The sequence below is a fragment of the Podarcis erhardii genome (assembly GCF_964252035.2).
Source record: "Podarcis erhardii genome assembly, chromosome: 1".
NCBI classification, from domain to species: Eukaryota; Metazoa; Chordata; class Lepidosauria; order Squamata; family Lacertidae; genus Podarcis; species Podarcis erhardii.
In genome coordinates, this window is record NC_138497.1 from 50,386,090 (window position 1) to 50,500,477 (window position 114,388).

At 42.3% G+C, this 114,388-nt stretch overlaps 7 protein-coding genes and 1 long non-coding RNA gene across 21 annotated transcripts; 5 read left to right on the top strand and 3 right to left on the bottom strand.

Annotated features, from left to right (window-relative positions):
- The first annotated feature begins 2,845 nt into the window (after window positions 1-2,845).
- Window positions 2,846-20,199, top strand: C1QTNF4 (C1q and TNF related 4). Its single transcript, XM_081856276.1, has 2 exons — window positions 2,846-2,990; window positions 18,617-20,199. The coding sequence occupies exon 2, from the start codon at window positions 18,619-18,621 to the stop codon at window positions 19,738-19,740; it is 1,122 nt and encodes a 373-aa protein (XP_081712402.1). The 5' UTR covers window positions 2,846-2,990; window positions 18,617-18,618; the 3' UTR covers window positions 19,741-20,199.
- Window positions 20,200-20,373: 174 nt separating this feature from the next.
- Window positions 20,374-32,157, bottom strand: FAM180B (family with sequence similarity 180 member B). Its single transcript, XM_081856488.1, has 3 exons — window positions 31,610-32,157; window positions 25,298-25,365; window positions 20,374-23,027 (listed from the first exon to the last, which is right to left on the bottom strand). Exons 1-3 carry the CDS (start codon window positions 31,695-31,697, stop codon window positions 22,569-22,571), a joined length of 615 nt encoding a protein of 204 aa, XP_081712614.1. The 5' UTR covers window positions 31,698-32,157; the 3' UTR covers window positions 20,374-22,568.
- Window positions 32,158-35,067: 2,910 nt separating this feature from the next.
- Window positions 35,068-43,031, bottom strand: NDUFS3 (NADH:ubiquinone oxidoreductase core subunit S3). 2 transcript variants are annotated; one of them, XM_081856444.1, is made up of 7 exons: window positions 42,876-43,031; window positions 41,386-41,448; window positions 40,801-40,898; window positions 40,392-40,541; window positions 39,034-39,159; window positions 37,527-37,646; window positions 35,068-35,341 (listed from the first exon to the last, which is right to left on the bottom strand). In XM_081856444.1, exons 1-7 carry the CDS (start codon window positions 42,916-42,918, stop codon window positions 35,174-35,176), a joined length of 768 nt encoding a protein of 255 aa, XP_081712570.1. In that variant the 5' UTR covers window positions 42,919-43,031; the 3' UTR covers window positions 35,068-35,173. The 2 variants fall into 2 exon arrangements, with proteins under 2 accessions (XP_081712570.1, XP_081712571.1); XM_081856445.1 differs by lacking the exon at window positions 42,876-43,031 and adding an exon at window positions 42,457-42,549.
- A 52-nt stretch (window positions 43,032-43,083) lies between these two features.
- KBTBD4 (kelch repeat and BTB domain containing 4) lies at window positions 43,084-53,602 on the top strand. 3 transcript variants are annotated; one of them, XM_081855916.1, is made up of 4 exons: window positions 43,084-43,258; window positions 44,534-45,175; window positions 49,832-49,938; window positions 52,061-53,602. In XM_081855916.1, the coding sequence occupies exons 1-4, from the start codon at window positions 43,240-43,242 to the stop codon at window positions 52,919-52,921; spliced, it is 1,629 nt and encodes a 542-aa protein (XP_081712042.1). In that variant the 5' UTR covers window positions 43,084-43,239; the 3' UTR covers window positions 52,922-53,602. The 3 variants fall into 3 exon arrangements, with proteins under 3 accessions (XP_081712042.1, XP_081712044.1, XP_081712043.1); XM_081855918.1 differs by lacking the exon at window positions 43,084-43,258 and adding an exon at window positions 43,431-43,579; XM_081855917.1 differs by lacking the exon at window positions 43,084-43,258 and adding an exon at window positions 43,539-43,674.
- A 1-nt stretch (window position 53,603) lies between these two features.
- Window positions 53,604-57,972, bottom strand: PTPMT1 (protein tyrosine phosphatase mitochondrial 1). Its single transcript, XM_081856476.1, has 4 exons — window positions 57,647-57,972; window positions 55,659-55,739; window positions 54,787-54,978; window positions 53,604-54,028 (listed from the first exon to the last, which is right to left on the bottom strand). Exons 1-4 carry the CDS (start codon window positions 57,863-57,865, stop codon window positions 53,813-53,815), a joined length of 708 nt encoding a protein of 235 aa, XP_081712602.1. The 5' UTR covers window positions 57,866-57,972; the 3' UTR covers window positions 53,604-53,812.
- A 99-nt stretch (window positions 57,973-58,071) lies between these two features.
- CELF1 (CUGBP Elav-like family member 1) lies at window positions 58,072-96,659 on the top strand. Of its 10 annotated transcripts, none has more exons than XM_081855954.1 (16): window positions 58,074-58,225; window positions 68,769-68,855; window positions 69,815-69,928; window positions 75,418-75,605; window positions 77,236-77,318; window positions 78,310-78,358; window positions 79,507-79,641; window positions 79,817-79,896; window positions 80,136-80,297; window positions 80,871-80,952; window positions 83,965-84,093; window positions 85,838-85,951; window positions 86,082-86,267; window positions 87,087-87,230; window positions 88,996-89,164; window positions 93,811-96,659. In XM_081855954.1, exons 3-15 carry the CDS (start codon window positions 69,858-69,860, stop codon window positions 89,121-89,123), a joined length of 1,551 nt encoding a protein of 516 aa, XP_081712080.1. In that variant the 5' UTR covers window positions 58,074-58,225; window positions 68,769-68,855; window positions 69,815-69,857; the 3' UTR covers window positions 89,124-89,164; window positions 93,811-96,659. The 10 variants fall into 10 exon arrangements, with proteins under 10 accessions (XP_081712082.1, XP_081712086.1, XP_081712080.1 ...); XM_081855957.1 differs by having other exon boundaries at window positions 85,841-85,951; XM_081855958.1 differs by having other exon boundaries at window positions 58,075-58,225; window positions 80,883-80,952.
- LOC309339009 lies at window positions 69,935-74,890 on the top strand. Its single transcript, XR_014155138.1, has 2 exons — window positions 69,935-70,534; window positions 72,008-74,890. It is a non-coding gene; the product is annotated as an uncharacterized lncRNA (long non-coding RNA).
- A 5,013-nt stretch (window positions 96,660-101,672) lies between the features above and the next one.
- On the top strand, window positions 101,673-112,929 carry RAPSN (receptor associated protein of the synapse; the record flags this gene model as incomplete). 2 transcript variants are annotated; one of them, XM_081856209.1, is made up of 8 exons in its annotated part: window positions 101,673-101,888; window positions 106,174-106,548; window positions 108,083-108,241; window positions 108,707-108,805; window positions 109,073-109,195; window positions 110,264-110,317; window positions 111,274-111,473; window positions 112,480-112,929. In XM_081856209.1, 8 exons carry the CDS (start codon window positions 101,673-101,675, stop codon window positions 112,550-112,552), a joined length of 1,299 nt encoding a protein of 432 aa, XP_081712335.1. In that variant the 3' UTR covers window positions 112,553-112,929. The 2 variants fall into 2 exon arrangements, with proteins under 2 accessions (XP_081712335.1, XP_081712334.1); XM_081856208.1 differs by having other exon boundaries at window positions 106,210-106,548.
- Between the last annotated feature and the right edge of the window lie 1,459 nt (window positions 112,930-114,388).

Genomic DNA, 114,388 nt, shown 5'->3' on the forward strand with positions numbered 1-114,388 from the left:
GTGTGGATTAGATATAAAGACCTACTGGAGAACAAAACTCCAAGGTGGCTTTCATCAATGGAGGCAAAAGCTGTGATAAGACTTAATATGGAGTCCACATGGCCGAAATATTGGGAAATTTTAGAACAGGAGGGTAGTAACTTTAAATTGAAGAGTTTTGAGAAACTAAAGGACAAAGTTAGAGATTGGCTTCACTATTATCAAATAATGGAAGTTTACAAGATGGATAAGAAAATTGGTTTCCAGGTGGAGAAATCTAAATTGGAAACAGAATTGTTAGAATCCAATACTAAGAACTTATCAAAAATGTATAACTTGCTGCTGAAATGGAATACGCAGGATGAAACTGTTAAATCAGCTATGATCAAGTGGGCACAAGATATTGGTCACAATATTATGTTCGCTGACTGGGAAAGGTTGTGGACCACCGGCATGAAATTCACGGCGTGTAATGCCTTGAGAGAAAATATTATGAAAATGATATATAGGTGGTACATGACCCCAGTCAAGCTTGCAAAAATTAACCACTTGTCAGATAACAAATGTTGGAAATGCAAAGAGAATGAAGGTTCATTCTTTCACCTCTGGTGGACATGCCCAAGGATTAAGGCTTTCTGGGAAATGATATATAATGAAATGAAGAAGATGTTTAAATACACTTTCCTGAAGAAACCAGAGGCCTTCCTCCTGGGCATGGTTAGTCATGTGGTGTTAAAGAAGGATAGAACTTTGTTTTTATATGCTACAACAGCAGCAAGGATTCTCATTGCAAAGTATTGGAAGACATCAGACTTACCAACCCTGGAAGAATGGCAGATGAAGATGACAGATTATATGGGACTTGCAGAGATGACGGGCAGAATCCGAGACCAGGAGAAAGAGACAGTGGAAGAAGATTGGAAGAAATTTAAGGACTATCTTAATAAATACTATAAGATTAAGGAATGTTAGATTGACGTGGATTTAAAAATATGGTGGTTTTCAGAGATATTAGAGTATGAAAAGGAATGGAATTTGTTAAAAAATTTTGGGAAATAAGGGAATGGAGTTGCTGACGGGATAATGAAATTAGAATACAAAACGGTGAGGTATGAGGAAGTCGGGGAAATTAGGTTGAGAAAATAATTTTTGGAATTATACTTGTTGTTTTTTGTTTGTGTTTGTCTTTATTGTAATTGTTTTGTATTGGTATGTTTTACTGGAAAATTCAATAAATATTATTCAAAAAAAAAAAGAAAGAAAGAAAATTTATAGCAAGGGGGTGACAAGCCCCTGGGCTAGATCCATTCCTTGAAGGCACTTCTGGTGGTCTGCCAGTCCTTGGTCAAAATTAGTGGGAAGCTATGGAACCATTACAAGAAGGTAATGGTCAGGAAAAAGAAAGGCGCTCTAAGACCTTCTGGTAATGGCACCCCACCAGAATAAGGCAAGAGAGTGGGCAAGCTTTTCTGCCTCTGTTTTTCTACCCACGTGGTGCTGTTGGGCTAGGAGAAGATCTAGCAACTCCTTCATTTCATATCTTAAATCTTTGGTATGATTCAGTATTATGATGGTCATAGGATCTTAGAAGGCTAGGAGTACAAAAACCCATCACAGGTTAGGGCCATCCATCCATCAGCCCCACACAAAATAACACGCACAATCTACACATGCCTCCAATTCCCTGTAGTCTACTATGTGGAAATTAGGACAATTTAATAGACACTGATCCAGCACTCAATGACTGTGTCAGTCAGTGTCTCTCTCACTTAGTTTGTCACCCTTTAACTTTTCTGTGCCTTTAACAGCAACATCAATAGAAATTCAACAGGTCCCACCATGATTTGAAAGAATGTGTTGAGGGGTAGGATAGGTTAATGCAAATACCATGTTCCTTCCCAGGCAATGTATGGTAAAAAGGTTAAGGTAAAGGATTCTTGGACAGTTAAGTCCAGTCAAAAGCAACTATGGGGTGCAGCACTCATCTCCGCTTTCCGGCCGAGGGAGCCGGTGTTTGTCCGAAGACAGCTTTCCAGGTCATGTGGCCAGCATGACTAAACCACTTCTGGCGCAACGGGACATCTCCGCTTTCCGGCCGAGGGAGCCGGTGTTTGTCCGAAGACAGCTTTCCAGGTCATGTGGCCAGCATGACTAAACCACTTCTGGCGCAACGGGACACCGTGACGGAAACCAGAGGGCACAGAAACGCCATTTACCTTCCTGCCACAGCAGTACCTATTTATCTACTTGCGCTGGTGTGCTTTTGAACTGCTAGGTTGGCAGAAGCTGGGACAGAGCAATGGGAGCTCACCCCGTTGCGCGGACTTGAACTGCCAACCTTCTGATCAGCAAGCCCAAGAAGCTCAGTGGTTTAGACCACAGCGCCACCCGCTCCCTCCCAGGCAAGGTGGACCCAGCTGCCCCTAAGGATTAGCCTCCCCAAGACCTGGATGTTGGGCATTGCCCCTCCCTTCCTTCTCCTTTCCAGAAGGACTAGTCATTTGGTGGGTGGAGGCGGGGAAGGAAACAGCCTCCTCCTCCCTCCCTATTCGCCAAGGACCTGTGCTTGCTTTTGGCAGGCAGAAATCCCTCCGGTTCAGCTTCGCCCCCCCCATCGCCGTACCTGTTGAATTTCTTCCTCAAAGGCGCCTTCCGCAGCACCATTGGAAGGAGCCCTGAGGAAGAGCCACCCCACCACCCCCACGAGCAAGGCGCCGCAGCCATGACTGCCTGGCATGGGAAGCGAGGCGCCGCGCCCCGCCCTTCCTCAGCTCCCTCCACAAGCTCCTCCTCCGGCCCCGGATTTTGCGCCGGAGCCCCCCGCGCGCGCCGGCGCCCCTTCTGCCCAGCCACCCCGCCCCCGCCCGCCCGCCCGCCCGCCTGCCCTCCTCACAGCCGCGGCGCCGCTTCCAGAGCTGTCAGTGCAGCGGCAACAGCAGCCGCCGTCCAGCCGGCTCTCTCCCGCCTCCTCCAGCAGCAGACGGCGGCGACGGCCACTTCAGCAGCAGCAGGTACATGGCGAAGCGCCACCTACAGCAGCGCCCCCAGGGCAGCTTCCATTGGGGGTGCGTGAGAGAGGCAGCCGCCCGAGGTTGCTTTTCCCACCTTTTCTTTTTCTCTCCCCCCCCCTGCTTTGATACAGTGGTCTCTCCTTCGAAGAGGGGCAATGAATGCTGTATATGGAGGGTTTGAAAAGGAGGAGGGGGTTGTCCTACTGTGAAGCGGGAACGGGGGCTGTCTCTGTCAAGTATTATCCGGGGCAGATGGGATTACCTATTTGATGCATGGTTTATCTTTATGGAGCTTTGTTCAGGTCCGGAAGGGGGAGTCTGGTTGGAGCCTGCGGACTAAAGCCCCGTGCAGAATCCTGGCAACGGAGACAGAGAGGCATTTAGCAAGATATAGATGGTGTAGCCCTGGATATAGATAACGACTCCTCAGCCTTGTAGGTTTTCTTGCTCAGCTCCACCCCCATCCCTATTCTAAGGTCCTTACAGGTGACCCCCTTTTCCAGGTGTCCTTCTCCCCACTGATCCACTCCCCCCACCTGTCACTGATCTAGGAAGCCGCCAGATCAAAACGTAAAAAAGAAGGGATGTTTTAGAGTTGTGCTTACTGAGGCGGGGACGCCCCCTATTTTCTACGGAAATGTGAAAATCAGTTAATGCCAATAGAGCTAAAGGGATCGATTCATGTCAATAGAACCAAGGTCCAGCCTTTTAAAACTGAAGGACACCTCCTCTGTCTGGGATATTTGACCCCCGAGATCTCTCAAGTGGAGCGCTGTTTTGCTAACCTCCTCTCTACACCACAAGGATGGGATAGCATCTGCTTTCTCATTCTGTTTCTCATAATCTTTGGGTTCCCTGACTGCTTTCTCTGTGGGACCAGGGTTAGAAACTGAGGCATACTGGAATTTGTGTGTGTGTCTATGGGTGGGTGGGTGGGTGGGCATTTCAATTCACGACACAAGATTATCTGGGAAGGCATACAGAGAATCTCTCTAGTCAGTCTCTGGAGTTCAAACCTGAGGACAGAGTTCTATTCGGCCAATTTTTTCCAGCAGGTAAGGAGCAGGGTGTTAAACCCAAAAAACATGTCTTGAGGCTCATTTCTTAACATTTGTTTATTTGCCTAACATTGTGAAGCAATTGCCTTCTGATCAAGAGGCCATCCCGATCCACGGCGATGTTGCCACAGTCCTTGCTGTGACCTCTTCATGAGCCCTCCTCAAAGCTCCTAGGAAAGTGGGTTAGCTTCTCCTGAGAAATCTATCTATCCGGCACTTTCTTTGTTGAGTTTCTGCACTGCCAGCTGGTTAGGAGGCTGCACTCTGGCCTCTGTGTTTATGCACATATTGAATGCGCTTTGCTTCAATTATTCATTTTTGGTGCTACAGTAATTTCCTGCAGCTTCTCTTCTCCAGGGAGCTGGTGCGTAACAAGATTTTAACATACTCTGCTTTTGAGGATATCATCCCATTTAGCCACATGGCAGCTGTCTTTATTTCTGTGCTTAATATCGGATGCGTAACCAATAACAGGAAAATCATTCCGGATCTGTCTGAATACATCAAGGGTCTCAATCATAACAAGTGTGGGAGGGAAGTATCCTAGCATTTCAACGTGAGGCTGAATGTGAGGTGAAGTCACATCTAAACCAACCTTTTCCATCTTTTGGGCAGGGGAGCAGGATTACTGGACTCATTTGTATGCACGAATAGCCTGCCGTGACCATAAAGCAAGTAACTAACAGTAAAACACCAACCAAAACAGCCCCCTGCCCTCAGCCTTCAAACGTTACGAGTCTTATATTTGCTGGCTTCACAATTTTGAATGACAGATTGTGAATTCAGTCAAGCTCTGTCCATTACATCAGAGATAATGGAGGAATTTTATCAGGGTTCATGGATGTCATTTCCTTTCTGTGTCTGCAATTTCAGCCATAAAAACTTGGTTGCATGCTACTTATACAAATATCCATTCCCATTTCTTCATCCGAAGTTTCTGCAAACAATGCCCTTTGTACATAAATCATGCATCCCTGAGTTCCAGGTTTGGTCTCCTGACTCGGTTATGCAATCAGATTAAACAGATGCAAATATTCTCAACTTCCTAAATTCTGGTGTTTTGCCCATTTAGATTTTGAGACTGGATCCATTTAAATTTTCTTTCCAAAGCAGGGTTGAATGATTGGGAATAATATGTGCAGGGGAAGAAGGAAGGGAGGCCATGGTTAGGGGGCTCAGCCATTGCAGAATAGCAGCACATGGGATCATGACTGATAAACTTCTGCTCAAGATGTGGAAGCCTCAATCACTGGCCACTGGAAGCCCCCACAATTCTTTCCTAGTTTTTGAGGACCTTTCTAGACAATCCGGGTTGGTTTTGATGCAGTCGCAGTTGAAGTGGAAAAATACTCATCTCTTAATGCCCACATAGTAAAGAGGTGGAGTAAACAGTTTTCAAATGTAGGAAGGGAAGAACCAGGCAGAAAGGTAGCTTAATGGCTGGCATTTGAAACCCCCAGAATGGTGAGGGAGGAATTTAAATCATAAGCTGTTGCAATGATGTCCCAGGCACTGTCCCAATATCAGCCCACAACACCAGCACAACCACTCAAGTCTCCACACAGCATTTGCAAGAATTGTGAGACATACTTCATCAGCAACATTGTGCTGTTGTTTAAGCACTTAGAAAATGTGGTTTCTGCTGAAACAGATCAGCTCATCATAGAAAAACGTCTGGATGATCATGTATGGCAATCAGATTTCTACTCTACATTCTGCACAATCTGGGAAGGATCTGAGCCGTTAGCAGATATTGCCCTCATGTTTCCAAGCCTTTCTTGACAGCCTTGTGGTCTGGACTTTTCCCCCCCTCCCCACTCTCTCAATATAAAAGGTGAGATATGGAACCAAATTTTGCATTTCAACAAAGGAGTCTGTGGATACATGAAATATACACACCTGGTCATGCTTAGAATGATGCAAATTGACATAGAACAAGAATGGATATATTTCTCCCCTTGCCACTTTAAAACAACAACTTCTAATCTGCCATTCCCTTTCAAATGCAAACATTATTCCAGGACCATTTCAGGTTACATTGTTGGATTTGAAAAACAGAGAAAGTCAAAGCTCGAAAACCTAGAACCAACATTTCATCATCAAAGCCAGAGTTTTATGGGATTCAAAGCTATTTGCCTACTTTTGAATTCAACAAATTCAAGCATCAGAGCTATGTCTGATTTGAATGTTATGTGGGATTTATTTCATTTACCACTATTTAGCAAAGAGACCCCCTGATAAAACATCATATTGGGGTATTGCCTTCTCATCCCATTCTTATGCCTCTCCTGCATTAGTTTTGAAGACAGTCTATAATATTTTGGCAGAGTCAGTCTAAGAAGCTAAAGTCTGAACTCTGCTTTATTCCCTAGAAGTAACAAATCTCAATTTCGCAGGTTTATTCTTTCATTCAATCCATATATTTATATACTGCTTAAAACTTGAGACAATCTCTAATTGAGTTACAAAATAACAAAAATGATATGTATACCATTAATGTGGCAAGCTTATTAATCTCCACCCATTTGTTCTGTGCATCCCTTGAATATTCAGTTCTTAAAAGTAAAGACCAAGCATTATGAATGAAGTAATGAGGGCTAACCATGGAGAAAGCACTATCATTTGCATGCCAGCAGTGGCACCTGCCCTGATCACTGGCATGTTAACTCTACATGAGTATGGGCCAACTCACATGGTAAGTGTGTTAGACACGGTAGTGCATGCGTGAAATACTTGCATTGGAAACATAATGTGGGCACACACGGCTTATGCCCACTCTCACATCTGCTATCTGCCTGGCTTTCTGGATTTCCCCAGAAATTTCAGAGATCACTTGACTGCAATCAGCAATCAGGAGAGGCGGAGATCCTGGCTCTTATCTTATATGTCTTAGAAGTTCATTACTCACTGAAAGCCTGAGCCTGTGGTTCCATTTATACATATAATCAGCCTATGCATTGCAAGGGAGAAAGAAGCAGGAAAACTTTTGCTCCAGCTTACCTGAAGCCAGGATACAGTTGTACCTGCTCAGGTACAACTGTCCCTCCCCACCAGGGAAGGTCAGGGAAGATGTATATCAGGAACAAGAGAGGAAGAAAGATTGGCATTGGCGTCTGCTGCCCCTGTGGATCCTGCCACCTGAGGCGGTCCCCTCACCTTGCCTTATGGGTGGGCTGGCCCTTATGCAACCCTTCTATGTTGGGGGCTGGAGGCAACCGCCATAGCAGGACAAGCAGCTTCACTGATAGTATAGGTAAGTGTAGCATTAGAGCAAGGCCACAGTGCTGCAACTTAAGAATCTGGATACATGCAATGTTATGCTGCTTAACTTTTTTCACTGCAACTTGAGTACTTCATTGTTGTCCAACTGTTTTTATGCAACCACATGCAGCCTGCTGGAAATTTCTCTCATCCCCCTTCTGTGTGTTCTTTCGTGTGCCAATTCTGGTACCTCCGTAGTCCTCTACTGCCTCTCACCAATGCTTTGTAAATTACTGGCATGCTCTAATCAGAGTAAAGAACAAGAGAGAAAATCCTTGCTGTGCCTGATCAAAGGACTGAGGCTTCCAGTAGGAATCACCCTGCTAGGAGCAGGAACTGATCACAGAGCCAAGCAGCAGAGATATCCATCTAGAGGCTGGTAATTGATTGCAAAGGCTACAGGAGAGGAGCAGGGAGAGATGAGTTCATGGTGGCAACCTCCCCCTCAGCCTCCTGTATTTGTCAAATGCTAGAATGTCTACCTTAGCGGTGCTGAGATGAAGACTCAAGAGAGGGGCAAAGAGAGACTGGCAATGACTGTAGAGAGAATATTAGCTGGAAATTACAGCCATTTTTGAACCTATGCAAATTGATATTAGGGCTTCAAGGTATGATTATGCACTGCCTCTCCCACCTACCCTTTTCCTTGCTTCAGTATTTCCTGATCCAGTTACAAAGGGCTGTATCTGTTCCAAGGGCATCAGAAATACAAAGCAGGTAATGTGGTATCTTAAAATCAGGGATGGGGATCCTGTAGCCCTCCAGATGTTGCTGACTCCAACTCCCTTCAGCCCCAGCCAGCTTGGCCAACGGTCAAGGAAGATGGGAGTTGTTTTCAAGCAACATCTGGAGTGCCGCAGTTTCCTCATCCCTGCTTTAAAGAGACCCATGTATTCTTACTGTAAGGGAAGCTGCTCCCATAAACTTTATGACACAAACTATGTAATTACTTCCTTTGCATCTCTGACATGAATTTGAGCCTCATGGGATCCCACTGATCAGAGGGAGGCCAGCAGGTCAAAACCTTGCTTAATCATATTAGGGAGATGATTAGTGAGATTCCAGCAGATTACATGTTGGAACTGTGAGTCCTAAATCTGAAAGTCTCATCAGCCATGAGCTCATCAAGTGGCCATGGGAAGATAACTTTCTCTGTTTTGATTTGTAATATTTGACAGAGAAATGGCAGCCACCTAACTCATGGGCTTGCTACTGGAACGAATTGAGAGAGAATGATAAAGCATGTTGCACTCAAGAACTACTCTGGAAATTATGAACAATCATCATATGGATATCTTGATTTGCCCTCACTGGAGGAGAAGTTACGGAGGGTGTTTGCTGAAAAAGGAGTCTGAAGTCAATTATATTAACTGGAGGTCTGGGGAGGTATTGTGTCTTGCATATATGTTGCCAAGGGAAAGTATCTTGATCTAGAAGGCATGCGATTAGTTTTTGGTTTTTTGCTTTCCTGAAGCGTAGATGAGGAATGTGTCTGAAGAAGAAATCCCATCTGCACCTTTGTCAATATCAGCAAGACCTGTAAAAGGCATTAAAATGTGGAATGTGGAGTATTTTGAGCATTTCATTTTCCATTAAGACAAACCTGATAACCATTAGCTGTGCATTGTGTCTTATCCATACTGCATTCTAAGGGCTCATCCAGATTTCATTTTGTGCTGCACTCCTAGACACAGGTCAAGGCTTAATGCTCCATGTTTCAGTAGTTTTTGTTTTGCCCCTGCACTTTCCCCGAGAAAACTCTCATTTTGCCACTGAATCTGAGCAAATGTCAACCTGCAAAGAACCCAATTGCCGTTTGCTCTGATTCAGCTGTCCCAAGGGAAGCGCTGGGGAATATACCACAAAGCTACTTGGAAACAGATATTTAAAGCACAAACCTGTGCCTGGAAAGTGTGGCACAAAAGGAAATCTGGGTGAGCTCTAAGTCTTACAAGAACAGTGAACATAAGATCAATTGACAATACCAATAGTGAAGCAGTTGCAAACCATGGTGTCACACTTAATACTCTGTTAATGAGTTGAAGCCTTCTTTTATGACAGATACCATTAGGGACTCGAACCATCATCTGGAAACTTTGAAGATTATCTTCCGAATGGAAATTCTACATAGTTCAGTGCCTTTTAAAATAAAAACCAAAGATTCCAGAGCATATGTTTTCAGTCTTTAAACAACAATATTATAACTGGAGAGATGCAGAATGTGTCAAGACTCAGAGCTGCAGCCATAGAGAACCTGATGATATACAGACTGATCATGAAAGTTATTATGTTTATAGGAGATTCGTTCACTTTGTATTTTTTATAGGAAATGAAGCCTGAGGATCACAACCAGTCTCCCTCTCTCATGAATAAAAATCAAAAATTACATGCTAAATCTGAGAAAAGAACAAAATCCTTATTGATAATATCAGCAATCAAAGGCTATCTGCATTGAGCGTATCATAATCCTGGCTTAGTAGAGGATGCTTGATGCATTTCAACAGAAAAGGAGACAAAATTAAACCAGCCGTATGAGGAGGAGAATTATGAGATAATATCTTTGTTGATAAGGCATATATATATTTATATATATATCTCCTGACTGAGATTCTTTGACTAAACCCTGAAGACTAACTAGTCAAAGGGATTTCTTCTCTAGATGGAACATGACTCAATAAGAGTGTGGAGTCAACAAATGAGTGTGGTTTAGTGGAAAGAACATTGGGAAGAATTCAAAATAATGTTTTTCAGCTTGCCAAATGGAACACCCGCCAATTCCCTTTGAATGCTGTTCTGAGGGTTCTCCTGACCCCTCCCTGAACCAATTTCAGGGGGTGGGCATGCAGGATGGAGGGGGGGAGCCCCATTGTGCAAGCAGAAATTCTTCCGCAGTGCTTCCCCCAACGGGACCTATTCAGTGAATCGCACCATTGAATTCAGCATCATGTAGACTATTCAAGTTTAGAATTTATGATTAATTTACAAATAGCAGCAAGAATGTGAATCGGAAACAAAGGGGAGCCACATTTAAAGAGATCAGCATTTGGAAGACAGGTATGGCTATCACAGTGAAACACACTATCTTTGTGAGAACGCTGACAGCAGAATGATAATCTTATGAATAATTGGTCTGAATAGAACCTTTTGAACCGTCAAATATCCTTGCAATTTATTTTCCATGTTGTAAACTCTGTTTGAATAAAAACACATTTGGACAGCCATAAGAAGCTCACTGAATCACTTTAGGCAAGTTCCTGTCTTACCATCTAACCTACCTTAGGTGGTTGCTGTGAAAATGACATCACCCCAGGTATGCTGCTGCAGGGTTATTAGAGGAAGGGTAGGATACAAATAGGGTACGCAGGTGGCACTGTGGTCTAAGCCACTGAGCCTAGGGCTTGTCAATCAGAAGGTCAGCAGTTTGAATCCCCGCAACAGGGTGAGCCACCTGCCCAAAGAAGCTGTAAATGTAAACTATGCTATTAGTGGGTATAGGGACACGAGTGGCGCTGTGGGTTAAACCACAGAGCCTAGGGCTTGCCGATCAGAAGGTCAGCGGTTCAAATCCCTGTGACGGGGTGAGCTCCTGTTGCTCAGTCCCTGCTCCTGCCAACCTAGCAGTTCGAAAGCACGTCAAAGTGCAAGTAGATAAATTGGTACTGCTCCACCGTGAAGTTAAACGGTGTTTCCGTGCACTGCTCTGGTTCACCAGAAGCGGCTTAGTCATGCTGGCCACATGACCTGGAAGCTGTATGCCGGCTCCCTCGGCCAATAAAGTGAGATGAGCGCCACAACCCCAGAGTCGTCCGCGACTAGACCTAATGGTCAGGGGTCCCTTTACCTTTATTATTGGGTATAAAGTAGGGCCCTATCAGTTGAATACAGGTATTGAAATAACATGGTGATAAGTGTTTCAACAAGGCAATATACCGATGAACAAAAGGCTTAACAGCTTCCCAGGAGGTAGCCCAGCTGGACCGATACTTTACCAATACTTTGCAGATAATTTGCAGGCACCTGGTCTCCTGCTTTGTTTGCTCTCTCCCAACTCCCTCCTAACCTAAAGGATAAGAAGATAGATAAGAAGATAAGCCCTCACACAAACCAGTAAACACTTTCAGCTTCACCTGTATCTTTCAGCTTCACCTGTATCTTTGCCTAATGGGTCATATCTGCCATTCAAAATGTCATGTCATATTTATGACATGAATAACATATAATATGGCATGAAAGTGAACTGGGAAATGTTAGGATCTATGTGAAGAAGGAGGTAGTGTAAATACAAAGGAAACATGGCAGTTGTCTTCAGATAACTTGCTGCTAATGCCCACTCTAAGGTCCCAAAGGGATTAGGCACAGGAAAAAAATCATTTTGAGTACAAACCTGTTTTGATTTGGTTTGGTTTGGTTTTTTTGTGTGTTTTTTTTTGAAAGGCTCTTGAGAGAGATTGTAGTTTTTATTCTGCAGGTATTAGCCATTTCCAAACACCTAAAAGACAGCTCTGGGGGAAGTTAAAGATCATTGCGTATCAGGAGGATGAGAAGTGCATTTCTTCCACCAGCCAAGAACCAGAGGAAATCTCTCTGGGACCAGAAGGCTGCAGAGCAACTGCTGGAAAGGTGTTTTTTTATTATTGAATGCACAACATAAACCGAAGCTGAGGAATTAGACTCCTATACTTAAGTCTTCTCATTGAGGCTTTGCCCATTTGACTGTGGCATATTAACACTGAAATCCCATGAGGCTTATGCATTGTTAGAATGCACAAAATTGTATGGAATTTTCCCAAAGTCATATTCTCTGGAATTTGTAAGAATATATTATTGGGGTGGGACGTGCAGAAGGATCAGGTATAGTGGAATGAGAAACACTGTAATCACCACTCGTGCACCCCTCAAAAAGTGTTAACCCATATTGCTATATAAACAACCTTGAGCTAAGTGTCATAGTGAATACCCTACCACTTGAAATAGAGTCCACATACTGGGCAGTTTTAGTGCTCTGCATTAGGGTGGGCATGCAGCTTCACAGAGGCCACTCTTCTATTTGAAGGATCCAAGTCTGGTTTAAAGACAAAGAACCCTAAGAAGAATGAACAAGAGCCTTGAAAGCAGAAGGGCTCTAACTTAGTGGCAGAAGGTCATGCAGAAGGTCCCAGGTCCTCAGCATTTGCAGGTAGGGCTAGGCATGTCCCATGTCTGAAACCCTGGAAAGCTACTGGTAGTCAATGTAGACTATGCAGAGCTAGATGGACCAATAGTTGGACTTGCTATAAAGCAGCTTGCTATGTTCCTATGCTGCTGACCATCCAGAGTTAATACCTGGACAGCAGACTGGATAGGTACACAGGTCACCTCATTGCCTTCCTCGCTCAGTTGTAGTTGTTATTTCTACAAATGGATCCATGGGTATAGATTATCATAGGCAAGGCTAATGCAAAAGTGTGTCCTCTTTTTTTGGCAATGCAGACAACCAGGCAGGCAAAATCTTCTACCACGAACAGAACCTTAGTTTCATATGGATTCAGTCCTTCTAAGGTATAACTAACTTTTTCCTGTGATGATGCACGCAAATTATAAATTGCGTCATCATCTGATACTTTTGATCAGCATCCTGGGAATGGAACAGGCAGCACACAGTATCAGGGCAAATCAAAGAAAAAGCTTTATCACGTCTCTGCTAACCACAGGGCATGCAGGCTGCTCATTGTACAGGCTTTTGATGATTCATATAATTGAGACACTTGCAGCTGTCCTAAGACATTAGGGTGATGTGTTACAGTGCAGCCGGCTAGAAAGTACCAGGATTTTTTTTAAAAAAATGCAGCTCACAAGATGTTGAGAAGTACTTATATCATTCCGTGCAGCTACATCATTTCTTGTGAGTAGGCAGTTCACCTTTTTTCGATCATGGGTCTAATCCATTAGCCATATGTCCAAAAAGTCTGTGTTTGTGAAACATCTGCAGTGTCAAGATTAAAATATAGAACTGTGCTGTGCCTCCTCATAAAATTCTGGCCTCATTAATTAGAAGAAGGCTCACTTTTCCATAGCCTCAGATTCATTGTGGACACCACCTGCAGTCTTAACACCATGAACATAAAAATGCAAGGATGAACTTCACCTACCATTTTGACTTTGCCAGAGGTCAGAAAAACTCCTCTCTAGCCAATGTGAGGCTATTGATATTTGTTTCCCTGAGAAAATGGTGAAATACTTAATTTCTGAGAGGGGCTGAAAGTAGTGGCTGAATATGTGAACTGTTAAATGTTTCAGCTCTTGACTTCCTGGTCATTAATTTAATAGCAATAAGATGAGTCACATGTGGGTACACTCTGGGTGCTATAACCACATAAAAATTGCCATCTGTTCATGATTGATGGCCGAGAGGCTGACTTCATTAATAAATAACATTTACAGAGAAATCAGTATCTAATTTATGTTCTGGGCTCATTTATATCCTGCCCCAGTGTGCTTCAGAAGATATGCAGCTGTATAACCTGAGTGTAGCTGTGTTGGCCCAAGAATTTAAGGTACGCTTTGCACCCTCAGGGGATCACCTTAATTTGGAGGAGCTTATGGATGTTCAAACTGAAATTTCTCTTCTCCTGCCCCTCATCTTCTTAGATAGTACAGGCAAAGTGATTCTGTTGATGTCTGGAAGTGTGCTCTTGCCTAATGATGGGACCCAGCAAATGCCTGGCTTAGCAGAGAAGGATCTAGTTGTTCAACTGCCTGATTTCCAACCCTTGGAGCAATGCGTTCACATTCATGGGAGTCTTCTCAATGGGACACACTACTTCCAGAGCTGCGTTTTAGATTTAATTCTCTTCTTTCTTTCATGCATACCTTTTTATGGGGGGGGGGATGCATTTTGTACATTAACAACACGAGGATTGGTGAAATAGCCATCAAATGCAGTAATTAGCTAAATATTTCTAACCAATGCAAGCAAATCACATAACCACTTTTACTTTTGTAAGTATTTTCTTATCCGGGGAAGATTTGGGAAACTATATTAATATATGAGGACAAAAACCAGTGATAGATTCAGATCTGGGTGAGCCTGCGGATAAATAGTGCCCTGGCCAAGGAGCACCTTGGTCAGTGTTATAGTGTTGCCAAGATGTTTGGCTTGGAAAACTGAACAGTGTTAACAGCTTCTCCGGCTCCCAAGCTTTTCCAGCAATAGCCATGAAAAACTGCTTCATTTCACCCCTAGCTCACCAGGCTTTGCTCAGTGCTCCCTTCCAGTCAGCACGCAGGGTGAGCCTGCAGCTCAGTCAGCTTAGAGATGGGTGAATATGTCAATGATGGTTTCTCCATTTTTCATTTTTTCCACTTTTGAATTCAGTTCCCCGCATTTCCACATCAGTTCGGGCTTTGAAAAAAGAAGTCCTTGTGAAAATTCATCGGCATTTAGTACAAATACACATCTTTGTATGGAATTTTTCCTAATATAATCATTTTTGCAAAGCATATTTTCCCTAATGTAATGCATGTTTATACGACATTTTCACACTTCACACTAGTATATGCGCTTTTGTCCATATTATTTGGCTGGAGAAGGGCACTGCAAAATTCAGAGAAGTATGAATCTGAAAGGATGGCTGTGTTTCAGTTTCCATCTTCTTTCAGAAAGTGTGAGTTAAGTAGGTTGTCCTTTAATGTGAACTGAATGTACGCATGTACAAAGGCATTTCATGATATTTGTGTGGTTTAAAAATGTTGCAGATAAAAGTAGCTCAATAGTCCCCTCTATTTCTGATGAATGACTATTGATTGAGACAGAAGATCAAACCATTCTGACTTCTTTGTCAAAGGGAGATTTGGAATTCTGAGAAAGTGCAAATAATTTGCTGACTATTTAGGAAGAGCTCTAATTCAAAATGAAACTAAGTGGCTACTTCATCCAAGAGCTGCTGCAAAGCGGCTAAATTTAGCCTTTTCTATAATGACCTTATCCGGAAATTAACACTGAAGCAGTAACAGGGCAGTAACAGGGACTGTGGGGGTCAGCATTCAGTGGAGACGTCTTCAAGTCTGCAAGCCCTTTTTGCATAGCAGCTACCAGCTGCCTCTCTGAGAAATGCTGAACCTGCCCCAGAGAATAAGACATGCTTTGGAACAATGCTGGCTACATGCTGTCAAGCTCAGTCCTTTGCTGTCATCCCCAGCCTGAGTATGAACAAAGACATAGCAGCCCTCCAGGGCTTCAGTGCAATCTTGTGGCCATAATATCTGAATGCACTAAGGATCCACAGACTGAGACTGGAGACAGATGAAAGTGGTTTGAAACAGATTGTTTCTCATGACATGTACATCCATCCCATTTTCACCTCTGGTAAACATGCTTTGCAGGGTTTTGCAATTGTTTCAAATCACCTCTGCATACACACAGTCTTTCTCATACCACTTTTAATGCTCATAGAGACAATTGTGTGGCAGATACAAAGCTGTCCTTCTGTGCCATTCAGAGCTCCTGAGTGGAGCCAGTTCCTGTTAAATGTGGGGCTTGTATTGGACACTGAATTTAAGTCTCATGTAGGCCTCACCCCCACTATGCATTTAAAGCACTATGGTACCACTTTAAAGAGTCGTCATGGCTCCCGCCTCCCCCCCCCCGATAAACTCCTGGGAACTGTAGTATGTTAAGGTGTTGAGAGTTGTTGGGAGACCCCCTATTCCCCCTGCAGAGCTACAATTCCCAAAGTTCTCTGGAAAGAGGGATTGACTGGTAAACCACTCTGAGAACTCTGGGAAATGTTAAACCATTATGGGAGAGGAGTGTGGTGAGAGAGTCCCATTTCACGAGTGGAAACTGCTCACAGGACCTGGATTCAACCTTTTAATATCTTAATTTAGAAGCAGTTACTTAGATAAAAACTGAAACATGTGGCTTTGCAGTAAAAAAGTGTACATCAAGCAGCTTTGAGTGAAGGCGTATTTTTTTTCTTGTTCTGTGAATGTGAAAATAGTGAATGTGTTTACTATTCTATCGTATCAGAGAATTGAGAGGAAACCTTCTGTAGACAGTCTTCATAGCTTTGGGGTAATGGGCGTGCAAAGGTTTTACATGAAAGGGGTCTGCTCGAAAGCCCTTGCTGTTTGCAGCACATGGGGATAAAAGAGATCTGATATTTCCCTCTATTTCTAATTATGCAACTGTTGATTTAGACAGAAGATCAAACCATTCAGAAGTCCAGATTTGTGCCTGGAATTTGAGAGTAAAGACAATCAGGACTGAAATTCTCATGATAGTATTTTGTCTTCCTACCAGCATCTCTCCCTAGAAGAGGATCCCAACACCTGTAGGCTACTTGCTTTACTTCTGCTTGTGCTTCAGAGTTTCCAGACACACACACGCACACATGGCGAAGCATATCTTTTTCATGGTATCTCTAGCACTTTGCCTTTGAAACCCTTTGATGCCCACAGCACAGCCTTCTAAATTCATAGGCTGCCACCTGGCAGTGGGCCAGCTCTGAAGTGACAGACAGTGCAGACAAGAGACCCAGCCATTGAGCTCTCAGACTGAGTGATGTTTTAATGAGCACAAGAAAGAAAGGACAGTGAAAAGAGCTCCATGTCTATGCCATGACTGCTAGGTTTGTTCTCAGGCTGAAAGTGCCAATAGATCATGCTTTGGCCTCTTGCCATTAGGATTATATATATTGGAGCAGGGAGGGAAATGCATTTAGTTCCTTCTCATCTGTGTTTCTCGTGGACCATCGATGGTTCTTTATGGTAGGCAACCCAATCTATTTCTATCCGGTAGTTTGGATCCCCCTCCCTTTCATGAAAGGTCTGGTTTTTACTGCTAATATAGACATTGTGTTTTGTGCTCTCTGGTTCCATCCCCTCCTGTGTGTGGAGCTGCATGCAGATTGCCTCATCCAGAGGGTGGAACTGGATTATCTGTCTGGAGTTTTAGCCTACCAAATGATAAAATCAGGTTTGTGAACAATGGTGTATTCATTTTATGTTGTCGTGTCATCCCCCCCTCACTTTTTCCCTAATTTTCCCGGTGAGATGCCCCTGCTGTTTGTGCTGGCAGAGAAGTAGCCTTTCTGGGACCAACCAGGGAGCAGCCCTAGATCTCAGCAGCTCTGTTTACATTTGCCTACTTCAGTGCTGCTAATAGGCTAAACAGGACAAAGCCCACACATCTCAGCATCATCCAAACCCTTTGATTGGTGACCGAATCACATCCAGCCCTGGCATGCAAACAACTAAGGCACCTTAGGAAAAGGAGGCAGGGGAGACTAGCAGTTGAAATCAGAGTGAAATGGGAAATACATTCTAAACCAAGGAATTATTTATCACAATAATTATTATACAAGCAAACCCTCCAGAAATAAATCCTTAATAGGCTAAAACCTATGCAATATCTTTGAAGATGTGCCAAACCCATTTATTTGATGCTTTGGTGGAGACCGTAAGCAGATTTGGCCTATTAAGGATTTATTTTTGGAGTGTTTGTATATATGATAATTTATTTTATTGTAATAAAAAATTCTATGCTTAAAATACATTTACCTCCACCACCACCCCAAGCTCTGTTTTTGAATCTAGCCCTGTTAACAATAGTTTCCGGACTTCTAGCTCTCAATGGACAAAGCATCTTGAATTAGCAATCAGTGTTCCTTAAAACCAGACAGCAGTGTTCAACTGAAAAGGGAGAGAAATGTCAATAGTAGGTTTAGGTGAACAAATACTGGTTAAAAATGGAGAAAATGGAGAAAATATTGGACAGAATTAGGTTGCTATAGCAACAAATAGAGCTCTGTTTAGAAGTCTGCAGGGCTTGTCTGCAGACACATGTTGAATGGTTGGATTCACATGAAACTCTAGCAGTCTTCTCCACAATCACCCCACCTTCCAACACTGATCCATGATGACTCATGTCACAACTGGCACTTAATAAAGTTGCCCAGCCCAACTTCCCCCATGCCACATTTTCCCACATCAAAGGGTATTGTTCTGGATGGTTTTGATTTTAAACAGTCAAAGTTGGATATGCCCTTGGAGTTCATTCCTGTGCATGTTAAGTGTCTTCATGTTTTCAGTCCCAAGTAACCATACACAAACGTGTGGGCTGATGCCAGCCGACTGGTCAAGGTATGGTAGTCTTACATGCATTGCCACAGGATCGTTGATGCTTGGATTTCAAATGCTTCCCTCCCTGCTGATAACCTGTTCTAGTTTTAAGTGTGATCGAGCTGCAGCGCTGAACCTGCTCTTACCTTGTTTTGAAATACTTCAACTAAAATGCTGTCCCCTTCACTTTTTAAAAAAATTCTTTAGATATGACGACTCAACTGAGAACTCAACTTTTGTTTGGCTTCCTGTGTCAAATCACCTGCTCCGTTGTGTACGGCTTCCCTGCTGATTCTGGATCTGAGTTCCGGTCTGCTTTCTCCGTCGCTAGAACCAGCAGTATGGAAGGAAGCACTGAAATGGTGATCACCTTTGACAAAGTCTATGTGAACATTGGCGGGGACTTTGACCCCAAAGCTGGATTATTCCGATGCCGTATCCCTGGAGCCTATTACTTCTCCTTCACGGTTGGAAAGTACCCCAAGAAAAACTTGTCCGTCATGCTGATGAGAAACAAGAACGAGGTTCAAGCCATTGTATACGACGAGCATCACCGTAAAGAGCGGAAAGTGGCAAGCCAGAGTGCCATGTTGCAGTTGGACTATGGTGACACAGTCTGGCTGCGTTTACATGGGGATCCCAAATATGCCCTCTACAGCAATGTAGGTCCCTATACAACTTTCAATGGGTACCTCATCTATCCAGACACGTCCAGCTATTTTCAAAACAGTGTCGGTTCCCAGGAGCTAGGAGAAACTTCAGGGCCTTCTTCACCTAATGTAATTCAGCAGCTTTCAACGAACCAGAATGGAATCTCAGAGAAGCACCTTTTTTCGGACCAGCCCAGCAGATCACAGGATACTCGCTCAGCCTTTTCTGCTGCCCGTTCAGAAAGCCTCCTGGGGTCAGATGAGAAGCAAACCCAGCACGAGCCAATCACATTTGACACAGAATTTGTGAACATTGGGAAAGATTTCAATTTCTCCACCGGCATCTTTACGTGTCGCGTTCCAGGTGCCTACTATTTCTCCTTCACCATTGGCAAGATGCCCTTCAAAACCATGTCCGTGAAACTGATGAAGAACCACAACGAGGTTCAGGCGATGATCTACGATGACAACCACTCCAAAAGGCGTGAGATGCAGAGCCAGAGCATTATGCTGCCTCTGCAGTATGGCGACACCGTCTGGCTCTATAGCCACCAGCACGATGGCTATGGTGCCTATAGCAACCATGGCAAGTACATCACCTTCACTGGATTCCTGGTCTATCCCGAGACAAAGACAAAACCGCCTCCAGATGCCAACATGTCTCCAGGGTCAAGAATCTAAACAGATATATGAAAAGGGCATAAGAGAAGCCGAGATGCAGTAGGCTCTGGTGCAGGTCCTGGACGGACGTCATCTTTCACATGACAATGTTAAGAGCATGCTATTGTATGTCCAGTGCATTCCTTATGCTGCACGCTTGTGTTCTGACTGCAGAGCCATTGTTGTTTCTCCCACTCATTCATTCATAGAATGACCTTCACGGGATATGTGTGTTTTGTTCATTATTGATGTTTGATTTAAGCATAAAGCATGAGGTAGCTTGGGGAGTAGAAGAAATAGGGGCAGTGAAATGAGATGTGAATAAAGGAACTGCTTACGGAAATACTGGAAGAACTTATGAAAGACTCGGCAAGGCACTTGGGAGTTGATAACATCTACTGCAAATGCAGACCAACACTCTGAGAGAGGGGTGTATGTAATGAAAATAATGAACTCAATAAAATCCTAAGAGAAAAGGTACTGGGTTTCCTTGTCTGTTTTGATATATTAGATTGATTTAGATGCATTAGATTAGATATAGCTACCTCCACCATCAGTTCATGGAACATGGTAGTATGTTTTGGAGCTGCCAGTTATTAAAGAATGTGAGGCAGATTGGTTACAAAGAGAGGTAATCAGTTAATTAACAGGCAATTGTTAATTTAAATAAATTTGAATATTGCCAAAAACTCAATATTGAAGGAAGTGTGAGTTAATAAGCATTAACTACTTCCGTAAAAAAACTGAAACCAGCATAGCCTTAAACCCAAGAATACGTCTGCCCTTAGCTGCCCCCTGCAATTAAAAATGCCCCCCTCTGATTAATCAACTAAATAGGGTAAATCCAATGGTATTTATTCACTAGCAGAATACAGATGGTGGAAACAATTCCCCTTTCCCCTCTGTGCACCCCATAATCTGCTGTAGAGGGTTGGGGTCTAGAGCAAGACTGGAGGGAACACAGAAGATTGCATGCGAGACAGGAGAAGGGTGAAACTCCATCATGCGTGATGTGGAATGTCGCCCACTTAACACTTCTGGCCTCTGTGTGTGCACAGCTGTGTTGTTAACACAACAGTGTATTATTGGGATTGCATATATTGATGACTACAGATGCTGCCTTCAACAGATAGGTTAGGTGCCTGAGGAGCAACTCAAGTTGTCTCCATATCAATAAGCTTTGGAGCTGCAAATGGATAAATTCTGTTATCGAGGCCAGATATACGTCCACTGGGCAAAGCTATGCAGCTGCCTAGAGCCACTTTAACAGCAAATGAATGGGACCCAAACCCACTGAGTTCTGTTCTGTGGTATAAGTTTTTTCTGCTGTTTTAAAAGCATTGTTTCCATGTTTGGGTGCTGGGGCATATATTCCCTGTATGCTTGGCCCTGGCATGGTGCATTTTGACCAATACAACTGGTGTAGGATTGGGATATTCTGGCACAGACACCTGCTGCATACAGACAATGATTGATCAAGTTAAAAAGCCAAGGGCAAGACTAAAGATATTTCTTGGCTAAGACAATGCTGTCACAAGTTTTTATATTCACATTTTAAAAGGTAGCATAGCCCTTAAAAGTTTATATCAGGACCCAACTAGAACATATGCAACACCCTAGTCTCATTTGCTTACAAACTCTGTTAACTAATCCCATACAGACAGCTCCCTAAATGGCACATTCCTTAATACATTCAAAATTAAATTCCCACAAGTGTTTGATACCACAATTCACTCATGGCTTCCCTAGTGTACTGTTTATCACACAAAGCATATTTGATTCATATGTGGAGCCAAGCAAGCTTGCTTGCTTATGGTACATTCAGTGGTTAAAGTTGCAGATCGTGGAACAGTCTTATCTTACTACATTTGCTAACTGCTTCCTTCAAACGGTCTGGATGCAGGGGCATAGCAAGGGGGGTGCGGTAGGTGCGGCCCGCCCTGGGTGTCCCCAGTGAGGGGGTGACAAAATGGTGGGCGACACTCACCGTGGGGCCTGCAGTGTGCCTGAGCCACGCTTCTCTTCTGGGAGTGACACGGTGGCTTAAGCGCCCGCAGGCCCAGCACTGCCCCAAACAGTCTGCCCATTGCCTCCCCCTCAGCTGTAGGGCGGCTTAGTGGGAGGACGCAGGCAGACTCCTTGGAGGCCCCGCGGTGCCCCCATGAGCGGCTGGCCCCGCCCCTGGGCACAGGGCACACGCGCCACCCCAGGTGCCCAATCGGCTTGCTCAACCACTGTCTGGATGCCAAACCTGGTAGAACTAAACTAACCCTTTTCTGACATAGTGGCTTTTAGGGCAAATTGTACACTGTACCTGAAGAATTTTATGTTATACAAGAAGAAACACTAAGCTGGAAGGATTGCCCCATTAGGCATTCAGTCTCCTCACTTTCTTTCTGACATAAAGCCTCCTGAACTGATGCTTGTCCATAATTTCGTAAAAGCTCCCTTCTAAGAAGATACATGTTCTGTTGGTAAACAGTTCTTACAATTTGTAAGATCTCCCTAGTGTTTAACATGGATCTGGTTTCTTGTAATTTTCACTACACACAAAATTGCAGCGTAACACATAAAAATGCCAAGAGCAGGGACATGTAACTCCATGTTCCTCAGTAACCCAATTCCAATCAACAGCAAAGTGCCATCTGAACTGCCTGTCCTATAGAGAGCGCAGGGCAGAGGCCTTGAGCAACATGCTAATCATAGAAATCCAGTGAAAAGCTAAGCAGCAGCTACACCAGAGATTAGAAAACAGGAAGGGTGACACTCCTATGCACATTCCTGGAGAATGAACCTAAAATATATATATTTGCATATTAATTTGGCTTATAGGGACCAAGATTTCTCCTTTATGGATGAGAGTCTCTTTGGGTCCTGGCTAGGCTAGACCGGTAGAATTTCTTCAGTGCAGAAATATAGACAGGCATTTCCGGCCAAGGCCTAGAGGCCAGAAGCTGAACAGAATCCATAGATTCCTTCGAACAGAATCGTTTGCAGAGATCACGGAGTATTTCAATAACCAGCTGAGAGAAAAGGTTGATCCAGAGGTTTTTCTCCAGGCCTTGAATGGAGCGAATTTGGTAAGCACAGTAGACCGTGGTAAAGATGAGCTTCTTGAATTCCTGTGGAGTTATAGGGGTGTCAGACTGTGAGAGGAAGTCCAGGTACTCTTCAATCCCGTCTGGGTTTTTTGGAATCTCATGCTGAAAAACCCGGAGCAATCGCTTGGTGGGACGCAGAGAGGCAAACTCTTCATCCTCAATCCTGATTGTCTCATTGGCCATAATTTCAATTCCTCTCCAAAGTAACTGAAAGAAAAAGAATAGAATTGTGAGGAGCAGCAGACAGTTTTTTCTCTGTGATAAGAAGTGATCATGCTCGAGAATTAATTTTTGCTCAGGGCAGAGTGGCTAATGGCCAGGAGGATAAAATTTGTCTTCTATTCTTAAATGTGACATGCCTTACCTGCTTGCGTCATTTGGGTTGTGTTATTAAACTATTCCTGACACCATTCAAATGGCTTGTTGTACAATCCATCTTAGATTGGCTCATGAGAATTAACTGGTGATAAAAAGGACACTTGGAAGTCCTATCTTTGGGCCAATGCAGGGATGGGGAACCAACATCCAGATGTTATTGAGCTATAATTCCCTTCATCCCTAACCATTGACCATTGGGTAGTGAAGTCCAACAACATCTGAAGGGTCACAAATTTCCATAGCTGTCAACGTTTCCCTTTTTTAAATGGAAATTCCCTTATTTTGAATAGGATTCCTCGCAAGAAAAGGGAAAAGTTGACAGCTATGCAAATTTCCCGTGCCTAGAGCTACATTAATTTTATCTCCATTCTAGCCCTGTGACTCCTTATCCAAAGTTTCCTTTCCAGCATAGCCTGTACCCATCTACAGGCATGTTGTCCAACTTGGGTGTCTTTTAGACTGCTAGGCATGGCAGATGGAGTGAGGGATCATCAAGAGAATATTGTTCACAATGGCAGGATTGTGGAACTATCCAGTACCACATCATTCCTGCTCCTAGAGGAGATTTGTTTCCTGCATTCCTGATTCTAGCTCTTCAAAACAAATAAGGGCAGGAAGTTCTGATACAGGCTAAGCAAAGCTCACAAACATTAAGTGAAGATTACTGCTCAGATACCCATCTGCATCTGGCTGCTTGAGACTTAAAAATGAATTGTGCTCCAATATAATAAATAGAGTGCATCACTGATATCGTCACTGTTTTGGTGGCAATGGTGTGTGTGTATTTAAGATTATTTTTTAAAAAGGAAAGGATATGGAAGGTTCACACATACAGAGGGAGAATAAATATTAAGCATGGGTTCCCTGTTGAAGGTTAATGGTGGGTTCCAGTTCTGAAGGATGAAGACTATCACCTTAAGAAATACTGCTGTTATAGAAAGTGGTGGAACAGCAAATGTTGGTAGCCCAGTACTGAATGTGTTCTCTGTCACTCAACTGGCCTGTTGCACAATGAGAGTTCAGAATCTTTCCATATCTCCTTCCTATAGCCCAGTCAGCTAGCTCAGTCTAATGAGCAGAAGTAGCCCAAGGCTGCCATCTTGTGGACTATAGTTTACATAAGCAGAAAACAGTGTTTCTCGGGAGTTCCATGTCTCCTCACTGAAGCTTCAGCCGATGCCTTAGCTGAAGTAAAAGAGAACCTGAGATCCTTAGTAATGTGGAGCTGCTGTAAAAAAAGGGGGCATTGTGCAGTATAATGATCTCTGTCGAAACTGAAGAGCCAAGAGAAAACAAATTGGAGCACTAATGTTATTGAGGGCCACTGCTACCATACCCTATACAAAAAATCTGAAATTTGCCTCAAGCATTGGTAACAGTAGCCAAGTGCTGTGGTAGATCTGCTTGGCAGAAGGTCCCAAGTTTAATCTTTGGCATCTCCAGGTAGGGCTCGGAATGTCCCCTGCATGAAATGCTGAATAATAATAATAATAATAATAATAATAATAATAATAATAATAATAATTTATTTATACCCTGCCCATCTGGCTGGGTTTCCCCAGTCACTCTCAAAAGCTGCTGCCAACTCAATACAGTGGTACCTCGGGTTACATACGCTTCAGGTTACATACGCTTCAGGTTACAGACTCCGCTAACCCAGAAGTAGTACCTCAGGTTAAGAACTTTGCTTCAGGATGAGAACAGAAATTGCGCCGCCGCGGCACGGCAGCAGCAGGAGGCCCCATTAGCTAAAGTGGTGCTTCAGGTTAAGAACAGTTTCAGGTTAAGAATGGATCTCCGGAACGAATTAAGTACTTAACCTGAGGTACCACTGTATATGGTAGATTCCTAAGCTCCTAGATGCACAGTGACCATCTTCACACCTAACCCAGCCACATTCCTCAGTACTAAAGAAGGGGCAGAAGTGTGTCCTTGTTCCTACACAATGACAATCACACTTCTCCTGTCACCAGCAAAATGAAAGGTTGGGTAGCTGTAGGCCAAGAAGTTGGAGCTGTTGCAGTGATATCGGCAGGGCATGCCAAAGGTGAAGGAACCTCACATCCTTTTCTTTGTGGATTTGCTTTTCCCTAAATTACCTCTAGTATGATGCCAGCATTCTCAACCCCATTTGTATCTGGAGCATCCTGGAGGTCAATTTGTTCATCTGGAAAAAAGAAGAGAAAATAGTATTTAAATCAGCATCTCTTCACCTATCCTCCTTCACATATATGTCTGATTTTCTGATATTTCTTTTAATTTGTGTTAAATATTAACCTGAGGTCAAAATCTCAGTTATAACACTTATTATAAAATAATCTTTATTATTATTTTTATTACAGTGGTACCTCAGGTTACGTACGCTTCAGGTTACATATGCTTCAGGTTACAGACTCCGCTAACCTAGAAATAGTGCTTCAGGTTAAGAACTTTGCTTCAGGATAAGAACCAAAATCGTGCTCCAGCGGCGCAGCAGCAGCAGGAGGCCCCACTAGCTAAAGTGGTGCTTCAGGTTAAGAACAGTTTCAGCTTAAGAACGGACCTCCAGAACGAATTAAGTACTTAACCCAAGGTTAAATGTTTAAATGTATACCACTTTTTATATGAAGATCACAGGGCGGTTCACAATATAAAAATACAAAATAAAAACACAAATACATAATAAAACAAAAACAAAACTAATAACCCACTTCCCAGAAACACATTTAAAAGGCCATAGAATGTTAATCAGCCAAACAGCTTGTGAAAGAGAAACGTTTTCACCTGGCACCTAAAGGTAATTAATGAAGGTGCCAGGCAAGCCTCCCTGGGGAGAGCATTCCACAAATGGGGAGCAACAATGATACAATTTGTGCACCAGTAAAGACAGATGTCAAATTTCTTCAATATAATGTTGTTTCATTTATTTAACAATCAGAGGATAGCTTTGATATTTACTTCATCATGGTTCTGTTCTCTCCTAGCTTCCTCATACACAACCCCAAAACCTCCCAGAGGGTTTCCCCTTCGAAAAGTTTCAGGCCTTTTAAAGCCGGTTGGACTAAGTCAGGGGTTGGGAACCTCAGGCCCTCCAGGCCTTTTCAGCTGGCCTGAGAGATTTCCTCTAGACAACGGCTCCTCTCCAGACCATGCTCCTCACTTGCCCTACTTCTGCACCTTTCTGGGTGCTTTGTCTGACTGGAGTGCATTGCTTGATCTGCAATAATGCCTCATTCTCATCAGGATGGAGAGACATGTGAGTAGGGACTCTGGCTTTTGCAAGGCTGGATTGTGCTGGGTAAAGCCAAGCATCACATCCATTCTTCCACCCACTTATGCCTCTGACTCCACCCCCCACTGACATGTCACACACACACACACACACACACACACACACACGTATGTGGAACAGGAAAGACTGCTTGGCTTAGAGATTTGGGGGAGTATTATTAATTATTATTATTATTATTAGGCATTTTCAGTGGGAGGTCTGTGCCCCAGTAGCCCCAGTGGACCAGCCTCCGCTGCATGCTGATAAAGCTAATAAAGTATACTGAAATGATCACAGTAAAACTTGGAACTATTTTGTTCAAAAGAACGAAATTTGCTGTAAGTGAGGTAGCCTGTTTTAAGGTCACGCAGCTTCCTCCATTTCATGTTGTTGTATATTGTTTTAACTTAGCATGCTAAGTTATACTGAAGTCTTATCTCATTATTTTATGAATTCATACTTAGCTGGTTCTGCATTTAATATTTTTCTCTGTTTAGGTATTATTATTATTATATATTTATTTATTTATATCCTGCATTTTCCCCTGGCAGGGACTCGTGCGCTCCATTGTTACAACCTGTAGGCTAGACCAGAAGTGGGGGCCTCGTGGCCCTCCAGATGTTGATGAAGTACAACTTCCATCAGCTGCAGCAAACACTGTGAGTGCTCAAGAATGATGGAGTTGCATTTCACCAATGACTGAAGGGCCACAAGTCCCCAAACCCAACAGTTCAGCTGTTCCCAGATTTCTTTGCTAGGACTGTGGGAGGCAGTACCAGGCCATATTTTGCAAGTGGAGTTGCATACAGAAGCAGGTCTGGAGTGCATTATACTGTGGAGTCCAAAACTAGGCAAGTATCCTGGAATGGCGTACCAAAGATGAAGAGGTTAAAACTGTGATAATACATTGGGCTAAATATTCTGGATATAATATCACTGGGCAACAATTTTTTTACTTTTTGAATGTTGTCTAGATTTCTACAACTGATTTAGGGTATTTTTGCATTGCTGAATCAGGAAATGGCATCCGTTTCTCTCCATCAGGTCAGTTTTACTGTAAACTGAATGGTGGGCATTGATAAAGGTAAGTACACGTAAATTGCATGTTGCTTCACCATTTTTCAAACTTCAGGGCTTGAACTTCTGTTTCTTGGAACTCCTGGAATGCTCAGTGGCAGGGAGGTCTCTCTTCAGAGTCCAACAGTAGTCAGCCATCATGACTGCGTCCCAGCAACCCTGAAACCTGGTCTCCATCTCTTTCATGTCCTGATGGAATCTCTCCCCCTGCTCGTCACTCATTGAACCCAGGTTCTCAGGAAACTGGTCCATATGTGAAAATAGGTAGTGCATCTTGACGCTCATGTTGCAACCCAGGTTTCTGAAAGCAGTCAGCATGTTGTTGATAAGTTCTGCGTAGTTTCTGGCCTTATTGTTGTCAAGAAAGTTCTTCACTACCAGAACAAATGCCTTCCACGCTTCCAGTTCCACTTCGTTCATTGACTTTCTGAACTCTGGATCTCTGATGAGCTGACGGATCTGAGGACCGTCAAAGATGCCAGCTTTCAACTTCTCCATGGTCAATCCTGGAAAAGCCTGGCACAAGTAAGTGAAGCAGTCACCATCCTTGTCCAGAGCCTTGGTGAACTGCTTGATTAAGCCGAGCTTGATGTGCAGCGGTGGGAAGAGTATTCTGTCTCAATTCCTCCCACACAGGCCAGTCCTTCTTCGTGTAATGCTGAGCATGGTCCCTACTATCCCACATGCACAGAAAACATGGGTACTTGGTGAAGCCAGACTGTTGTCCCAACAAAAAGTTCACCATCTTCAGGTCAACACAAATAAACCACTTTTGCTGATCATAACCAATTTTCTCCAGCACATACTTCACCGCTTCATAGTTCTCCTTCAGTGTACTCGAGTGAGCCAGGGGTATAGAGGCAAACTGGTTGCCGTTGTGTAGCAGAACACATTTCAGTGATCGCTTGCTGCTGTCAATGAACAGTCTCCAATCTTTGGGATCGTGCTGTGGCACTCCAAGCTTGAGCAGAAGTTGCGCAATATCTGCACAGTACACCAAGTCCTTCTCTTCCGAGAAAAAACGGAGGTACTCTTGATGCCTGTTGCAGGAGAAGCTGATGCGAGCACTGTCAGAGAGGAGGTTTTTTTCCTTCAATCTGGACGCCAACAGTTCGGCAGAGTCCTTTGACAAGCTGAGGTCGCGAACTAGATCATTCAACTCCTTTTGGAAAAATGGATGTGGAGCATCATCTTCAAGAACCACTTCTTCTTCTTCATGTCCTTCAACACTGGAGGCATCTTCATCACTAACGTCAGAAAGTTCTCCGAAGATAGGCACTGGAATTTCATCACAATGAGCTACAGGACGACGTGCTGATTGAAGATCAGGATACTTGAGGCTGCTCCGGTTCTTTCTGTTGATCCCAGCCACACCAATTTATGGAAGATTTCGAGGTTTTATGACTTCAAACTAATCCCTTTTCGACATAATCACCCAGAACTATCGGACCTGAATACTTCTTGTCATTAAAATAATCATTTCCAATCAAAACAATTATTCGACATGGCATTTTACCCCCACCAACTTCTTCTAAAATGCTCCACACAAGCATACATGTGAACAAAAACGTAAAAAATGACATGTGGCCATAGCTCAAAAACTTGACCTGATTGAGCAAAACCAATGTGATTTTTGGATTCAGCGCATCAGATTCATCCTAAATCAACTGAAAAAACACAGACAACAAATTTGTTGTTGACCAGTGTATTCAATTAGAATCATGGGAAAGGTTAGGGAAGGAAGGTATTAATTTTACTGCATGCAGCGCACTTAAAGAAAATGTTATGAAAATGATGAAGAGATGGCATTTAAGACCAGCTAAACTTGCCAAAATGTATAAGACAAGAACTAATGAGTGTTGGAAATGTAAAGAAAAGAAGGTGTCTTTTACCACATGTGGTGGACTTGTAAAGTGGTAAAGCTTTCTGGGAAATGATATATACCATAACGATTTAAAGCAACTGTTTAAAAATACTTTTGTTAAAAAACCAGAAGCCTTTTTATTGGGTATAGTTGGTGAAGAGATACTAATAGAAGATAAAAGACTCTTTTTGCATGCAACAAAGTACCAACAAAAGAAGAGTGGCAGTTGAAGATGATGGACTTTGCAGAACTCACGAAGCTGACAAGAAAAATCGAAAACCAACAAGATCAAACATTTCAAAAGGACTGGAGTAAATTTATACGATATCTGAAAGATTATTGTAAGCAACTAACATCACTAGCAGGGTTGTTTGAAATCTTGTAATGAGAAACTTTCTACCTTTCTATATGTATTTAAATTTTGAGTTATTTTGTAATGTGTGTAATTAGAATTGGAAAACATACAAAATGCATTGATATAAAGGTTAATTCTGAAAGCCAGGAGGTGGGAGGGAAGGAGGTCGACAGGCTCTAAAAAGCCAGGGACGTAAAGTGGAGTGTAGTGATATATATAAACTAGGAAAGTACCCTTGGGAATAAGGCACAGAGAGGCTTAGTGTATTCTTGGAATGAAAAAGCCAGTGGGAACTCCTGATCTACAATATTTTCATTTTTGGCACAGATGTAAAAAGTTAAGGTTCTCAACTCACAGAGGCAAGATAAGAACTAAAATAGAGGTTAGACTTGTTCTAGAAATGTATTTTCTGAATTTCATCATTGGGATTATTAGATTAAGCTAAGGAGGTGCCTGCGAGAAATATAACATCTGCTGTTTCTGTAACTTTTCTTATTGTAGACAGCTTCCAGCTTTCCCTTCTAGAGTAATTCTCCCCAGAGTCATGGAGAAAAACTCACAGAAGTTGCTTGGAGAATGAGGCTGTTCACTTTTGCTTAGAAAAGATGATGCCTCTAGCCAGGTTGCAGTCTCCTGATCAAGGCCATCTGTCTTCAATTTTGGATTAAAGCTCAGATTGCAGCTGCATTTCATTTCTCCATAATACATAATTCAGGAAGTCTTTTGAGACTGACAGGCAGGAACAGAAATATTCCATTAAAATAACACTAATGGTGAAGGTAGTATAGTTCTCAACATCTGTTTTGTTGAGTTCACCCAAGTGACTTCCAAGCCTTTAAAAAGAAAAAAGTTCTGTTGGCAATGGCAGGCATCCTATGCCTTCAGTAAATGATATGAAAAGCCCTATTTTGTGCCACCTTTAAAAGTGTTACTTTTCCCCTGGCCATTGCCACCCAGGGTGTGTGTTTTTGGGACCCATCCAATTATTGTGAATGTGGTTTGTTTTATACGGCTGTATTTTAAATTGTTGTAACTTAACCTTTAACATTTAACTTAATCCTTGTGGTGAAGTATAATAAATTGAAAATAACAATAATAACCCTGCCACTTTTTTTTAAGGCACAAGAGCTGCTTGCCTAACCAGGATCTGGCGACTTCACATTTGATTACCTTACCAACGCAATCATGTCACTATGGTAAATTCAAACTCCTGCTTCTGAGAGTGAGGTATCAAGAAAATGGCTACGGAAATTCAGTATATAAATAGACCAGTCAGAAACTAGGCCCCTCTGGAATTGTTAGTCCGAAACCATTTGCCATTTTGTGACTGCAACTGTGCAAGCAGCAATCGGAAGCAGAATACAGCAACAGAGTAAACCACTGCAAAAATAATAATAAAGTCAAGATTTTCTCACAAAGCACCTGCCTCACAACTACTACCTATGTTTGAAGGCTGCTGGAAAATTCCCAGGTGATGTTAACATGCTATTAATTCCAAGAGAGAAGAGCTGCGTGAGTGTCCCATACAAACAGATGCTTGTTTCAGAGATTAAACAGAGGAAAAGTTGTTGATACTTACAGCATTCCTTAGAAAGTATGTGAAAGAGGTGTGTGAAAACTCAGTAGAAAGTATCTGTGTCTGTTTAACTGTCTCACTCTAGGAAGATCCTGACTTACTTTTTTTGGCACAGTAGCAACCCTTTCTTGAGTTTTATCAGATAACCTTAGTCCTGCAAGAAGCCCATGAAAAACCCTCCACTGGCACTCATGCACAAAATAGCCTGAACGGTTGCATTGATAATAACAGAAATATATTGGCTGCCCACGGCAGAGCAGCCTTCTCCAGTTGTGAGTGAGCTTCCTACCTGTCTGTCTCCGGGATCCAGCAAACACACAGAGCATCAGAGCCGCCCACAGGCAGGTTCCAAAGTGCAGCTGCAGCATCTGGGCCATGTCAGGAAGAGTCCTTACCCCTTTCTGCAGATAAAACACTTTGGGTGAACCTGAAGTTGTTTACTGCTGTGTAGTTTCTTTCTCCTCTCCAATAAATTGCTGCTGAGACAGCTGGCCTTTCTCCAATTCCAGCCCAGGGCAGGGCTTCCAGTTCAATTCCCAGTTCCTAACAGATTCCATCATAATGCAAAAGAAAAAGAAAAGAAAAAAAACTTTGAAGGCTCAGGCTCCAGATTCTCCAAATGCTCTGCCAATGCAAGTCCCATTTATTTCCACTTGGAGCATTGGGCTGTTCCTTATTTGGTTTTTGGCTCGCCAGGTTAAGACTTTATGATTCTACCCCTTCCCCCAACCAGCTGCGAGCTTTTAAGAAAAGAAAGAACATGCTCTTAAGAACCAAGGATTTATACTGACAATTTGAAACGTGCATGGCCATAAACTAGTCCTCCTTAGAAAGGCCCGTTGATGCTGCCTGAAGGACAGTGGAAGTGCAGCTTGTTTCATTTTGCTTCAAGTCATTATTTTCCCCCTCAAAGTTTGCTTTCCAGCACTGAAATCCAACTGAAATTCTGACATGCCACAGGAGGGTGGGGCTGGCAAATCTATGCCAGAAAGTATTCAGTAGAGAGGAAAGAAAGGTCATTTCTTCAACTCCGTTGCTCTTGGAGGAGAAAGAGGAGTACATTGACCTGTCAGAAACCAACACACACCCAACCATCTCCATCAGCCAGCTGTCTCCACATGGGAGGACCAGTTTTAAGAAGTTTGATATTATCATCCATTTCAGCCATTCATAGGAATTTTCCACAGCACTTTCCCACCCCCCTGGATTTCAGGAAAAACAGGATTTATGACCTATAATCCTGCAAATCCATTATGGCACTCCAATTGTTGTTGGGACTACATCTCCCATCATCCCTGAGCATTGGCCATGTGGGCTGGGGCTGATGGGAGCTGGAGCCAACAACCGGAGGGCCTCAGGTTTCCCATCTTCTGCTATAGAATCTCTCTCTTTTAGCACCATCCCAATGTTTTTAAAGGGTTGCTGGAGTCTATATATTTAAATAATTTCATGGAGTAGAGGACTGGTAAGAAACTTTCTGCACCTACCCAGTTTTTTCCCCTTCTATCAATATCAAAAGCTTATAAAGTTTGACCCAATGCTGTGGTTCAGTTCACACAACAGATGTTTGCATGTGCAACGGAATTCCCCCTTCTTCTCCCATGCAGCCCCTTCATGCACCCTCAACATGTATCCCAGAGGGATGTGGGTCCTTCCAAAGCAGATAGAGGAAAGAGAGGGAGGGTTGTGCCAGTGTGCAAATGGTAATCCACTTGTGCAGCATTGAAATACAACCCAAATCCCATATTGACACACCAGTATCTAGAGGGCCTTGATGTTGTGTGTATTTCAAACCTGTAAAGACACCTGTAGTAGTTGCCCACAATCCTCTTCATTTTCATCTTTCCCAGCTACTGTATCATTTTCAGGTTTGGGGCCTCCACAGGCTGAATCTCTTCTTCCTCACATTAGGGAGAGAGACAATAAAAATGCCACAGTATCTTAACTCTACCCTTCTTTCCATAAAGAATCCAAAACAGGTCTAAGCACACACTAATCCATGGAGTTCGATTCATTGCATCTAAACCAGTTTTCTGGAAATTTTACTAAATTGGGTACTATCTAGAGGTGCATGTGAGCAACCTCTAGAACATGTCTTCTTGACAAAGGATCGCTGAAACATCAAAAATGGCCCTGGACTTGTCATTTAAGTTCACTCCAGTAATTCTTGACAATCTGCAAAGTGTTGCAAAGGCACAAATCCACTGTAAGGAAAATGGCAAATGCTCCCCATTATCTAGAAAAGGGGAAGATGTTTGGCAAGATTCGCCCACCCTACTCCCTCCAATGCAAAGTGGAAAGCACTCTGTAGCTGATTAGCTCCACATGTGCTGAACTCCAGCTGCTCAAATCTCTGCAGTGAGCTTTGGCACAACTTCTGTTGTCTCTCAGAAGTCCCCCATATTGCTGCAACAGCAGCTTTTTTAAAACAAATGCAATTTAACTAGAACAAAAGCTTAAAACATCTGGATTCCAAACATTGTTCTGGGTTCAAACCCTCAAGAAAGGAAACTTTCCATATAATATATCTGAGGTCAAATTAAATCTATTGTTTGCAGCCCTCCACCCGCTCATCCTCCCCCTTCTCTTATATCACACTCGGTCCTCTGTTATAGCCTATGCTCAGGGATGGTGAACCTGTGGCCTTCCTGATGTTTCTGGACCGCAATTCCCATCATACCTGACTATTAGCCATGTTGGCTGGGGCTGGTGAGAACTGGGGGTCCAACAACATCCAGAAGGCCCCAGCCTCCCCATTCCTGTCCTAAGCCCTGCAACCATCTATGCCTTGCTTCTGTGTTTAGCTCACTTTTGGTGCTAAATGTTTATTCTCAGTAGAGGGGCAACCAGAAAACCACAACTCATATTGTTCCACATTTCAAGAAGCAGCCTCCTTTATGGCCACATTCATTATTGAGTAACGAAGCCATATGCTTGCGGTCACATTTACTGCAGCATATTGGGGTGGGGGGTCACAAATGAATTGGCCGATAGAGACATTAATAAAATGTATCCAACTTCATGGCCTAGAAAATTTATCAATAACCCGCAGCCACTGCTGCCAGTGTCCTCCAACAGCAGCTGCGTGACCACAGCTTGTTTGAAGACACACAAATAGGCTTAACAATCCAATGGACTTTGTGTGCAGAGTTCCATGGGACTTCTCCTTACTCTCTGCTCCCCCATAGCCTCAAAATCGACTTGAGGGTCTTTCTGAATATTGGGGGGGGGGCAAAAGGGGAGAGGAAGGGAAGTTCCACTGTGCACATGGAAGCACTAGCAGTTGGATGCGGCCCGTTTTGCTTGTTTCAACAACAAAAAATCAGTTTTCCAGCTACACAGAGTACTCAATAATTCTAGGATGCACCCTTTTACTAAAAGTGAAAAAGCAAGGCTGGAATTTGGTGCCTGCAGTGTCTCTGGGCAATTGAGGGTCTGTGCTTGCAAATAGTTGATGGTCATAAAGCATGGGATATCTGCTTCTTTCTTGAGGTTTTTGTTTCTTTCCTGAAGGGAAGCAGAGTCTACTGTTCTCATAGTGCTCTTTTTAAAACAAAAACACGACCTTCCCAGTTCTTTGTACTCTTCCCTGCAGCTCCTTTGTATACCTTGAACCCTGCTCCAATCTTCTGGATATTAAGGTATACCTTATGCATATTTCATAGCCAGTCTGAGGTATACCTTATGCATATTTCATAGCCAGTCTGAAAGCTGCATTTCCCGCACATATCAGACAGACAAAAAACCTTATGTCAAGTTTTTTTATTGATATTTAATATATATAAATACTTAGATCAAACAGGAAGGTGGTGACACAAGGATGTCTCTGGCTTCCTCTCCTTCCTTCCTGATGCTATTTCTCATCTCCTTTCTTCTCTCCTGCCTCTATCTTGATGGTTTGCGGAGCCTCGCGATAGGCAGGGAAAGTCTCCCAGGGACTGTTCAGATCAAATTTGCGGAACTCCTGAGACAGCTCCACAGGCTCTGCCACCACTCGCTTCACCTCATCATCATACCTGACCTGAAGGAGGAGAAAAGGCATTAAGATGAGCAATTGTGATGGCGGTCAACTACAAAAACATATCTGGAATTTTAGAATTAAGCTTCCTCCTTGTTTGTAGGTTGCTTAGTATAGATCAACAGTATATTTTCCAGTTAGTTAAATTTTCCACTTAGGCAATAAAAGCAGTATCTCCAAATCCTTACTGTCACCTGGAAGGAAGTTTATCTATGTTTTTATGAACTCTACTTCTCTGCTTCTTTATCCAGTCTACATTTGCAGCTTCACATTACAGTGGTACCTCGGGTTACATACACTTCAGGTTACAGACTCCGCTAACCCAGAAATAGTGCTTCAGGTTAAGAACTTTGCTTCAGGATAAGAACAGAAATCGTGCTCCGGCGGCGCGGCAGCAGCAGGAGGCCCCATTAGCTAAAGTGGTGCTTCAGGTTAAGAACAGTTTCAGGTTAAGAACAGACCTCCGGAACAAATTAAGTACTTAACCCAAGGTACCACTGTATAGCTGACTCACAACTTGCACATATTTAACTCGTGTGATTGCAGGTTTAAATGCTTGGCAGCCAGCCACCTAACATCAAACTGAAGGCCCGCAAGGCAGAGAGCTAAAAAGTTCTTTCTCTGTTGGGTTCCCTCAACCCTCTGCAACAGACTGAGGGGATGCTGGGAGGCACAGAGAACAGGAGAGAAGGGGAAAGGTCTGTTGCGTAAGCAGAAATCTGTTATGTGAATGGAACATCAGCACTATTATTGATTCAGATATATCATATGCAAAATTAAAATCTACAGAATTAAATTCTTTTAATGAAGGTGATGAAGTTTAGTTGATTAATTGGGTTACAGTCCTGCTTCAGGGACTATCATACCCAAGATCTTTAACCCCAAATTCTGTGCTATGGAGTATAGCCTGGAAGTTGTATTGCATTTAAGGGCTGGAGACTCAGCTGGGCTACCCCACAGTACAATCCCTCCTGACTGGCCTCTTGATTAGGAAAAACTGCTATATGCTCAGGTATGTAGGCCAAGTGTCAGATTGTGTTTCTGCTGTGAGCAGGTGCTTGGCATAACCAGTTGTGTTCCACCTCTAGTCCATCTCTAGCACAACACAGGATCAGACAAGAGTTACTCTGGGGGTAAAATTAGAGTAATCTAGGGGCAACTAAAAAAATAAATAGTAAAGGGTAGAAGCTCTTAGAGCAGGAGTACTGTTGGATTCATGCTAAAGCAAGCATAGGCAAACTCAGCCCTCCAGATGTTTTGGGACTACAACTCCCATCATGCCTAGCTAACAGGACCAGTGGTCAGGGATGATGGGAGTTGTAGTCCCAAAACATCTGGAGGGCCGAGTTTGCGTATTCCTGTGCTAAAGCTTCTCAAGTGGAAGTACAGCCTTTTGATTTGTGGGCCCAAAAGTCATAAAGTGTAGGATTCTCAGGACATTATATTATGTAGCATCAAAGGCATGTCTCAAAGGGTGCTTAATGCATGGACTTTTGGTCACAGGGCAGGAGAACAGGAGGAAAGGGTTAACCCACCCACCCTCCCTCCCTAATCAAAAGCACTGCCAGCGGATTCAATGTCCCTTCTGAGGATGAAGTTCCTCCCACATCCAGGACATGACTTCATCCATGCAAAATAGCAACTCACAGACCAACATACAACAGCAAAACCATTGCCCTAAGGAGGCTAATGAACAAATATCAGAGAAGAGAAGATATGGACAAACAGGTGAGCTTCCTTGCCCTTTTCTTACATTTTCTGTTGCCTCTACAGCAGAATAAGATTTCAATCTAACTCAGTTATAGGGTTTGATGTTCATTTAATATTACATTTATATCCCACCTTTCAGCAACAGAGCTCATACACGCTTCTCCCCTTCCCTATTATATCCTTGCCACAACCCTGTGAGGAGAATTAGGCTGAGAGCTGCTGACTGGCCTACAGGACCTCCTTGAGCTTCCAGGCTGGTTCAAACCATGCTCTCTCTCTTCCAGGTCCTAGTCCAACACTTGAACCACTATGCCAGTGTTTCCCAACCTTGGGCCTCCAGATGTTTTTGGCCTACAATTCCCATCATCCCTAGCTAGCAAGACCAGTGGTCAGGGATGATGGGAATTGTAGTTCAAAAACAGCTGGAGGCCTCTGGAAGGATTCTGCAATTGAGTCTAGCTTTTCCAAATGCTCATACCTCCACATATCCAGAAAGAGGGAAGTCCTTCCGGAAGGGATGACCCTCAAATCCGTAGTCTGTGAGGATTCGCCTCAGATCAGGGTGGTTAGCAAAGAACACTCCATACATATCCCAAACCTATGAATATGGGAATCAAGTAAAGAAACAGCAAGGTATATCAATTTTGGTCATATATATATATTCAAATTTTACATTGCAAATTAAACATATTTTATTATACCATACATTTATTGACTTCCCTCCCCTTCCAAGGATCATTTAACTTTCCCACCATTCCTCCATATTTTGATATATCCATCTAATTCTATTTTCCTATCTTATATCACTTCAATATTTATCATACTGTTGAATTTACTTTAGTACTGAAACCGTTTTCAATTGTTCACAATTATTTTCAATATGCCCGACAAAAATTTCCAACTCCTCCTTGAATACTTGTTCTTTTTATTCTCTTATTCTACTTGTTAGACCCACTAACTCTGCATATTCTAACAGCTTAAGTTGCCACTCCTCCTTGCTGGGGACATCCCTCACTTTCCATTTTTGGGCGAGTAAGATCCAAGCCACTGTTGTTGCATAATTGAATATTTTTTTCTGACTCCTAGGAACCTCTGTCTTAATAATTCCTGACAAAAATGCCTCTGGTTTTTTTCCCCTGGAATGTTGTTTTGAACATTTTTTTCATCTCATTATATATCATTTCCCAATATTCTTTTACATTTTTGCATGCCCACCACATATGAAATAAAGTTCCTTCTACTTCTTTACATTTCCAACACAAATCCAATTCTACATTATACAGTTTAGCCAATCTACACAGAGTTAGATACCATCTATGGATCATTTTCATATAGTTTTCTTTCAGTAAACTTCAAATCATTCTTCCAAAGTTTCTCCCTGGCTTCTCCTCAGATTGTATAATTTTTTTGCCTTTTACAACTTATAGCAGTTTTGAAACCTAGCTTGGACTGATTTATATGAGCAGTTTTTTTACCTCACAAATACAAAGCATCAGGCGCTCATTGCTAGCTGGCTGAGACACCTCATAGGCAAGGCAGCAAGTGAGATTCAATTGTATAAATGCTGAAGATTTAAAAATACATCAATCACTTGCTTGAACTCTACTATTTTACATAATTTAGATGCTGCTTGGTTGTAATAAAACATCTAAGTGGTTTCAATTGTCCAGAAATGGCAACACTCTTCAAATAATGCCAAACAGAAGTTATCCAGGACCTTAAGGCCTATAGAATTGAGATCATGTCATTGGGAAGGAGTGATTACTGATCAACACCTAAAGGGCCATTGAGCCAAAAGGGACAGAATGTGATGTCTGCAGAAAAGGAATGTGCACACAGAAAACTGCAAGCAGCACCAGGCCCTTTAGGGCAACCTGGGCCACAGTGACTGTTCAACTCAAATTAAACAGTGGGCTCTCTCTTCTTCCAAGAAAACATCCCAGATCTGTAACCTCTTCTCAAATGTCAACCACCTTGCAGCTTACCTCTCTTTCATACCAGTTTGCTGCTTGGTGCACTGGGACTGCTGATTCAATGGGTGTCAATTCGTCAGTATATGTTTTCACACGAATCCGGGAATTATAGGCTATGGATAAGAGATTATAGACAATCTAAAAGGAAAAGGTAAAAAACAGCATTGTCATGTATTAGTACACATTATCAGATTGCGACATCACAAAAAAGGATAGCATGTATAATTATAGTATAGCCACATAAAAATAGACACAGGGAATTTTTTAAAAAAAAAAATTCCTTAATGGTGAGATGATTTCCAAAGCTAACAGTATATGCAACAAAAGGTCTTGTCTATACATGAAGAAATGGCTACTTCTGATAATGATCATATATCTCTGGTTTATACCCAAGATTTACAGATTTCTTAAGAACCCATCTGTCAAAGTTTGCAGCACTGTGGCCAGAAATACTACAAACCCACAACATAGATGAAATGTGATACAAATTTAAATACATTTTGTTCAGTCAGATATTGTATTACACTGATGAAACACAATTTAAACTAATTTGAGCTAGAGAAGAATTTGAATTGCTATATTTAGGTCAATCTATGAAGACATTTATATATGTGTGAATATTTCAACATGGTTGAGGCAAAGAACAAAGATGTTATAACTCTGTTGGACTGTACAGAGCTGTCAGCTGCTGTTACTAAGAGGGTCCCACAAGCAAATTATAGCTTCCCTTCTGTCAAACTAATATATTTTCAGGCACAGTGGTACCTCGGGTTAAATACCTAATTCATTCCGGAGGTCTGTTCTTAACCTGAAACTGTTCTTAACCTGAAGCACCACTTTAGCTAATGGGGCCTCCTGCTGCCGCCACACCGCCAGAGCACGATTTCTGTTCTCATCCTGAAGCAAAGTTCTTAACCGGAGGTACTATTTCTGGGTTAGCGGAGTCTGTAACCTGAAGCATATGTAACCCAAGGTACCACTGTATATTTATAAGTATCCACTTCTGGAAAAAGGTGCTGGTGCTTCCCAAGACTCTGCTTGCTGACTAAGCAGGTCAATTAACTGTTTAAGCAACAGAATTCTCTCCCAAAACAAATGTCACTAACATCACACTGTTAAGCACAACCACCATTTCTAGATCAGCGACTACATAGATCAGCAGAACAAAAACTGAGAAAGTAACCCAGAAGTAATATACTAGTAGTCAGTGAGCATAAAGCCAAGGCAGTCAGCAAAACTGAGGGCTGGCGCACCAACATGGGGGGAAACTAGGATCCTCTCACATTCTTGTTTAGCCATGTGAATTTTTTTGGAAGTCTATGTCTTCCTTAGAATCTACTTTGTAGCATAGCTTGAAGAGCAGCTCCTACCTCAAAGCGGTTCTGTCGAGATGGAACATCGATTGCCGTCAGATCAGCTAAGTTTTTGAACTGGGCGTTGGTGTGATCTTTAAGAAAGGTCAAAACTGGAATGATCCCATCTGGATGAATTAAGATTTCTAGCTCGTTGAAACATGTCACCTGTTAAAATGAGCAATAGTAAAATTTTGTATGGATCAACTTCATCCAAATTCTAAGCACACATACTTAGATAGAAATCTCATTAAAACCAATGAAATGACTTCCAAATAGATGTGTTGAAAACTGTAAGCAGTTTAGGCTGAATAACAGCAGACCAAGGAACAATTGTATACCTTTCCAGCTGCTTGTAGCACTCATTAGCTTTCAGAAAAGGCTTAGTACTACCTATTACAGTTTCAAGAGAGTTGATGGAACCCACCTGGACTTGTTGAACATACTTGGGCAGAATTTCAGCCACATATTCTCCAAAAGCACACAGCTGCTTTTGTGTCACTTCATCCTTTGGTCTAACAGTAGCTGAAAAGAAAGTTTACAGTGGTGAATTCTCAAAAGAACAGCACCAGCTCATAGCCAAAGCCAACTCAATGTTATTCCAACTGCTACCACAGGGATGGGAGCAGTTCAACACTGGTCAACATGGTCAGATATACCTATTGTACCATTAAATTTTCTGCTGTGTTGGGGGTTCTTTGGGGGCGGGGCAATCAGCAGTATAGGAAACGTAATTATTCAAGGTCTATAGCAGATTAGTGCACGCCTGACAGATAATATAATGCCTAGTAAGCATTCAGTGTCCACAAAACAGATAACATTGTCTCAGAAATCAGAGAGCTTCTATAAATATTAAGTTTACCAGGAACTTAAGAATGAATGAGATGAAGTTCTTTGCACATGTCCTTTTTAACACAATCAGGTGGTACATAGTTTTCACTTAACAAAACTGTACTTATTGTAATGCAAAGTAAAGGATAAGTTGATCAAACACTAAGCAAGTCAGACTTACGTTGAGTCACAGCAGTATTCCCTTCAAACCGAGCTTGCAGCAGCATTGCAGATCGTCCAGTAACTATAAAGGGAGTGGGGAAAGTGTTAAATTGCCATTATTTACAGCCATAGCATCTACTGATCTCCACAAAGAAGTAGCTTCAAATATACCATAAAAATGTAGAAATAATTAAAGCAAGATGGTACATTAATATACATTTCTGCAAGCGGTAATAAACATGGTATTAATGGTATTTAAGCAGACCAATTGTGAGGGACTGCAGTCAAGATAATCTAGTTTAGAATGGAGTGCTGAAACATAGCATCTACAGCACTGGTCTTCAACTGGTGGACTAATCTGAAGTCTATTGCAATAGGAGCATTACCACCATGCAAATATATAGCAAAAGGTTAAGAAATGGGTCCCCAAATAACTGTTTGAGTTAAAAGTGGTTCCTAGGTCTGAAAAGACTGAAGTCTACTGCTCTGCTCAGCAGGAAGCTGCTGACTAGGATACACAAACCCAGGGCCCAAAATAATACTTAGAAACACCTATATCAGGCCTGCTCCACATTTTACTAACATCTATACATAAGATCTTTTGATTAAGGGTGGTGTAAAAATATAATAAATGGAAATATCTTATTTTATTTTTATTTCTTATATTTTTATACCACCCTTAAGAATTATTTTAAAATGGTTTAAAAACCATTTTTGTGTGTGTATAGATTTTATTGTGTGATGACAGCATGTGTGGATTTCATATAGATCTCTTCCGTGAACTTTTTTTTAAGTGGAGCACTAATTACTGGGAACTGCAAGTGGTGTCGGATGCTTGCAGGGTTTCTATAGCCATTTGGCTGACCACTGTGAGACCAGGATGCTGAACTATAGCTGGGGCTATGGGCTGATCCAGCAGGGTTCTCCTTACACTTGTAGTAAACCAAGGACTGCACTGTGAACTCACACTGAGAACTGTTTTAAAAAACAGGGATCAACTGCAGTTACCAGTGTCCCTCCAGATGCTGTTGAAAAGTTTAAAACCAAAAAGCCAGCAAGGAACTGCCTCGGGCCAAGACCGATAACTGACCCATCTAGCTCGGTAAGTACTGAAGCGTGCGCTCGTTTTGTGGTTTGTCCATTTATTTGGCATAAGCCAAACCAGGATTTCGAGGAGCAAAGTGTGCGGTGGCGGCGAAGACAGCAGGAGGCGGTGAATCGGTGGACAGAATGCCAACTGTTTTGCATCTCTTTACCCATCATGGCGCCCTCAAGAGCATTCTGGGAACTGTGGTTTTGCGAGAGAGCTGAGAACAGCGCTGCAGAGCCCGGCCCCCTCCTGACGGAACTACAGCTCCCAGGATCCTTTAGGAAGGAGGGACGAAAGGAGGCTATGCCCTCTGCAGACAACCCACCAAGCGTACCCTCGCCAGCAACGGCCACAGCCCCTCCAGACGGGAAGCCCTCAGTCTCCTCCTCCCAACAGACCCCGCCAAGTCGCAGGCTCACCTCTCAGGCCGGCCCGAGCCAGCCCTAGCGCGGCCGCTAACATCTTTGCCTGCTCAGGGTCCGCAGCCGGAGCCTGACAAGGACACCGAGCGAACTCGTAAGGCGCACGCGCGCCATCGAGCGCTCTCTCCTATTGGTCCGACGTACCAGAAAGCGCTGCGTCCCGCTCGCGCAAGCTTCCGCCACCGGAAAACCAATCCGCGCGAGCGGGGCGGGACGAAATGATCCGGAAGTCAGAGGCGCGCGCGGGCGGATCGGGTGATCGGCCAGCTTCCGGGAGCGCTTAAAAGAGCGGCGTCGGGAAGTGCAGCCCCTTCTGGTGTCCCCCTGAGCCATTCCCGGGGCGAAGTTCCGAGCCGGCGGAATGAAGGGAGGCGCCTCAAGTAAGAGCGGCCGCCCGCCGAGGCCGGGGCGCTTCTCTCCTCGGGGCTCAGCCCTGCCCGTTGCGGGGGCGGGAAGGTTCGGTTGCCGTCCGCCAAGGGGTGGGGCGGTGCACCCGGACGCCGGGAGGCGGCGGCGCCGGAGCCGCCTTCCAACGAGGCGCCTCAGGGCCCGGCTCGAGAGCGAGAGGCCCTTCGCGCCCCGGCCCCGTGAAGGGCTGGGCTCGCTCGAGAGCTCGGCGTCGCCGCACTCGGTGCAGAATCGCCCGGGATCTCCGTTCAAGTTCTGTTCGTCACGATGTTGGGACTGGGCGCCTCCGCCCAGTGAGCAAAAGCATCGAGAGACCTGTTTCCAGATACCGTCCCTGGCAGCTCATTGAGCCCTAGCTGCTTTAAAGCAGATACCGAAACAACCGCAGGCAAATTTAGACTGAGGCTTCATTGCTATAGAGTACATTGCTTGGTCTAGGTCTTATTGAACTCTAGGGGTCTCACTTCTGAGTAGCCTCATGAAAAATTGCTCTGCCTTGTTTTTGATCTGTCCAATGGTCAGCTTTCCCCTTCCATCTGCCTCGGTGGTCTTTAGGGCTGCTTCGTGCACTATAGAAACCAAACGTACCTTTTTAAAGATGGTGTATGCACGGCAGTCAAACCCAACCCATCACAAACTTCCCGATGTCAGTGTTCAACTTGTATATACGTCTTTCAAAATGCACATATGTCATTCTTCATATATTGAGGTTGTAATGCGCTCACCCTGTAGGCAGAGCACAAAAGGCTTCAGAGCTTTTTAGTGTTCTGGTGATATCTGTACAGTATTTTGGGGATAGTTTTAAAAACAACAAACTTCCTGCAGTTCATGGGAACAAGGAACCCTTGTTAAGAGTACTTCTCTTCAGGTTAGCCAGGTTCCATTGACTCATACTGGGGTATTCCTAGTATGTTCCTCATACTCTACAAAGTCTTGTAATCTGAGATTACCCACCATTTAAGGATTGGTCTAACTTTTGAGTTCTTGTAAATATGGTGCACTATGTCACATACTACATAAATGACTTGATCCTGTTATGGTGTTACTTGGATACAAAACACTGGTACACAAGGAAGTAACTTTTGGTGCACACAATCTTTTGGCTGCTATTTCTACATGATAGGACATGTGTTCCTTACCTGTAGCATTTCTTTTTCCTTTCCTTTTTTAGATTTGTTTGCTTTAGTTGAGATACAGTACAGCGCAAGTCTGTGATAAAAGAATCTCCAATGTCTGTTGTATTTCAGATTACTGGAGGTCAGATCTAAGCGGCAACATGGACTCACTGGAGGAGACTGGAGGTTCCTCAACAGAGGAAACTGGAAATTCCTTAACTGAGAACTACTTTGTAAATTACACTTTCACTGACCGTTCTCATTCAGGCCGTGTGGCCCAAGGAATTATGAAGTTGTGCTTAGAGGATGAGCTCTTTGCAGATGTCACCATCTCTGTAGAAGGCAAAGAATTCCAACTGCACCGCCTAGTTCTCTCAGCTCAGAGCTGCTTCTTTCGTTCTATGTTCACTTCCAATCTGAAGGAGGCACATAACCGGGTGATTGAGTTACAAGATGTTAGTGAGAGTGTCTTTCAGCTCCTTGTGGACTACATTTATTATGGAACTGTAAAGTTGAGGGCAGAAGATTTGCAGGAGACTTACGAAGTAGCAGATATGTACCAACTAACTGCCCTCTTTGAGGAATGCTCCCGTTTCTTGGCTCGAACAGTGCAAGTGAAAAACTGTTTGCAAATTATGTGGTTGGCTGATCAGCACAGTGATGTGGAGCTCTATACGGCTGCCAAGCACTGTGCCAAGTCATACTTATCACAACTTCAAGAAACTGAGGAGTTTCTGCACCTTCCTCTCCGTCTCCTGACAGATATTGTCTCAGGTAGGTAGAATGGTTACTGAGACCTGTGGTTACTAAGGCCTTTCTGAGAGATACGGATTAGTATCACGGCATTTCAGTTTCAGACCTAGTTTTGAATCCGATGCCTTTGATTGCCCTGGTACATGGCTCTAAAGTGGACAGGAGCACCTTCCTGTTGGATCTGCTGCACCTCTCAGAGGCTTTTGCTACAATAACTTGTGGTATTTCAGGTATTTCAGGTTTAGTGAAGATGAGACTTGGAAGCACTTTTAAAACAAATTCCAGTCTTTCCTGGAGTAACAGTTTTTTAAGGTGGTACTGGGGGCCTCCTTCTCATCTCTCTTGCTTATGAAGTTCCACTGGGCTCTGTTCTGTCCCCCCCTTCCCCAATTGTAATTCTTTTTAAACATTTCTATACCCATGTTGTTTAGTATCTACATGAAACCACTAGGAGTGGTGATACGGAGATTTGGAGGTCTATGCAATCAGTGTGCAGATTACATCCTACTCATTCATCACATTCCAGGGAAACTAGCAGTTTTAATAGAAATAGAAATCATTAATAGAAATGGGCTGGACGGCAGCTAGTAAACTGAAGCTTCAACTAAATACAGTGGTACCTCGGGTTAAGTACTTAATTCGTTCCGGAGGTCCGTTCTTAACCTGAAACTGTTCTTAACCTGAAGCACCACTTTAGCTAATGGGGCCGCCGTGCCGCCAGAGCACGATTTCTGTTCTCATCCTGAAGCAAAGTTCTTAACCCAAGGTACTATTTCTGGGTTAGCGGAGTCTGTAACCTGAAGCGTATGTAACCTGAAGCGTATGTAACTTGACGTTCCACTGTAATAGCCAGTAGTATATCCAAACTAGAACTAGGGGGCAGTATCCACCGAAGTAGAACCACTAGTTATGATCTTAAATCCTTATATGGTTTGGGAACAGGATAAATTTTTCCTGTATTAGCTTACCCATGCATTCAAATGCTCTGCAGAGGTCTTTTGTTGGTTCTACATTCATTTGCTTGGAATGAAGGGGAAGGGTTTTTGTTGGAACTCCCTGCCGAAGGATGTTGATATTGTCCTTTCCTTGACCATCTGCTGCAGTGCAAAGCTCTTTCCATTTAAAAGGGCTTTTGGCTTTTAGTAGCTGGACTATACTACTATACTACTTTTCTGTCTTTCTGTCTCATATATATTTTATTCCTGCTGTTTAATTGCTTTATTGCTTTTTGTTGGGCCTTGTTGTAGTTTATGGGTTATCTGCCTATGGGGGTTAGCAGAGCTCTAGACATTGACTTCTGTTGGTTCAAGCAGGGCAAACCCATAATCACCAATGCCAAGCAAGCATCTTGCTGTGAAGCCACTAGGCCTAGAATGCAAGATTGCTTGCTATGTCTTGCCTATCATTTACACCTTCAGAAACACCACAGCACCGAGGTTATGAAAGCTGTTTATAACCCACAGCTCTAATTACCCCTTCCCCTCAATCTCTGGATTAAGACCTAGCAACTCTGCTTGGTGGTTGTGTGCTTTTCTGTTGTGGAGAACATGAAATGGACCCTTAGAGCTCTGCTCTGTTATTCTCTCTTGAGGGAGCTCTTTTTTTAGTCCGCTATCTCTAGGAATAGCAGAAATCCATTTTGCTTGCTGTTGAAAGAACCACCTACATCTTGATTCATGTTACCTAGGAGTATGTTTTGATAAGCTGTAAAATGTAGTTCAAAGTGTTTTGTTTTCTAGCTGCTTAAGAGGTTTTGTTACAGTCAAGCAATATATTACATTTTGTCAAAATAAAATAGCTCCTTCTGGAGATAGATTTTACAGTAGCCATGTGTTCGTCAGTAATGCTATACAGTATACTGTTAAATCTCAAATTCTTAATTTTAATGTGTTTCACATTTGAGTTTAACATAGTTCAACCCTGATAACCACAAATACCTTTTTTGTTACTAATGTTATAAAAATATTTCACTTCATGCATCTAATACACAGCTCTTACGTAGTAAGGGTGTACCCCTTTTCTTCTACTCTTTATTTTTACTATCGCAAAATTGTTCAATGGAAGCATTTGTGGACAGAATGCAGTGAACTTGTTCTGTCAGCGCAAGAATTTCTGCTTGTGCAACAGAATTCTCCTCTCCCCCACGCGCACCCTGCACCCTCCCCAAATCAGCTGCAGAGGGCTAGAGAAAAACCCAGAACAGATTTAGGGGGCACACAGTGGAAGTTCCATTGCACAAGTGGAATTCCTCGCACTGACAAAACAAGTTACTTGCATCCTTCCCTATATGTTTAGCCAGGTCTGTGGAAACATGTCAGGGGAAGCCAACATCACCTAATACGTTTGGCTGAGGGAGGGCGAATTGTATGCAGCGCTGGGTGGTCATGCAAGAAGACAAATCATATGTCAGTATATCTTTGTGAGGAATTGAATAAATATGAAATTTGTAGGCTGCAGCTCTGGTAGAATTAGCATTGAAAGGGAAATTCCCAGATCCACCAATAGTTAGGATAAATGTCCGGTTTCCTATGGCAACCACTTCTGGCTGTCTTCGTCATCTAAAGGTCCAGCCACATCCTATCTGGTTTTCTGCTATTAATGTCGCTACAGAACTTCTTGCTGTTGGTTTTTTGTTTTTAGCAATGTGCTCCTCAATTTCTTTTTTTTTGCATCACTTTTCGTCCACTTGCATTTCTTTTGCCAAAGTTTGTGTTCCCTTTTTTGCTCTCCTAATTTGAACAAGGCTTCCATTTTATAACACTTGCGTGTTAACCAAGTGGGCATCCTCTTGGCTCTGGTGGGACCTTTTTTTAATCTGAGCATCTAATATTGTGATTTTAAACAACTCCCAAGGAGTAGCATCCTCCTTTCCATGACAGCAAAGGAGCTGTCATCCTTGGAGCGTGACAAAAGCTATGTCCACCAAACTCTCTTCCTTTCTCAGCCTCTCTTGGTCAGCCACTTTGGCCTCAAGGGAATGAATCTGTTCCCTGGGAGCTCATTGCATCAAGGACAAACCCAATTTTTTACACCACATACAGGGGTCAGCAAACTTTCAGCAGAGGGCCAGTCCGCTGTCCCTCAGACCTTGTGGGGGGCCGGACTATATTTTTTTGCGTGGGGGGGGGGAATGAACAAATTCCTATGCCCCACAAATAACCCAGAGATGCATTTTAAATAAAAGGACACATTCTACTCATGTAAAAACACGCTGATTCCCGGACTGTCTGTGGGCCAGATTTAGGCGATTGGGCCGGATCCGCCCCCCGGGCCTTAGTTTGCCTACCCATGACATAGATGGCTGGTGTGCTCTGGTCCATGGGGTCACGAAGAGTCGGACACGACTAAACGGCAACATAGATGGTGCACGTGACAAATTGTGTAATACACTGGAAAGCACCCACCCCCCACCTCTGCTGGCATTCTACCTGCATATCTACTTTTGCAGTTCGTTTGGGTTTACTTTATTTGGAATTTGTTACATCAGAGGGTGGAGGAACAGTGTGCTGAAGAACCTAGAAAGGGATTGGACCTTACTTCCTGAATAATTACGTACTAGATTGAAATTGATTTAGAGACTGAAGACCTCTTGGCACACAACTCAAATATTCTATGCAGTTATGTACTCCAGTTACATACTCCGTTGCAAGGGTCATCATTAGTTATGATTTGTAACATGATAGTTATATTACAAAGTTTATTAAAAATTTGAACTGAGACAATACATTGCTTAGTCTTAAATATTTATTCAATTTATATCCCATCCTTCCTCCCAAAAAGGCCCAGGATGGCGCATGATGTATGTAGTTTCCCTTTAAGCAACAGCTAATGCCAGAACTCAGAGCTAGAGGAAACTCAGAAAAAAGCAAGCTTAATGGCCAGTATTAATACTGAATAAAGTTTAAGATTTATCTGTTGTTTGGCCTACTGACCCACTTTTTCAACTGAAATCCCTATTAACTTCTGCTGGTTTCTACAGCCACTGATCTTATTACTAGTAATGGGATTAACCAAGAACCAGCTTTCCCACAGAACCAAAGGCCTGCTACCCTGAAGAGCAGGAAGCAGACTACTTAATTGAATCAGGCAGTGGAACTGTATTTGACTGGACTTACATCATTGTACTGAAAGCACTGAATATTTAAAATTATTTCCAGTATCCCTGAGCAATGCAGTAGCTTAAAACATGTCAGGATTTGTAACGTGGTTAAAAGTTTCTTTGTACACAATACCGTCACCCAAAATTATACAAAATGTTCTAGTGAATAGATTTTCTAAAATGACAACAAAATTCATGTCTGTTGCAACATCACTTCTTAGATGTTGTTCTTTGTGAGACATATGACAAGGAAATATAAAAAACCTTCCAAAATTAAGCAGGACAAAATGAAGGCCTAGCTGTTTATCTGTGGCAAGCAGAGAATGTAGTCTAGTCCTGTTAATAATGCTGAGGCTATGGTTACCAGATAACAAATTCATTAAGTCGATAGCCTTGGGCAGGAAATATTTTTGCTGCTTCTGTAGAATAGGAATGCTAACATGCAAGGGCTCCTGCTCTTGTTTATACCAGCTAAACCTGGTATGTGTTTGGGGGGAAAAAGGAATACTGTACTTGCTATGCCCATGCCACGAAAATTTTATACTTTAAACATGTTTTTTTAATCTGCAACCATACAGATGGGGTTCCATGTTCACAGAATCCAGCAGCTGCCATAGAAACCTGGATTGGCTTCAATAAAGAAGAGCGTGCAGGTTTCTCAGACATACTGCGATCAAGTTTAAAGGTATATGACAAAGCAGTCTACTCAGTGTTTCAGCCTGTCTCCCTTAACTGTAATCAGTGTAGAAAGGTTTGTTAGAAACGTGGGCTGCCCTTGACACTAGAGTGATGTAAGCAGTGGCAATCAGTCTGATGTGATAATAGAATTGTAAGTTCATTTTCAACAGGGGGTAGAGGAGGATCCACTGATGGGTTGCTTCTCCTACTGGATCCACTAGGCAGAATCAGCCCTGCCCTTTCAGTTCCAGAAGGTACAACAGCTAGCTGTTTGCATGGCAAACCCAAGAAGAAAACAAAATACCCCATGAAACAACTGCACTATCATAACTTCATTTCACCCAACCATGGATACACTACTATGGTGGTTCAGAAAATGAACTTATCACTGTAAGTCCAGTGTTCTGTTTTCCTGCAGTAGAGGACGGGATCTGTGGTTGGGATATAAAACAATAGCCAGGAGGCCACTGCAGGGACCTCCTACCTTGGCACCACTTGCCAAAGCAACTTCCTGCCAAAAGACAACACAGCAGAATCAAATGTATTCCTCCTGTAGCGCTTCGATAATGTGAAAACAGGTGGTCATTGCTGCCCTGCAGATGTCAACTCAAGGGGCATTAGTGCTAAAGGCAGCAGTCAAAGCACTCCTGGTAGCATGATCCAGAAGCTACATAGCCATTGAATCTGAGTGGAAGATACAGAGTTCTTTCCAAGATGACATGGCTCTCTGCTCTGAAATCCTTACAGCAGAGGCAATTAACTACCAAGAAAACCACCTTATGGCTCAGACACTTCTAAGGTTATGGTTATAAAACTTGAAATGTGATTTTGCGAGGGCCTTGTTTAGTCCCAGGTAGAAAAACGATATACCAGGGGAAGTTTCAAGTAACGCCTTATAATACAAGGATGTGAGGATATGCAATTCTTGCCTCCCTGAGACAGAAGAGAGAGCTGCCACTCGCCTTTTTGGAGTATTAGGTGTCAAGCCCCAATCCAGACCATCCTGAAGGAAAGTGAACACCCACTTTGATGTTTGCATGCAATGTGTCCTCATCTTTTCCTGCACCACCTCACAAAGGCCTTCCAGATTTTCTCATAGGTGCAATGTGCACGAGTTTTATATTAGTTTAGAAAGGTAATGACTGCTCTGTGGTCAGAGCCTTTATGTTCTAGACCCCTCCTCTTTCAGTTGTTAAACAGGAAGGTACAAGGTCTGGGTGGAGAAAGTGTCCCTGGGATCTCTCTTCTCTCTACCAAAAGGATCCCAGTCCCGTCAGATTGGAAAACCAAGCCATGCTGGCCCAGAAGGGAGACACAAACAACAATTTCACCCCCTCTGCACACACATGCGTTTCTTAACTATTTATCTAGTTTTCATCTTGCTCGTAATATAGGTAGTTGCCTGTAATGATTGACAGCAAGTCTCAAAAATTTCAGACAAAAGTCAATTTCCAGCTCTACTTGGGGATGTTAGGGATTGAACCAGAGGCTTTCTGCATGCCAAGCATTGGCCTGGAAAGCTATATACATTATGGTTATAAAATGAAATGGAAAAAAATAAGAGTCACAAAAGACTTCAGTCCCAGCATGTCAGCTATCAGTGGCCTAATACATTGTGGTAATTGTGGAATACAGTGGTACCTCACAAGACGAATGCCTCGTAAGACGAAAAACTCACAAGATGAAAGAGTTTTTCGTTTTTTGAGTTGCTTCGCAAGACGGATTTCCCGAAGGGCTTGCTTCGCAAGACGAAAACGTCTTGCAAGTTTGTTTACTTTTTCTTGAAACCCTGCATTCAGGGGGTGCAGTTGTGACTTGACTTCGAGGAGCAACTCATAGCACACAGTATGGTAGCCTTTTTTGAGGTTTTTGAAGACTTTGGTGATATTTGAAGCTTTTCCAAAATCCGTGCTTCGCAAGACGAAAAAAATCGCAAGAGGAAAAAACTCGCAGAACGAAATAATTTCGTCTTGTGAGGTACCACTGTAGCTTACTAGTAATTTGAGCTGTGAAACCCCAAGCTAATTTGCTGTAGGTATTTCTTTGCACTTCTCATTGGCCTCCTCTTGACTGAATTTCTGCATGCATACCTATGCACAACTTTAATGAAATTTTGTTTTATTGTTTAGGAAATTGGAGAGAACGTTCATATCTACCTGATTGGAAAGGAGTCATCCCGTACACATTCCCTTGCTGTCTCACTGCATTGTGCAGATGACGACTCCATCAGTGTTAGTGGTCAGAACAGTTTGTGTCACCAAATCACTGCAGCTTGCAAGCATGGTAGTGACCTCTATGTTGTTGGAGGATCCATTCCACGGCGCATGTGGAAATGCAACAACACCACGATAGACTGGGAATGGTGTGCCCCCCTGCCCCGCGACAGGCTACAACACACTCTGGTTTCTGTGCCCAGCAAGGATGCGATCTATTCACTGGGGGGCAAGACACTGCAGGACATCCTCTCAAATGCCATCATATACTACAGAGTAAGAGACAATGTATGGACAGAGACTAGCCAGCTGGAAGTTGCAGTGTCTGGGGCTACAGGTGTAAATCTCAATGGTGTCATTTATTTGTTAGGCGGGGAGGAGAATGACCTTGATTTCTTTACCAAGCCCTCTCGGCTTATCCAGTGTTACGATACCAATACAGAGAAGTGTCATGTAAAGCCTTACGTGTTACCCTTTGCAGGCCGCATGCATGCTGCTGTGCACAAGGACCTGGTGTTCATTGTAGCAGAGGGGGATTCGCTGCTGTGCTATAACCCTCTGTTGGATAGCTTCACGCGGCTCTGCTTGCCAGATGCCTGGAGCTCAGTACCATCTCTCTGGAAAATTGCTAGTTGTAATGGCAACATCTACATCTTCCGGGATCGTTACAAAAAGGGAGATGCCAACACCTTCAAACTCAATCCAGCCACTTCAGTGGTGACTGTCACCAGTGGCCTCAAGGTGCTTCTCACGAATTTGCAGTTTGTGTTGGCATGAAGGAAGAAAGGTTCAGTGCCAGAACAACGAAGACATTCCTTTAAACAGCTCAGAGATGTATAGACCCCATAGCTCCAGCTCCTTGAGAAAGATCACAATACTTTAGAGAGTTCCCTGCCCCACCTTCCAACTCCTGCTCACAAGCAGCAGCATTGTAGCCACACATAGGCGGCATCCGCATTCTGTCTGGATTACTGCTGTCACTGTGGTCCCCTGCTGGTCAGCTTCTTGTGTCTCAGAACCCCACAGCTAAGAGGCTTCTTGGGCCTAAACCCTTTACCAACAAGCCCTATGCAAAATAGATGAAGTATTTGTACTGTCTTATGTTGCAGGCTATCTACTGCAGCAATCTGTCAAGGTACAAAACATCCCTTAGAGCTGCAGCTAGCAGATAAAAGTGAAGGCTCCCTCCTTTATCAGGGCTACGAAGGAGAAATATAGCAAGAGGTACTGAAAGTAACATTAGCAATGCATTGGATATGATTGAACTAGGAATAAAGGAGGCAGCTATCCCCGACTGTGTTACTACCTGGCAAAAAACAGAAAGCTTGGACCCTTGCCCTCATTTAGAGGGCTCATTCTGTGACATGTTAAAAGAGGAGAATCATGTCAAACCTATTTGTTGATACTGTAAGATCCTTGGGGTGCAAGTCTCAATAAAGGCCTTCCGGAACAACACAACTTGTTTATAATTGCTTGTATTTGAGAGGGAGCAGCGCTGACAGTGGTCCCATGCTGGTGCACTGAGATAAGTAATAATAGAGACCAGCAGTAGAGGCAAACCATGTTAAAGTAGCAGTGATAAAGCTGGAAGCTACCAGATCTCCTTTGCTCTCATGCTTCAAAAAACTTTGTGGTAGCTGAGACAACAGTCTACCCCTAAACAATATGTTAGGAACCAGATGTTTTCAGTGGACGGTTCTGCATGTTGTGTGTTGGCTTGTTCTTTCCTTGCTGAATCTTTGGTGGCTCTTGCTGTGCAGGAGTTCCAGCAGTTACACACGTATGAAAGTCCTCCAGCAACTTCATTTGCTTTTCACGTATGATTATATGAGGACGTATCTTAAGAATTGTGGCTATTGCTTGTTGAGGGGTACAGTGGTGGAGCTGCAAAGGCAGAAAATCCAAATGAAAAACTATCTAAGCTGGGAACTAACTAGCTTAAGCAATGGAATAGAAAAACAGATAGTGAGAATTGTTCAAAAACAATACCCTCAACACTTAAAAGTATCCCAAATATTTGTTGTCATTTGTGAGTCTGTTGGCTAAAATCTGCCTTGTCTGATTCTAGCAGATTACTCAACAACTGTTATACTTAACCATCTCTTTTTTTCTCCTGCTGGAGGAAGAATGGCTTCTGCATTGCTTTCCATTCAATCTCAAAGCATAATTGATTATATTTGGGCTATATGCTCTTAACACTAGCCTAGTATCCCAGCATGATGAATGTATACAAGCCTAGACAAAGTTCTTGTTTTCAAAACTAAATGATGTACAACTGGTAAGGAAAAAATGCACTAATAGTCGTCCATCTAATATCCTACACATTTTCTCCCCACTTTCCAGGCAACAAGGGGCTTGAAAGTGCAAACATTTTTCATTCATACTGCCAACTTTAATACAGAAGTGGAAATGACTCCCAAGTCCATCCCTGTCACAAGGAAGCTGACAGTCATACATACTCATTTTCTCTCTCAATGAGTACTAAATGAAGTGCTATACCCTAATTAAAGCCAATAAATTAAGACCACGTTGGAAGCAGAGTAGCAGTCCTGGGAAGAGTTCCGCTTATTCTTGTTTAACAGAAGCAGTTTGTTTACAATTGATCCATTACCACTTTCTCAGTGTATTGGAAGCTTTCTTACCTGAATTAAATATGCAGCAACCATAGTGGCACTGCGAAAGCGGCCAGCTTTGCAGTGCACGTATACCGAGTTCCCTGATGCACGATGCTTCATCACAAACTCAACACCTTTATGCAGGTTTTCCAATGATGGGACACCAGTCAAATCAACAGTACTAAGGCGCAACTGTTCTACACCCATTTCTGCCCATTCCTGCAATTAACCCAGAAAACACAGAATCATCCATTTGGAAAAGAGAGGCAATGACCACTGTCACCTTTTCATTGGGCACAATGAAAGTCAAGGGAAAGATGCCACAAGAAAAAGTTGCTAATTTGGGCTGCAGTTATCTTCTGAACCCTATTTAACTCAATGGGACTTACTTCTGAATAGACACACGTACAATTGCACTGTTAAAAGTTATCGAGGAAAGCTGAAAGGAAGACTGCAAAAATGGGGCTAAGAAAATAATGTGGGAGACAAAACGGTAAAATTAGGTAGCAGTACAGTGAGGGTAACTAAGTGGGGAAAGGGGGAAATTTATCTGAGTATAATTCCCACTGGCCTCTGCATTTATTCAGAAGTATGAACATAACATGCACATAATTGCAGCCCAAGTCAAGACGTTTCAGTGAAAACATGGCCTGAGGCTTGCGCACCATGGGAGGGCAGTTTGGTGCTAATGCAGCAGTTTGCCTTCACCCCCAATGTCTGTGTAAACATGCACAGATATGGTAGCATAACATGCAGTTCTGATTCAGTAAGATTGTGGGCTGTCCTGTATCCCCCTCAGACAGCATTCTATACTGATGTTTAAATATTCCCTTCTGAGGGAGCTTGTCAGTTGGATCCCCTCTTTTCTTGGACACAATGGAGCTTGTGGGGGGACTCACCTCAGAGGAATAACACAGGAAGCGAGTCTCATACTCTTCGTTCATGGTGACCACTCCTCGGACATTCTGCTCCTCTACCAACTGCAGGAAGAACAGACAACTAAGTCCAGGTCTCAATATATTTCAGTATCTAGCCCATCCTCTCCTAATGGTTCTCACTCAATATGTGCCATAAACAGAAGCTTCCAGACTGAAGGCCATAGAAGCAGGTACCCACTCCCTTTTTTAATCACTTTTGGTGGAATCTAAATTGTTGTTCTGATTTTAATTTATGCTTTAGTTTTGTCAATATGTTCTGCTGCCATTTTAGTTATAATTTTTGCATATTTTATTTTGTTCACTATTGTTCAGTTTTCTTCTATATAATGTTTTATACATTTATTCTGGAAACTGCTGTGTGATTACCATACAATGAATAGCAGTCTATTTTTTTTTTAATTATTATTATTATTATTAAATTTATATACTGCTTAATGCCAAGATGGCTTCTGAGTAGTTTACACAACATAAAAACCAATTGTACAACATTGTTAAAATAAACAGCAAAACAATCCCATAAAGCAATAAAATATAATCATCCACGATGCTTGAAATATGCAATCAAACAATTCCATTCAAACAGCACAGCAATTAAAACATGTATCTTCTAAAGCAAGTAGAATGTCAATACAGATGGGGGGCCTCTTGTATTTCTGCAAGGTATACATGCCTCAGCACTGATACCAGCAGTTAAAAAGTCCATCTCTGCATCATCACAAACCAACAATCATCAGGTTGTGGCAGGACTAACTGGGATCTTAATGCTTTTACCTGGCAATGGAGCAGAGGTCAATCAGGTAACCTGGTTCAGGGTTGTTTAGGACTTGGTTGTTGTTTAGTCGTGTCCTTTACATCAATCAATCAAAGAACTAAAAACTGGCTTGGTGGCCAATAGGCAGTAAGTGTTGATCCCTTCACAGTTGAGGTGTATATCCAATAATGGGACACTACTTGCCACCTGGACCTCAGCATTCTAGACCAGCTGCAGCTTCCAGAGCAGCTGTCAGAAAAGTTCACAGTGCATTATAGTAGTCTAAACATGAGGTTACCAGTGCACATGTCACAGTGGCCAAACTGCATTGTCCAGAGAACAGGAAAGTTGACTAGGTGTTCTTCACCAGCGAAGTCCCTCAATGCTATTCTCTGAGATCCATCATGCAAGCTGGAGCAGAACCACCACAGAACAGTCTATAAACCTGATTTATAAATCTACCATTGCAGGTTACAAATTGATTTGTACCATTAGTGGCAAGAGATAATTTATTCCTTCTGATCAGTGCTCCACTGCAGTGGGCCTTGGACCCAAGAGGGGCAGCTGCCCGCACTTGGGTTGAACCAAAGTTGGAGAAAGGCTTGCTCAGGAATGTTTCCAGGGCTCACTCCTCAGCCCTTCACATGAAACAACAGAAGCAAGGATAACTTGTAGCTCCTGTGCCCCTTAAAGAATAGCCCCAGCTGTTTGCTGGGTTCGAATCACTATGTGCTTGCAAACTTTGAGTTTCTGACAGATTTCAGCCTCCATCTTCTTCCATGTTGACAATCCTACACCGGCTACCCTCTTGTTGATGGGGTCTTGAGCACTTTTGCTGGCAGATACCTTGGTATCTTTCAACAGCAGAGATCAAAGAGGTAAAGGCTTACCCATAGGATCTACCGAGCGTGTCCAGCGCAACAGTGCACGTGCCTACTCGGGAGTAAGCCCGCGCCGAGTTCAACATAGCAGTGGGCGCAGGGCTACACCTGAGTTTCTAAAGGGAAGGATGCAGCTAAAGAAGCAGAAACCTCGTGCGCCGTGGGAGCTATTCCGAGGGACCTCGCTGCTCCCCAGCCGAGTGACCCGCAGAGCCAAAGCCTTGGGAAGAAGGCGAGGAGCCACAGCTCCCGCCCAGCAGCTGAAAGAGCACCCGCGGGCGAGACGCCTGCTCCGCCCGGCCCGGCCCTCCCGTTACCTGGCGGCTGCGTCCCCGCAGAGGCAGCGCCCCCAACAGCACCGAGCGGTCGACGCGGCTGAACCAGGGCCGCTGCGAGCCGGGCAGCCACTCCCGCACCAGCGTGTACAGCAAGGTCGGGTAGAACAGGACCCGCGCGGCTCCGGGACCCAGCGCGCTCAGCACCATCGCCAGGCCGCCGGCCTCTTCGGGGCGGGGAGGGCTGTTAGGGCAGCTCATTGCGCTCGGCGGAGAGGGGGCCGGGCCGCGGGCATCTCGGCGGCGCGGACGAGCCCGCGCGTCCGGACGCAGCTACAACTGTCGCGCGGGTGGGCGGGGGAGAGCAGCGAGCGTGCTCATTCGCGGACGGAGGGGTGCGCGCGCGGGGACGAGTCCGCTCGTTCACTCGCGCGCCTTTATCTCGTTGGTGCGCCTCCTGCCCTGGGATGGTCTTTCCCGGAAGTGCCGCCATCTTGCGAAACCGGCCTGAGGCGGAGAGAGCCGAGCGGGGCGCGGGCGGATCCCCCGGGGCAGGCGCGAGGGCGGCGGCCGCCAGGAGGAGCCCGGGAAGGGCAAGGAAGGGAAGGCGCGCAGCCGACGGTGAGTCCGCTCAGTCCAGCTCGCCGGCGGCGGACGGGACGTCCATTTCTCCACCTTATTAGGACTCTTCTCCCTCTTTTAATTGGGCCTCGTTAGGACCCGAACGACTTTCGCTTCCCTTCCCCGCTGGCGAGACGGGAGTTTGGGCGGCGGGGGGGGGGGAGGGGAGGCTGCGCTGTCTGCCCCTTTTCTCTGCCTCACAACGGCCACTGCCTTGACGCTGACGGGCCGCCAGCCGCGCGGGTTGCCTGCCTTCCGCGGGTGGCGGGGCGGGAGCGTCTCATGACCAGCCGGAGACTGTCCCAAACCCGGGGGGGGGGGGTTGAGAAGGAGGGAGACGCGGCTCTCAGGCGCTTGGGTGGCGGGCAGCGGCGGGTGTTGACGCTTGTCCCTTCCTCTGGTGTTTGCGCTTCTCCTGAAATAGTTGCTGGCGAGACATTCCGGGGTGGGGGAAGAATTTCGCAGGCGCGCTTGATCGCCCGCGGGGCTCCGGGGCAGCGCAAGCCGCTGGCGTCGCCATCCCCGGGCCCAGGGGGCGGGGCTCGCCTCCGGGAGGCTGAGGGTCTGACGCCACACGTCTGTGTCTCTCGCCTCCGTTACGAAGCTCCGCTTTACCTTTGAGATATTACTCTCAGCTTCCACTCCCTCGCCGGCAAATTTGATCCCCCGGGCCGTGATGATGACCCGCTGGAAAGTGATTCCGACGAGGGACGGGATGTACGATGTATTCCTGGCGGTTTAATGGGCCCCAAGTGGAAAGAAAATGAGGAGGTCGGAATCCCTGGAAGATCGGCCACGTGCTGCGATTTAAATGACGACCCCCTGACTCTTGTGATACGTCTCCCTGGCTTATAATGGCAGCCCCCTTAGCTCTCCCCTGGCCACTTGGCTCAGCCAGAGTAGTGCGCCACAAGTAGTTGGGGTGTTGTGTTTCGAAAGGCATTTTGCCAGTAGGGAAGAAATAAACGCAGTAAACTTAGAGCAGAGGCAGATGAGTGAAAAGGTAGTCAGTGAAGTACAAATGGAGGAAAGAGGGACATGAGGGAGATGCTTTAAAAAATAAAATAAAGTACGGGTTGTACTAGTACTTTAGTCACGTTATGTGGGTATGGTTCAGTGCTAAACTACACAGATACTTGCATGGTTCATATATGTGGTTTCTTGTGTGGGAATTGCTGTACTGCACTTTCTCCCATAAATTTATTAACTTCTAGGATACTAATATATGAGGAAATACTGCATGTATATGCTGCTTCCTTGTTCCATGTACTGCTCCATTGCAGGAACATACAGTACTAGAACAGTTTCTCTTGCTGCAGAAGAGGAAAGTGTTGCTGGGAGACCATTTTCTGTACAGCTTTACATGGTCTGGAATTTACTTCTTTCAGTTTGCTATAGCTTGGTCTTTTTTCTTCTTCAAATGCTTCTAGAACTATTCACTTTTGCCACTTACATAAAACATTCATGTAGTTCCTAATGTTTCATTTCCTTACTATGTTCTGAGTACAATAGAGAAAAGCATATTGGGAAGTGGCTGTCAAGGTGGACAAGAAAAGAGGGCATTGTCTATCCTATACCTCTGTGTAATGTGTTTTCATTGCAGTATACTATACTGCTATGATGGCTGCTGCTTGCTTTGCCCCTTGATGGGGCGGAAGCATACTGAAGTTGGCTGTCAGACAGAGTGGTCCCTCTGCTTCCTCCAGGGTCACACTACCTGTTTCAAGGCAAGGGGGAAAGGTGTAGTATTGGGGTAGATGAACAGAAAGGATAGGGCACAGAATGGCTTGAGAAACTGATTTGACGGGGGAAGGGATGGAGTGAAGGGAAATAAGGCAATGAGCAAAGAGCACTTCCTTCACCCCAAGGGAAAATGGGATATTGGTTCCTATTTCTAAAGGTGTCTGAAACTGGAAGTGTACGGTATAAATTCAATCTATCAGTCAATAAAAATGCAACACTTTGATATATTACTGAATGATGGTGGAGACTGGCCTCTCTCCTATGGGGAGGGGATAGAGTTCCTTAGTCCTTCCACTCCAAAATCATAGGCATTCTGCTAGTTGATTGCTATACCATTTTGTAGTGGCTTTGTCCACTATTCTAGAGTTGGATTTTTGTAAACTGTAAATGCCCTATTATTCACTTGATATACATTTGCTTGCATTTGGCAACTGAATGTTTGTGCAGATTTTTGCTGCCCTTACAAATTATTTATTGTGATTCCTGTCATGTTCAAATTATTTATTGTGATTCCTGTCATGTTCAAGCCAGGGGTACCTAATCTCTGTCCTCCAATTGTTGGTTGACGGCAGTTTCCACCATCTCTAAGAACATAAGAATAGCCTGCTGGATTAGACCAGTGGCCCAACTAGTCCAGTATCCTGTTCTCACAATGGCCAATCAGATGCCTGTTAAAAACCAGGATTCCAACAACTGGTATTCAGAAGGATTGCTGCCTCCCAACTGTGGAGGTGGAGCATAGCCATTATGGCTAGTAGTCATTGAGAGCTCTCTCCTCCATGAATTTGTCTAATAATCCTCTTTTAAAACCACCCAAGTTGTTCACCATCATTGCTTCCTGGGGGAGTGAGTTTGACTATGTGCTGTGTGTAGACTTACCTTCTTTTATCTGTCCTAAATCTTTCAATGTTCAGGTTCATTGGATGTTGATAAGTATTATGTAAAAAGGTAAAGGTACCCCTGCCTGTACGGGCCAGTCTTGACAGACTCTAGGGTTGTGCGCTCATCCCACTCTAGAGGCCGGGAGCCAGCGCTGTCTGCAGACACTTCCGGGTCACGTGGCCAGCGTGACGAAGCTGCAGCTGGCGAACCGGCACCAGAGCAGCACACGGAAACGCCGTTTACCTTCCCGCTATAAAGCGGTACCTATTTATCTACTTGCACTTAAGGGTGCTTTCGAACTGCTAGGTGGGCAGGAGCTGGGACCAAATGACGGGAGCTCACCCCGCCGCGGGGATTCGAACCGCCGACCATGCGATTGGCAAGTCCTAGGTGCTGAGGTTTTACCCACAGCGCCACCCGCATCCCTGTAAATATTATGAGACAGGAAGAAAAAAAATTATCTGCACTTTGTCCATTCCATGCATAATTCTATAAGCATCTATCATGCAGCCACAGAAAGCCCTCTCCCTGGTTCCAATAAAATATATATATATATTGGTGGGACCAGAAGTAGGACCAGAAACAAATACACAATCTGAGTCCATATTTGTTCCTGCAGCATGGATTAAATCATGTGTCTCTGTTTTGCTTTAAATGAGGCTTGATTATTTTTTGCTTGCTGTCATGCATAGCTGTCAATGCAAAGATAGAGGTAATCCAATCTATGTGTCTCAGAATGAAGGCTGATTGGTGGGTTCATGAAGGGATTTTTGTCCTGTGTAAAATGTGATACACCAGAGTGTGTATCATCCCTGGCACATTTTAAAGCATATGGAATCTGGTGCTTTCCATATGCACTTGTCCTTAATAAATTTCTTGCTGTAAAGTAGCTGCAAACTTGGAAATGCCCATTTTGTTTAATTCAAAAATGCACTGTCCTGAAGATGTCTTCATTACTTCTTCATCTCTGGATGATCTTACAGATGTCTCTGGACACTTTTTTCCAGACATATGCTATTCCACCACCATTTGTGTTTCTGGGTATCTGGGCAATGCTTATTTAACTTACTGGTAAATACAGTACCATTGTTTATAAAGAAGTCAGCGTAGTCCTTGAAGGCCTCTTCTTACCCAGGGTCTAACTTATTTAAGAGCCCAACCATATCAGCTTAAATCCTGCCTTGTTTTCCAGCAATTTTTTCATGCCTACCATCCACTTCCTCTTTTCCCTAGTTTGAGCGTGCTGCATAGTGATTTTCTTGCTGCCTGTCTCTGAAGCTAAGTTTCATGGCAGTGATAACCTCATTGCAAGACCGAGAACATTGCAAGGCCGAGACTAAGGCTGATACTAGTACAGGCCCCAGAACTAGTATCCTTAAAAGTATTATTATTAAAAAGTATCACTCATTTCTTAATTTTACCATTGTGAAACTGTAAAATATTCTTATGCTGTTCAACCTAACTTTATTTTTAAATTTATGCATGTGCTAAGAGAGACAGTTACCTTAATTTCTGCCCCCCATTTATTTTTCACAGGAAAGTGAATATCATAATTCCCAGACCAAGCTGTCAAAATTATGCCTGTATTTGTCACCTTGCTCCTGAATTTGTCTGTATCGCTCTGTCTTTTTTATGAATGTAATTATAACTAGTCTGCATGCATGCAGATCCTTGTCTGTTCCATTGTTCAGAAATTTTCTGTAGTATCCACTTGTACATTAACATTTGAAAAGTGGGTGAGTTTAACACATTTCCCCCTGTCAATTAAGTTTCCTTGCATCTGTTCATGGCATCTAGATTTTTGGTTATATAAACTGGACATTTTCTTCACTAAACATATTTTGCTACATTTCTAAATGTGAAATAGCTTCATTAACTCTCACTGGGTATGTATATATTAGCGGGCAGAGCAGAAGCTAGTTTCTCTTAGCAACCATGTAAGGGTAAAACCGCTGAATTTTTTGCTCCTCAAGAGAACGTGGAGCTAAAACAGTTCTTCATGTCTTCTGTATTGGTACAAATGCTGCAGACTAGCTTGCAGAGTGGATGGCCTTGTGTGTCGCATTGTATTTCAACCAGGCTTCCAGTCTCTGCATTTGCCAACCTGTTAGTTTGTATGCATTTTTGCTACAACTGGGGGCCCAAGCAAAATTTTGGTCTCTTGCAGTGCTAATGGACTTGGAATATATCTTGCTGATAAAGTAACTAGTCTGTGAATGGGTTAGCTCAGAAGATCAGAGATTTAAACTTTGAAACGATGAATATTTTTCATCGGGGGTGTTTGAAGACCCTGTCATCGGTTGGGAGAAATATATTTATGAAAGGGCATTATAAACTCTGTAATTATTTGATAATGTGGGCCCATAAACTTTGAGTTGGCATACACACCAACCATTATTATACTTAGGAAACTTGGGAGAGGGGTGAATTTGTGCTTGGGTTGGAGCTACCAAACCAGGGAGACTTGTGCTGCTTCTGCCTTTAAAGTCCAATGCAAAATGAAAGGCACTGCCCCATAGGACACTGTGTTCTAAGGTTTTGCACCACATATTTTTACTGCTTGCTTCCTGTGATGGTATCTCAGGAATATGGTGTGCTGCATTTTGATGCAATATTATCTCCCAGATAACCAGAGAGATTTAACATCCATGAGCAGTTCAAAAGCATACTGGCTCAAGTAGGTAAATAGGTATTACTGTGGCTGGAATGTAAATGACATTTCCATGCACTCTGGCTTCCGTCATGGTGTTACGTTGTTCCATAAGTGGTTTACTCATGTTGGCCACATGACCCGGAAAACACTGGCTCCCTCGGCCTGCAAGCGGAGGTGAGCACTTCACTCCATAGTCAAATTCGACTGGACAATGGTCAAGGTTGATGGGAGTTCTATTACTACTACTACAGTTTATTATATCCCCCCGCCTTTATCCTAAGATCCCAGAATTAAAATGCAACATTAATATTCATACAGTGGAACCTTGGTTTAAGAACAGTCTGGTTTAAGAACGATTTGGTTTACAAACTCCGCAAAACCGGAAGTAGTGTCCCAGTTTGAGAACTTTAACTCAGACTAAGAACGGAATCTGAACGGTGGAAGGGCACCGGGGGCGGGAGGCCTCATTAGGGAAAGCACACCACGGTTTAAGAATGGTTTTGGTTTAAGAACGGACTTCCGGAACGGATTAAATTCATAAACCGAGGTACCACTGTACACGATTTTCCACAATATTAAAAACAGTTTAAAACAACTTAACATTACACAAATAAAATGTGTAATTATACATCAATACATATACATCAGTTGTCAAAAGCAAGGCTAAAGAGGTGTAATCCAGAACATATGGGGGACACCAGGTTGGGGAAGGCTGCTCTTTTCCCACTTTATGTATATAGACAAACATTCACAAACATGCACACTGATTACTTTCCTCACATCTTTTCCCCTATGTTACATGTTACCTGGAAGACAGTAGCCTCTTGGAGGAGCCAGAAGGTTTAGCCTGTAAGCCTTGCCCATGAAAAACAAAAACTTTGTTATAGCTGTAGCTGGTGTCCAGGAGACGGTTCTGTTTAGTTGATTGCTGTTGTTCATTGTAGATCGGCTTCAGTAGGGTGGCCCCAAAGAAGAGAGTGCCCCTTTGGGTTGGGTGTATGGTGAAGGCAGCTGGGTGTGGATGGGCTTGCTCCTACAGCCCCAAGTGAGAGATTCAAGCGAGGCAGGAGAGATGGATATGAATATACTGGCTTCCAAGTTAGAAATGCAATGCTGGGGAATTGTGTCTGTTGTGAGAGCAGATTGCAGCTCACAAATACATATTCTGTGTCATTGGAGATATTTGTTGATATTGTGATCTTATATTGTTTGGCATTTACAGTCGTACCTTGGTTTTCGAACATCTTAGTTCTCGAACATTTTGGCTCCCAAATGCCACAAACCCGGAGGTGAGTGTTCTGGTTTGTGAACTATTTTTGGAAGCCGGATGTCCAGCAGGGCTTCCGATTGGCTGTAGAAGCCACGCTTTGGTTTTTGAACGTTTTGGAAGTCAGACTTCCACAATGGATTCCATTTTACTTCCAAGGTATGACTGCACAGTACATTTATACTTTTTTTGAATTAATATGCCGTTCATCACATCTGGGGCCTTCAGACCAAAAGCTGTTTATATACAAATCATAACATGAATATTTGCACACAAACATGCAAGCATTCACAACCATGAAACTTAACAACATCATAACTTCTTTTCAACACTCTCCATACCCAGTGCATCTGGTTGAAGGTATGTATGAAGATACAGAGTGCTCTGTGTGTGTTTATACAAATATTTGCCTTCTACTTACCCAGTTTGAAATGTTTTATCTCTCTTAAACAATACAGTCATACCTTCGCTTACCTAAACTTCAGGATACGTAAGCGGCAAACTTGGAAGTATATTTCCGGGGGTTTGCCACATGTGCAGAAGTGGTCCCTCCAGTTGCGGAAACCTCGGGATCCAACCAGAGCTCCGGAACGGATCCCGTCCACAACCGGAGGTACCACTGTAGAGAATTTTAACTAGGTCAAATAAAGATGTCCTGTTTGAGTGTGGCCATTCTACTATGTGACTGGCAGTCTTATGTTATACCATACACACTTGCCTGGAAGTAAGTTTCCTTTGAGATCAAAGGGGTTTACTTATCAATTAGTGTTGCACTGATACAGTTATCTACATTACAGTTGTATTCCATCTCAGGAGCTTAGTGTTCTAGCTTCGCTAGTCATCCTGAGAGATGTGAGCTCCTTGTCCCAGTAAATTTCATAAGCAAGTGACCCACTTTCTCCAGCCATAGGCACTGCCCTGCTAGATCACCATCTAGTCTAGTCCATCATTCAGTTTCCAGGAAGGAGAGACATGGAAGATGGAACAAGCTTTTTTTCCTGCTATTCCAGAGGGTAGGAGCTGAGTGATTGGATTCAAATTGCAAGATTCCAACTAAGCATTAGGAAGAACTTTCTGATGGTAAGAACTGTTTGACAGTGGAACTGACTCCTTTGGGAGGTAGTGGGCTCTCCTTCCTTGGAGGTTTTTAAGCAGAGTTTGGATGGCCATCTGTCATGGATGATCTCAGGGAGCTAAACTAGATGACCCTTGGGATACCTTCCAACTCTATGATTCTATGAAACCAATTGAGTCCTAGGAAGATTGCAAGCATCTTGTATTATTAATCTTCTAGTCTCTGGCATCTTGAGGTATGTTTCCTCTGACTATGAAAAAGCTGCTTAGCTATCATGGCTGAATTCTGTTAATTTTAAATTCTTTTAAAAAACAATCTCGGCTATTGACCATCACCACATTGTAAGGAATTCTATAAGTTGTTGCTCCATTGTGTGGTATGCTGCCTTTTCCTTTGGTGACATAACCTGACCCTGAGTTCTAGGGGAACTCCCCAGAACAGATTGTCTTTTTGGGAGGCTTCCGGGGGCATAAGCATATTTCTGTTGTGCAAGTGGGTGGACATCATTGGTCAGCTCACATTTTCTATACTGGGATGGCTAATCTATGGCCGTCTGGATTTTGTAAGGCCACAACTTACATAGGGGTTGTATGCAGCCAAATCATTTTGCATGTCAAACAACTTCTGCAGGTGCAACAGAACTTCCACTCCCTCTTCTCTCTGGTGTGAAGCCCCAGTCTGATCTGGGGTTTTCCCCAATCCTCAGAGCAGATTTGGTGGCAGTGTAGGGGGAGGAAGGGGAGAGGGAGTTCCATTGTGCTCACAGAAGTTGCATACACAGTGATTTAGGTGGAGTCGATCTATAATTGCTGACCATTGACCATGCTGGCTAGGATTGATGGGAGTATGAAGTCCATCAACATGTGGAGGTCACAAGTTAAGGTCCCCTGTCTACATTATTTGAGTAATTACAGCAGGGCTGTCTTTAGCGCATGCACCGCTGGGGTGCAGGGGTGCAAAGATCTGCCCAGCACCCCAATATTTTTTAGGGGGGACGAACTCAAAGTTGTTGAGCTTTTTTGGGAGGGGGGAGCCAAAGTTGGGTAGGAAATAACTGCTTTTGTTTCCTGACTCATCGGGAATATTTGACACTATGGGGGGGGGGCAGGAACTTTTGCTCCATTGCTTTTCACTGCCGCCAATCGAGAGGAACCGGTATACAGTTGTTATGCATTTGGCGCTCCCCAGAATTCGGCGCCTTGCACCCCTGGGTAAAGACAGCCCTGAATTACAGCTAGTTTAGACACCCCTCATTGTATGTGTGAAGTTAGGATTTTTTGCTGTAATGAATATCCCTTTGCTACTCCTTTGCTATTTTGTTGCCCATTTAGTATGTGTGAAATTTAGCCAAATCACTGGGGGCTTGATAAAATTGCTGCAAATGCAGGAAATGATCCATGAGCTATCAGTTGACCATTCTTGCTGTGTATTATAAAAACATGAAAGAATGATTTCTTTGGCATTGCCCAAACCTCATGGGGGACTGTTAACATGAACAACCTGCCACATGGAGCTATACCCACTTGGTTGAATTTCAGGTTGCCATCTTCTTTAGTTTTTGTACATAAACAAGGCATTATCTCTTGTGGACAGACATGTTCCTACGCTGCCAAGGATATTGGACTGAGTGTTGCATTCCCTCCCCCTTTAGTTTAGTAAATTTAATAATCAGCAGAACTACTGTGGCTTAAAGGATGTCTAGAGTAGTTTGTAAACTAAAGTTGTAGACTACCATGAACCAGTGTCAGGAAAGTGACTTTGGTTCTATTATGAGAGGTCAGTTCACTGGATCTATAGGTTTTAGTCTCAGAGAGATGGCTCGTATAGCACAGAGAAGCACACTTGTTTTGTATTGTAACATGCAAAATGGGACTCTTATTTACTGCTTTTGCTGCAGTTAAATATAGTCACCCCCCATTTTGCATGTAATGGCAGAAGCACAACCAATTCATCCTTCTGCTTCCCCCCTCTTGAGTTTAGAATCCTCTGTCTTTAACCTCAATTGCTGATTTACACTCCTCAAAAGAGAGGAGTATTGAGTGTGATGGGGGGGAAAAGATTTAAAGAAGTTGGGTTACATAATCATAACAACATAAGAGACTAGCTGGATCAGACCAAAAGCCCATCTAATCCAACTTTCTGTTCTCACAGCAACCAACCAGACGTCTGTGAAAAACACTCAGGCAGAACATGACACATAACAGCACTTCCTGCTTGTGTTTCCCAGCAACTGATATTCAGAGGCATATTGCCTCTGATAGTGGAGATAATATAATTATTGTGAACAATAGTGATTGATAGCCCTATCGTCCATGAATTTATCTAATCTCCTTTTAGAGTCATCAGAGTTGGTGGTCATCACTTCTTCAACTTGTACAAGTGAATTCTGCTGTAGAAAAAAGTGCTTTTATCTGCCCAGAATATCCCACCATTCAGTTTCATTGGGTGACTGGATTCTGAGAGGAAGGAGATCTATTTCCATTTTCTCTACATACTTTAACTTTACACACCTCCATCATGCCCCCCTTATTGTCATTTTTTAAAGCAAAAAGCCCCAAGCCTAATCTTTCCTCACAGGGGAGATGCTTCAACCTCCTAATCATTTTGGTTCCCTGTGTTCCCATCTTCAGTTATTTTTATTGAGGTAAATTATACTGACTCATACTTCAAAGAAATCCATAAGCGGTTAATCATCTATGTATAACTAGTAAGTTTGAGCACTACAGCTTTAGGACAATGAGCACGCAACTGCCTTTAACATGACAGTCATTCTCCAGAAGTGGTTGTTGAAACAGTAAATATAAGCCATCGTATTACCAGGCACTTAGCTTCTGACCTGGTTTGCAAGTAAGAACAATAGAAGTAATAGAGACTAGCCAGGAAATAAACAAGCTAACTAAATGGAGATTGGTACATTCAACAGGTATCAGAGTTGATTTCTACGGTAGTTCAGAATTAGCCTTGAAGGCACCAAGGAACCCGAACTTCATATGAAAGAAGACACTCCATGGTAGGTGTAGGAAAGTTAATATGCATAATTTACCCACCTTTTTTTTAGAACTATGTGTCAGTTTGGTAAAACTTGCGTCTGAAGAAGGTTTTAACTAATGTGTGGGAAAGCAATTTTGGAAAAGGAGAAAGGACTTCAACTTAATGCCGGAGCTTGAGAGTTTAACACTCTGAGAATTTCAGACTGAATTGTGCATTGCAGTGAAAAATGCTATCGATGATTTTTTCATATCTTGTAGCTAGCATATTAAGAAATGACTTCTTTGGCCAGGAGTCTCTAAATTTCACCTTGTTTTCCAAGTGAAATTGGGAAGCTTACCAATTGGTTCAATTGGGATTTCTCCCTGTTCTATATGCAATTCTCAAGGCTGAAGTGAAATGTTGTTCTATTGAAGGAAGTAGAAATCTTGCCCAGCCCCACATAGCAAGCATGTTGAGCCTGGTTATATATATGTTGAGCCAGGATTTAATAAGCTTCCACCATCTCATAAAATGTGATTAGTTGACCTCAAACCAGGAAAGCAGTGTAATGATGCTTGTTTTAAGAATATTCTACCTAAAGAAATATTTAAGGGCTCATACTTTTGTGGTAGTGAGTTTGATTGGAAGCTATGAAGCTAGTTTGTGTTCTTTTCTGCTCTGTTGCACACAACTATCTTCATGGATCTGACACTCTGTTTATCTGACAGTGCACTCAGTACTGCTTTGCCAGGGAAAATTGCACAAAACAAGCCCAGTGCATCAGCATTTTCATTGTGTACTGAGCTGAGTCTCTCTTCACATGGTCACATCCCCTTTTTAATCCTGGTCCTCATGTTTCTTTCCCAGTCCAGCCTGTTTTTGTGGTGTCTGTTGCTGGTCTCCCCAAGCTTGTGTTCTTGTGGTTTGAGTGTTATTTTGTGTGGATCACTGTGTTAAGACTCTCAGAAATTAAGTGGTGGTGTTCAATTGGTTCGACAGGACAGTGATCTAGCATTAGTGGTTTGTGGTAAGCAGAGAAGTGATGGCTGCTTTTAAGTTGGATTTCCTCCCAGAAATGATGGTGGATCATTGCTCCTTGAATGCCAGCCCTATGTGAGTATTTTGTTTTCATAGCTAATCTACATTAATGCTGATTGCTTTCAATTTGTTCTTTTGAAGGTAATTGGTGGGGGATTTTATTATTGTTCTGTATTAAGGGAAGAACCAAAAGAGGCATATAAGACCCTAGAGTTAATTTATGGAAGAGAGCCTAAAAAATGCTTGGAGTTGATACTCCATGAACAAGAACTCAATTGGGGACAGTATGTTAAGTTTGTACCCAGCATAGGATTATGTTCCAGGGTGAGTTAATTTTAGAGAAATACACTTTATGGTTCACATAGCCCTTAAGATACAAATAAATTAAATTCTGCACTATATGTGGCACATCCTCGCAGTTCAGAAGGGAATGCCAAATACATTCTTGTGAAATTTTATAGCTTGATTTGTAACTATTGTACTTTTTTAGCATGTTAGATTTGCAGTTTTACACATTAATTTTCTGCTCCTTGTATGTGCAGACACCTTAATATACTTCAAACACAATAGTAAAGTTTACTGATCAAAATTATATGGTATGGATGCATGTAGCTATCAAAGCATCATTCAGAGGCATTTAATGGTCGTGGTATTAGCTTCATTGGAATAAACTGTTTTCAGGTAAGTGTGGGACATCTATTTTCTTGATTTTAATCCAGAAAGATCCCAAATGTGTGTTTTAATCCCAAAGGATCCCTATTACAATTGCACTGGGGCTACTTCTGGCCCCTTCGATATCTAACTTTGCTCTGGGATAGCAATTTAACATACATAGTAGAAAGCGACGAGCATGGTTGGTTGCACCATGTGTGTGCATTGTGTTTCAGAGTACAACAGAAGAAACTCTACATAGAGAATTTACAAACACTCAGAATTCAACACTAGGTGATGATGTAGTGTATTCATTGGAGTCCGAGTAAATGGGGGGAAATAGTATTATTTCAGTAACATGTATTTGGACTTGGTTACAAAAGGGCAAGGAGACACGCCTGTTTATACCTAGATCCAAAACATGTTGTTTGGGGGTTGTATCCAATTAATTATACTTGGAGTAGACCCATTGAAATTAGTGAACCTAAATTAGTTATGTTTATTGATAACTTTGGTTTATGTTTCATTCGTAACTCTTAGTAGTACTTGCATTGGATACAACCCCAGGAGTCTGTAATCCAGCCAGTTTTGCACAACTGGCTACACTTGTTAATTTATGGATTCCAGAAATCCTGATGCATAAGACTTTTGAGAATCAACTATCTGTATCAGCTGCAGTTTCAGTACTTTCATGTATCACAACCAATATGTGAAAATAAGGGCCGCTGATTTTATTAATAGTTTAGATATGACTTCTAGAACTTAGCCCCTCTCTTTTTTATTAAGAATAAAAAGGCAAGTTATTTTCTCTCAAATTGAGTTTAAAGCTTCAGATTATTATTTTTAAAAATCAAATATTTTCCTGTTGAAAAATGCTGGGAAGCTTACGGCAATTTCTAATATTAAAAATACAAATAAGAAATTAATAGCACATAAAACAAACTCATTGTAAATATAATATTGGGGAGCACAACGAGATAAAATATTGAAAGAGTAATAATATTATCTCTTAGGCTTCAAAGCCCTGTTGAAGAAGCCTTCCTTGGTTTTTTGATAATCAGTAAAGATAATTCACATTTGCATGTCCCTCACAACTGAGTTTCACACTTCTAGGGCAACTGCATAAATTGCTCTATTACATCCTATTGCAATTTTAATTTTCTTGAAAGATAGGAATTTGAAATGCATTTTAAAGAAAATTGGACCTGTAACATAAAAAAATAACTATTTGATGGTTGAATACTTCAAAACTTTTTATTTCAAATCCTTAGTTCCTTTAGTTCAAGGATTAATGTGAGGAAAGCAAGTTCAGTTTTCCAAGATTCATTTTCAAAATGTTTTTAATTATTCAGAGTTTGGCATATTGGATCACTATAAGATGCCATCTTAGAGTAATTATGTAAAGTAGACATAATTAAAAACCCAGTTTTATTCATTTGAAAAATAAGTGGCCTGCCTTGTTCTGATATTTCTTGATTCTACATAATCTTACTGTTCTCTTAGGTGTGGAATGGTGGGTAACCATTTGAGGTAGCAGTAAGATCACACAGATCCAGTTTTCGGAGCATGTCCTAGAAGTGGGATTGGAGGCAGTTCACAAACAGGCAATGTGTGTTGCACACCCAATCCAAATTTTGTTTTATTCATCTCTCTCTCCCTTTCTTAAAAAATCTTTTAAAGGTGTGGGCCCCCTGAGGAGTCACAGATCGAGTTAAATGAAGCATATCCACACATACTGATACTTTCATACAGCAATATCTACAGCAGAGTAGCATACAAGTCCATAAAACATACCAGCAGTAAAAAAGGATTTATTTCAGAATAAATCCTTTTTTACTGCTAGTATGTTTTATGGACTTGTACCTGATTTTTTTAAAAAAAATAAACATACAGTCACAAACCCTGTAAAAGCAAAATAAAACACCAAAATCATACCATTTTTGATAGGAAAGGTGTTAAAAATAAGTTACATATATAAAATAAGAAAAAGAACAAAACCACCCAAATCTCTTTATAAAACTTTGCTGTGGAAAAGATAAATCAACATAACCTATAACAGCAGCAGCCTGAAATAAATATAAATGCTTTTCACTTTGTAAAGTCTTGCTGTCTGGTTGCCTGGAGGCAATTCTTAACTTTTAGTATTGGAGAAAACTAAAAACATTTTTATAGAGTTTATGAATAAATGGGTCAGCCATCCCCTTATAATAATCACTTGAAAATAATGGCACTTAACGTGGTTCACAAGAAGGGAAGTGATAAAAATAACAACTGAAGTTAATACTGTACAAAAAGTTACTCCCTTGCTGTTGCAGCATGACTTTCAGATTCTGCAATATTAGCCCTGTGTATGTTGTATGAAGTTGGAGTGAACAGTGTATGCCTTTGGGCAGCATGATGTTAATACAAGTCTACCTCCTGTCCCTTCACCACAACCTTATTCTCCTTTTTCCTCCCTGTAGCTAGACTATAAAGCAGGGATGAAAATCTGTGTTTCTTCAGATGTCATTGAACTCCATCTTCCATCAGCACCAGCCAGCATGACCAGTGGTCAGGGATGTTGGGAGATGTAGTTCAGCAACACCTGGAGGGTTGCAGATTCCCTAGTCCTTATCTAGAGAAACCACATAGGCAAAGGAAAGCTTTGGCAGTTTTTTGGTGGTCTGTGGTCCAGATGCCTAATTCTTTGATACTGAGATCTGAAACTCAACTGCCTAAACAATAGGTTCATGGTGGAAGCGACATCTGGTAGGGGCAATCAGTATGTTCATACAAAATTCCACAGAATGGAAGAACCTGGAAGCCTCAGTAAATATATTATTTACAGTCTGTTCCAGTATTCTGAATAGTGCTTCTTCCTTTGTCTCAAATTCACAGATTATCAATAGGATTGACAAACAGTCAGTTGACTGACTGTTGTTTGACTTTGGTCCAGTAAAGCTAAGAACACCACTCTGGGTTTTGTTATTTTAAATTTTGCAACTGTACACTGGCCCTGGCATTCTATGGTAAAAGTCAAAAGACAAGAACTGTTCAGTGAATTATTTCAGTCAGTAGAAATTGTACTTGACATGGTTAAAAGTTATAATAATTCATTATTTTAATTATTCAAAATCCAATGTTTTACAATAACAATTAATTTGTTTTTGTAATTAATGTAAGTATTAAATGTTTTGATGATGAGAGTTAATTACTAGGTTGAATCTGTGTGCCTTCTGATATTAAAGCAAGGTTGCTATTTTTCTTGACTTGTTCAGTTTTGAAAAAATATGTCACAGTGTCTGTGGATTATGAAATACTGGTTTAAATAGGAAGACATTGAATGCCTATAAGTGGAATGATCAAATGGGAAATTCAAATTCCTTTGTACAATGCCCTGCTCATTTAAACCTGAAACTCAGCAATCTACCATTGTAGCACAATTACCCTAAAGTGCTGACTACTGAGGTTTGGGGCTAGGGGAGCAGGAAGGAAGCTACTCATCTAGCCACAAATCTGAGTGGTGCAGTGCAGTGAATGGATGTTGCTGTTTTCTTGTCCCCCCAAAATATGCTGCCTTTAAGCTTGAAAGGTGAAACAAGTTTGAATGTACATCTCATAGTGCAGGGGTGGGTAACTTCTGCTTACCAGGCCAAGTTGGGCTTTCTGTTGGTCCAGTTTGGCTCACGAGGCCGTTTCCCCCAAACCATTCCTGCCCGCCCATCTTATCAACATTAGTTGATAAGCAGGAGGACAGGATTTTATCCTGCATTGGCTGTGCCACTCTGGTGTCTGCAGGGAACAGGATCACGCTTCCTAGGCAACAGGATTTAATATCAACTCATTAGATGACATCACATGACTGACAGGTGGAGAACCCTTGCTGGAGCAGTGTGAAAATGAGGGTGGAGGTGCTTCAGAGAGCAGTTGGCCAAGCCGCTCTCTGCTTATCTTCAAAGAACAAAGGGTCTTAATCTTTGCCCAGCAGCTGATGGGTGAGCCTTGGCTGCACAAACCTCTTCCCGGCTCCCCACCTGTGCCATAGGGGCATATCTGTTCCCCATCTTCCTTTTTTCTTTAACTGACGCTGAATTGATCTTCACATGTCATTGCTCCTGGATGTCTGCTCAGTCCATTGAATTGCCAAAGTATACAGACACAGTTCAAGTTTGTGCAAATAGTAAACTCAGTGATCCTAAGTGACCTATCAAGGATGATGCTGAGTTTGGTATTAGTATAGATATGTGGCACCTGCAGCAAAACGTTGCCGTGTGTCGTCACTTCTGAATATGAGTGCTTTTCAGCGTTTCAGCTGGTCTTTTCTTGCATGCAGAGTATTATACCCAAACCAAACCATTGGTCTATTTTTAGGATTCCCATTCAGGAATTTTATTTTTATGGTTTTTTAATGTTTTTTAAAGTTCTATATGTCTGCAAACATTGGGTTCTCCCAGGCAGGTTGACACCTCCCTTTGTTTCTCAGTGGCCCTGTTTTTGCTCCCATTTTTGTTGACACTCAGCACTTTAGTTTGCTGTTAGAGGGATTGGTGATATTTTTTCATCTTTATACTTACTACTAAATTCATTAGTTTTAAGTACACCAACTTTTAGCTCAGTTTTCCTTTTTCAATAAACCATTGTTTACCCTTTATACAAGACTATAATACATTTTATTTCTAAGATGCTAACATTTCTGGGGGAGAAAACGGCAAATTCATCTGAGACATCTGAAGGCAATCAAGTCTTTGGAGAAGAGTCTCTTCTCTCTTCCCACCACGTGCCTGGTTTTCAGTGGACAGAATATGTTCTCTGAATATCTCAGATAAGCAACACTTTGAGTTTTAATTATTATCTTTCTAATACATTCGAAGAAGGGTTGGTTGGGACAGAGTCTAGGAGGACCCTTACCATATGTTTCTCATTGACTCATGCAGCTCAAAGAAAATGAATGGCACACTAGACCATCCTGACCAACCGGACATTGATGCCATCAAGATGTTTGTGGGCCAGGTCCCACGGAGTTGGTCTGAAAAAGATCTGCGAGATCTGTTTGAACAGTATGGTGCTGTCTATGAAATAAATGTCCTGCGGGACAGGAGCCAAAATCCTCCTCAGAGCAAAGGTGAGAGCTCTCTTTTCTTTTTACTGGACGTTTTGGTCCAAGATCGTTATGCGTCTTATTGACACTTATTACTCTGAGAAAGCATGTCTTTGTGTTGTTTTGATATCACGATCCCTTCATGATCTTAATATTGCTGTATTTGGTGTGGTAGCAAGAAAAGCAGATAGTAGGAAGGTTAGTTTAGATGTCTGTTGTTCTTCACATGCAGATGCAAACTTGGGCATGTCACTACATGTTGACAGTTTTATCGTTGAGCTGTACCTGCATAGTTGGCTTATTTTTATCCTGAAAAAGCATAAATGTGTGAAGTAGCCCTAAGTTGGGGGCATAATTCACATAATGTTATTCCATTTGGGTGTCTTACTGATAAGATTAACAAGCAAGGAGTGTCCACCTGATGTCCATTGAAACATTTTCTACAAGATTGATCTGTCTTTTGACCTGTGCAACTCAGTCTCAAAGTGTGAAACAAGGCTCTCAAGAGTTTCAGGAAGTTGCCACAAAAGGTGTAAGCTCCTGACCCCCGTCTACTTCTGTCTTGAACTATTGACCAGGCCAGGAGGTAAGACTGTAGGAAAAGGTTTACTCTGTGTTACTAATAAGCATCTGATGAGGTGAGAATAAGGTGCAACCATGAGCAGTTAACTTGCAATAGTAAAAAAAGGGTTTTATCTGCTGTATTGTGAATTCTGAAAACTAAAGTGTCATGCAGTGGAATGAGACCTCAAAATCCAAATGTGCCTAGTGAAGGACGTTGCTTCAAGATGCAGATAAAGGGGACATTTTTTTTGCGCTCTCACTAAAAAAAAAGCTCCCTGCAAATTGGGAAAAGATACTATCGTATTCGGGACCCTGTATCTTAAAAAGCAGAGGCATCACCTTGCCAACAAAGGTCCGTATAGTTAAAGCTATGGTTTTCCCAGTAGTGATGTATGGAAGTGAGAGCTGGACCATAAAGAAGGCTGATCACTGAAGAATTGATGCTTTTGAATTATGGTGCTGGAGGAGACTCTTGAGAGTCCCATGGACTGCAAGAAGATCAAACCTATCCATTCTTAAGGAAATCAGCCCTGAGTGCTCACTGGAAGGACAGATTGTGAAGCTGAGGCTCCAATACTTTGGCCACCTCATGAGAAGAGAAGACTCCCTGGAAAAGACCCTGATGTTGGGAAAGATGGAGGGCACAAGGAGAAAGGGATGACAGAGGACGAGATGGCTGGACAGTGTTCTTGAAGCTACCAGCATGAGTTTAACCAAACTGCGGGAGGCTGTGGAAGACAGGAGTGCCTGGCGTGCTCTGGTCCATGGAGTCACGAAGAGTCGGACACAACTAAACGACTAAACAACAACAACATTCAAATGAGGAATAGTTGATTTCTTGTTAGTTCAAGTTCTGCATACCTCCAGCCTTGGGTCTTGTGAATACGTAAGTCACTTATATAATTGGGGCTGAACTATGTTAAATAGTGAAGGCATTAGAAACATTAATTTTGATATGAATCTTACCCTTCAAATATTCAGAATTCAGTTAGTGGCACCTTTTGACTTAATGTATTCTGCTATCAAATAATTTATGCTGGAATGGATTATTTTTATATGTTATGCATCATGTAACTTGTTTGCATTACAGGATGCTGTTTTGTTACATTTTATACCCGTAAAGCTGCACTAGAAGCACAGAATGCTCTTCATAACATGAAGATTCTCCCAGGGGTAAGACAATAGGCATCATCTATTTAATCTGCTCTTTCAGTATTTCTGCATGAATCCACACTCAGGATGCAATCTTTTCTGGGATGGGGTATGTGGAGCCCCTTGGCTTGACTAATACAAATACGACTCCTCACCTACATGGGGGTTACATTCTGGGCCCCCACATACACAAGTGAAAAAACATATACAGTGGCACCTCGGGTTACATATGTTTAGGTTACATATGTTTCAGGTTACATACGCTTCAGGTTACAGACTCCGCTAACCCAGAAATAGTACCTCGGGTTAAGAACTTTGCTTCAGGATGAGAACAGAAATCGTGCTCCGGCAGCAGCAGGAAGCCCCATTAGCTAAAGTGGTGCTTCAGGTTAAGAACAGTTTCAGGTTAAGAACGGACCTCTGGAACGAATTAAGTACTTAACCTGAGGTACCATTGTAGTTGGGAGTACCCTCTCAGCACCCTTTAAACACCTTCTCTGCTGCTCTCTCTTCAATCAGTACCAAAAATAATGTATCCACAGCTAGAATTGAAGTCCTGAGGCTGGCAGGAGGACATACAGGAAAGGGGCAGCTGCTGTTGAGCTATCCTGCACATCAGCTGTTAGGTGGGAAGGCTGAGCAGCATAAACAAAGTCCTGCTGCATTTCAGGGCTCTTCAGGTGCTTCCTCTGTCCTCATTGACATCTTCTTCAGGATTCGGGGAGGGTCTCCACAAGGACTCTCCTCCTCTCTCCTGTCATTTCCGAGTTTGAATTGAATTACTGAATTATTTTCCGGCACTTCCTGTGAGTTGATTGTGCATAAGTGGGGAGACGTCTGTACTGTCTTCTCTGTCCTCTGAATTAGTATCTGTAAAAATGGATTTATAAGTTCCCTGGTTACAACAGCTTTGAAAGGAATGTATAGTTGTGGCTGGAGGTGATTTACTCCCCAAAACTTGATTTCCACCTCTGCACCACTCCCAATCCTAATTGCTTTATCTGTGTTACAGATGCACCATCCCATCCAAATGAAGCCAGCCGACAGTGAAAAGAATAATGGTAAGTGTATGTAAAACAGGCTTTTTTCAAATTAATAAGTCTGTTATATGGAAAGTTCATTGATTTTGACTTAGAAAACAGCATCCAAGTTACTAAAGCATCCCATACTACCCTTTGTGCATTGCTTTTTGCTTTGCACTTAAGAAGTGAAAGAAGCTGATCCCTCTCCCTTGGTTGAGGAAATGCTAATAATACTTCTACAGGTTCAGCTTCAAGTTCTATAAAACATATTCATTGCAAAGGCTTCATTGTGATCCTAAAAGAAAAGGGGGAAAGCAGTATATTTGTTTTCTCGGAATGATTTTGTTATCTTTGCTGCCTACTGAATGAAGATAATCTCTGGCATATAGTTTTGCATCTAGAATTACTAGGCTGCTCTATATACACAACTTTCTCTTCTCTTACTATAAACCATTCTGTTCTAAAAGAAGATTATAATCTATTACAGTATGCAAAGATTTTATTTTTTTAATGGAGCATTGTATTCAGGCTTGCAAGCTTGTTTCATACTGGAAATTACTTTGTAAAATCCACCTATGTTAAAGGAGGAAGCACTGTCTTCTATTTATATTAAAAGGATGATCAATTTCTTAGTAATAAAAGCTGGTCAGTGTTTTTTGCACTGTAGACTACTTAAGCTTTTCATTTTCTGTGGTTTATTGATGTGTAATACATTCTTTGTTACAAATTATGTAATTATATAAAATACAAATATGTGCTCATTTGTCTATCAGCTTGTTCAAGAACAAACAAGTTGTTCATTGTTTAAATTCGTGGTTTAAATTTTAATTATGGTTTTACATTTTTGTGTACTGGAACAGCTTATTAATATTGCCAACAAAAATATGCCAAATAGCAATGTACAATGAGAAGATCTCTCTATTTAATCAATTCTTAATCTAAGTGACAGTATCCAGTGCTCCTGTTCTGCTAGTGGAGTTACACTACAGAACAGAACTTCGCTTCCTCTCCCTTACAGCCACCCTGCCCCCCTCAAAATCTGCTTGGGGGACCAGATGGAGAAAATTTTGGGTTCATACGGTGAGGGGTGTGTTTGTAGATAAACTGTGAAGAAATCTATTTATATAATTTTACTTACTTCTTTAGTCAGGGCAGATAAGTGACTTTGCTTTTTGTTCTTCTCTTAGCTGTGGAAGACAGGAAACTGTTCATTGGGATGATATCAAAGAAGTGCAATGAAAATGATATCAGAATGATGTTTTCCTCCTTTGGGCAGATTGAAGAATGCAGAATTCTACGGGGTCCTGATGGCTTAAGTCGAGGTAAGCATGGGGAGCTGGTATGAAACTGTTGATCGTTTTGGAGATCTCTCACACCCAAAGTATCTTACTGGAAAGCATTTTAAATCTTTGAAGTCAGCAGAATGTCCACCTCCGCTTTTTTGGTAAAAGGTTTGGGTAAACTTAGCAAGTGAATTTGATCCTATTATCTTCCCAGGTTGTGCTTTTGTGACTTTTACAACAAGAGCTATGGCACAAACAGCAATCAAAGCAATGCACCAAGCACAGACCATGGAGGTAAGAAATGTTATTTAAAGTAACTGGGATAGTTTGCATTGAGCATACACAGGCCTTAACGGTTGGAAAGAGCAGAAGGTTCTGTATGTGCAGCAATGCCAGATTTCTACAACTCTGAAGTTTTCTAGGAAGCTAGGAGATTGCTTTAATAAGATTGGTGCATTTTTCTAAATGATCAGAGTTATTTGTGGCATTTGGAGGTAATGTATAAAGTATAACTATGTGAATTGATATTGCAGGGATGCTCTTCTCCCATCGTAGTGAAATTTGCAGATACCCAAAAGGATAAAGAACAGAAACGAATTGCACAGCAGCTCCAGCAGCAGATGCAACAAATCAGTGCTGCATCAGTTTGGGGAAACCTGGCTGGACTGAACACACTTGGACCCCAGTACTTAGCAGTGAGTTTCCCTGGCAGTTTCTGTGCAAAATCATTCGGTTTATCCACAATAATTACTTGTAGCAGAAGAATCCTTGTGCTGATGTTCTGTTGCAAAACTCGGTGTTACATGGACAGGTTGGTGAGTGTAGGTAATTAAGTTGCTACCATTTAACAGCATCCATATGCTCAGGTTGGTGAGGAGGAATCTGTCACTGTTTCATGAGGACTGAAGTACTGGCCTTCTAAAGGTTTTCATTTTGCATAAATACAGAAAGAATCTGTGTTATTTTCTGTGTTTAGTATGTGTGTAGTGTTTTCTGTGGTGTGAGGCATTTTTGCAGTTACACAATCAGTGGCACACTAGCCATGAATTGAGAGAGAACATTTTGCATGCAGTTGTGTGGGCAGTGAGATTTCACCCTTTTAATAGTATTTGGGAATGCTATTGCTTTGTGTGCCGCTTGATATGGTCTGTTTGAACAGTGGCTATTCCACTTAGGACGGCGCTCTGGCTGTGGTGTAGTGCAGTGTCTCCCAGAAGTGGAGCCAGCCCTCATTCTCACTCTTGTTCTGTTTTTGGTGTAATGTCTAGCTTTATTTACAGCTCCTTCAGCAGACAGCAGCTGCCTCCTCTGGAAATCTGAACACACTGGGCAGCCTCCACCCAATGGGAGGTGAGTGTTTTCTTTCCTTGCCCCTTGGAATCCGAAAGTAGGTTCAATGTCATATTGAAAAAGAATCATGAGAAGGCTGTTAAGAAAGTGTGGTATGATATGCTAATGTCAGTGAAGATGGCTCTCAGTTGCTTATGACAGAGAAGAGTCCGGAGTTGAATTTTTACTCTTCTCTCTGCACTGCCTCTACATCATTTCTAGGGATTTTATTTCAAATGTGCAGGAAGTGTTCTAAATGCAGAAGAAGTAAGAAGTACAGTTGCAGTTAGGTGACTGTCCAACTCATGTTCCTCATTCTCGGGCATATTTAATATATCTACTTTTCTATCAATTCTGGAAATTTTGTAATGGTCAGACAATAACAGGAAAAATATTGCTTCACCTTATATAGTGAATTTCAAGCTGTGTTTAATTTTAGAATGTACATATGTCTAGCTCAGTAATGTGGATTTTCTGGGGGAGGGGAATCAATTGGAATTAATTTATTTTGGGGGGAGGGGGATTCAGTTTGCAATAGAAAATTTGCTAGAGTAACTTAATTTGACCTGCTTGTTTTTAGTTGTATTTCATAAATATAGGTTTAAAAAATAGAAACTGGCACCCATTCATTGTTAGTAATGAATCTATAAAATTAAGAATATTCACAGAAAAATAAAGCACCAGAAAACCTCAGAAATTTTTCCACCTCACATCACTTGTCTAGCATCTATGCTTTTGTGTTTGAGCAATCTTTTTGTTGTATCTCTTACAGCTAATATCTTCTCTTTTTTTAAGAATGGAGAAAATTAGCAAAATAAGGCAAAAAATTCCTGTCCCAGTACCTACAATTTACCATCAGGGTAACAAAAGCTTTACATATTAAATGTAAAGTTATTTTTAAAATATTGCTTTTGAACAAGAGACTACAATCATCAGTGAAGAGCCACAGCAATCTTTAATAAGCTTTTCATTTGAAAGTATTAAGGGTAATGGAGAAGACATGGAACAATATTGTAAAGGATAAAAATGTATAAAATTAGATGGTGCATACCTCATACACTGAATTAGAGGTGGGATGACAGGTTAATGTCAATACAGTGAATAAGGGGAAGAACATACAGCTGTGGTCAGCATTTTTACTCTTCTCTCTGCACTGCCTCTTCATTATTTCTGTGTTTAGTATGTGCGTAGTGTTTTCTGTGGTGTGAGGCATTTTTGCAGTTACACAATCAGTGGCACACTAGCCATGAATTGAGAGAGAACATTTTGCATGCAGTTGTGTGGGCAGTGAGATTTCACCCTTTTAATGGTATTTGGGGATGCTATTGCTTTGTGTGCCGCTTGATATGGTCTGTTTGAATAGTGGTTGGACTAGATGACCCTTAGGATCCCTTCCAACTCTGCAATTCTATGAATCAGAATAATTTGAATTCTGCTTTTTCCAGACAAGATACAGTCATACCTCGGGTTGAAGTAGCTTCAAGTTAAGTATTTTCAGGTTGCACTCCACGGTGACCCAGAAGTAACAGAGTGTGTTACTTCCGGGTTTCGCCACTTGCGCAGACACTCAAAATGTCGTTTTATGTTTACTTCAGAATGCGAACGGGGCTCCAGAACGGATCCCATTCATATCCAGAGGTACCACTGTACTACAGAGGCCCTCTTTAACATGCTGCATTCACAGGGATTTCAAGTCATTGGTAGTTGTAACTGGGAAATGTAGGACAGCATGATCAAGAACTCCTGCACCATTTAGGTTAAGTCCCTGGAGAGGTTATGGAATCATAGAATTGTAGAGTTGGAAGGAACACCAAGGGTCATCTAGTCCAACCCCTCGCAATGCAGGAATCTTAACTAGATCATATATGACAGATGGTCATCCAACTGCTGCTTAAAAGCTTCCAAGGAGAAAGAGTCCACCAACTCTTGTGAGAGTCTGTCCTTCTGTAGAATAGCTCTTACCGTCAGAAAGCTTTTCGTGATGTTTAGGTGGAATTTTGTTTCTTTTCACTTGAATCCATTGGTTCAGTTCCTAAGCTTGTTCTATCTTCCATGTAACTGGCCATTAGATATTTGAAGATGGCTGTCATATCTTCTCACAGTCTCCTCTTTACCAAGCTAAACATTTCCAACACCCTCATAATGCTTGGTTTCCAGACCCTTTATCATCTTGGTCACCCTCTTCACATGTTCTAGCTTGTCAGTATCCTCCTTAAATTGTAGTGCCCACAATTCATCCTGATTTGCTTGCACCAGGCTTACACAGATGTTAGACAATGTCTAGACTTCATTGAGCATTCATTCTGATTTGTTTGTGATGAGCTTTTGTGTCAAATAACATCCATCCTGCATTCATCTTGAGTTGCTTGCAGAATGGTTAAATATCTCCCAATTAATCCCACACTTTTTAGTGTATTTCCTTATCATTTTACTAACTGCAAAAGTCTGCTTTTGTCTGACCTTTGCCTATGCTGTGAATGTTGGAAGATTCAGGACAGATAAAAGAAAGTACTTTGACACTCAGAACATAGTTAAAATATGTAACTCACTCCTATAGGAAGTAGTAATGGCCACCAACTTGGATGACTATAAAAGAGGATTAGACAGATTCATGCAAGATAGGGCTTTCAATGACTACTAACCATGATGGCTGCATTCTGCCTCCATGGTCAGAAGCAGTATACTGAATTCCACTTGCTGGAAATTGCATGAGAGGCAAGTGGTGTTTGCGCTCCGGTCCTGCTTGCAGGTTACTCACAATCACCTGGTTGGCCACTGTGAGAACAGGATGCCAGATGAAATGGTCATTGGCCTGATCCAGTAGGCTCTCCTTACGTTGTTGCCCTGTAGGTGAGAATATTAGTTTTTAAAAAATTCTTGCATCAGGAGGTTGTGGTGCTTGAGAATGTTAGGCTTCACTCTCCTCCATAAAGTAACTTCTGAATGCTGTTGGAGAAATAGGCTGCTGGGTTCAGTAGTGATTTAGTGCTTAGTGGTACCAGAACAGAAACACTATTCATTGATGTGTTGCAGGATTGAATGCAATGCAGTTACAGAACCTAGCTGCATTAGCAGCTGCAGCCAGCGCAGCTCAGAGCACACCAAGTGGTACCACTGCACTCAATTCTTCTAACAGCCCTCTAAGTGTGCTCACCAGTTCAGGTAAGAGAGCCATATAATACAGTTTTGCATATCATAAGGCCACATGACAATGAGCCAGCTACTCATTAAATCATAAGCTTTTTGTGGGGAGACTTGATTAGTCCTGCCTCCCCAAAACACATTTCTGCTGTTTACACAACATGAAACAAATCAGTGTAGGTGCCTTCAGCATATGGGATAGAATTGGGTATATGTTGCATCTGTAAATAAAATGCATTTCTGCTTAACATGTGAAGTAGTCCTCAAACATCGAAGCCATCTTCCACAAGAAGGTGTTCTTTTTTCAGAATATAGTTGATCTTTTCTCCTGTGTTCTGATTCTCCAATTTTCAACTTGCTTTAGAATATTGCAGGGTCAAGTGGAATTGAGAAGGGTTGCATGTCATAATTAGTTGGGAGAAGGTAATTTGCATTCTGATCACAGATGCAGGCACACCAGGCCACACATTGGCATTTCCTAAGTGCAGTGCTGTACTTTGAAACATGGCAATGAATGGTGACTTTGAAGGAAATTAAGAGATTTCATTTAAGGACTTCATGTGAAAGAATGGAAACTAAAGTGGTCCCAGTTATCTAGCAAGTCCGATGCCAGAGTAGGAGTGGGAAACGTTTTTCAACCTGAGGGTCACATTCTCTCATGGGCAGCCTTCTGGGGCCTGCATACCAGTGATGAGTGGGATAATGGATGTGACTCTTTACCTTTGTACAGTAGGCTACAGTCCAGTCACGCAAAAGTTCAGATGTTTTGACACATGCATCTCTCCATCCAGTCAAGCAAGAGGTATTATTACAGTTTAAGGACACATTCCAGCCAGGCCAGAAGAACTAGAGGGGGGTGAGGAGCAAGGCTTTGAAGGGCTGTGGTCTGTGAAGAGCCCTAAGAGCCTGATAGAGAGGCCTGGACGACCACATTGGTCCTGGACCAGACATCCCCCACCTCTGGGCTAGAGTGTAGGAAAGGGGAAGTACTTGGGAACTGATTGGGTATATCATGGTCAACTACTGAGCAGTCAACTGTTCTGAGGTAGTAGAACTCAAATGTTAGTAATGCAGCATGGTACAATTTCATGTCAGATCAGCTTCCATTGTGCATGCATCAACATGTCTAGCTGCCAGTTGATCAGGGCAAGTGCTCCCAGCCTCTGTCGAGCAAGGCACCCAATACTATGCAGGTCTCCACCCAGAGGTCTCATTTCTACTGTGGTTTCCAAGCAGGTTACCAAACAACAAAGGTCCCTTCTCAGCAGTCCTGCTGGTTTTTTTTATTTTCTCCATACACCATACAGATGAGAGAGACTCCATCTCCCAAGGCATCTGTTCATTTCAGAGATTCTGAGGAGGAAATTGGTGATGACCTCAAATAATGGCTGGCATCTAAACTGTGCCAGCATTTGTGGACCCCTGCCTACCTTAGTGTCTAGGCACAAGGTTACCAGTGAAACAGCCTTTGAGGTTTGCACCCCCAAGATTAACATGTACTAATATGCTCAGAGTTCCATACAATAAAGTGAATTTTCTAGGGTCATATGAGTTTACAGCTGGTCAGATCCCAGGGCTTCCATTTTGTATAAAAATACACTGCTGTACACAATTGGGGAATTTTAAGTTTTGGTATTTTAACTCTCCTTGGTATAAATTACTGAAACCTTCGATGCAACATTTTTTAGTGCACATCTTGGAGAAAGTACTAAGATGTGATTGCGTTGGAAGCAGCTATTGGTGTCTAATGCTTTCATTTTAATAGCAGGATCATCACCCAGTTCCAGTAGCAGCTCCTCTGTTAACCCAATGGCTTCTCTTGGAGCACTGCAAACACTGGCAGGGGCTACTGCAGGCCTCAACGTTGGCTCTTTAGCAGGTATGTTTAGCATGAAGAAAAGAATGAGCCCTTTGTTCCGGTTGCCTCTCAGCTTCCCTTAATAATAACTTATGATTTTAAAACTGGTTGACAAATCAACCGCTGACATTTATTCAAATTTTCTGCTTAGGAATGGCAGCCTTAAACGGTGGACTAGGCAGTGGTGGTCTCTCAAATGGCACAGGGAGCACTATGGAGGCCCTATCTCAGGCTTACTCTGGGATCCAGCAATATGCCGCTGCAGCTTTGCCCACACTTTACAACCAGAGTCTGTTAACGCAGCAGAGTATTGGTGCAGCTGGAAGTCAAAAGGAAGGTAGGTGAAAGACAGTGGCGGGAAGGTTGGTTCTCTAAGAGCTAGAGTCCTGTACTTTTGCAAGAGAGAGAAACAATAGAAACCACAGACAAACATTATGTTAAAATATCAAATATTTTGGCTCCCTGGCCTCAAATGGCTAAGGTACATAGACTGTTTCTAGTAGCCTTTGGCTATTGTTACGCATCCAGGTACACACACTCTCTCTCTCTCTCTATATATATATTCCTTTCACTGCTGCATTTAATTTTGAAAACCTTCATAAATTTTGTTTTTATCCCTTCTTTTAGAATCTTTAACAGTTCCAGATTCCTGGGAAAGTGGGGAATGGTTTTCATATTTCAAGTGGTGCATTTCATACACAATAACTTCAGTCTGTACAATAGTCTAGTAAGGTGGTAGGACACTGACTTTATTGAGAATGTAGAGAGCACATTGGTGTGCTCATGGTAAATGCATCATTGATGACTGGCTTTGAAAGGAAGGTGTAGGAACTTGGAAGCTAGTTTTCTGCCCACATAATTAGCTGTAAAGATTTATTTCACATTTGTATGCAGTTGTGAGATTCCCCCCCCCCCACCTGCTGAAGACAGGATTTAGAAACTAAGACTAAGAAGACACACTTTTAAAAGCTGCAGCTTTTTGGCAGGAAGTGGACAGAGTTTTCACTGACACAGCCAAGTTTGAGTTGAATGACTCTTAGTACTCTGGAACCATCCCTAGCTCTTGAGAACTGAATGGGTTTTGATCTCTGCTTCAATATTAATAGCCAAAGAGTTGTGCTTTCTTTGAATTTTTCTCTAAATGGATATTTTCAAGGTCCAGAGGGAGCCAATCTGTTCATCTACCACCTCCCCCAGGAGTTTGGGGACCAAGATTTGCTGCAGATGTTCATGCCTTTTGGGAATGTTGTCTCCGCCAAGGTTTTCATTGACAAGCAGACTAATCTGAGCAAATGTTTTGGTATGTAGGGTATATTTTGCAGAAATGTTCTTAATTCCTTTCCTTAAGATAAAATAATATGAAATCAACTTTTGTGTGCAAAGCTCTTCACTGCTGTGTGAGCATGATAGAATAACATGAGCCACTTGTATCTCTCAAAACCAAGCTTAATGAGATTCAGACCATGAAGATTTGTTTTGCTACATTGTAGGATTTTGCCCCTTCATGAAGTAATATTTGATGAAACTTCTTTGATAACTTGATATTCACCAGTTCATTGATATCTTTGGTAATGAGGACAAGCCTGTGCAGCTTCATACTCATCAGTTGGAATGCAGCCCATGAACAATAAAGCTTGGCCTGACCCATGCTTGACAACCCATCCCAATATTTCTTCATGTGTTTAACTTACTTCAAACACATGAAACATCTTTTGTAGATGTATGAGTCTTGTTCTGCCGATTTTGAACCAACTTATCACATCATTGCCTCCCTCCTTCTGTTCTAATGTAGATTGTTTTGACACAGTGGCTTATGTGTAGATTCATTGTGGAGGCAGGTGATACCCTCCAGTATGTAACATAACTTCTTATAGCAGAAGTAAACATGAAAAGAATAGTTAATAACTGGCGCATGTTTCGAATGACATCAAAACTTTATCCTAGTTACCCTTTCAATTACCTTCTTAATACTAGAATTTCTTTGCTATCAGACAGGTCCTCTTTTTGGCATTTTCAACACAATTCCTAGCTTTTTCCAGACCTAGGTAGGTAGCAAAATAAGGTTTATGAAACCCTTTTGGATCAGCATATGGTGTTCTATGTTTGCACAGAGCTTTTCAGTTCCTTCCATCCCACAGTAATCCGTCAGATGCCTTTCAGAATGGCACTCCAGGCAACCAAGGGCTGCTTCCAAAAGGGAAAATAGACCCCACCACCATATCTCACTCGCACTCACATCTCACTCTACATAATAAGCAGATAGTTTTCTAATGCAGTGCACTATTGGCCTTGCTTAACGTTATCTTATAATCTTGTGGCTTTGAGTCCTGACTACTTACTCAGTTCCTATGCAATTCCCATTGACATTGGTGGGACTTGTATGTATTTAACCGGGTATATAATTGCAAGCAGGTATACTTAGTGTTGATGTGTTTTGCCTTCCTGGGAACAGAATTTTAAATTCAGCAGAAGGGAACTTGACAGAATCCTCCTATGCTCTGCAATTTAGTGATTAAAATGCCTACTTGTTCAATCTCCAAATACACTCTACTTGGTTGTAGCCTTTAGCATTGTACTGAATTCAGCCGTTTCCCTATTTATACTCACTAACACTTTACATTTTACCAGCTGTCTGCCACTAGTCATCTCAGCTCTCCTTAACACAGCACCCTGTCTGGTGGTCACAATCCCTGGCTGTACTGAGCTAATAAATACTGTACTGAACTTAATGTTTAGAAGCAGCTGGAGCAGAACTTCAAACTCTGCAACTTACACTTCACATAAAATATCAGTGTTGTGTAAGAAGTCATTTACTATAGGTCAGAAAAGCACCTGCGTACTCTTTCGTTTGAGTCCTAAGGAAACTGGCCTCCCTTGTGATTTTTTTAATAATAATAAAAATCGTAGCCCTCTTATATTATCTAAACCTATGAACAGTTCATACACTTCATGGTTGCAGTACCAATGCAAGCACAGATGATGATGTCAAGATACAAAAACAGAATGGCTTATTCCCACTTCAGTCTGACCATAAATGTTTTAAATGTATGTTTTCCTTTTCTTAGGTTTTGTAAGTTATGACAATCCAGTCTCTGCACAGGCTGCCATCCAGTCAATGAATGGATTTCAAATTGGCATGAAGCGACTGAAAGTACAGCTCAAGCGCTCTAAGAATGACAGCAAGCCATACTGAGCGCCCCTCCCCTCTGGAACTGGAGTGAGAAGGATCTTCTGGTAAGTTGGGGAGGAGTGTGCCTGGTGATTCAAAAACTCTTTAAGGCTGTATTTTTACAGCCACAGAAGCTGATTGATGTCATTCTAACTGGCACATCTTCCCCTGAAGACTCGGCTGCAGCCTCTACTGGGAATTCTTCGGATGGAGGACGAGTTTGTGATTCTGTTTCCAGTGTTTTACTTTGGAGTTTAGGTGCCATATCGCTGATTATTATTTTTTTAAGTTTGCTGTGTTTGTAACCAGTGTGTTTTGAGAAGGACCAATGCCAGCCACCTTGGGGAGATGAGGAGATACCAGGTGCAATTGGAACTGACATTGCATGACTTAGACTTAAGAAGGAGAAAAGACCTATTGCCAGACCCCAAGTTATATTCATGAAAAGAGGGAGGGAGAGAATCTGAATCCAAATCACTTGGTGGCTGGTTAGTGAACAGACCCTCAAGGAACATTGCCAAATCCTCATTTGCCCAGCTTTACTTAATTAATGCCTTATGGGAGAATGTTATACTGAATCAGTCGCTAGGGTGGGAGAAAAGTAATTGGGCAAACAGATTAATGTATTAAAGGAAAACTGCAGTAATTATGAGTGTGTGGTCAGCTTACAAAATGATCCAATTGTGTTTCTAGAGCAAACATTTACAATCCAGCCAGAACAACCTTTAAAAATTGGATACTTCCAATTTTCCAGTATTTGTTGTTTAATGGAAAATAGGCAATTTATAATGGAGGTATACATCTTAGCCCCAAAATTTGCTCATGATCTGCTGCAAATTCTGTATGTCTTGATTGAATTTCCTTTGCGGCTTCTGCCCCAGTTTTACAGCTTGTACATAAAGATATTACTAGAATCAGTGTTCATAAAGCACTATTTAAATCCTAAGTACTAAACTGACAGATGGCTTCTAAATAAGCTCATGGTTCTTTGATTCCTGACATTCTGCTTTTTTGTGCACACTCTTTAGCTGAACATCCAGAATAATACTGCCCCAAAGATCACATTTTTTGCTTATATAGTTTGATTCTTCGTATGTTGCTGTTTTGCCACATTGCAGTTTTCCTTTGAGTGCATGTGCCAATATAAAACACAAAGGGCTGAGTCTGCTGCACAGGATCTTGATCCTGCTATTGTTTATCACCCAATATATTTTAACTCACAACTCAGAATTCTTCCCCTTCTAATACACACTTATTTTTTTCCACACGTATGAATTTTCCAAAATGTTAAAGGGTGGTTTGTTTGTTTTGTACACACTGATGACATGGGACTAAAGGGAATTTTGACATTCTGGCCTCAGCCATGGCAAGAAGTCAGTGTAGAAGCTAGCTCTAAAGCTACAAAAAGCCACCTCTATCTGTGAGGAAATGAACGGTGTTATATATAGATTCACTGCATTCCTGTGTCCTCAGTTTATTCGTCTCTTTGGCCCCATTTTATTATTACGTTTTTTTCACAGCACCCCAGTCAACCCACAAATTTTGTGTTTGGGAATCGTGTTTAGGGGAGCAGGGAGCAGGTTTTTTTTTTTTTTTTTAATTAAAAAAAAGGCTTTCAGTTCACTCTGTCAGGAAGAGCCACAAGGCTTGTTGAGCCTGAAATGCCATTTAAGAATGTGCCAGAAACTTGGAAATCAAACATAACCAGGGACTGGGTCCCCTGGTGTATCAAACCTCAGAAGTATAAGATGTATTGGGCCTTCCTTCTCAGGTTCAAGTAATATTTTTCTCGTGAATTTGGAAGTATTGTTGATGCAAACTGTCAGTATTATAAAGCACACAGAATGGTGGCAAAAAAGGTTGAATGGTCAGATTGCCAAATTTCCCATTTATGCTGGCATATGGTACCCTTCTGTGTTCAGTATTTGGGTCTATTCAGAAGCATATGCATACATTTAGGTGAACTGTATACATTTGAATTTTGTGCACTAGGAAAAGTTGTGTCCTGATATTCTGAGTGGAGGGGAGTATTGGAGTGTTGAGGCTTCCAGAGTTGTCATGGGATTTTTTTAAAAAAATAAATAATATACTTTTCGGGGGGCGGGTGTCATGGTTGGGAGCAGCTGCTCCATTTGCAACCTGATATAACCAAGAATGTTGTTTCTATTTTTATAGAAGTTTTATACTGCTCCAGGGTGGAGAATATTTATTATCTAAATTATTTCACTGGAAAAAACAGGGTTTTGCATAATCCTGAATGTGATTGTGTTACACATACATACAGCAATGTGCATGATTGAAACTACTGACTTTCAGTGACCTGTCTGCAGTGAGAAAAGCTGCTAAATAGGAAAAGAATTAATGCTGTGAACTAGTGGAGAGGGAAAGCTGTGCTCAAGTTTCTCTATAGTCACTTCTCCCAGTACTTCCTCTCCCCTGCTCCCTCAGTTACATTTTTGTTTTTGTTTTGACTACCCAAATTAGTTTTCTGTGAATTATCTGTTCGCTCACCCTTTTATTTAGTGTCCATAATATTCCTAAACAGCATATATGCTCTCATCATGGAAACTGTGAGGCAAATCACCTCCTGTTAAATTAACATGACAGCAAGTGGGTATAGATGGTTTTATAATCTGAGAAGTATGATTTATGTGAGTGCTCTCATCCCACCTGAGAATTGCCAAAGTAGACTTTCCAGGTTAAATTCCAGAAATCAGGACTCTGGTGTGTATTGGCAAAGTTGCTGCGCCTTCTGTGCTGGTGCTCTGAATTACTTTTAACTAGAGGACTTTAACTCCATATGCCTCTCCCCTCCCTCAGTTTAATTCTGATCTGCCCATTCATGCTTTTCAAAACAAGTAATAAAACTAAGGTTCTCTATTGGAAATTGCGCACACAAATTCAGCTTTCCACTTCTAGGATTACGGCCTATCTGTCACGTTGTGGGTTGTTCTGCACAGTTTTTAATTTCCTCCATCCTTTTTCCTTTCCAAGTTTGAACAGATCCTTTGACATAAAACCCTGAATGTTACCTTTTTGCCTATCCTTCTGTAGGAGACCAGATTATTATCTATGTTTGATCCAATATGACAAAGGGATCAAACTGGAAAGCACAGCCAATTTTAGTTGTTCTTTATTAAGAAATACAGGCTACTATGTATCAACTTAAGTTGTATTTAACCTAAAACAATCATAGATGTATTTTAGATTAAAACAAGTTCTCAGAATAAATTGGGTGTCTGGTAACATGCAGAGACAAATCTGGAATCAATAAAAGAAGAAACACTGAACTGAAAAGTATTTTGGGCTGACTTTGGCATTCCTGAGGCATATCAACCCCCCCCCCAAAGAAAAGCCTTATTCTTGTAATTAAAAAAAGGCTCTCAACAACTGCTGATGAATTTGCCTCACAATAGTGTGCATTTCCTCTGTAACATTTTAACTTGAGTAAATATATGTATATCCTTCAGCCTTGTGAGTGTGTCCTGGGGGCTGGAGGGGGGGGGGAGAGACAGAATCTACTTTTCAGATTCTGCTTGATGTACATGTTAAGATCAAAAATCTAAGATAGTAGAATAGCTTAGCACTTGTAAACAGAAGTTCAGTTTTCATTTGGGAATTCACACACACAAATAGAAAAATAAACTTTTAAACACTGAAATGAAATGCAACCGTATGTTTTAAACCAGAATATTATATGCCTTTAATTGTAATTGGAATAAAAGTTACAGTAAACCTAACAAGCCTGCTTTTTCCAGTAATCACATGCTGCCTCAGACAGTTTTCCATGTCATTACCAGAATGCTTAAATGTATTTGTCATGCAAATCACATCTCTTGTGTTGTACCCTTATTGGAGATTCTATCAATTCTGAGAAAATGTCAAGATGCTCAGACAAAATTCCTTCCACTCAAACTGGTAACAGTGACTGTAGAACTTATGAGAGCCCAGAATTCCACCTCACAAAGTCAGGGAGAAGGATTTATTTATTGAAAAAGTTGCAAACGTTTATTTGTAGGTATTAAATAAAAAGGGCTCAGCTGAGGCAAGTCTTGACTTGCAATAAAGTCTTAATTCCTTCCTATTTCAAAGGGTTTCACTTCTGTTTATGTATCTTATGTCATTTTTTGGTTCTAAAACCAACAGCCAGTATCCTTGTTTCCTAAAGAATAGCTGAAACAGAGGATGGATTTCTTAGGCTACTACTGCCTATGTATGTCGCATGATAGGAAAGAAGAAAGTATAATCAACCCCCAATGGTTCCTCCTGTGTCCCCCCATCTCTTAAAATCACCCTGGAACCACATTTTATGGATTCAAGATCTAACAGAGGAGGAGTTCTGTGTTGTCTTCCTCAAGCAGAGGTAGCAGGAGCACTGGCTCAGGGCTGTGGTGCCTGCACAGCTGTCTGGATGCCACTAAGCCATAGTCCATTCTGTAGCTAGTGTCTAAAGGAAATCCCAGGCCTCTACTTCTATCTGGTTTCTGGTCGTTTTGATATTTATTTGGTGTCTTATGCACTTCAACTTTTACTTGTTTGTTGTTGGCATGTGCTGCCCTTCCCTGTCAACTCCCCTCCCCAAGAGGTCTCATTGTACAGTGCCCATTCTTGTTCTCTCTTTCTCACTCTCACTCTCTTTCTCTCTCTGTTTGGATGTACTGCTCTGTGTAACTCAGTGGGTCTCCTTCTTTCTGGTTTGTTTTTTTTCTAGATTCCTGCCGTTTGTTCATCGTTGTGCCTAAAGCATGTCGATGTGGCGTTCAAGTACATCGTCCAAATCCTTGTCTCTTCAGCTTCTCTGATGCTTGAACTCTCACCTTTGACCTTGTGTTGACTTTTTGATGCTGATGTGTATTTTTATTATGTTTGTTTCTTTTCTTTTCTTTTTTTTCTTTTTTGTGCTGCCAAATTGGTTTTGCTAGAAAGACTGCTGAAGGGGAATATTTAAACTTGCATTTGAATATAAAAGAATTCTATTTTTCTAGAACTTCGTAAGATAACCACTTGATTTTGTGATTCTGATTCTTTGTAACTGTCTTCAGAGCAGCCTTGCTAGCATACCTCGTGGAGTATTGTATTTCTGTGAACATACAGCCAATCACTTTCTAGGCTTAGTTTTTTCTGTGTGCTTAGTTTTAAAACAAATCTTTGAAGGAAAAGGTAAAATGATGCGACTTTAAAAATTTAGGAGGCTTCTGGTCACATTTTGCTGAATCTATTTTCTGTGCTTGAGGAGACAGCATGTATTCTTTGACTTGAGTAGCCTCAGCAGAAAACACTTGAACTACACTTTCTCCTGATTGTAGCTGCATTTTTGCCCTGGCACTTACTGTTTTTTTCCTTCCTGTGTGATTATCAGCCTTTGTCTGCAGTGAAATTTAATCAAAGTTGATGTTGTATTTTGTTAAACCCTAGCATGCTTAGTTTTTTGTAACTACAGTATCCTCATTAAAATGTGAGATTTTGTTTTTTTTTTTCCTTTAAAAACTCAAATAACGCCCTTGTAAATGTTTTGCATGTTTCCTGCTGTGTTCTTCACAACCTTGTGTATATAAACACCCTTCGCCTCTGTTTTCTATAGTTTGTGCAAAAACTGAGTAATTCAATAGGTTTCAGATCTATCCTTTTTTGGATGCCAGACTTGTGGTCATATGTCACGTAATGACATCTCCTGTGCATTTAGACTGCTTTACACGATATCTGCACCTTGCTCTATCATCACAGCTATTGAAAGGTCTCAGGGGGCTTGATTGCACTGTTCAGGTGGTGGTGGCGGCGGCAGGGATAGAAGGAAAGGTGTGGGGTGTTTGCAGTAATATTGCTTCTAAGATCCATTGGAGCTAAAGCTCTTTTGGGGTAGCCTTAATTTGTACCTCTTGTTTAATATGTGGCTTGCTTTGTGAGGTTTAGCACCATTAAAGCTCAGTGGATGGAAGCTTGATTGCTCTCCAGTCTTTACACTTGAAGTATCATGTTCTGCATATCCCATAGAAGGAATCTGTAAGTTTAGGCACAGAACTGCTGACTCTTTCCCCAAGCGACAAGCACAATATAACAGCCTAATAGCTGTTGCCTGAACAGGGTACCAACCCCAGCTCCTTTTCTCAGGGGCCTTAGCTGGGGGATGATCTCTACAGAGATTTTTTTTTTTCTTAAGTTCTTAAATTGGGTAAGGAGTCATGCAGTCTTTCTTTCTTTTTTTCTGGCCTGATGAAGAAATAGCACGGATTATCCTTCTCTGGGAAGCATGCATCAGCCTTCCTGCATAAACGACCTACTGTAGAAGCTGAGACTTAGTACTGGGTTTCACAGCACCTGCAAGAAACTCCTGTGGTAGGTGCCTAATCACAAGGGGCAAAGGGTTGGGGGAGCTATAAAGGAACTTCAGACAGGAGAAAGGAATGTGAGCAAAAATTCGTAAAGAGTAGGGGTGTTTGGGAGACCTGTCTCTAGGCCATATGGAGTGTTCTAGTCTTTAGGACAAAAAAAAAATCCTTCTGCATTGTTGGGTGGGTAATATTTCTCCATGCTTGTTAGATAAATATGCATAGGTAGCTGTTCCCTCAACCTTGTGATCTTCAACTTTTGAGGTTGAGAGTTGCTTGCAAAGAGATGATTGCAATATCTGGGTCTACAGCTGTGAGATAGTTGCTCTTAGGCTCACAGTCGCAATGCACAGGGATGTCTGATGGCAGGGAATGTGAGACCCTGCAGTGTATTGATTAATTTTGCCAATACATTTCTTTACAATGCGCATATAGTTTCATGAGGAACTCTGGGGGAGCCTGTGGAAACAAAAATCTCTGGAGAAAACCAAAATGCCAAACGTTGGATGTTCCTTTTCTTCTTTCCTTTCTTTCTTTGGTTGTTTTAATTATTCTGTGGTGGTTTTAATGAATTTGAGACAGTAACGCAGCAGCTGCCTTTTATTTCTGGCTGCTTTTTGTGAATAATTTAAAAGAAAAAGAAAATTTACATTTTGGAAACAAACCTGTGGGCTTTTTTATTGGTACACACATTGTATTTAACACTAGGGGTTTTGTACAGTTTTTTGGGCTTTTCTACTAGAAAACAATGTAAAGTGATTCACAAATGTGACAAGAAAACAAATTGCCACTATGACCAAATGTAGAGTCTGTTCTGCAGTAACAGGATTTAATCAACTCAAATTTGTGATTCTGTTGTAGCAATGCTTTTCTTTCCTTGTTTGAGCTGTTCCTTTTTTCTTGTTTGATTTGCAAAATGTCCTTTTTGTGTGAAATTGTGTTGTACTCTGTAGAAAATTATGGCTTTTACTTTAATGGTTTAAAAACAGAAGCACATGTTGCTTTTCTGATCACGGAGTTTGTGTAGTGGATTTAAAAATGAAAGTTTTGTTAAGTTTGGAACAAGCGAGTATGTATTAAGGAATTTTCTTCCTTTTGTGTGTGGTTTCTTTTTGTCCCACTGGGGAACCTAATGCCGTTTTAATTGCACAGACACACAGACAAGAAGTCATTTTGTATATGCCAAGTGTGGTACCTCCCTTTGTTTATTTGCTATTAAACTGTTTGAGAAGAATTTTCTGTGTCATTCTTGTTTTTGCTTGCACATGACTGGCTAGGTGGGTACATGAATTCTAGAATATGAGAAGGAGGACTGCTCTGACTGCCAAGACTAGAAGATAGAATAAAATTTCTTAATTGTATAAACATGGGCATAGCCAGGATTTTTGTTAGTGGGGAGCAGTCTTTTGTTAGGGGGCAGAACCTCAGATATATATTGAAGTTTATTGATTTTGATTGATTTAGGGGAGCAGCTGCCCCTCCCCTTGGCTATGCCCATGTGTATAAAACAGTGGCCTAGTGTTCGTAGTACACCTTGTAATCTGTCCTTGGTTCTTTATTTTTCCTTGTCACCCTCTCTTAATTTAAATTAACCTCTTGCTGATGACTTTTCCTATCTGTGTGTGAGTTTTACTTCCTTTCATGAATGGTAAGTTTGTCAGACTAAGGAGGAGTTCTGTCTAGGCCTTTCTGGAAAGCTAGTACAGTCATACCTCTGGTTAGATATGCTTCAGGCTGCGTTTTTTTGGGTTGCAGACCACCAAAACCAGGAAGTACCAGAATGGGTTACTTCCGGGTTTCAGCAGTCGCACATGCGCTAAAGAAAGAATGGAAAATTATAGTTTATTAAGAAAAGATATAAGGATAAAAATAAGATGAAGGATTTGCTGAAATACCTATATGAATTAGAATACAAAGAGGGAAATTATAGTATGCTAAGTTAAATTATTAGGATAAAAACAAAGTTGGAAGGATTTGCTGGAATATTTAATTGAATTAGAATACAAAGATGGGAGGCGTGAGGAAGTCAAGGAAACAAGTGAATGTAACTAAGTGAGTTAAAGGTTTGACTTGTTTTTACTTCTTTTTTCTGTTTTTTGAGGATGTTTTTCTTTTCTTTTTTCTTCTTTTTATATGTACTTTTTTTTCTTTTTTTCTTCTTCTTCGATTGTTATCTTTGTAATTTTTTTTCTGTAACCTTTAAAATTTTAATAAAAATTCATTAAAAAAATTAAATAAATCGCGCTTTGCACATGCACAGAAGCACCGAATTGCAACCCACACATGTGCAGATGCGACGCTGCAGGTTGCGAATGTGCACCCCGCACGGATCACGTTCACAACCCGAGCGTCCACTGTACATCAAATGCAGTCATGCCCCAGAGTTCGTTTGGAGGGATACAAAGAACGGCGTTGCTCTTTGCCCACAGCAGTTGGAATACTTGATGTGAGTGTGGTCGCATGTACACTTACCTTTCCCTGTCTGTATGCCGGATTTTTTCAGTCCAGTGATTCATTAAGCCTTGGCATTTTATATTCTGACAATGGCTATTCCAATGCCACAAAGAAGTACATAAGTGAAGCAAGAAGGTGATATTTCCTCCTTTGTCTTTCATCTCCACAGCCTATTAGAAATGGGTATAACATTTCTATATATAGACTTTGACAGGGCTACGTACAAGCTACCTCTGCTAGTAGCCACTGATGTATCTGTTCTCCATGTTTTGTATTAAAGCAATTATAATAGGCCATCACAACATTGCTTCATCGCATAAGGCAGTATTTTTTCAAATATGCTGGTTATGACTAATTTAATGTCCTAACTCTTATGGTCTTATAATTCTCATTAATGTCTACTGGTGATTTTATAACCATCTAAAGTAAAATATTACAGATGGTTAAACCCCTACTTATAAGAAAATATACTCCCATCCCCCTGATCATACTAGATGAACTCTGCTATAACTTATTTGTTTTGTTAGATGAGGCAGTGTATAGCATAAGAATCGCTTTGCCAGTTCAGGCATCTCTAACAAACAAGCACATCCTTAGTACGGATACACAATAAACTTGTATAATGACACTCTGTTGCTTGCTGTTTTTTCCCCATCTGTTCCCTCATTTCAGATACTGCATTTGCTTCTTGTAATGCCACAGCAACTCATATTTGTTTTCAGAGTGCTTTCTACTATAACTCATCTTTAGTAAGTAGTTAGCCATTTCATAACCCCTATCAGTATTCATGTACAAATAGGATCATACATCCTGCAAGTGAACAATTCTGATTTGCATTGAATTTGTTGGTCTGGAGACCACCTGTAATTTTATTGTGCTGATTACTGCACCCTCTGCTTCAAATCACTACCAAGTTCTCAATTTATTGAAAAATGGATGTTAAACCAGCTGTTTTCTTTTACAAAATGGCTTTCAGTACATTGTAGGTGCTCTCCAGAAATGTAAAACAAAGTGGACTCTTTTGCAACAAAATGACTTGCATAAAAATATGAGTATTTGGCAGAATTTCATTTAGAAGCCAGTTGGGACATAAGGAATCATGCCCTTAAGGAAAGTACAGTTGAAATGAAACATCTTACTTTTCTTAGAATCAGGGTTTTCTTGTTTGAACAATTTAGGAGGTATTAATAGTTTTTCCTCTTACTGGATCAACACCTTCAAACATTTTTAAAGCAATGTTGTCAATTTAATTACTGTAACGGTGACTGTAAGGTAGTAATTATTCAGTCATGCATTCTTCCAGTGCAGCCTTTTATGCATACAGCAGAGGGTTGTATCACCTTTTTGTGGTACACAAAACAGCAGAAAAACTAATAGCTGTTGAAAGTCCAAGAAGTGTGAGTAGAAGATGGAGGAAGCAACTGAATGACCCATTTCCCTTCAGTGAAAAATGGGAATAAAGCATCATTATGCTCACTGTGTGTTATTACCAATGTGAAGCTGTATTGCTTGTATAAAAGAAGATCAGCTGAAACCAGGCCAGTGTATTAAAACAGTCTGGCTGTAGTATTCATTTTCTGTCGTCCTACCTTGGCTGCATGTTCAGTTGTTGGAGGTCAAAGGGGCACACTGGTTGCCTGATGTGAATTTTTTCCCCAGCTCTCCTAATCCACTAAAAAAACCAAAACATCTTGGGGGTCACAAAAAGATTTTGGAGAGACTATCTGTGGCCTATAGGCTAAGAGTTTGCCACCCCTGCACTGAGGTAAAGAGTTCTGCATGTGCATAGCACCACCTACTGAAAAAGCTGGCCTTCGCAGTTCAGCCATTTTCATTAATGCTGTGAGAGATGGAGAAACTTGTGTCTTTTTCTTCGAGTTTCTTCTAGACCTATTAGTATAGTTATCTCTTGTGAACATGCTACTAAGAATTTTCTACCACTATGCATGTGGCCCTAATTCAGCTAGTAACTAGTCAACCACTGGAGTCCAAGAATTCCAGGATTTTGCTCACAGGACTATTAGATCAGACCAAAGGCCCATCTAGTCCAGCATCCCTTTTCTCATAGTGACCAGCCAGATACCTTTGGGAAGCCCACAGCCAGGACTTGAGCACAATAGTGCTCCCTCACTCATAATTGCAAGCAACTGGTATTAAGAGGCATACTGCCTCAGATATGATAGTTAGTCGTAGCCACCATAACTAGTAGCCACTGACAGCCTTAGGCTCCATGAATATATCTCATTTGTATTAATTTGTACACTAATACAACACCTTCAGTAAAATATGGATGTGCCACAATCTGTCATGCTGAGTACCAGTCGTAGCTATTTTTGTCACGTGCGTACAGTGGTGCCTCGCAAGACGAAAAGAATCCGTTCCGCGAGTCTCTTCGTCTAGCTGTTTTTTCGTCTTGCAAAGCAAGCCCGTTGACGGCTTAGCGGATTAGCGCTATTAGCGGCTTTTAGCGGATAAGCGGCTTAGCGGCTTAGGGGGAAAAGAGGGGGAAAAACCCACAGGAACTCGCAAGACATTTTCGTTTTGCGAAGCGCCTCCAAAACGGAAAACTCTTTCGTCTAGCGAGTTTTCCGTCTTGCGAGGCATTCGTCTTGCGGACCACCACTGTATCTGTACTTACATAAAATAGTTTTTGTAATGTAGGGTTTCCCCCCATGAATGCATTCATTGAGAGGCTGATAACAGGAACTGACTCTCCATTGTGCACTGGGCCAACCAGCAGTTTCCTCGTTACAAAACACATGCTTTCATACAAGTATGGACCGGAGAATACCAAAATACAATGTTAGGATTGGTTCCAAGTTCCCTAAGCTCAGCTTTACACTTTCATGAAAAAGGTCCTAATTAAGTTCATAGCTGGCAAATAATGTTTCGGAGCAACTTCAAATGTTACACTTTAAAATGTACATCTAAGATAAAGTGTGTTCCTAAATATTAAGAGGATGAGTGCCACAAATACACATAGCAGAGATGTTCACTCATTAGGGAGCTGTGACTGTCAACAGCCCTCTTAGGAATGTATGTTATGTGGCAATCTGAGGTTTAATGTGCAAAATGATCCTCAGTGTTAAATCCTTCTGCATTTAATACTCAGGTTTCCAAGATGTGTGTTTGGAATCCTAAAGAAGGCAGCGTTCTTGGCCATTGTGCTTAACAAGCACCACGCATCTCATCTCACGGCTAGGCTACTCTTAAACCCTTAGTGCTCTTAAAGTCTGTTTAATGCTAGAATGGAAATGGATGAAAGCCTTAATTTGCTAGACCACAGCAGCAAAGGATGCCTTCTCTGGTATATTTATAAAAGCAACGTAGAGGGAAGGACAGCGGCTGCCTCTGGCTTGCTTTCTGACCTTGGGAGTTACCAAGACTGGCATTCCTGTGAAGTCATGTGACCCGGATTGGCAGGCACAGCTGTCACCAATGGAGGGGAGGGGCACAGGAGTGGCCATTCCGATTGAATTTCACTCCAGCCACTTGAGATTTTTCTCTTCTTTTCTTGCAGTGGTTTTTTTTGTCTTCCACCTCTTTTGTTCATTGATTTGGGTTTTAGAAAGTTCTAGCAGGACAGCAGCACCCAAGATGCTAGCCTAGAATATTAGGATGGTTGCCCTAAGACCTTGGTGGCCACACTTGCCATCTCCTGCTGACATTCCTTCATCTGAATCGTCCGAGGTTCCTGTGGTCCAGAGCTTCCGAATGGTAAAATCTGCCTTTCAGTTTTAGCACCAACTTTGTTGTGTTTCACGGTGTGTCTGCTGTCCTGGCAGGTTAGTATATGACGCTCTTGAGCACAAAGGAGATGGGTCAGGACCAGACAAAGCAGCAGATAGAAAAAGGACTCCAACTTTACCAGTCCAACCAGACAGAAAAGGCCCTGCAAGTTTGGTTGAAGGTTTTGGAAAAGAGCACGGATGCTGCTGGCAGGTTTCGAGTCCTGGGTTGCCTCATCACCGCTCACTCAGAGATGGGCAGGTACAAAGACATGCTAAAGGTAAAGCAGATTTCACGCTGAATGCCTGCTCTTTTCTCTCACTAAAAAGGGGATGGGAACTGTCGTGGGCAAGCAGGCTTTGGGGAGCAGCTCAGCAGACAAACTGCAAATACAGTGAGCCTGCATTTGATAGAATTGCTCATGGAAGGTCCTGTAAATTGCTTAGATTTGTAAATTGCCATCCTGCATCTCTTCTCCCAGTTCTCCATCCCCAGAAATTCTTATATTGTCCATCTTTGATGTTTAATTCCCAGGAATGTAATTGTGCTAGCCAAAGCATGTTGTGTTATTGTAGCAGATTGTTCAGTTTTGCAAAGCATTATTTGCGTGTGAAAGGGCGCATAACTGTTCAGGAGGCAATGCCCTGAGGCTGTCCTTTGATTTCAGTGACTCATCTGTCATATTATGCAATCTTCAGAAGAAGGGGGTTATACAAATTAAATAAATCAGCAACAATAGCCAGACACTCCTTTCTTGTTACCATTTTACAAGCATTTATGTTCTGATGCCAGTAAGGCAGTGACTCCCAAATGGTGCTTCGTCAGGGTTGCCAGAACTTCCCCTAAATGTTCAAAGCACCCTGCATACCTTCTTGTGATGATCTAACCAGGGGGTGAGGGGTAAACAAAAGATGAGCCCTTATAGATCAGACCAAAGAGCTATCTGGTCCAGCGTCCCCTTTCCCACAGTGGCCAACTAGATGCTCCTGTTGTTGTTCCCCAGCAATTGGTATTCGGAGACTTGCTGCCTCTGATCCTAGAGGAAAGCTATACAACCATCATGGCTAGTAACCACTGGGTTGTAAGTGCTTTGCAAAAGGCCATCCAACGAGACGAGACTGGAATTCAGATCTTCCAGAATCTCTGTTCTTATTGGCTACTACATGACACTAGCTCTCTTGAAGGCAGGGGTGGTGAATCTGTGAGCCCTCCAAATCTCATCAGCCCCAGCCAGTGCAGCTGATGTGTGGAGGGTGTAGTTCAGTGGCAGGGAACATCCAGCCCCCAGGCCTCCCCCTTTGGCCTGTGGGGCAGTTTCAGCCAATCCACAGCCACTTGCCCTGCACTTACGTCTTTTATGACTACAGTGTAGTTCAGCAACATTTGGAGGGCCAAAGGTTAAGTCACCCTTATTTTAAGGCAATTGTAGGAAAAGTGCAGTGTAGACAGTTGTGGGAGGTTTATCTGTATATTGTGGGTTGGGTGCTAGCCAGTGTACCTTCAACAGAGACTCAGCTCCACTAGTGGTCCCTTCAGTAAAATACTTGGGAACCTAATTTCTTGCTAGTGCAGCATGTATTAGTAGCATTTGCAAGCGTTTCATTTGAGGGTTGACAGAGCCCCAAGACCAAGTAATAGCCACACAAGAGATTCTATAGAACCTAACACTAAAGTCTGAAACATGGGCAGGTGGATACAGCCCTGCCCCAGAGAGCTCACAGTCCAAATAGGTATGTACACAAACTTAAAAGAGGGGCTGCAGAAGAACAACAATTAGCCACCCCAACAGATGTTTAATGTCATTTCCTCAGTTTGGTGTTTCGTGTTTAATCTTGTCACATCTTCCACAAAGCCAAGTGCATTAATCTCTGTGCAGGCCTCTGAGTGATGCAATCCATCTTGAAGAGCTCTCAGCCAGGTGCTTCTTAGGTAAGAACAGATGCATTGGATGAGGAGGTGTTTAATGATGCTCAAACCCATACACAGTGGCCAGGAGCATTCCAGTTTGCAAAGGAGGGCTTTTCTTATATTCTGAAGTGTTCTGGGAGGGCATTCCAGGACAGCAAGGGGGAAAGGGGGAAGGCATTGCAAGGAGCAGGCACCCTTTGGATGGCTGAGGGTTGTAGGAATGGATGAGTGAAGGTCACAAGAAGGTACATGTTGGGAGATCAGTGCAGAGGGATAGGCAGGAGCAAGGCGATGGAGGCTTTGCAGATAAATGGAGAGCAGGAGAGGTTCCAAATTGGCCAAAATATTGACAGGAGCTTTTAAAGGTTTAAAGTCAGGGTTTCCCAAATTTGGGTCTCTAGCTGTTGTTGGACTACTACAACTTCCATCATCCCTAGCTAGCAAGACTAGTGGTCAGGAATGATGGAGCCGCAAGTTTGAGAAATACAGGTTTAAACCATAGAAAAACAAATGAGACAGCAGGCCTGAAATGACGCAGTAGAATCCAATGTTGTGTAAGCAGGCTTGCGCTTGAGCAAGGAGACTTCCCTTCCCTCCAATCTCCCCACCCCCATTATACTCCCAAAATCTGCTCTGGGGGGTCTACCAACTCTTTAGAGCAGATTCTGAAGGTGAGAAGAGCAAGGAAGGTGAAGTCTAGTTGTATGAGTGCATGAGTTCAGTACACACACACACTGCATGCACAAACATGCATGGACAGCATTGGCTTAGATCTAATATTAAGTCTTAAAATAATAAACAGGGACGATAACCTGTGAAACATTTAATTTAGCTAAGATGACTTCATCTCTAACGTGTGCTTCATCAAGATGCTGGAAATGATACAGATACCTTGCCTTGAATACTTCAGAGTCTAAATTAAGAGACCTGGACCTAAGTTTGGAGAACCTTCTGGAATAAACAATTTATAAATGGAAAGCCTTGCCAAGCACTTCTGTTCATCAAGATGGCGCTTAATTCTTTGCCTCAAATCTAGCATGGGAGCTGGTTTTAATTAGCTGGGAAAGGACATAGTTGCACCTGTTTAACACTAAAGGAGAGACCACAGGCAAAAGTTCTGGATGGCAAAAGCTATGTGAGTTGAAGAAGGACTGGTCTAGGGTGCAATTCCAGGGATCAGCATCCTGGCTACAATTAATCCCTTTCTTAATGATACACAGAAGGGAAGCAAGTTAATGGAAAGGGTTGTTAGGACTGCTTTACCCAGGACACACTTTTCTGCATGGAAGGGAAGCAGCCCGAGGTAAGGAGACGCAGCAGAGAGAAAGAGAAAGAGTCAAGTAGTTTGTTTTACTTAATTATATTGCATTTGGGTTTTGACCAGCTTAATTTAAAAAATCAAGGCAGCAATATCCTACCATTTCTGACTCACTTGTTTCTTATACAAGAAAGCCCTTTCTTTGCCCAGCATGCTTCCAGATTACCTGCTTATTGAGCATTCATCCTGATTTCTTTGCAAAGGAGATGAGGCCATGTTGGCTATTTCATGAGCATTCTTTCTTCTTTGCTTGTGGGGAGGTTAGATGTTACCGCGTCACAAGGGGTTATCCCATGTTTCTAGTCACTTTTCTTGTCGCAAAAAGTCCAACCTTTTGGGGAAGCACCTTTGTTTTACCAGATCTCTAAATCAGCTTTAGTTATACCACTGAATTTGCTGGTAGCGCCCCCTGCCCTCTTAGCTTCCCCACATGTAACAGTTTTCTTAGGCAATTGGCCCTTTATTCCTGCTAACCTCCACGCAAATAACAGGGTTAAACCAGAAAGCAGACAGAGTAGCCATGAAAACGATTAGTTTTACGAGCCAAAAAGCAGCAGACTGCAGTGCAATGGGAAGACTGAGCCAGGGAGGCATGAGAGTGATCGGATATCACAGTGTTTAGTGTTTGAGAGCGGGACCTGCACAGCTATTTAATTATTTAAGGAAATTTGTTTAGTTAAAGCTGTTTAATATTTAATGTAGTTGAAAATAAGCCAAAACAAATTATTTAGGGAGCAATTCAGTCCATTCTCATACTGCTGCCATCTTTCTGAAAATGCCAGAACTGAAATATAAAAAGACAGGGTACGATATGGGTAAGGAATCTTGAATTTTACTGAAAGATATCTTTCCTGAAATTCCCTCACACAGAAACTCTGGTAAGGATAATTGAGTAGGAAGAAAACTGACCTTAACCAGCAATAGACTGAACGGAATCATTGGAGTTTACAGTAGTATAGCTGTGAAGAATGGGGATTAATTACGATGCCCATTGAGATTCATAAAATGATAGAATCATAGAGTTGGAACATTCCCCCTGCAATGCAGGAATCTCAACTAAAGCATCCATGACAGATGGCCATCCAAGCTCTGCTTAAAAACCTCCAATGAAGGAGGTTTAAATTCCTCCCTCTCTCACCTTCTGTCTCCTGTGACCATTGGCAGCTCCTCCTTATACCCACATTTGAGGCTTCTTTGACATGAAGGTCTCTTGTATCTGCTTAAACCTCCACCTCTGGCCTTAATTCACCCAGTGTATCATACCTCTGTATTCTTAACTCCAAGCTCCTCGGTGCATCATGCACCTGAATGCATCACGGTATCTTCTCTAGCAACAGAGATGATGTTCCTTAAATGTTCTGTTCTCTGCTGGAAGTTTGCAGTTGTGCAGATAGACACAGCCCGGGAGCTGGAGGATCCGGACTACCTTACAGAGAGCTACCTGAATCTGGCTCGGAGCAATGAGAAGCTCTGTGAATTCCAAAAAACCATCTCCTACTGCAAGACCTGCCTGAACATGCAAGGCACCACCGTGAGCCTGCAGCTCAATGGCCAAGTCAGCCTCAGCATGGGCAATGCCTACCTCGGCCTCAGCATTTTCCAGAAGGCTCTGGAGTGTTTTGAGAAAGCCCTGCGCTATGCCCACAACAATGACGACAAGATGCTGGAGTGCCGCGTCTGCTGCAGCTTAGGGAATTTCTACACACACCTCAAGGTGGGTACTGCTCAGGAAGGAGGTGGAGAGGGACTGCAGTTAAGAGGTTGAACAATATGACAGGAGCAGAAGGAATCTGAGGCATGTGGACAAATGTCCGTGGGCCTGTCCAGACTGTGGTTTGGTCATGTAATGTGCAGGATGAGGTCAGGAAAGTATCCTGGTGACAGGCAGATACCTTTGCCCCCTCTTAGGCTGCCCCACAATGAGTGTGGGGAGCCATCATGCAGGCTGAAAAGATCCTGACAACCCTTGCCAACAATAACAGGAGGAGCGGGGCACTGAATGCCTAGTTAGCAGAGGTGGCAGTGCCAAGTTGGCAGTCCTTAAAGAAGGGCTTGACTTTGAGGCTGCGCCATATATTACAGTTTTGGTATAGGAAGCCTGCAAATTATGCAGGGGTTACATTCCAGCAATCATGTCTAAACCAAAATCAAAACACATTGGGTGCGGTGGCGGGTGGGATTGCCAAAGTCTTTTCCCCCTGGACAGCTGCCCCCTTTCCTTCCCCCTTTTATTTATTTATTTATTATTTGCCAAGTAAGTAAAGCTGATTGTGCACAAGGAAAATGTGCTTAAGGGGGACCGTAACATTTATAATAACTTACTTATGCCACCATTTTCAAAGTATTATAACTGCAGTTATAGCACCTTTTGGTTATGTGGTTGTGTCTGATCAGTTGTCTCAGAATTTTCTGAGAAAGTGAATGCAGTGCCCATTAACATGGACTATGTTTTATCAAATAACTCAATAAACAACTCCCTCACTTGTGTGAATGAATCCCAAACTACTAGTACTTTTCTTCTAGAAAAAAGGTACTCACCATAAAGTTGTTGGAGTAAGTGCCACCCTTTAAATAAGTGCTTTTCTTCTAGGGAAAAAAGGGTGCTGGTACTGCGTACCTTTGAGCACCCCCAGGGGAAAAAAGCACTGCTAGTACCAGTGTTTTCCATTGGAGAGGGTTTGGCAGGTTTCCCTCCTAATGCTTTACATTTCTGAGAAGGAAATTCTCCCAATTCTGGGGAAAACAAGCATATTCCTATTCTGGGGCAATAGCCCCCCTGACCCTGGGTGTAACCTTGGCAACGCTTGTTTTTAATGCATTCTCACTTTAAATTTGGGGATTTGTAAAAGACTCAAACCCTTTTCCCAAATTGCTGTTCACTAAAATCTGTACAATGAGATGCAAGCCCCTTTGAAGAGCAACAGCAATGTGCAGAGTAGGTGGGTTTCCCTACGTTACTGCAAATAGGTGAGTTTGTAAATCTGCTAAGTTTTATCTTCTAATTAATGAGAGGTTGTGGAATTAAGAGATTGATCAGAAATAGGCATGTCTGCTGTACATACCATACAATGCATGCACCTTACAGCCTGGCTGATTAGGGACTAGGTTTCCGCCTGCTTGCAGAACTGGAGATAGGTGCTCCCATTATTACCTTGACAGGCTCTTTGCTGCTCCACAAGCAGTCTTAAGGGTCTCATGCTTCTCTCCCACCCACCTCTGTCCCTGCTTTTGTCTCTTATCTTTTTAAGGACTATGAGAAAGCCCTGTTCTTTCCATGCAAGGCTGCGGAGCTGGTGAATGATTATGGAAAGGGCTGGAGTCTAAAGTACCGAGCGATGAGTCAGTACTACATGGCTGTGGCCTATCGGAAGTTGGGGCGCTTGGCCGACGCAATGGAATGCTGTGAGGTACAAGGTGGCGAGGCGCTAAAAAAAGAGAATGAGAGGTCTCTGCAGGTCAGCAAGGGATGGACCGTAATTCTGTGGCAACAGACCTGCTTTGTGAGCAGTTCACTCCCTGACATCTCAAGTTAAAAGGTCAAATAGACCCTAGAGAGATTCTGCCAATCAGAGTGGACAGTATTGAGCTAGATAGACAAATAGAAGATCTGACATAGTACAAAGTATATTCCCACATAGATAAAGACATCTATTGCAATTTATGCCCTGTAGCTCATACAAGTATACTCCTGCTTTCTCTTACTGCCAGCAGATAACATGGGTGAGCGCTCTCCAGTGCAAGGGGGGCACAAGACCAATATACAATATATGAATACCCTCACCCCCAAGTAGATGCAAAATTCTTAGAGCAAACTGGATCTATGGTGTGGTTGAAAAGGTTTAAATTCTGATTCTGTGACATTTTCTTGCTAGGAGTCAATGAAGATTGCCCTTCAGCATGGAGATCGTCCTTTGCAGGCACAATGCCTGCTTTGCTTTGCTGATATCCACCGCAGCCGTGCAGATATACAGGTATGCAGGCCCATGCGGAGTGGGGTGGGGGGCAGCCAGGTACACTTGCCCAGAACTAAGCCAGCTGGGGTGCCTTGCTAGAGACCCACTGCTTTTTATGTTTGAGTTTATGACTTTATTCTAACAAGACTCCTGTCCTGGGTCTCAGACAAGCTCTGCATGCTCCTGCAGGTATGAAACACCCATTCCATCCTATGAAACAGACAACAGCAGTCTGGAGATTAAGTTATAAGGCTTGGAGAGTGATTAACCTCTCTTATACCGCAGACAGCATTCCCCCGTTACGATTCCTCAATGAGCATCATGACTGAGATTGGAAACCGTCTGGGACAGATCCAGGTGCTGGTGGGCGTGGCCAAGTGCTGGGTGATTCAGAAGGAACTGGACAAGGTCAGTGATAAGCTAAACTGAAAAGCTGAATAGATGACACTTGATTCCCCTTCGATCTCTTCCCTTTCAGTTCTTTCCCCTAAATCCCAACAACTTGGCCCTCGCAGTTACCACCTTAAATATTTTTAGTACTGGTAAGGCTAGCCTGTACCAATCCAAGGCTAGCCTGTTCCTGTGGCCTGATTTTTATTACATGAGCTAAGAAGTAGCCTAAGACACCAATGTAGCAAATGGGGAGCAGGGGGGGATTGATGCTTATCACCATGGCACTTGATTTCTTCAGTTCTATGCTCATTTTACAGAAAACTGTAACATCCAGTTCCAACCAAAGATCCTTGGTTGTGGCTGGGGAAATTCAAAAGTACATAATAAGGGGAATCTGGAGATAACCGTGAAACATTAAGATTACCTGTTCCCATAATAGATACAGTACGGTGGTTTTTCTTTCAGGGTTAGTGAGCATGAAGAGACAGAGACAGTGCCTTCCTGCTCAGATATGTTCACGGACCATTCACAGAGAGTATGACTAAGGATTCCTTCATGGCAGGGGTAGATGGGAAATCTGCAGCTCTCCAACGTGGGAGGCAGCAGTTACAAGTTACCAGTTTCTGCAGCCACCGTGGGCGCTGTGATTCTCCAGCGGTTTGAGTTTGCCCCTAGAGACGCACTCCATTGTCCTCGAGACAGATAGATGCCAACAGCGATAATCAGATGTGGCAAGCAGGACCATGTAGCTGCACCATAGATTTCCACAAAAGGCCTTACCAAATTGACCATCTTAGTTTCTGTTCCTTCCCTAATAATCTCTAGGGTGGAACTAGGCTTTCTCACTGCCACTGCACGGTTGAGTTGAAGTTTTCAGTGAGCTATCCAACATGAGTAGATACTGTATAGGAGAAATGCACACAATAGATTGTAATATATTTTTTTAAAAAAATCAATCTAAAGCCATAGCCTTTTCACCTGAGGTGTGTTTCGGCATGCAACATGAAAGCTGCATAAAATGGATTTATTTCTGTCTTGTCTACAGTAATATGCAGCATAGTGATCTTGTTTTATTTCCCACAGGCACTAGAAAGTATTGAGAAGGCTTATGAGGTGGCAGAGGGACTAGGAAACAAGGTAAGTCCTCTCATTGCCAATTCCTTGTGACAATTATGAGGTAATCTGCTCTATTTATTTAAAATATTTGAGTTGTGTCCATCTAAGTCATATTCTGAGGAGACTCGCTGAAATCAATGACCATTGACTTTGATGGGTCTACTCTAAATAAGAAAGGATATAAAAAGTTGAATCCAGCTTTCTGCTTAACAGGCCTCCAAGGCAGCTCCCAAGTGAAAAGGAATGCACAATATCACCATAAGAAGACACTTTTAAAAGGCAGTGGTGACTGATGAAAGCCCTGGCACTGATGGAAAACTACAGACTTGTAATTGGTTAACAGTCAATTCCTTTCACCAGGGTACTTTTGAGGGAGAAGGGATAGGAATTCCTAACACAAACTGCAACACCTCACCAAAATACAATTCCCAGGATTCTTCAGGAGAACACTTTAGTGTAAATTGATAATGTAAGCTGTGCCCTTGGTGGAGGCAGGCCATCTTAACAGAAAGGGAAGAAAAGAGCTATTCCCAGCTTTTTATAACTTTCAGGAAAATGGAGTTAGCATGGTAGCTACTACACTGAGGTGAAAAAAACCTCTCTCATTTTACAGATGGTTTAGGAGAGGCAATCATTGTAAATGTCCATAAACTTCATTGGGTCTCCTCTGAGTATGGTTAATGTGGGAAATTGTCCACTGAACCTGAAAAGAGGGACATTTTCATCAAGCTTGATTAATATGTATGTTGTAAGATTTTCACCTTACAAAAACAAGAGTTCTAGGTGAGAGAAAACTAACCTGGCAGATGGTAGAGGACAAGGAGGAGCACAAGGGGAGACACAGGAGGTGATAAATGTGTCAGAAAGTTGTAAAAGAGAAAGTTTTATTGCTGATTAAGGATTGAAATGGTTGGATCCGCAGAAAGCCAGTCTAGTCCTCTGTGATGCCCTTTCCGTCTTTCCCCATCTCCGCACAGCTTGGCCTGCTGAAGGTTCACTGCCTGTGTGAAGGCATCTACCGCACAAAGGGGCAACAGCGGGAGCTTCGCAACCATGTGGTGAAGTTTCACGAATGTGTGGAAGAAATGGAGCTTTACTGTGGCATGTGTGGCGAATCTATTGGAGACAAGAACCACCAGCTCCAAGCTTTGCCCTGCTCCCATGTCTTCCATATAAAGTAAGTAACAGAAAGGGATGCATCAGATCATAAGTGATAGAGCTGAATTGACTGGGGGATGTTGGTGAGTGAATGAATTCTTTATTAACTAATGAAGGTCTGCTGTTAATGACACAACTCTTGTTTTGTAGTGAAGTTGGTAGGGAGGCATACTGAAGTTTATGAGCCAGTAGGAACTAGGTCATATTGCACCACAAACTAGTTGCAAAATGTGGAGAATTGGAAATGGAAGAAAGGATGGATTGTGGTTGATGTCTACTCTAAAATGAGAAAATAGAATAATAAAATCAGGAAGTAATTGAAGGTCATCTATTCCAAAATGTTGTCCTAATTTAGCATATGCTGTGCATTAAAAAAGGAGTTGAAGGGGTAATCTGTTGCTGGGAGTTACTAAATGCTGCCTTACATGGTGGGAAATGCAACAGGCAAGTGGGTAGAGCGAGTGAATGGAGCAACTCCATGCTTTGCAGAAGCATGGAATGAAAGTAGGGGAGTTCAGGAGTGGTTTGGAAGTCTGATTGTAAACAAAGAGGTCCTGGAGTCCAGCATCAAAAAGAAACAGCAAATGACCTCATGGATGAGAAATCTTGGCATCCATAATCTGGCAAGGCTAACTTTAGCATGTAGTAAATAGCAGATCAAATATTAACAAACAAAAAAGAGAATGTGAACAGGTTGGTAGCATAGCCATGACTAATGGTTAATGTGGGTGGATACAACCCACAAATTGCAGCAAATGTGTTGCTTAGTTTTCTTCAATGAAAAAGAAAGCAGCCCTGTAACAGATTTGGAAAACAGTGAGTGACTAAGTCTGAGTAGATGCAATGAGATCAGTGGGATTATGTCCTTTAATTTCAATGAGTCTACTCTGAATATTGATTTCCAATGATTCAATTATGAATATAGGTAATCAGTAATTATCAGGTCCTATTCCTCCCTAAGGACTGGTTATTTAAGTTAGGAACTCCTCTACACCAGCTTAAGGTGTGTTTCTTTTTCACTGCAGGTGCCTTCAGACCAATGGGACACGTGGTTGCCCCAATTGCCGGCGCTCATCTGTTAAACCAGGATTTGTGTGATCCATGATTTAAGAGAGCTCAATCGATATGTGTCAAATAGCTGGAACATTTTAGGCTCATGGTATGGAGATGGGGAACCAATGGGTAGGAAGAGGGTCTCCTGCAGACTGGATGCAACATGTGGACCTAGTTCTCTGCTCCCTGATGTTCCACACATCTGAGTTGTGGATGTCTACCTGGAGTTCTCTGACATCTCTTTCCTCAAAACCAGTTATCACAACCAATATGTCACCTCTGTTCTTTGAAAGGAGTTGGTTAGCATGTCTTCCTACGATCCCAGTCCTCTCATTCTCATGTTCTGCTGCTTCTGGTAGTTTCTACCAGGTCCAGTTCTGACACTCATACCACACACCTTGTTTTTATTCATTCCTTGTGGGGGGGAAAATTATCATGACAACACACTGTACTTGGATGATGTAGCTATGGAGAGGTACCAGCCATTTCCCAAGTACCGCTATAAGTTACTTCCTCATGGCATGTATTGGATGCCTAGCAGCAGTTCCCTGTATATACTTTGGGAAATTAATATGATATCCGTAATATAAAATAGGATCCTTTGATGAGCTCACCTGACTTATCAAATTCAAGCTTCTTTTGCCTTAGAATGTTCAGCTCTGTGACGTCTCCACCTGTCTTTCAGCAATGTGTTTGTGTCTGCCAGTGTGCTTGGGATTCTGCCCAGAGTATTGGATTTATTTGGCTTGAGAGCCGCTCTATTCTGCTCCTGCAGAAAATCTAATTGCTGCATGGACTACAAAGGGAAAGCCTCTTGGGCCAGGGTGGGGAAAGGTGCTTGTTGGGGGGATGTTTCTTTTGTTTTATTCGTTTGCTATAGTATTGTGATGTTACACAAGCAGAAGCAGTTACCTGTCTGCAATTATGTTGTCTTCAGTATATTTATACATTTGGTAAAACTATTTATACTGGAATCAATAAAGTTGTATCAGCCAACGACTCAGTATTTTCAAATTACCTTGACACAGTTGTCTCTCCCACCACCACCGCCCACAAACATTAAAAGCAGTTTTTAACCGAGTAATGCATGCTGTAGTTAGCATCCTTTTTTATTAATATACTGTTGCATTTTGTGTTCCTATCAAAACAACAACAACAACAAGAAGAAAACCAGAATGTAGAGGGAAGGGAATGGCATCATTTTTAATGCAAGACCTATTTGAGGAGAAATGGAAAAGGCTTGTGAGCAACCCTAAGTGCAGATGAGGGAATAAATCAGTATGTTTGTTAGGGTTTTTGTGAATTTCTTATGCTATGTGTGTGCAGAATCTTAGCAGATTTCACAAGAATCCTGCTTTTTCACTGCCAGCTGTCTTTGGTTTGATGGCAAGTTGACTTGGGAGATGGCTGGAGGAGGAGAGATTCTATTTTCTACAGATTACAGTTGACTTTGGGATCCCTTCTGTACAGTCCTACAGGAGTTTATAAACAGCAAAAGTTCTTACCAAAAGCACATTTTAAAGGCTACGCCCCTCATCCCTAAGGCAGCATAGGAGTTGCATCATGAATGACGACTTGGACCCTGATCTATATGTAGCATGCTAGATTAAATGTACCTGTGTTTTATAGCTTTCCAGAAGACACATTTCACAAAGACTGCAATCCTAAGCACCTTTGTTGTGAGGTCCCACTGAACTCAGTGGGATTTACTTTTGAGAAAATATGCTTACAGTTGCATAGTATGTGAGGAATGGCATTGAGAACCTTCTTTCCCCCTAGTAAATGCAATGAAAGACTATTAAGCAACAAGCTTATAAGCAATAAGCAACAGGCTTATCAAGCAACTAGTGAAGACAGACACACTGGAAAGTCATTTCAGGT

Excerpts from the sequence above, each read along its gene's own strand:
- KBTBD4 (XM_081855916.1), top strand. Across the intron at positions 45,176-49,831 it reads CCTGACAGATATTGTCTCAG|ATGGGGTTCCATGTTCACAG; the intron begins GTAGGTAGAATG and ends GCAACCATACAG. Across the intron at positions 49,939-52,060 it reads TACTGCGATCAAGTTTAAAG|GAAATTGGAGAGAACGTTCA; the intron begins GTATATGACAAA and ends TTTATTGTTTAG.
- C1QTNF4 (XM_081856276.1), top strand. The coding sequence starts at position 18,619 with ATGACGACTCAACTGAGAACTCAACTTTTGTTTGGCTTCCTGTGTCAA.
- FAM180B (XM_081856488.1), bottom strand. The coding sequence starts at position 31,697 with ATGGCCCAGATGCTGCAGCTGCACTTTGGAACCTGCCTGTGGGCGGCT. Across the intron at positions 25,366-31,609 it reads TGGATCCCGGAGACAGACAG|ATGAACAAATTGACCTCCAG; the intron begins GTAGGAAGCTCA and ends TCTTTTTTCCAG. Across the intron at positions 23,028-25,297 it reads ATGCTGGCATCATACTAGAG|TTACTTTGGAGAGGAATTGA; the intron begins GTAATTTAGGGA and ends TTTTTCTTTCAG.
- NDUFS3 (XM_081856444.1), bottom strand. The coding sequence starts at position 42,918 with ATGTTAGCGGCCGCGCTAGGGCTGGCTCGGGCCGGCCTGAGAG. Across the intron at positions 40,899-41,385 it reads GAATACTGCTGTGACTCAAC|CTACTGTTAGACCAAAGGAT; the intron begins GTAAGTCTGACT and ends CTTTCTTTTCAG. Across the intron at positions 35,342-37,526 it reads CTCTTTCTGGATATGTGGAG|GTCAGGTATGATGATGAGGT; the intron begins GTATGAGCATTT and ends CTCCTCCTTCAG.
- CELF1 (XM_081855956.1), top strand. The coding sequence starts at position 69,858 with ATGGCTGCTTTTAAGTTGGATTTCCTCCCAGAAATGATGGTGGATCAT. Across the intron at positions 69,929-75,417 it reads TCCTTGAATGCCAGCCCTAT|CTCAAAGAAAATGAATGGCA; the intron begins GTGAGTATTTTG and ends TGACTCATGCAG. Across the intron at positions 87,231-88,995 it reads TAATCTGAGCAAATGTTTTG|GTTTTGTAAGTTATGACAAT; the intron begins GTATGTAGGGTA and ends TCCTTTTCTTAG.
- PTPMT1 (XM_081856476.1), bottom strand. The coding sequence starts at position 57,865 with ATGAGCTGCCCTAACAGCCCTCCCCGCCCCGAAGAGGCCGGCGGCCTG. Across the intron at positions 55,740-57,646 it reads TGCGGGGACGCAGCCGCCAG|TTGGTAGAGGAGCAGAATGT; the intron begins GTAACGGGAGGG and ends TTCTTCCTGCAG. Across the intron at positions 54,029-54,786 it reads TTGCTGCATATTTAATTCAG|CTCCACCACTGTACCCCTCA; the intron begins GTAAGAAAGCTT and ends CTGCCTTTGCAG.